We start from the raw sequence: 121,896 nt of genomic DNA, 5'->3' as shown, positions 1-121,896 counted from the left end.
ATATGGAGGAAAGAATTAGTACTTTAGAGGATAGGAATACAGATATACTCCAGATGGAAGAAGAGAGAGAACTAAGACTAAAAAGAAATGAAGAAAGACTCCGAGAAATATCGGACTCTATTAGAAAATGTAACATAAGAATTATAGGTATTCCTGAGGGAGAGGAGAGGGAAAGAGGAACAGAGAGCCTATTCAAGGAAATAATAGCTGAAAATTTCCCAAATCTGGGGAAGGAGCAGGAAATACCAGTAAGCGAAGCCAACAGGACGCCTATATATATTAACAGACAAAGGCCTTCACCACGACACCTAGTGGTAAGGCTAGCCAGGGTCAACGACAAAGAAACAATATTAAGGGCAGCTAGACAAAAACAAAAAATAACGTACAAAGGAACTCCCATCAGGCTCTCAGCGGATTTCTCAACAGAAACTTTTCAGGCTAGAAGAGACTGGAATGATATATTCAAAATACTAAAAGACAAAAACTTTCAGCCAAGAATACTCTATCCAGCAAAAATATCCTTCAAATATGATGGAGAAATAGTAACTCTCCCAGATAAACAAAAGCTAAGGGAGTTCATGGCCACGAGACCGCCACTACAAGAAATACTCAAGAAGGCCCTCAGGCCTGAAAACAAGAAGAGAAAGGGAACACAAAGCTTGGAGTAAGGAGAAAAGTAGGTAGACAAAATCAGAGAAATAGTAGATCTTTACCGGAATAGGTTAGCAACCACTTAAATACTAAACTCAAAGATCAAAGGAAGAAATTCACCAAAAATAAATTTAACCTCATCACTGTAAACACACAGCCACAACACAAGATAGAATAAGGTATAACAAGAGCAACTTAGAAGGGGAAGAGGAAAGTGACTGAATTGACTTAGTATAAGGAAATAGGAGGCTATCAGATAATGGACTATCTCATACAGAAGATTTTTCGCCCAAACCTCAAGGTAACCACTAAACAAATAATCAAATTAAAACCACATATGATAAACAAAGAGAAAACTAGAAGAATCATAAGACAGAACAACCAAACTGAATTGGCAGTCCAAAACAAATGGGACAAGAAACAAAGGAAATGCAAAAGAACCAGAAAATAAGTGACAAAACAGCAACATTCAACCCTCATATTTCCATAATTACCCTAAATGTAAATGGATTGAACTCTCCAATCAAAAGATACAGAGTGGCAGGATGGATTAAAAAGCAAGACCCAACAATATGCTGCCTTCAGGAAACACATCTTAGCACTAAAGACAAGCACAGGCTCAGAGTGAAAGGATGGAAGACAATACTCCAAGCTAATGGCAAACAAAAGAAAGCAGGTGTTGCCATACTCATATCAGACAAAGTAGACTTCAAGATAAAACAGGTTAAGAAAGACAAAGAAGGGAAATATATAATGATAAAAGGGACACTCCATCAAGAAGACATATCACTTATAAATATATATGCACCCAACATAGGAGCACCAATGCACATAAAACAACTATTAACAAACCTAAAAGGAGAAATCAACAACAACACAATAATAGTAGGGGATCTTAACACCCCACTTACAGCAATGGATAGATCATCCAGACAAAAAGTTAATAAAGAAATATTAGACTTAAATGAAAAACTGGACGAGATGGACCTAGTAGACATATACAGAGCACTCCACCCAAAAACAGCTGACTACACATTCTTCTCAAGCGCGCATGGAACATTCTCTAGGATAGACCATATGTTGGGAAACAAAGCAAGCCTCAATAAATTTAAGAAGATTGAAATCATAACAAGCATCTTTTCAGACCATAAGGCTATGAAACTGGAAATGAACCAGGAAAAAAAAACTGGGAAAGTGACAAAAATGTGGAGATTAAACAACATGCTACTGAACAACCAATGGATCATTGATGAAATTAAAGGAGAAATCAAAAACTATCTGGAAACAAACGAAAATGATAACATGCCATATCAAACCATATGGGACGCAGCAAAAGCGGTCCTGAGAGGGAAACTCCTAGCGATACAAGCCCACCTTAACAAACAAGAAAAAGCCCTAATAGGCAACCTTAAATTACACCTAACAGAACTAGAAAAAGAAGAACAAACAAAGCCCAAAGCCAGCAGAAGGAGAGAAATAATAAAAATCAGAGCAGAAATAAATGATATTGAGACCAAAAAAACAGTAGAAAGGATTAATGAAACAAAGAGTTGGTTCTTCGAGAAGATAAACAAAATAGACAAACCCTTAGCCAGGCTAACTAAGAAAAAAAGAGAAAAGGCTCAAGTAAATAAAATTAGAAATGAAAGAGGAGAAATTACAACGGATACCATGGAAATACAGAGGATTATAAGAGAATACTATGAGAAATTATATGCCAACAAATTGGACAATCTAGAAGAAATGGATAAATTCTTAGACTTATACAACCTCCCAAAATTGAACCAAGAAGAAATGGAGAATCTGAATAGACCAATCACAAGTAAAGAGATTGAAATAGTAATCAAAAACCTCCCAAAAAATAAAAGTCCAGGACCAGATGGCTTCTCCAGTGAATTTTACCAAACATTCAAAGAAGATTTAATACCCATCCTCCTCAAACTATTCCAAAAAATAGAGGAAGATGGAACACTTCCTGAATCATTCTATGAGGCCAACATCACCCTGATACCGAAACCAGACAAAGACAATACAAAGAAAGAAAATTACAGGCCAATATCGCTGATGAACATTGATGCAAAAATCCTCAACAAAATATTGGCAAACCGAATACAACAATATATTAAAAAGATCATACACCATGATCAAGTGGGATTTATACCAGAGACGCAGGGATGGTTCAACATCCGCAAATCAATCAACGTGATACATCACATCAACAAAACAAAGAATAAAAACCACATGATCATCTCAATAGACGCAGAGAAGGCATTTGACAAGATACAACATCCATTTATGATAAAAACTCTCAATAAAATGGGAATAGAAGGAAAGTACCTCAACATAATAAAGGCCATATATGACAAACCCACAGCTAACATCATACTCAACGGGGAAAGACTGAAAGCCATTCCTCTGAGAACAGGAACGAGACAGGGCTGCCCACTCTCACCACTCCTGTTCAACATAGTACTGGAGGTTTTGGCCAGAGCAATTAGGCAAGAAAAAGGAATAAAAGGAATCCAAATAGGTAACGAAGAAGTGAAACTCTCACTATTTGCAGATGACATGATTGTATATATAGAAAACCCTAAAGAATCTGTTGGAAAACTGTTAGAAACAATCAACAACTACAGCAAAGTTGCAGGGTACAAAATCAATCTACAAAAATCAGTTGCATTTCTATATGCTAATAATGAACTAACAGAAAGAGAGCTCAAAAAGATAATACCATTTACAATTGCATCAAAAAGAATAAAATACCTAGGAATAAATCTTACCAAGGAGGTGAAGGACCTATACAATGAGAACTACAAGACATTATTGAGGGAAATCTACGATGACATAAAGAAATGGAAAGATATCCCATGCACGTGGATTGGAAGAATAAACATAGTTAAAATGTCTATATTACCTAAAGCAATCTACAGATTCAATGCAATCCCAATCAGAATCCCAATGACATTCTTCACAGAAATAGAAAAAAGAATACTAAAATTTATATGGGGCAACAAAAGACCCCGAATAGCTAAAGAAATCCTAAAGAAAAAGAACAAAGCAGGAGGCATCACAATTCCTGACTTCAAAACATACTACAAAGCAATAGTAATCAAAACAGCATGGTACTGGTACAAAAACAGACACACAGATCAATGGAACAGAATTGAAAGCCCAGAAATAAAACCACACATATACGGACAGCTAATTTTCGACAAAGGTGCTAAGGACATGCAATGGAGAAAGGAAAGTCTCTTCAATAAATGGTGTTGGGAAAACTGGACATCCACATGCAAAAGAATGAAAGTGGACCATGTGCTATCGCCATTCACAAAAATTAACTCAAAATGGATCAAAGACCTGAAGGTGAGACCTGAAACTATAAAACTCATAGAAGAAAATATAGGCAACACACTATTTGACATTGGGTTTAAAGGAATCTTTTCGGATGACATGCCTACCCAGACTAGGGAAACTAAAGAAAAAATAAACAAGTGGGACTTTATCAGACTAAAGAGCTTTTATAAGACAAATGAAATCAGAATCAAGATGAACAAACAACCAACCAGCTGGGAGAGAATATTTGCAAAACATACATCTGACAAGGGGTTGATCTCCATAATATATAAAGAACTCACACAATTGAACAACAAAAAAACAAACAACCCGATCAAAAAATGGGCAGAGGAAATGAACAGACACTTCTCCAAGGAAGATATACAGATGGCCAATAGGCACATGAAAAGATGCTCAACATCACTAATCATCAGGGAAATGCAAATCAAAACAACACTAAGATACCACCTCACGCCCGTTAGAATGGCTATAATCACCAAGACAAAAAACAACAAATGTTGGAGAAGATGTGGAGAAACAGGAACCCTCATACACAGCTGGTGGGAATGCAAATTGGTGCAGCCTCTATGGAAAACGGTATGGAGATTCCTCAAAGAATTAAAAATAGAGATGCCCTATGATCCAGCCATCCCACTACTGGGAATCTATCCAACGCACCTGAAATCAACAATCCAAAGAGGCTTATGCACCCCTATGTTCATTGCAGCATTATTCACCATAGCCAAGAAGTGGAAGCAACCTAAGTGTCCCTCGACTGACGATTGGATTAAGAAAATGTGGTATATATATACAATGGAATACTACTCAGCCATAAAAAAAGACAAAATCGTCCCATTTGCAACAACATGGATGGGCCTGGAGCGTATTATGTTAAGTGAAATAAGCCAGAAAGAGAAAGACAAACACTGTATGATCTCACTCATATGTGGAATATAAACCAACACATGGACAGAGAAAACTGGACTGTGGTTACCCGGGAAGTGGGGGTGGGGGGTGGGCACAAGGGGTGAAGGGAGTCATATATGGGGTGATGGACAAACAAAAATGTACAACCCAAAATTTCACAATGTTAGAAACCATTAAAATATCAATAAAAATCAAAAAAAAAAATCAACTCCAGGTGAATTATAGATATCAATGTGAAAGGTAAAACAATAAAGCTTCAAGATACTATTGGAGAATATCTTCACAATCTTGGGGTAGGAAAAGATTTATCGAACAGGACACAAACCGAAACCATAAAAAGTCAATACATTGGACTAAATTAAAATTAAGATTATCATGTTTTCTTTTCTTGTGAGGAGATCAGCCCTGTGCTAACATCTGTCAATCCTCCTCTTTTTTTGCTGAGGAAGACTGGCCCTGAGCTAACATCCATGCCCATCTTCCTTCACTTTATATGGGATGCCGCCACAGCATGGCTTGCCAAGCAGTGCATCGGTGCGTGCCCGGGATCCGAGCCGGCGAACCCCGGGCTGCCGCAGCAGAGTGCACGCACCTAACCACTTGCGCCACCAGGCCAGCCCCAAAATTAAGAATTTTTGAGCGTCAAAAGATATAACAAGAGAATGAGAAGGCAAGCCATTGAGTAGGAGAGGACATTTGCAATACATATATCCAAAAAGGATACCAGAATGTATATCGAACTCCTGCAAATCACAAACAGGCAGACAATCTGATGGAAAATAGACAGAAGACTTGAAACAGGCACTTCACAAAAGAGAATATTCAAATGGAAATAAGCATATGAAAAAGAGCTCCATCTCATTAGTCTCCAGGGAAATGAAATTAAAATTACCGTGAGATGCCACTATACACCCAAGAGAATGACTAAAACTGAAAAGAATGACAGTGCCAAGCATGAGAGAAGATGCAGAGAAACCGCACCTCTCAGGCATTGCTTGTAGAGTATAAATTAGACAATCACTTGGAAAATCGTTTGGCAGCGTCTGTTAAAGCTGAACACTTCTGTGTGTTCCCTATGACCCAGTAATTCACTCCTAAGCCACAGAATTTCATACATATGTGCAGCAAAAGGCAAGCGCCAGGACATTCACAGAAGCATCATGAGTAATAGCCAAAAGCTAGAAACAACCCAGATGTCCATCAATAGCAGAATGGAGAGATGAATTGTAACAGATTCATAAAATGGAATTTTATATAGCAGTAGAATTAATAAATTACATCTACAAGCAAAAACATGGATGAATTTCACAAATATGACGTTGAGAAGAAGTAAGACACCAGAATCCATACTGTATGACTGATCCCATCGACATAAAAACAAAAACAGGCAAAGCCAGTCCATTTTAGTAGAAGGTAGGATAGTGGTTACTTTTGGGGAAGTTGAGAAAGACAGCGCTCAGGAGGCAGCTTGAGGAGGTTTTGGGGGTGCTGTGATGTTACGTTTCCTGATCCGGGTAGTGATTGGGCGAACATTCGTAAATTGTACACTAATAATTTGTGTACTTTTCTATGTATGTGTATATATATATTCTACTTCAGTAAAAAGTAAAAAAAAAAAGTGAGGGTAAAATTAAAATGTGAGACAAAGAAAGTTAATTATGCACAGACCTTTGTTGGAAGACCTGTTCAGTCACGCCCTTCAGTTATTAGGAACCTGACCCAGGAAGTAGAAGTGGAATGCGGGTCACAGCGCTGAGCTACGAAACTGGCAAACACGTTGATGAATCTATTTGACAAAAAAGTAGGGCTCAGAAAACCCAGTGGAACTAAAATACTATAGAATAATAACATGGAATATAGGAGAGGAGAAATTGGAGAGAAATCATCTAAGTTCCTCATGTTTTTAAGAAGGATAAAGAAAATAATGAGTTTTAAACTTTGTAAAGTCAAGAATTTAATTTCTAAATGAGTAGAAATAGAATGTATAATTTCCAAACCATTAAAGGGGGTGGAGGAGATTAAAGAAATCTTGATTGAGCAATAGAAAACTAAAAAGGATGGGAAAAGAAGCAAGAGTTACTCAAATCATTATGCTGTCCCCCTTAAATTTATACAGTGCTATATGTCAATTATAGCTCAATAAAACTTGAGGAAAAAAGTAAAAGAAAAACACGGCAAATAGAAAATGCAAAATGAAGTGATAGAAATAAGTAAAAAATTCTCAGTAATCCCTATAAATGTGAATAGTTTAAATGTATCTATTAAAAGACAGGGACTTTCAAAGTATGTTACAAAAACAAAATTCAGCTACTTGTGGATACATGTAAAACATGGTGACAGAAAAACGGAAAGTAAAAGCCATGAAAAAATATATATCAGGCAAATACCAACCAAAATAAAGCTGGTGTCTCAATATAATATACTATAAAATAAATTCTAAAGCAAAAAGCAATATTAGGTATAAGGACAATCATTACTATTAACGATAGAAGGAATAATTCACTAGTAAAATATAACAGACATGAATCTAACACTTAACAACATAGCTTCAAAATATATACAGCACAAATGGATGGAATTACAAAGAGAAAGGACACATCCACAGCCACATGGGGAGATCCTAACACCTCTCCCAGAAACTAATAGATCAAGCTTATAAAAACTTATAAGAATACAGGTTTGCAGAACCTTTGGTTGTTTGAAGAACAATTGACAAGCATGCTCTAAGGGGGAGATGCGGAACTCTGCATCTTACAATTAGCGAGATATATTTCTTGTTTTCAAGAACACATTCGACCACATTTGACAAATCTGACCACATACTGAACCACAAAGGAAGAGTCAATAAGCGCCAAAGAAGATATAGCATATAGACCTAGTACAATGAAATATAAAGTCACCATCAAGAAGAGAGTCCCCAAACATAGTTAGGCATAACTAATACAGGACAAACTGACATCAGGGGCTTCCTAAGGTGATGCAATGGGAATGACACAGTCTGTGTAATATTCCTGCTAAAAAAGTTTAACTCAAATCTAATGGTAAGGAAACTACCAGACAAAAGAAACAATGCAACTGTTAGGACATTCAACAAAACAGCTGCCCTGGATTCTTCAAAAATAACAAGGTTACAAATACCTTCCACCCATCCACCCCTCAAAAAACAGGGTATTGCCTTAGATTAAAGAAAGCTAATGAGACAAGACAACCAAATGCAATGCACAACCCTTGATTAGACTCTGCATCCTGGACTCCCTCCCTGAATTTAAAGGAATTATTGGGACAATTTAATATGGACTATATGTGATATAGTATTATTGCACAAATGGTAAGTTTCTTGTGTCTGATAACGTGGCCCCCATTTTTGTTGAGCTGCTAGTGCTTTCTTCTAGGATGGTTCTCAAACTTTTTGGTGTTAGGATCTCTTTGCACTCTTAGAAGTTGTTGAAGACTCCAAAGAGCTTTCATTTGTATGGGTTACATAAAACCATATTTACGGAATTAAAAGTTAAAACAGAAATTAAAAAAAATTTATTCAGGGCTGGCCCCATGGCATAGCAGTTAAGTCCAGCACACTCCACTTTGGTGGCCTGGGTTTGTGCGTTTGGATTCTGGGCACGGACCTATACCACTCGTCAGCCATGCTTGGCAGTGACCCTTATACAAAATAGAGGAAGACTGGCACAGATGTTAGCTCAGAGCTAATCTTCCTCAACAACAACAACAAAAAATATTTATTCATTCATTTAAAAATAACTACGTTTTCCAAAATAAAAAACTTAGTGAGAAGAGTTGCTTTGTTTACATTTTTGCAGATCTCTTCATATCTGACTTAATGGAAGTAGCTGGATTCTCATGCCCACTTCTGCATCCAGTCTGTTGCTGTAGGTTGGTTTGGTTGACGTATATAAAGAAAATCCAGCCTCACACAGGCATGTAATTGGAAACGGAAAAGAAAGGAGTGGGTTTTTTTTTTGTTTTTTTGTTTTTTCTTGTGAGGAGACCAGCCCTGTGCTAACATCTGCCAATCCTCCTCTTTTTCCGCTGAGGAAGATTGGCCCTGGGCTAACAACCGTGCCCATCTTCCTCCACTTTATATGGGACGCCGCCACAGCATGGCTTGCCAAGCAGTGTGTCGGTGCGCGCCCAGGATTGGAACTGGCAAACCCAAGGCCGCCACAGTGGTGCGTGCACTTAACCACTTGCGCCACCAGGCCGGCCCCAAAAGGAACGTTTTAATAGCTTTTTCAGATATTGAGGATATTCTCTTTTTTCACCCATTATCAAAGACCATTTTTCAAGAACAACAATGCCAAAAGCATAACGTGGAGTATAAGAAAATAGGTTTCTATAAGTATGATTCAATTAAAGCTGTTTACAGCTATTCTCTCCCACTGTAGTTAAGCACGAATACAAAAAGAATGAGGTGAGGAAAACAAGCACACGCAGTGGACAGAATCAGAGTCAGCGTGCAAAGTCCGAGGGATCCGAGGTTTCACTGCAGCAGGAGGGGACCAGACACAGGTGGCCTTTTTTTTTTTTTTAATTTAAATTAAGGCAGTTACTTTATTTTGAATAAGAAAGTGGCAAGTGGCATAAGCAACTGAGAGTGCCCCTAATATGAGACCTCTTCCCCCTTACTATTCCTCATGCCGAGGCATAATTTTGGGAGAAAAAAGTGTCCTATATGGTTAGTTATCTATCATTACACCTTTCTAGTTTGTTTTCCTACACCAAGCAATTCTCCAATTCTCAGCAGGAGTGAATGTCCTACAATCTAATTCAATCTACCTGGCATTAGCATCAGATCCTGCAGGTTAAAGTCTCAGTCCCATAAGACTGATGCCAACTGCAAATCCAGGACAATTGTATGTCTGACTGACTGGCTATAAATTGGGGGTTCCTATGACCCCCTCTTCGGGTCCCATAGTTGACTAGAACAGCTCACAAAACTCAGGGAAAGTTTGATTTGCATTTGCCGATTTATTATAAAGGATACAGATGAACAGCCACATGAAGAAGTACATAGAATGAGGTCCAGAAGGGTCCTGAGCACAGGAGCTTCTGTCCCAGGGGAACAGGGATGCTCAACGGGACTGCTTACGAATAACAAAGGACACTCCTACCTCTTGGGAAATTCCAAGGGTTTCAGGAGCTCTGTGCCAGGAATCATGGACAAAGACCTAATATATTTCTTATACCACAACCTTCTTATAAGGCAGGCATGGCATTGACTGACAAACTGGTTTAAAGTCTAAGAATCACGTCCAGATAGAGCATCTAAGCATTATATTTCAGGAGATAAAACTTTCATTTGGGTTAAAGTTGAATGCGTGTCTGAACCACTGATCTTGATTGAGTTACAGAAAATGTGATTTGTCCACAATTCCACAGTTGCTTCTATGTACAAATCAGCTTTATATCTCCTTTCATTAAAAAATATTCTGATCAAATAATCTTGCGAAAGAAAGATAATCTAGCTTCAAGCTACAATATAAAAGCAAAGAGAAAATGATTTATTTTCTGCTCAGTTATCATGTTTAGGATCTTTACAAAGAGAGTGTTAGGTCCCAGGGAGCACCACTATGTTGTCTATGCCAAAAATTTCACATACTGTCCTTGAGTGTAGAAACAGCTGGCCAGCTGTACGCGGTCCACACTGGTTCTCCCACAAACAGTCACGAGGTGTCACGTAGTTCTTTTCATCCAGCGTGAAGCAGTGATAAATTCCTGCAAGAAGAGTTATCACGTCTCCTTTCTCCATGAAAATCCGGATCCACTACTCCTCTTGATTGCTTACATTCAAGTATCCACTACCATCCTAGATGTAGCAAATTTTACATCCAAGCGTAAATGTTCCTCATAAAACCTCTTAATCTTTTATTCATAATTTGGCAGTTTATCTTTGCATATGGTTATTATGTCCATCCAGGAGTAGTTTCTCTTTTCAGATCTGTTCTAATTCCGGATCATTCTCATATTTGTCAGCTTCCAGTAAAGGACTCTGAGCTGGCACAGCTGCTCCAGCCAGACTGGGCAGTGGGGTCTCTGGACCATGGGGCCACCTGGAGTTGTCCTGGGACTCGTTCATGTACCAGGCCTGCACCATGGTCCGGGCCTAGGGGTTTGTATGTGGGCATGGTGGGCACCCTAAGCACCAGGGGTACCTTGACCTGCATGGTCTGAGCTGAGCGGAGGCCTAGGTGGTCTTTATTTTCTGGACGTCCAGGTGCCTCTGACGGGCGCACCACTGGCCAGCCCCGGTTTCCTGGTCACAGGGACTGGGTGAGGCCCCACCCAGGGTATTCTTTTACTATAACAAAATGTACAAGTGATAGTTTCTCAAAGGTTAACTGCAATGTGGAATCTGAAACAACATCAGTGCGTCTTTCCTACTCCGCTACATTCAAATCCTTTCTTGAATAGATCTTTTACCTGTGCACAACTTAACATCACGCATTGGTCATTTGGAAAATATTGGATCACTGAGGCATGCAGATCTTCCAAAAGTCGACACATTTCATTACACAACATGAAAAAAATCACATCTGGTAATACCACTAATCTCATTAGAAACATCTTTAAGAACTGGGAAGCTCTCAAGCTCAGGGTGGTATATACAAGTTTTTGAAAATTTTAGATTTCCCTTGAAAGCTCGAATTTTATCATTGGAAAAAATAATGTCAGTTATTTTCTTGAAGTGACTGGCTCATTTCATTCATTTTTGAGGAAATATCTGCCAAATATTCAAGTCTGAATAACTACGGGTTCTCTACCAGTTGATCTCTCCAGTTACAACGGTGTTCTATGAAAAAAGCGGCTGCTTCAGCTCACAGCCCACATAAGCTGAAGTGCCTTCCGCGGAGACACCGTCTTACTTGTGTCTGCGGCACATGGGCTTTATTCGGACTCCCCATTTTCATTACATAGAATATTAGAAAGATGTATACCCAAGGAGACCTTATTAATAGACTTTTTTTTTTAAAGACGGAGAGTGCATGGTGATGAGCAATAAAATCACTACTGGTCTGGTTTGGTGCCTCCGTCATGACTCACGGTAAGGGGCCTGCTGTTTTCCCCACTGTTGCTTTTGCACCACTTGGGCAAATGTTAACACAGTGAGAAAGGCATTACTAGGCCTTAGTATTATTATGGAAACAGTTTTGACCTCGCAGATACCCCCTCTCCTCCTCCTTCAGGGTCGGCGGACCACATTTGAGAACCACTGCTCTAGGTCTCACGTCTTGTGCTAATCTCCACCAAACTTTACGTTATGTTCTGCTCTTTCGTCCTTCTGCGTCGCCAAGAACAATCCCTCGGCCTTGCCCGAGCACCTGGAGGCGGCAGCCTCCAGCCCGCACTGCAGCCCAGTTTCCCCGCCCCGCGCCCTCCTGCTCCTACCTCACTTCCTCTTCCCCTCCCCCAGCCTCTTTAACCCCTCACTTCCCGCACGACGGAAAGAATGCGAGAGGAGAAGCCTCAATCTGAAGGAAGCCGCCGGGGTGAATTGTGCTGGGACGTGGGACACTCTGTACAGCACAGAAGTTACTGTGACGATTTGCTTTAAAAATTTAAAAAATATATATTTTGATTGTTCTTTTCTGGTTACAAAAGTAATAGATGCTTGTTATATAATATTCAAATACCCCAGAATTCTATAAACTAGAAACTGAGAGTCTGCCATCATCCTACCCCCCATACACTCTTTGGTTTAGATGCCTTCAGTTTTTCATATATATGTGTGTACATTAAGATGGGATATTTCTCTGCAACTTTTTATTTTCACTTATATCACAATACATTTTTCTATATCAGCAAATATAGATCTACCTCATTCTTGATATGAATGACAATGGACATTTAGGTCAGTACTAATTTTTCTCTATCACAATCCATGCTGCAGCGAACACCTTGCACTTACGTCTCTGTTCAATTTGGTGAGTACTTCTATGGTGTCAGTCCTCAAAGTGGAATTGCTGGATGAAAGAATATGTGCATTTTACAAAAGGATGGATGCTACTGTGGGAGATCAAAATTGACCACCCTGAAATGTATCTCTTTACCTTGGTTATTTTCACTGATGGACATTTGACCTCCCCCAAACTGCCTAAAGAATTTAACATAGAAGACTTGTTTCAGGAGGGAGCCACTATCATATGATGGCTGTAATATAATGTAAAATAGATGTTACAATAGGAAAGGCACCAAAAAGCCCATCTTATTAAAAATTCTGTCTCTCCCAGGCCGCATTCTCCAGATGGCCCCGCAAAGAGTTGCCAGACAAACATTTACATTTATAAGGGAAATCTCCATTTGTAAAGGTATCTCCCTCTCTGTATTGGGAAGAGGGGGGGATGGCCTTATCTGTGGAAACTCATCAGTATGGAAGGAGAGGACTTAAATCCACATACCCTTGATTACTGTAATTTCTGTCTCCCTCCCCACCCCCAACATCCTCCTTTGTCTTTAGCTGAAGATGGTATTTAAGATGAGAATTGCTGCTATTGTGTTGAGAAACTCAGTTTCCCTGGTTTCTCCCATGTATACGCGTTATTAAACTTGGTATTATTTTCTCCTGCTAAACTGTCTTTTAATTATTTGGCCAGCCATACGAACCTTAAGGGAAAGGGCAGAGGGGGATTCTCCCTCTTCCCCAACACTACCAAATTGCCTTCCAAAGAGACTGTACTAACCAACCCTTCCTCCAGCCATGTCCACTGTATTCCAAAATGACCTGTTTACACATCCATCTTCCTGACCCCCCCAGTGGACTGAGGTCCTCTCAGGAATGCAATGCACCCTCTTGGCCATCCCTGATCATGCCTGGCATGTCATAGGAGCTCAGTAAACTGATGTGGAGTGGATGTAAATGAATGGATGATATTAACACCACCAGCAGTTTTCTTCTATGGGTGCTAAGCATTTTATCTATGTAAGTTTATTTAATCCTAATAACTACTACAAGTAGGTGTTGTTATTATCCCCATTTGCCGATGAAGAAACTGAGGCTCAGAGAAGTTAAGTGACCTGACCAGGCAATGAGACAGTCATAATAAATGACCTCAGCAAACAGGGAGAAACCTTCATGTGCTGGGAATCTGCTGCCACCCAATAATGTCGCCTCTGGTACTTTTTATTGTCTTTCAATTATTTCCCCTTGCTCCAACTTTGGATCTCTAGTTTTATTAGGAATTTTTAGGGTTGACTTAAGCAACCTGAGAGAAAATTTCATGAAATTAAATAGTATTTTAAAATCTTCCAAATTTGTTTCTGGACCTCACCCATAATTGTCCAGAGATTTATTTTACAAAGTTAAAGTCAGAGCAGGACTCTGTGCTCTTTTATTAGGAGGGGGGATCTGGGATGTTGTTCACCTTGCGTGAGGACTCAGGTGTAAATGAACCGTGTGTCCCCCACCCCCACCCCCAGAGCAGGCTTGAGGAGGTGCGCTGGGACTTGGCCACCAAGGATGAGGGGGTCTGGCCATAGGAGTGGAGAGAGTCCACTTGACAGAAGGAAGGGATGGTGCAAAGGCTCAGAGTCAGGCACTATTCACGGGAATGGCTAAATTAAGGGTTCTTGAGGGGAGGAAATAGTAGAAGAGAAGGGAGGCGAGGAAGGTGAAGGCCATAAATGTTATAAACTAGGAAGATTTTATTGTATGAGGCAGTGGAGAGCAGAGAGCTGAGCTGCGGAGTAATGGCTCAGGGCTGGGCTTCAGGGTGACGCGCTGGAAGCAGTGGGTGGGGCAGGTCGGGAGGAGGAGGGAGCACAGACTGCTGGCAGGGAAATCAGTTTGAGCCGATCACAAATAGCTCTGCTATCAACACCTCTCCCACAACCCTCTCCTCCTCCTATTTTCTAATAATGGCATCACCGTTCTTCCAGCTCCAGGGATGGAAGTCTGAGTCATTCTGACTCCGCCCTCTGCCCCTCGTACAGCCAGCTGCCATTCCTGCTGATTCCACCTCTACACCGTCTCTGGAGTCCTGCCCTTCTTGAGGGTCCTGCCAGGACTCCGTGTCAGGCCTGCCTCTGGTTTGGGGACCCTGGCCTCCCTTCCCCAGGTCTGACCCCTGCTCCCCAACATCCCCTCACCGCCATTGCCACATGTTACTCGCTGCCTACAAACATACCACACTAATGCCCTGGAGTGTCCGCCTGGATGGAGCGCCGGTCCCTTACCTCTCCCAGCCTGCCTGTCCAGCCTCCTCCCAGGTTTTAAGAGCCAGCTTAATGGGTGTTCCTGCCCTAAGCTCACAGGCGCTCCCCCATCAGAGGTGACCTTCTCGTTGCCAGATGCCTCGCATGTCATCTGAACTCCTCTTGGGACAGTTTCCTCTTGTGCCTGGTTTGTGATGATCGCATAGATGTGTGTTTGGCTCCCGGAGTAGAGACTGAGTGATGTGCATTTTTGTGCCTCCCCAGGGAACTTGTATGTGACCTAGACTCAATAACTAATTGGGGTTTGATTAAAAATAGGGAAGGGTGGGAGTTTCCAATTCTGCTGACCCCAAAAGGGAGGATCTAAGCACCTTTTCTTTAAATACCCTCTTTCTCTGCAATGGCTTTTAGGGCCATTAGTTACTACCACCAGGAATTCCAAATAGGTGCAATAAATAGGGGCTCTGGTTTCCCCTTCTTTCTTCTTAAAAGAGCAATGGGCTATGAGCCAGGTATATGAATATGAACTAGAGTTCTGCTACTTTCCAGCTGTGTAACTTTAAGTGAGTGTCCTAACTCTCTGAGCCAATGGAGCTGACATGAACTGCGTCACCAAATGGGCAGTGTACGATGAAGGCAGGCATGCAGCTAAGCCCTGGGAGGTGGGCAGGGAGCGGCAGTTTAATCTGAGGACTTTGCCTCGACTGCCGCGGGCTGCTGCTGTGCTTGCAGAGGACACGTGTGCCCCTGCCTGATCCCTCTGCAGGCAAAGGCCAGACTCTGGAACATCCTGAGGCTGCAAGACTGCCTCTCACGCCCCTGACCCCTGGTCCCCCACATAGAGGAACAGATGAGCCCCCGGCACGGGCAGCAATTTCTCTGTGACCGATTCAGAAGTGGGAGCATGACTAGTTGACATACGTAACTGAATCTGCGTGTTTGGGCCAGAGGGGCCCTCAGGGGGTCTGTTCTCCCAGTGTCAGGTATGGACTGAGGCCCAGGTGCCTGATAATTCCAGAGGCTTCCATGGTCTCTGAGTTTTGAGCAAGAGAATTGGGAACAGAGTGAAAGGCATAATGGGTCAGTCTGGGGCATGCTGGCCCAAGAACAGGCTTTTGACTGAGGTCTCAGACTTTGCCAGGCCCAAAGGTAGCCTCCCCTTGGGCCTGGTCTGCTGGCTCTCGGGACCAAAGCAGTAGCCTGCCCGGCCAGGACAGGGAGAAGGCAGCTTTGAAGCCAGGAATTCTAGGTCGCTCTCCTGGCCCAGCCCCATCTGGTGACGTTGACCGTCAGGCAGTGCAGGGGAGAGCCTGGAGCACAGGGCAGAAAGGGGCTGTTAGTATTTGGAACCAGTTGGTGTGACTAGGAAGGGGGGGGAATGGAGCTAGGGTCAGAGTTTTCTAAATAAAACCCAGCCGCCAGCTGGTGTCTCATTTCAAGAAAATGGGTGAAAAGAGAGAGAGGCTTCGGTTGTTTACAGCAGAACCAACCGGTATTCTTTTGTACGAGAGCCGGCAGGAATGGAACTGTTTGCCTGGGTAGATGCCGCGGTTCAGACCAGACTGCATGGGCACCCGTCTGGAACGTGATAAGCGTTGGTGCAACCACTGCTGAGCACAGGGTGTGCCCCAAGACTTTTACGTACATTATTCACCCAAGTCTCCTGGCAGCCCTCTTATTGTTATCATTCCCATTTCAGACGGCAGAAAACAGACTCCAGTCATACTGAATGACTCCGAGGACTGACCTTCTGGTGGTAAGCAGAGAAGGAGTTTCAACTGGTCAGTGTACACAACCTGCGGAGAGGATAGGAGGATCTGAGAGTGAACTCAAGGAGACACGAGGTGCCCGTGGTCTTAGTTCAAGAACGCGGAACCCGCACTCGGTTAATGCGCCTTGGAGTTGCAGCCCAGCAAACACGAAGGACCCAGGAGTTTGCTCAGATTTGCCTTTTTGGGTTTAAGCTGATGTGTCAGCAACTGATACCCTGGTTCTAATGGGGCTTCCTGGAGAGAGGGGGTTAGCCTTGCTAACGGCTCCCCTCATTCTCCGCCTCTGCCCCCAACTCGCGCGTCCCGGTGGGTTTCACGCCCCTCTTCCCCCGGGCCAGCCGGGCTTTCCGCAGCGCGGGTAGAAGCGCGGGCTGCGCGCTGGGGCGGGGTCCCGGCCGGTGCAGGGCCGGAGGAGGAGTCCGGCCTGGCCGGCCCTGGCCCCGCCCACGCCCCGGCGAGACCCAATCGGGTGGTGGCCCCCGGCCGCCCCGCCCCGGTCCTGCCCGCGCGGCCGGCCCCCGCCGGGTCTCTGCGGCCCGCCGCCAGGCAGCTGGGAGCAGCGCTGGCGGTCGGATCTCGCCTGCGCCTCTTCGTCCGCTCGCGTGCTCGGGATGGCCGGCTACCTGCGGGTCGTCCGCTCGCTCTGCAGAGCCTCCGGCTCCGGGCCAGCCTGGGCGCCGGCAGCCCTGACAGGCCCCAGCTTGCAAGAGCAGCCGCGGCGCCACTGTGAGTGCCACGAGGGGGGTCCAGGCAGGGCGCGCGCCCGGCACCGCGACGTGGCGGCCTCCCGGACGGGCACCAGGGAGCGCGACCTGGGACGCTCGCGGGCGGGGACGGCGGGGTTGGGCACACAAAGAGCCGGGGGACGGGGACTCGCTCCCCTGCCCCAAGCTTCCAGGCCGCGGCAGGCGCAGGGGTGTGAACTTAAAGGATTGTGGCAACTGATGGCCCGGCGACACTGGCCCTGCGGCCCTGCGCTGGCTGGCGGGGGCACCAGGTTTCCCTGCGCCCCCGGATATCGCTGTAGCGGGTGCTGGGGTGTCCCGGGCCCGGAGGGTATCCTGCCCGCCCTGCGCCCTTGGAGGGAGACAAGCAACCGAGTGAGGCGGGAGTACCCGGCCCGCACCCTCCTCGGGAGGGAGAGCCGCGGCACAGTCCCTGCTCAGACAAAGGCGGGGAGGGAGGAGGCATCCACTTCCCCTTCCTTTTCAGCTGGGCGCGCTCTAATCCCTCCTCGCTGTCAGGCCCTCGTCAGCTATTTTTGGAGCCTCTTAACGCGACAGCTGGAGGAGCGTCCTTTTTATTTTCCCTTTTATTTGGACGTCCCGCTTCTCCTTGTCACCGCACTGGAGGCTCCATCCTGGGGCCTCTCCTTGGGTTGACCTGCCATTTCTCGCCGGCCGGCTTCCGCGCTGCTCTTGGCCCTGCTCCGTTCACCCGACTGGGAGACCTGGCAGCCGTGCGCCAAAATGTCACTTTCCGGAATCGTCCACGCAGCTCTGTGGTGCCCTTAGCTCCCTGCTTGGACAGGTCATAATAAGCAGGACTTGGCCTGATCCTCCATTACCAACGCAGGTTGCTCGTCTGGCATTCGGGCACTGGCCTGACCCTGGCTCTCCATCGCCAGCTACAAAGGCAGGGAACAATGTAGGTCCCTTGATCCTGTCTGATGCCTGTTGCCACGGAAACCCCTATCCTGACCTGGCCGGGAGCCCCTTGAGGTCAGCCAGGAGAGTGAGGAAGAGGGGGTGGGGCCCAGGCGGCCTGGCCTCAATAATCTTTAACCGAGTGTGGGAGCAGCTGACTCCCCGGAGCTGGGGAGGGAAGGGGGAGGGGAAGAGCTTGGGTCCCAGCAACCCCCCTCCCCCGCCAAGGAGAAAGGGGCATTTCTGCTTTTGTCCTTTTGAGATTTGTCACTAAGGGGTCAGCCCTGCAACTCCAAGGTTCCAAGTGCCCCCAGGCCCCACACAAAGTTTCCCATATGGCACCACCTTCAGCAGAATATGGTGAAAGTTAGATATGTTCTCCAATTCTCCCCTTTTTTCTGCATTGATGGTAAAAAAAGAAACAAAAAACACACAAACAAGAAAACAAAGCCCTTTTTGGGGGCCTGAATTTTGGTAACACATAAAAAGAGCAATCAGTTGCAGGTCTTTCCAGAAGTACGCAAATGGGCTGGTTATTAATGGGCAGAATGCCTGGTGTTTTAGCTGGACATGAGACTATACAATTGTGACCTCTGCTAGCTTGTTACCTGGCAACACTGCTGGAGACAGCATACTTGGCATTCCCCCTGATGACAAGGAAAGAATATTTTTTGGCTCAAACAGGCTTGTGTTTTTGCTGCAGGGCAATTCCCACACGTATCTCTTTCTAGTTTTGCAACTCATAGGCCTCCGGCGACTGCTGGTGGTAGTTCTGTTAAGTTAGAGTCTGGGGAAGTGAGGGTGGGCTCTGCCCAACCGCTCAATGGGAGAGTTGCTTATCTAGCCTTTCTTTGCTCCGCTCCTAGCCCGGAGCTTAATTTTCTCACCCTGCCCCTTAACTTTTCAGATCTTGGCCTGCACTTGTAGATTCCAGGGCAAATTATTTAATGATTGTTCAAAGTTTTGCAGACCCACCAGTAGAGTTCTTATGTGTTCTTCACTGAGCCTGTATCAACCACATCAGATAAGACCGCCACTGCCCTGCCAGAGCTGTTTTGGTTGGTCATGTTTAGGCCCAGTAGGTTTTGAAGAAGAGCCTCTCTGGATAGCCTGAGGTCTGCTCCAAAATCCTCTATGTGAGGTTGAGGCCTCTTGTGCTGATTCCATTCAGGGTATGAGGTACTGGAAACTGCTCTCTGATTACTGGAAGCCAAGCTCTGTGGCCGGCCCTGGAGTTTACACTTCTGTAAACCCATGTTTGAAATGCCAGCAGATTGCAAATATTAATACACTTTATAATTTTATTTATTTATTTTTTTCCCCCAAAGCCCCAGTAGATAGTTGTATGTCATAGTTGCACATCCTTCTAGTTGCTGTATGTGGGACGCGGCCTCAGCATGGCGGGAGAAGCGGTGCGTCAGTGCACGCCCGGGATCTGAATCCCGGGCCGCCAGCAGCGGAGTGCGGGCACTTAACTGCTAAGCCACGGGGCCGGCCCTATTAATACACTTTAAATTGTGAGCCTCTGCAGGTCTCCAGGGCAGGGAGCCCACTGCCCGGCAGAGATGCCACCGTGTACATTTGTGATAATCTGGTACAGTCTGATGGTGAGAACTCACCGGCCTTCATGTGGCACTGCATCCCAGGAGGGTGGGAGAGGAGGGAGCACATTTTATCCAAACAGGAGGTGAAGGCAGGGCAGCCCTTACCACAGACCAAATTGACTGAATTGACATTTATTCATGCCTTCAACAAATATTGTGCTTTGACTGTGTGTCAGGCACTGTGCAAGGTGCTGGAGATAAAGCTGGGAGCAAGAGGAAAGATTTCCCTTATGGAGCTTAAATTCTAATGTGGGGACAGACAGTAAACAAGGTAGAGGTTGACTAGCGTGATATATGGTAAGAAGAGCTAAAGAGAACAGATGAGCAAGGACTGTGTGCAGGAAAGTGTGGATAGGGCAGCCAGGATAGGGCAGCCTCACTCAGTGAAGCCCTGAGGGAGCGAAGGGAGCAGGCCAGTAGTTATCAGGGGAAGAGGGCACTGCAGGTGCCAAGGCCATGCTGGAGGAGTGCGCCTTTGCCTGTGGGAGAAGCAGAGGAAGGAGTGGGTGAGGCTCGCTTGGAGTGCACAAGAATGAGTGACGGGAGATGAGGGCGGGCAGTGGGGGCCGTGGGGGCTTGCAGACCGTTTTTGAGGACTTTGGCCTTTACTCTGAGTGAAAGGGCAGGCTTTGCAGGGTTTTGAGAGGTGTGTCATGGCCTAATTTACATTTTAACAGGAGTGCTCTGACTCCAGGGACCTGGTAGGAGGCCATAGTAATTATCTGACAAGAGAGGATGGTGGCTTGGACCTGGGTGGTGGCACGGGGGGGTGGGGAGAAGTGGTTGGATTGTGAATGTATTTTGAAGGAAAAGCCAAAAGGATTTTTGGATGGTTTGGATGTGGGTGGGAGAGAAAGGGAGGAGTAAAGGATGACACCAAGGAAAATACTAAAGGCTCTTCTAGAATTGCTGCCCTGCCTTGAGCTCCCAGGAATTGGGGGCTTTTTTTTACTTTCTGCTGGGCCGTGCTGGCCGAGTGGTCTCTGCTGAGTGCAGATGGATAGGAATGTGGTGGAAGCAGTTACTCTTGGGGGCAGCCGTCTTGGGAGGGACCTCTAGCCTTGGGTTTGGACCAGCAAGCAGATCCTGAAACTAGGGACAGGTTTTTTTTTTCTTTGTGAGCAAGATCAGCCCTGAGCTAACATCCATGCCAATCCTCCTCTTTTTGCTGAGGAAGATTGGCCCTGAGCTAACATCCGTGCCCATCTTCCTCCACTTTATGTGGGACACCGCCACAGCATGGCCTGACAAGCGGTGCGTCGGTGTGCGCCTGGGATCCGAACCTGGGCCGCCAGCAGCGGAGCACACGCACTTAACCACCAGCCCCCTAGGACCAGGTTTTGAAATCCTTGGTGTGGGGTGCTAGGAGCCCCAGAACAGGAGAAGAGTCAACCTAATGGGCCTCTTGTGACTGGTGTAATTCCATCCCACACTCTGGCCAAGAGGACAGTGTTTGTGCAACGTGTCATCTGAAGACTTCATGGTGACTGTCCCCTGCAGGCTTTTAGGGAGCCCCAGCCACTGTTCCTTGGATTTCAGGTCACTTGTCACCACTTGTCTCCCAGAGAGGGGCCAATGATGGGGGTGTCTCCACTGTACCGGCTGAACAACAGACAAGGTCTCAAACTCCGATGCCTCGGGGCGCTCTGGGAGGGCACATGGCTGCCTGGAATGAAGGGAGAGGCTGTCCTCAGCCCAGCAGGTGGAAGTAACTCATTCTTCAAGAGAGACTGGATATTTATGTAAAATCTGCTGGGTTTTTTTGACTGGTTTAAATTTTTAAAAAAATTTTAATTTTCATTTCTCATTTTTTATTGTGGTGAAAAACACATAACAAAAATTTCCATCTTAACCATTTTTAAGTGTACAGTTCAGTAGTTTAAGTATATTCACACTGTTGTGCAACCAATCTCCAGAGCTTTTTCATCTTGCAAAACTGAAACTCTATACCCGTTAAACAACTCCACGTTCTCCCCTCCCCCAACCCTTGGCAACCACCATTCTACTTTCTGTTTCTATGATTTTTTTTGTGTGAGGAAGATTGGCCCTGAGCTAATATCCGATGCCAGTCCTCCTGTTTTTGCTGAGGAAGGCTGGCCTTGGGCTAACATCCGTGCCCATCTTCCTCTACTTTATATGGGACGCCGCCACAGCATGGCTTGACAAACGGTGCGTCGGGTCTGCGCCCGGGATCTGAACCTGTGAACCCGAGGCCACCGAAGTGGAGTGCGGGAACTTAACCGCCGCGCCACCGGGCCAGCTGCTGTTTCCATGATTTGACAACTAGGTACCTCATATAAGTGGAATCATACAGTATTTATGACTGTATAAATAAATACAGTGACTGGCTTTTTTCACTTAGCATAATGTCCTCAAGATTCATCCGTGTTATAGCATGTGACAGGATTTCCTTCCTTTTTAAGGCTGAATAATATTCCATTATATGCACAGTCAGCCCTCCATATCTGCAGGTTCTGCATCCATGGAACATGTACACGGAACTGAACATGTACACGGAACTGAACATGTACAGACTTTCTTGACATTATTCCCTAAACAATACAGTATAACAGCTATTTACACAGCATTTACATTGTGTTAGGTATCATAAGTAATCTAGAGATGAGTTGAAGTATACAGGAGGGGCCGGCCCCGTGGATTAGTGGTTGAGTGCGCGCGCTCCGCTGCTGGCGGCCCGGGTTCGGATCCCGGGCGCGCACCGACGCACTGCTTGTCCGGCCATGCTGAGGCCGCGTCCCACATACAGCAACTAGAAGGCTGTGCAACTATGACATACAACTATCTACTGGGGCTTTGGGGGGGGGCAAAATAAAGTATACAGGAGGATGTGTGTAGGTTATAGGCAAATACTATGCCATTTTATGTAAGGGACTTGAGCATCGTGGATTTTGGTATCCATGAGGGGTCCTAGAAGCAATAATACCCTGCAGATAACAGGGATGACTGTATGTACCATGTTTAAAAAAAATATTCAAGTTAAAATTTGACCTTCTGAGTAAGATATAGAAATTGTAAAAAGCTTAGGCAATATAATTATGAAATCCTTACATATTTAGTACGGCTTCTAATTTATTATAAGAGCTACTTCCCAAAAATGTTAATCACAGCTGGATTGAAAGAGTATTTGGGAAATGTCACAGTGTTGTTTATATAAGTCTACCGCATAAGTCTATTGGAGATCCAGAGGGAATTTGCCTTTGTGGAATTTGAAACGAAAGAACAAGCAGCAAAAGCTATAGAGGTAGGTCCAGATCCATCACTAAAACACGGAAGTGCTTCCTTTTTTACTTTCAAAACAAGTACATCCATGTTTAAGTGGTGGGGCGCCCAGTCTTGGAAAAACTTGGAATTATGAGCATCATATAACCTTTTGGAGGAAAGTTTTTCTTAACCTTCCTGGATTAGTTTCCAGAGTCCTATTCTCCTCTTGAGGGTTCATACCACGTTGTGTTTATCGATTCATTCATCGATGGACACTTGGGTTGCTTCTACCTCTTGGCTGTTGTGAATAGTGCTGCTCTGAACATGGGTATACAAGTATCTCTTTGAAACCCTGCTTTTAATTATTTTGGATATATATCCAGAAGGGGAAATGCTGGATCATATGGTAATTCCATTTTTAATTTTTTGAGGAACCATCATAGTGTTTTCCATTATGGCTGCAACATTTTACCTTCTCACCAACAGTGCACAAGGGTTCCAATTTCTCCACATCCTTGTCAGCGCTCATTATTTTCTGTGTTTTTGATAGTAGCCATCCTAATGAGTGTGAGGTGGTATCGTGTGGTTTTGGTTTACATTTCCCTAATGATTAGTGATGTTGAGCATCTTTTCATGTGCTTGTTGGCCATTTATGTATCATTTTTGGAGAAATGTCTATTCAAGTCCTTTGGCCATTTATTAATCGGGTTATTTGGTTTTTCGTTGTTGAACTCTCCTGATTTTTAAACCGTGGTCGCCAATTAACATTAAACAAAAAACAAAAACAAAACCCAAAACAATACCTGGGCCAAACAAAATGCGCCTCTGCTGCTTGGACTCACACAGCCCCTCGGGGAAGTTTGTTTCCTGAGAGGCCTCCGCACCCCTGGCTTTGATAATGGCCTGCCTGCTCTCTCCGTTGCCTGTGGGTTTTCCTTCCCACACTCACTCCTTGAGGGCAGGCACTGTTGTGTTTTAGGTGTCTCAGGAAGAGGTGGTTAGCACCTGGTTGTCCAGTAAATAACTGGGCTCCATGGTCTCTGAGGGTTTGACAGCTGCATGCACAGCAGGGCGGGCTGCCTGCTGTGATCTTGACCGTGAACTCCGCGGAGGCGGTGTGGTGCCTGCAGTCCACAGGCTGCTGTGCTTGAAGCCCAAAACTTGCGTGGAGCCCAGGCTTAGGCAGAAACCTTTAGCACTGGCCCCTAAATGAATCTTTCCTTAGGGATCCTGATTATGGTAGGCTCCATATATTTTTAAAAGTTTGGTTACCTCTCATCAAATTAACTCATAGGAGATGCTCCTAAAAACCAAGCTAGCTCTGCAACAGCCCAGTAGACTTTCTGCAGGTCCTAAAGCCCTTTCCACTCAAGCTTCAGACCAGAAAAGGTGAAAGAATTTTGAGCTTGGGTCCACAGCCCACTGCATCTCGGGAAGGGTGGTAGAGCAGTGCTGGCAGTGTCCACCTTGTTCTCTGGGGAGCGAAATATTTACAGACTGTTTGCTTTCTGCTTCTCCACAGCTGACCCACAAGGGCCCCCAGAGGCTGCACTTGAGCCAGGGATCTGCGTTCTGTCCTTTCTCTGACATAGCCACGCTCCTTGGGTCTCATTTTCCTCCCTGAATGGTCTCTAAGATTCTTTTTAGATTAAAAAAAAAATCTGTTTGCATTTCTTTGGAAAGTGAATTATTTTGCTGCACATAATTCACCTTTTTCTTAGCGGGTCAGAGATGTCGTCATGAGTTGTGGCTGTGGTGTGTGTCGTAGCACGGTGACATATTTGAGGTCTGTTGGCTTTGGTCACTTTTGTTTTATTTATTTTTATTTTTATTTTTTTTAATTTTATTTATTTTATTTTTTCCCCCAAAGCCCCAGTAGATAGTTGTATGTCATAGCTGCACATCCTTCTAGTTGCTGTATGTGGGACGCGGCCTCAGCATGGCTGGAGAAGCAGTGCGTTGGTGCGCGCCCGGGATCTCAACCCGGGCCGCCAGCAGCGGAGCGCGCGCACTTAACCGCTAAGCCACGGGGCCGGCCCCACTTTTGTTTTAAATGTGCCTAAGTGGCCCTGCTTAGCTGCTTTTTTTAGGCCTGCTTTTCATAGGCTTCTGTCCCTTGCTGTCAGCCTAGCCACTGTCACTTCTTGCGACTGTTGGCATTTTCAAGTGAACGTCCTTGTCCCCTCTTCTGGTTTGCTGGGTCTCATCTATGGCAAGGGGGAAGACCATAACTACATCTGTAAGGACTGTGTGTAACCTAAGAGTACATAGGCCCTGAGTGAGGGCCGAGGAGCGCTCCTTTGGGGACAGGGCCCAGCTCTCAGCTGTCCTGTGCCTACCCGGGTTTCAGCAGCCAGTGCGACTTCTGAGAACTGAGGCCCGACTGCAGGTTTTGCACAGATCTTGTTGCCCTGCTCTGCAGTCGCTGCTTCTTCAGAGACTGGGCAGAGGAACATGCTGGCGCTGGGCTGCCCCTGTCTGCTGCAGCTCAGGGTCAACAAGCTTCGTCCCAGGTAGTCTGCACTGCCTTGATTAATTGGATGGGCCATTTTCTTGAGGTTTCTTTGGAATTCACTTCCCAGATGGTTGGTTTTTCTCACGAGTCAGACTTTCCTTGAAGAGCCTCCCCTAGCTCCTCTTTCCTTCTCCGCCATCTCCCTGGACAGAGGTCAAGCCCTTGTCCAGTCCTTGGATGCTTCTCTGGCAGGACTGGCCAACCTGAACCAGCTTGGATCAGGGGTTCTGGGTTCCATTCTCAGGTGCCCTAAGCCTGTCCTTCCCATTGTGCAAAGTGTGAGTCCTCTGTTTTCAAACTATAACCTTGGGCAGGAAACCAGTATGCCCTCCAAGCCTCAGTTTCCCCACATTTAAAGTGGAGATAATGATACTCCCTTCAGGAGTGGTTTTGAGGATTAAATGGAATCATATAAAAGATGAGGTGCACCATCAGGTACATAGGAGGTACTCAGTACAATTTCCTTTCTCATTTCAAGTTAGTCGGGTTCTCAGGTTGTAAGCAACAGACAGAGTTAATGACTTGCTAACTTTGAGAGGAAGTTATTGGAAGGACATGGGGTAGCTCATAGAATTGCAGGGAAAACTAAAGAACCAAGTCTAGGACAAGAGAGGATTCTGGGCTGCCCTTGGGACCTGGGTGGCAGGAGGCTCTGGGCAGCCTCTCCCTGACTTCCTGCTGGACAAGGTACCCCAGCTGGCTCTTGTCCTCTGTGTTGGTCTCCTCTGCCTTCAGATTCCAGGGGAGGGGATCTGACTGGCCAGGCTGGCATCTTTCTGGCTAGTCCTAGCTGGCCATACTCATTGGGGGATCCAGGTCCCCTGAGCAGTCTGGGAGCTGCTCCTGCAGAAGAGGGAGTGAATACTGGGCAGCTGGACCCTGGCTGACTACTGCTCCCTCATTGGTGAAGGATGGGTCTGGCCGGGGAGGAGAGAGGCTCCCCTACCAACCTCCCCAGGAGCGTGATGCGCTGTCTGTACCTGGTTCTAGATGCTGACAAGAGGATCAAGGTGGCAAAGCCGGTGGTGGAGATGGATGGCGATGAGATGACCCGTATTATCTGGCAGTTCATCAAAGAGAAGGTAGTTCCTTCCCGCAGTGGGCGGCTCTCCAGGTGGCTGGCCAGGCACAGTGTTCAGTCTCAGCCTAGGTCTCCTGGGCCCCCTTCAGGTCCCTGGGACTCACTCGTCACCCTGGTGGACAGCAGCAGTTTCCTGTTTCTCTCCTCCGTCCACCCTTCTTTCGTGTCCTGACCACTCATGGTTCTGGTGACACCTGGTAGGCTTGTCCTCAGCAGCCTGTCTCCTGCTGGTACCAAATCCTTCATGCTTTAAGATATGTGTGCAGATCCAAGGCTGACCCTGTGTCAGACCCGTCTTGATCCGCTGCATTCCAGTATGCTTCCTTGAGGGAGGGAATGGAGAACAGGGCTGGTGTGCAGGGCAGCCTCATAGCCCACAGCTGTGCACATGGTTAACCTTTTCCTAGCAGTTCCAGATGTCATTGTGAGTCTGTTGTGAGTCACTGTGATGTCATTGTGAGATGTGGCTGTGGTGTGTGTTGTAGGACGACGATATGTCTGAGCCCCCAGGGCAAATGGTTCCCAGTGTGGCTGCTTGGCTTCTCCAGTCACTGTGGCCTGGGTCCGCCCGGGAGAGCACATTGTCCATGTGGAGACCCCCACATTGTGTGTATGTCACGAGAAGCAGGGCAAGAACCACCACTTCTATTTGGGGAAGAAGAGGGAACCCATTGTGTAGAGAAATCTAGGTGCACTTGGGGTTCAGCCGAGTTGATGGGCCATCATGGGAGCAGGTGGTCCACGCTAGGAGACGAGCCCTGCAAGGGCTACAGCCTGCTCTGCCAACCTCTCTCCAGAACCCCGGCCTCCTGCCAGCTTTGGCCTGGCCCCTCTGAGGATGGCTGACCCTAGCCCTCTGCTCTAGTGCCCCCACCCTCTGCTGGCCTTCCCTGGTTCCTGCCCTGCTGGGGTGTCCCTGCCACGGCCCACAGACTTCTCCTCATGCCCCTGAGTCACAGTCATCTGGGCTGATGCCTTGCCCTGGCTGTCTGTCTCTAGCTCATCCTGCCCCACGTGGATGTCCAGCTCAAGTATTTCGACCTGGGGCTCCCAAACCGCGACCAGACCAACGACCAAGTCACCATCGACTCCGCGCTGGCCACCCAGAAGTATAGTGTGGCTGTCAAGTGTGCTACCATCACTCCTGATGAGGCCCGTGTGGAAGGTGCGAGGGCGTGGAGGTGGGTGGATTGGGGCAGTGGGGCTGTGAGTGACCCCAGTCTCTCTGGGAACGCCTGGTAGACAGGGGAGCCTTAGCAGTCTCTGTAGCGAGGCTGGGCAGAGGCGGTTAAGGGGCTGGCCTCAGGTTCCACAGTTAGGGTGTGGCAGAGCTGAGACCGGAATCCATGTCCCCTGCTCCCAGGCCAGTGGTGTTGCTACTGTGCTGTGTGGCTCTGGCCAGTGAAGGTGTCACGGGTAGCAGCGAGGAGGAGGAGGAGGAAGCTAATGTTGACGCTGCCACAGTGAGGACAGCCTCTTTGGTCAGCTTGCTCCTCTGGTCTCCTGAACTGTTTGCAGGTGGGCTTTCAGAGAGACTCCCGGGCTGCCTCTGTCCAGAGGCTGTGTATCAGACCTGTATCCTCAGAACCCCGGAGGGCTCTGGGGAACATCGCTGGTGTCCTGTCACTGTCTTGGCATTGCAGGTTGGCCCCCTGCCCCTGTGGCCATGGAGGGTCCTCATGGAGGTGCCCCACCAGGCTTGGACTAGCTGCTGGTCCCTGGTTCTGGGGGCCACTCTCGAGGGTTCCATAAAATGGCACCAGTGTGTGGATAAAGGGGCCAGGTTTGGATCATTTAAGAAAGGGTGGTTTAGGAGTTTGCAGAGTTCTCCTCCCTACTTCTTGCAATGAGGGAACCAGAGGAGGCATTCAGGACTCATCCTCTCCAGACCCTCCCAGCCCCCCCGATTTGCAGGTTGTACCGACCTCAGGGTAGAGGAATTGTTTTAGTGTAAGCTCTTTCCGCGGGTTTTCTTTTACTTCTCCTGATCCCTGGCATTTATATATCCCCATTTATGGACGAGGAAGTAGAGGGTCATAGTCTTAATGACGTGGGCTGGACCCCGCGGGTAGTGGCAGGACTGGGGCTAGAACCAGGGCGTCTGGAGTGAGGCAGTGTGCTGCTGACTACGTCCCAGTGTGATGTGGGAATAAGAACAGCTGACAGGGCCCTTACCACGTGCCAGACACTGTTCTAGGTGCTTTACATATGAGCTCATTCAGTCTTCACAGCAACCCAGAAGGCTAGGTATTTTACCAATAATTTCATTTTGTAGCCCACGGTGAGCCACTTGCATAAGGCTCACAGTTAGAGGTGGACCTTGAAGCCAGGAAATCCGATTCCGGAGCCCACACATTCACACCCTAGACTCTACTGCTTCCCCCAGGATGACTTTTTTAGGATCTCCATCTGGCTGCATTCTTGCTTGGGGTTCAAATTCTGGTTGGAAGGTGGGGGCTTCAGTTAGACCACTTCATCTCTGTCCTCATAGAGTTCAAGCTGAAGAAGATGTGGAAGAGTCCCAATGGAACCATCCGGAACATCCTTGGGGGGACTGTCTTCCGGGAGCCCATCATCTGTAAAAACATCCCACGCCTCGTCCCTGGCTGGACCAAGCCCATCACCATTGGAAGGCACGCCCACGGTGACCAGGTTGGCTATGGCAGGAGCTGGGCTCTGCTGGCCTGGGACCCCAATCTGGAGCCCCTGGCCTGAGCCGTCCTCTTGTCTCTGCAGTACAAGGCCACAGACTTTGTTGTTGACCGGGCCGGCACGTTCAAGGTAGTCTTCACCCCGAAGGACGGGAGCAGCGCTAAGGAGTGGGAGGTGTACAACTTCCCTGACGGTGGCGTGGGCATGGGCATGTACAACACTGACAAGGTGAGGCCCCGCACGTGGCTCCTGAGCTCCCTCCTCCCCCACCCTGTCCTTCTTGGGCCACGTCGGGTTGGTGGTTCTGACTGTTGTTCCTGTGTCAGTGGCCTGTGAGCAGAGGCCTGTGAGCAAATGCAGCTTGGATGTGTTCAGGGGGACCCGCAGTGGGCCCCCTGTGGAGTGGGGCTGTCCGACTCCTGCTTAGCCAGATGCTCCTGCTCCCCAAGTTCCGGTGCTCATTCTCAGACGCACCTTTGGGGACATGTTAGTTGTCAGGACTCTTGGCTTAAACAAACTCGGGTTTTTAACACCTCTTTCCCTCCCCATCCCCCATCCCTTGGCTTTCCTTTCCTCTGTGGTTGGCCTCATTCTCAGGCCATGAAGAAGTGGCCATCAGTAGCTCTAGGCACTCTGCCAGCTTGGCTACCCCATCAGAAAAGAGCCTTTTTGCTCCTGGTTGCAGCAAAAGTTCCAGGCCTGGGTCACATGACCATGAGCCAATCATGGAGGCCCAGGAGAGGAAGGGCTCTGATTGGATAAACCAGGATACACTGTCAACTCTAGACGCTGGTGGGTGGGCTGGGGGAATTAGCCCCACCCCAGCCATATGGTGTGAGAATTGGGGAGGGGGAGATAGCTTTCCAAAGCAAGGTTGGGGGGCTGCTTCCTCTCAGAAGTTGGGAGGAGGATACGGGGCTAGAGAAACAACAGATGCTCACCCCAGGGTGGCTGGGTTAACCCAGACTGCCAGAGAGGGTCGTGTGGGAGGAAGGGATGCCATTCCCGGGGCCCGGGCCTTCCCATGGACCATGCCAGGGACCTCTCTCTGTCCCCGCAGTCCATCTCGGGTTTTGCGCACAGCTGCTTCCAGTATGCCATCCAGAAGAAGTGGCCCCTGTACATGAGCACCAAGAACACCATTCTGAAAGCCTATGACGGGCGCTTCAAGGACATCTTCCAGGAGATCTTTGACAAGTAACAGCCTCTCCTTACTGCTTCCCAAGGACTCCACAGCCCTTCTTCCCTGTCCCTCCAGCCCCATCCTGCTGAGGTGGTCACTGTCCCACTGCATTTGGCACAGCTCTGAGGCTCGGGGAGGGATCCCCAACCTGTCAGCCTCCTGCCCTCTCCCCACAATAGACCCTTTTGCTCCCAGGCACTATAAGACTGAGTTCGACAAGAATAAGATCTGGTACGAGCACCGGCTCATTGATGACATGGTGGCTCAGGTCCTCAAGTCTTCAGGTGGCTTTGTGTGGGCCTGCAAGAACTATGACGGGGACGTGCAGTCGGACATCCTGGCCCAGGGTATGCTCGGAGCACCCTGCTCCCGGCGGGGATGGATTGTAGGTCTTGTCTGGCTGGGGGGATTTTCACACCCTTTTGGTAGAAAACTTCTCTAGTGTAGCAGCAGGAGTGGGGCTTGCCTGCTCATTGCAGAGTCCCCTGTGGACAGCAGGGGGCAGGAGCTCCCTGGCATCTCAGTGAGGAAGGCTCACAAAGTAGGTTTGGACTGGTGTATTACTAAGGCTGCCATTACAGAGAAAGGACACAGGAATTCAAGTTCTAAAGGGCTAGGTGTGTCAGCTCTGAGGTTGTTCCTGTCCGTGAAGGGGCCAAGTGACTCTTGGTTCCAGATTTTGACTAGGTTTGGCTCGAGCACAACTGGATGTTCTTTAGATTAAAGAGAATTCAGTTTGCACAGTGAACCTTTTGGATATAGGAGAATATTGGGGAAGATGGCAAACCCCAAGCCCTAGAGTGTCCGGAAGGACAAATTGGATTGTGAGCATGGGTGAGGCTAATAGAGAAGACCCATGAGAAATAGTCCAGTTGTGTTGGGAACAAGAGCAGGAAAGGTGGTGGGAGTAGGCAACATGCAAAGCATTGAGACTGCAAGGGAAACAAGGTTACGTGAGATGGGGTGAGGCGTAGCTCCTGATAAGGAGAAAAGTGAAGCCCACGCCAGGTTGCGATGAAAAGGTGGAGGATCTCGATGCTTTATAAAAACCTTTGGCTTTATTTTGAAAAGTTCAGTGGTGATCCTCTCACCAGAACAATTCCCATCTACGATGGAAGGATGAAAAGCCATAGCAGACAAGAGAAAGGCGTGCAAGTTCGCCTTAAGTATATAAGGAATTGGTGAGTGTGAAGGTCCAGGTCAAAACGGAGAAGGCGTCACCCTTCCCCTGCCCCAACAGCAAAAATTCTTCGACAAATAATTTTCCTTCTTGTTTTGGTGCCATGGAGTGCTTTTGAAGCGCAGGAGACCTTGACAACAGAAAAGGTTGACATCTGGACTTGGAAAAATTTGGAAATAAATCACAAAGCTTTAAAGTAGCCTAAAAGAGCAGCAGATAAAGTGATCGAGGTGAAATAGCTGGCAGCAGGCTTTATCCTTTCTGCTTGAATGAGCCTTTTGGTCACGAGCCAGGCTAGGTGGGCAGAACTCAGTGGGGTCTTGGGCCCTGGGGGCCACAGGCTCTGGGACGCCTGGCCGTGGGGACACAGATGTGTGTTAACAGGCTGATGACAGCCACCTTCGAGTGCCCTCCTGCTCTTGCTGGGCTCTGGAGACCACAACAAAGGTCGACAAGCCCAAAACAGTCCTGTCCTCCCGAGTTATGGTTGGGGGTGGGTGGAGACACAGCTGAGAGGCAGCTACGACAGCAGGAAGGCAGGGGGGCTCAACCCCGGTGGTCTGAGGAGTGGCGCTGGCACTGAGAGGAGGGTCTTCCCACTCTTCAGGCTTCGGCTCCCTTGGCCTAATGACGTCTGTGCTGGTCTGCCCGGATGGGAAGACCATCGAGGCTGAGGCTGCTCACGGGACGGTCACCCGCCACTATCGGGAGCACCAGAAAGTGAGTGTGGGGACCATGGCCGCATGGCCGACTCCCCCAGGGACCCAGAACCCACTGGCCTTGAGGGCTGGGAGGGTGGGCCTGGCCCTATCAGTCCAGGGGTGGGCCGCTGCGTCCAGGTGGCCCCCTTGTTGCCTGGTTCGGCTCTTGATCCCCCTTTGGCCCCGCCCCCCAGGGCCGGCCTACCAGCACCAACCCCATTGCCAGCATCTTTGCCTGGACGCGTGGCCTGGAGCACCGGGGGAAGCTGGACGGGAACCAGGACCTCATCAGGTGAGTGCAGAGGGTGGGGTCTGAGCTGGCCCAGGGCAAGTGCTGGGCCCTGGCTCTGCACAGCTGGGGTCTCACTCTGCCCCATCCGCTGCAGGTTTGCCCAGACCCTGGAGAAGGTGTGCGTCGAGACAGTGGAGAGCGGAGCCATGACCAAGGACCTGGCAGGCTGCATTCATGGCCTCAGCAAGTGTGTGGCCTGGGGTAGAGGGCAGGGCTGGCCTTCCGGGACCTCAGGGCCGGGTGGGAAGAAGCCAGTGGACCCCTCTTAGAGGCCCTCTCCTGAGTCGGCTTAGCCGCCAGGGGCCTGGGGCAGGACAGGTCCACAGTCCTGAGGGGTGGCTTGGGCCAGGCCTCCCCAGACCAGGCCCAGTGAGTTGGTCCTCATGCCTGAGGCTGGCTGCTCAGAGCCTTTCCATCCCCTCCTGCACCCATCTCCCAGCTTCTCCCAGGAGAGCTTGTACCCAGCTGCCTAGTCACCTAGAAAAGAAAACAGACCCTACCAGGTTCCTGCTGAATTTGCTGTGGCCCTTTGGCGGTGGGCTATGGGTAACATTTGACCTATAGCCTGGGTGTGCCCCTCCCCACAGGGCACGAGAGGACTGCCGTTCAGATGCCCAAGCTCGGGCTCTGCCCTGGAAGGGTCTCACGTGCGTGGTGTTCTCTTGGCAGTGTGAAGCTGAACGAACACTTCTTGAACACCTCGGACTTCCTGGACACCATCAAGAGCAACCTGGACAAAGCTCTGAGCCAGCAGTAGCGGGGGCAGGGAGCGCTGCCCGGCAGCTGTGGGGCACGGGTCGCAGCCACGCGGGCTGCGGGCCACGGCTGCCCCCAACACGAGGTGGAGGGTGAGCCTCATGGCCCCTCTCAGGAGGCCTTTCTAGGGGACGTTTTTTATAAGCAAGATGTTTTTAAAAGTACGTATCTGCGTTTTCCCTCACGGTGACGTGAGGCAGGAACAGTGTGTTTTACCTCAGCCAGTCAGTATGTTTGGCATACTGTAATTTATATTGCCCTTGGAACACATGGTGCCATATTTAGCTACTAAAAAGCTCTTCACAAAACTGTCTGCTGTGTTTGTACCTGAGGGGAAGGAGGCAGCTGAAGCCCAGAGGCAGAGGCCTTCAGAGGGCTTGGTGATTCCACCAGGGACAGACTGAGCACCTCAGGGCACAGTAGGTCTCTGTCTTAGGCCTCTATCCAGTCAGGGGGCCACCACGGCAGGGTGGGGGGACCGGGCAGCAGTGGGAGCCTCCTGCATTCTACAGGAGTGGCCTCAGGAACTGCTGGGACTCTTGGGGCACAGGCCTGTGGGTTCTCTGGAATTTCCTAGCATGATCCGGTTCCTATATCCTGTTCTGCATTTTAGGATTGTTATTATTTCCTGATAGATTCTATTTTTATTTATTTTTTTCTTTGTTGGTTTTAACCTCTTTTTAAACATCTCCAGACCTCTTTATTTGCCCTTTTCTCAGTCCTCAAAACAGGTCCCACCCAGTAGCTGCCTCTCAGTTCTCTTCACGGCCACCTGGGGCTGGGGGTTGGGAGTGTCCAGGCCAGTGGGTCCCAGACTTGGGTTCATCTTCACCATTCTTTGGCAAAACTAGAAAAGTAAGGTTATAAAGTTGCTATAAAACTGAATAGGTCCAATCTAAAGGGGGTTATCTTTTATGCAGGGATTGATTATACTGTCATGCACCGCATAACAATGCTTTGGTCAACGACGGACCGCATATACAACAGTGGTCCCATAAGATTAATACCATAGAGCCTAAGATGGGCTGTAGCGCCCACGCACATGGGAGGCCCCCTTCTGTTTGAAAGACCACTCTTCCTCAGTAATTGCACCGAACTCCCGGGGCTGTAGGAAGAAAAGCTGGTGTGCTGGCTCTGCTAGGTCCAGCTCCTGGAGGGGAAGCTCAAGGTTTCTGGGCCCTTCTTGGTCATCAGTAGCAAAGGGCTGGCAGCTCCCCAGAATGCACAGCTTCTGAAGCCGTCTGGCATTGGGAGCTGGCTTCTGTTGTGGTGCCCTGTTGGTGGGTAAGGAGGGGCAGCGGCTTTTCTCTGCCAGTGGTGGGAATTCTGGGGCCTTGCCCCCCCCCGGCCCGCCCCGGGCTTGGAGCAGCTCGCTGTGGGGGCCTGGCCTGCCTGTGGCCATTCCAATGCAAAGGATGGTCTGGGTCCCCTCCAGGTCCCTGCAGACTGATGCCCCACTGTGTGGTGCCGGGAAGCCTTATTGGGAATTTCTTCTGGGGGAGGGGTGACAACCACGTCCCCAAGAACCATGGAAAGAAGCACCTGCAGCACCTCACTAAAGAATATTCATTTATTTATAATTATTGCTAAGTAAACTTCTTTTTTAAACAGGAACATAAAAACACAGTAGGGCTTTGCACAAGTGGAATTTCTAAACAGTTGGTTTGTGTACATGTCAAAATAAGTTAGAATGGAATTCGTCCAGGAGTTTCCAAGTCACCCGAGAGGCCGCACGCCTCTTTTGGAAAGGTTGGGGAGGACTGAGGACAGGAGCCTTGCCAAGAGCACCCCGGCTCAAATCGTGAGTTGTGCTGTTTCCTTCTCTACGTTTTGCCCAGGTGCAAGGCACAGGGCAGGGGGGCGTTCAAGTATGGAACCTTGCAGAGGGCCACGCTGATGGCAGAGCTTGGGGGGAAGGAGAGCCCCAGCCTGGGGGTCACTTCTCCTGTGGGTTGCCAAGACCAAGGCCACTGTGCTGGCAGGGAGGAGGAGGAGGAGGAGGTACAGGGTTCTTTTTGGTACCAGGGGAGAAAGACGTTGTGGGAAGAGGTAGTTTGCAGGGGATGATGCTTCTGCTCAGCAGGAGAAAATGTCTTCTACAGTGACAGGGTCACTGCCACCTGAGGGTCATCATGGCGGGCACCTGGGAGGCCAGAGGGCCTCGGGGTCTGGAGAGCCACCCTTGGGGAGAGGCTCCTGTGACCCCCAGCCCTCTTGTTTGTTGCCTCTCATTTGCTGCTTTGCACGAGCTCTAGCAGAGAAGGAAGAGGCACCTTGTCCTCCCCTCGGACCTGATCACAGCCACCCTGAGGCCTGCTTGGTCCTTCACTAAGGATTCAGCCTTGGGGGTAGCTGCATTTCAAAGTGGTTATTCCCACCCCTGGCTGTTCCCCCCCTGCCTGGTTTCTGGGCTAAAGCTGGTGGCTTCACCTCCTTCTGTGCCTTTGGGGACGGCCCTGCCTGCCCCTCCCCTCTGAGGCCTCAGGAGGCAAGTGGGCAGGGGCTGCCCCAGCGTTCCTGAATGTGCTGTTTCACTGCCCTGGGCCTGTCTGGGGTTCCAGGGACAGGAGCTGGCATGGGGACAGAGGCAATGAGAGCGGGCAAGCGAGGGAGAGAGCTGCTGGCTGTGCAGAATGGAGCAGCCCTGGCCACTGTGGGGGTGATGCAGAGCGAGTCACCAGCCAGAGGAGCCGGGCAGGGGGTGGAGGGCCTGCCCAGCCCTCCTCTCCTGCCTCTCACTCTGGCCTCCTGAGGCTTCCTGCCAGCAGCCGCACCTCCAGGGCCAGAGCAGCAGTCCCCTCCAGCCAAGCCCTGCCTGGCCAGGACGCTCTGGGTTGGGGAGGCACAAAGCACACACAGCACACAAGAAAACTTCTGTTGGAAAAAAAGAAAATGATCTCCATCAGAAACGATAATAGGCGAGACAGAATTGGAAAGAAGAAAAAATAAATTACGTTTGAAATACCCCATTGCTCAAAAAAATTTTTTTCTCTATGGTCTTCATTTTCCTTTTTAAATATGTTGCTCTTCCCGGGAGCCTGCTGACTCTTGGCTGTCCCATCCTCAAAATGGATACTTGTTTTAGGAAAATACTCCACTCCCCTCCCCCCATTCAGGTGGTCCTTGGCTTCCTCTGAGGACAGCCCCCCATGATCCCGTCACTGTGCCCTGCCCCTCACTCAGGGGGGCCCAGTTAGTATGTGCCTGATGCAGGGCACGTCCCAGCTTTGTTCACACTGGGGGATCCTGGTGTGGTAGCCCAGTTGAAGACAGAATGGATGACATTTGTTGAAATCCACTTTAGGGACACCTACTTCCAAACAGGGCTGTAAGATGGGGGCCTTCTGGGGGTTGGCTGGAGAGGGCATTAGCTGGGGGCTGGGCTACACCCCGCTTTCCTAAGGCCAGGACTGAGGCTGCATGCACGCCTGGCTTGAGGAGAGCACGGGAGGCACCAGGAGGTAGAAGGCAGAGGGCCCTGCCTGGCTGTCCGTGACAGGGTGGGGAAAGGGGCTCTAGGGCCTGGGCTTTTCTGAGCCCAGGGGCTGGTGGGGGGTGGGGGGGGCAGTGCTGACTAGCACAGGAGCTCACACATCCCTAGAGGCAGGAGTTGGTCCAGAGGAGGAACAAGGCATGGCTCAGTGATCTCTTCCTCCAGCGTCAGGACCCTGAGGAGCCATCGGGAATGCCCTGCCCACACTAGCTGCCCCAGCTCTGCTGGGCCTGGAGAGACCTGAGAACCTGTGCCCTTGTGACTAGTCCCCAAATGGCCCCCCTCAGCTTTCTCCCACCCTCCCACAGCAGCAGGCAAAGGAGACCCAGACCCGGCCTCCTGTATTATCCTTCCTTCCCTGGAATGCTGGGGCCTGTGCCTGGTTCACAGCTGAGGCCAGTAGTACAGTCTCCATTTGGTCTAAAAGTCCCTAGTGGTGCAAACGACTCGGTGGGAGGGGAGGGCTCAGGACAGTGGGGCAGTAGCTTGTTCTCAGCTGCAGGAGGTGCACCCGCAGCCCATGGGTCTCACCCCCACACCCTAGGCCCTCCTCGCCCCTTCTGGCGGCCCGGCTTGTGCTATAGCACATTGTAGTAGGCCATCTCCTTCATGGCCTGTTCAGTGAGGACGCTGGCCTCGGCACTGCTGTCTACACTGGCGTAGGTGTAGGCATTCTCCTCGAAGTCTTCCATCTCCTGCTGGCCATCAAGCTCAGACGGGTCGGTGCCTGTCAGCTCCATCATGGGGTCTGCAAAAGAAGGGCACAGTTAGGCCTGGATGCTGCCTTGTGGGGAGAGCCAATCACTCCCACACAGGAAGCAGATGACCCTTCTAAAGAAAAGACTTCCCAGGCATTGCTTCCAGAGAATTCTCAGCTGCCTGTCTGCCTTCCTGCTCTGGGAGGTCCCAGGCTCCTGTGGCTTCTCAGACGGGTCACTAGATCTGAATCCTAAAGGTGTGTGTGTGCAGGGTGGGTGCAGGCCCGGCCTTGAACTCTTCTTTGGGTCAAGCCTCTATTGCCCCTCCTAAGACACTAAGTCCCACTTCCGTATTCTCTACAATGTCTCTCACGGGTCCTATGACCAGTAGGCATTTGCCATATGAAAGGCTGCTGCATTACATCCCCTCTCTGCAGCACCACTCATCCAGCACCTACTGCATGCAGGCACTTCACACCCATGGCCTCGGGAGTGCTCGCAGCAACCCCATTTAGGAGATCAAAAGGAAGTTCAGAGAGGTTAATCAGCTTGCCAAAGGGCACCAGCAAGTGCTGTTGTTTTGATCCACTGTGCCACTTTGCCTCAAATGGCTGGAGAGAGCTGGTTCTCTGACCTCCTGCCAGCGTTAGTGCTTTAAACCAGTTCTACCTGGTGGTCTCCCTGGGCCTTGCTTGTCAAGGACAAACACACACCGAGGTTAACAAAGATGCATGAGGCAAAAACTCTAAGAGGCCTCTTGTAATTTTATCAAGTAGAAATCCTATTATAAAGCTCTTAGTGTTAGAACAAAAGCCAGATGCAGAACTCTACGGAGGAGGCCTGGGGCTGCCTTCCTATGACAAGCAGAGGGAGGGAGGCCTGGGTCTGATCTGGGGACCCTGGGAGGCTGGCTGGCAGGGACTGTGGCTGTGCCCTCATGTGCGTTCTGCCCTGTCTACCTAGGAGATGCGATGTGTTTTGGGGAGAAACAAACTCAGCCCAGGGTGTAGCCCTGATAAGTCTAAGGCAGGGTTTTTCAGTTTGGGCACTACTAGCATTTGGGGCCATAATTCTTTGTGCTGAGGGGCACTGTAGGATGTGCATAGTGGGAGGTTCAGCAGCACCCCTGGCCTCTACCAGCTTTAGACATCAGTAGCATCATGCCAGTTGTGACAACCGAAAATGTCTCTAGACTTGGCCAAATGTCCCCAGGAGGCAAACACATCCCCACTTGAGAACCACTGGTCTAAGGGTAATCCCACTCCTTGCCATTGAGTGGTTCTGGAATAGGCATGGGATCCAATTCTAGCCAATGAATCATGAAGAAAGGCCTGCTAGTGAGTTCTTGGAATGCTCTCATTGGTTTCATAGAGCAAAGGGGAATAGGCTGTTACTCTCCCACTGGATATGAACTAGGAAGCACATTGCCCTGAAGGCCACTGGCAGCCATCTTGTGACCATGAGGCAAATCATAGCTAATGCTGTGGAGAGACAGGGGAGCCTCACCCTGATGTCATTGTTAGAGGGGCTGAATCAGCTGACTCTGAAAATGGGCTGGACTTCAAGTCATTTCTTAGTCTATTTCCTTATTGTTTAAGCTAGTCTGACTGTGGTGTCTATTATGTGTGCCCAGAGCATCCGACACACTGGGTCTTCCTCACTTTATAAAACAAGGCTAACTGTCCCAAATTTTATAGACCCTAGGCTGTTTCTTCCTCGAATCCTAGTTCCACACCCTGATATCATACAGCTGATTAGAAACAAGCTAAATAGAGCACTCTGGGAAAATTTCTACCTCTGGATCTCTGTAAACCCCCCTTTGTTTATCTTTATTAACTCTATTGGTCCTGTCCAGTTGATCCCAGGAAATAGTCTGTACCATTTTTTACAAGGACATTGATCTGGCTCCCAAATGACAATCCTGTAGTTTATTAGGTGGTTCCATCTAGAGCGTATGCTCCCTTCCTCCTGCACAAGCGTCAGGCCTGGGCTTCTCAGATCAAGGTTACACGTGAGAGGCAGGCGGACTTGGGTCTGGGCCGTTCCAGTGCCGTTACTGCTTTCCTCTCTGTCATCTGTACAGTCAGGAAGAAGCAGTCCTCTGCACCCTGCTTCCTGGCCTCAGGGAGAAAGAGCCTGCGCCTTAACTGCCCCCTGGGGGCAAGGTGTGCAGGAGCAGCTATTTCCAAAAGGACAGGTTCTGCTCCAGTCCCTCCGGTGGTTAGATACAGCACAGGTCCGCTAGAGCAGTGGCTCTTAAACTCCACTGCACATAGAATGACCTCGAGCGCTTAGAGAGATCCTGCTTCTAGGCCAGGTGCCAGATCGATCACATCTGAATCTCTGGGGTTGAGACTCAGGCATCAGCATTTAAAGTTCCCCAGGTGCTTCCAATGTGCCGCCAAGTTTGAGAACGAGTCCTCTAGAGTCTAGATCAAGGGTCTCAAAGTGAGGTCTCTGACCAGCAGCTTCGGTAGCATCTGGGAACGTGCTGGAAACGCAAATTCTCTGAGCCCACCCCAGACCTACAGAATCCAGCTCTGGGGGGAGGCCCAGCAATTTGTTGTCACAGGCTTCCACATGATTCCGATGCACACTGAGGTTTGCAAACCACCACTCCAGTTCCACGCTTCTCAAACTTCACTGTGCACACAAATCACCTGGGATCTTTCTGAAATGCAAATCCTGATTCGGTAGGTCTGGGACAGGGCTGTGCCTGTGTTTCTAGCAAGAGCCCAAGTGCTGCCAATATTGCTGGTTCTCGTCCCGCATTTTGAGGAGGAAGGGGCTACAGAGAGCATTTACATGCAGCCAACAGGGTTTCATCCTCACCACGAGAATAGAAAACCAAAGACACCTGTTTCTTTCAGAAAACCCAGGTCATTACTGGTCAGCTGCTGCAAAACCAAGTCAGGGTTGTTGCAGCCAGCCCCTAACATCTGATCGACGGGTAGTGAGTAATCTCATAATGGCAAGTGAACTCCTCTGGTTACTGTCGAGGCACATTCCCAGCTAGTTGGTCTTAGAAGGAGCATCAGAGAGTCAAATAGCTCCAGACTGTACAAGGAGCCTTCCTGAAGTGCCATTGGCTCCTCCCTCCTGTAGAATCTCTAAAGCGCCTCCTCCCCACAATAAGGCCAGAGAGACTAAAGTTTTTCCACTACTGATGAGTGTTGAGGGAAGACGCTGTCACTAATGCTTAGGGATATTATAACAGCCCATGAAACATCTACCAACTGTAGAGGTGAGGACCCTCTCTTGAGTACTTGGGTTACATTCTCTTTGGCAGGCACTATGAGGAGTGTGACTGACTGTGTTACACTCTTTGCCTTGGCTGCTGGGAAGCTCAGAGCTTCCCTCTGCATGTCCATTGGACCTCCCATGGTGCACCTGGAATTGTGACCTTACCTGGCTCTCCTTTATCTTTCCAGTTGCCATTTTTCCCTTTTGTTACTTTCTTTCCCATCCATTTATTTATTTATTTATTTTTGTGAGGAAGATCAGCCCTGTGCTAACATCTGCCAATCCTCCTTTTTTTTTTGCTGAGTAAGACTGGCCCTGGGCTAACATCTGTGCCCATCTTCCTCCATTTTATATGGGACGCCGCCACATCATGGCTTGCCAAGCAGTGCGTCGATGCACGCCCGGGATCCGAACTGGAAAACCCCATGTACTTAACCACTTGCACCACCGGGCCGGCCCCCCCATCCATTTATTTTAAATGTCATCTCATAGTAATGAGATAAAGTGTCTGTCACCTCTTGTGTGTTGTGGTCTAGCATGAGTTACCTTACTTCTCTGTCCTTCAGTTTCTGCATCTGTAGAATGGGGATAACAACAGGAACAACCTCTGTGAGGGTCCTGTGAGTTAATAAAGGCCTGGCACACAGTTAGCAGTTAACTGTTTATTATTATTGTTTATGTGAGCCCACTTAAGTCCTTTGAAGAATACACGACTATCCCATCATTATCACTATGATGGTCCTCCAGGGTGCCCCCTCCCCAGACCTGGGCCCACCCCAATGAGGTGTCAGGCCTGGCCAGCCTCCCCAACCCCCTGACTGGACAGGAGGCTCCTGCGTGTGAGATGGTGGTACCGCTCCTGCTCCGTCCACTGCGCATGGCCCACCCACCTTGGCTGTCCAGGCCGATGTCCATGACGCCGTGCTTGACCTTCATGTGCCGGCTCAGGTTGCCCTTGAGGTTAAACTTGCTGGAGCAGTAGGGGCACTTGAAGGGCTTGCTGCCCGCGTGCAGGTGCATGTGGCCCAGCAGGTTGTACATGCGGTTGAAGGACTTCCCGCACACCTGGAACACAGCATCCTCAGCCCATGGGGATCCCGGCCTCCCAACCCCCAGCCCACTCCCTCCTCCACGGCTGGGCTGGAATCCCATTTGTTATGGACAGCACTCGCTTTGTCCTTTCCTGTGTGACCCCAGAGGCCCAAGAGGCAGAACCGAGCCACTCCTCGCTGGTCACTGTTCCTACGGGTCCGCCCCACTCTCTCTGAGCTGGAGTTATCAAAACCCAGGGCTCAGATCTCCGACTGCACTGAGGCCCATGCCTGGGCTCTTTCCCCGTGGCTGCACTGTGACCTTCACCCCCCTCCCAACTCTGAAAAAACACAACTTCAGCAGCTTGTGGGATCTGAACCCCCCCTGCCCACGCCAACCCCCAAAGCCCAGGCAGCTTCACTCAGCCAAGGTCCCTTGCCCGCACTGGCCAGGCCGGCTCTCGTTGGGTCTCAACTGCTGTGGCCATGCTGCCTCCAGGCCACCGTGGGGAAGTCCTGCCTTGGCCCAACGGCCTGGTACCTTGCATTTGAATGGCTTCACAGGCGAGTGGACAATCATGTGAGTCTTGAGGGTCTGCTTCTGCACGAAGGTCTTGAAGCAGATGTGGCACTGGTAGGGCCGGACGCTGGTGTGGATCAGCATGTGCCGCTTCATGTTGGCCTGCAGGGTAAACTCCCGGCCGCACACCTCGCACTTGAACTCCTTCACGCCCTGCGGGGGTGGGGGGGTGCTCAGGGGCATGCAACTGGCACGGCCTCTGGAAGTGTGTGTGTGTGTGTGTGTGTGTGTGGACCACAGCGTCAGAGTGTGTGCGCAGCTTCTGGGAAATAACTTCCTGGGGGGTTCCAAACACGGACCACTTGTTTAAAACCACTGGGAGAATGTTGGGGCAGAGCCACTTACTCCAGGAAGCCTTCCAGTATTAGGCAGAGATTAGCTGGGCCATACTGGTCCTACCCACACACCTGCTGTCTCCTGCTCATCTGAGCAGGTGTCCACGAAGGTCTATACCAAGGCAATTGTGTTCATTCATCCACCGGAGCCCACCCACGTACCCCCAGAGAGAGAGCTTTCCAAGCTTCCCTGGTGACAAGAATCACCTGTAGTTCTTGAACATATAGGTGCTCAGGCTGCTCCCTGGAGATTCCCATTCAGTGGGTGCAGGAGTTTTTAATCTCAGCAGGTCCCCCAGGTGATTCTTATCATTGATGAAGTTTGGGACACTCAGCCCCAAGGAGACAAGGACTCAGGGGACAGCCCTCTGGTTTGGACTGTCAGCATACTTTTCCACGGTCTGGAGGTGACCCCTAGAGCAGGATAAGGTGCTGTGTGCACAGGGGGTCCAATTTATTCTCAGCAGGGGAGAGGTAGGACACAAGTTGAGAGCTGATTCTCTTTGCTGAGTAATTCACTAGAACCCCAGTGGTACAGACACGTCTCTGTGGTCACAGCTGCTGTCCCAACTGCTTGTTTGGTGCAAAGTCTCATGTTATAACTTAATGGTTCCCATGTCAATTTCTTTCAGCAGACAGGCCGGATCACGTGTCTTGTGTAGTCACCGGACACATGGAAGCTGTGCATGACCACCAGGGGGCGCTGCCCTGTGGGAGCTCCCTCTAAGTGGCTGATGTGCACACTGTACAAATTTAGGCTAATGATAGGGATGTTTTCAATTTTATTAGCCTTTGATTTTTGCTTTCAGCTTTTTTTCACAGTTTTACTTATCTTTTAACACTTTGAGGACTTTGTGGGGATTTTTAAGGTCTCTAGTAGAGAAGAAAGATGGCACATAGATAGCACATGTTAATTATCACTTTCCACTCTCACCCCCTGCAAACATTAATAATCAATCATCTGGTTTTACAGCCAGGCCCAGATTCAGCTTCAGAATCCTTCTTAACACTGCACTCTAGGCAGTTACACCAATTGACTGGAGGAACACCTGCAACAAAACCTACAAATCATCTTTGTTCTGGCAGAAAAGGGTCCCAGGGCTGGGGAAGGCCAGATTCCTGGCCTGGCAGACTAGTGCTCCCCACTCACTGCAGTGTCCTCTGGGAGAGGTAAGGACACACGTTTGACCTAGAGCATCTCTAAGGCTGCCATTATGGAGAGAGGAAGCTCTACGCACATTCAGCTTCAAAGCATGAAGTTGGTTGGATTTAGGGTAGAAACCATGCGCAGGCCAAGCCCCAGAGTGGCACTGTGGGACCTGAGAGTGATCAGACAGCGGTGCTCAATTTTCCATCACCACAAACCACTTTGCCTAGTTTAGCCATATTCTAGAACCAACTAGACTTTTCCATGACAAATATTTTTCCTTACATTTATGCCCTTTAAAAATGAAATATATTCAGCTTTTTCCTAAAGGGAAGTCACAGGTTTTGGATCACAAGGAGCAAAAGAAGCCCTCTGGACTTCTGACCATCTTATCCATCTCCCCGTGGCATCCTGGCCATGGTCCTCCATCTATAAAATAGGGAGGGTAGGTGACTTCAGTGATTCTCCAACTGTATTCCTTGGGTCCTGCAAGGGTTCCTTAAACATTTCATCCAAAAAAATTGTTTTAATAAGTAAGGTTTTTACTATTTAAAAAACTAACTTCAATTCTATTTTTTTCTAATACTCATAAAAATAAATATGTAACTATAGAAATAAGAAATGTGCACATGTGTACCACCTATATTACAGCCTCAGTGATCTCATCTGGGACTTCGGGAGGCACTGGATGGAGGCATGGCAGGAGCAGGCAGAGCCTGAGGTGGAACAGTCCCCACGGGCCACGCCGTGCAGGAGGGGGGCCCGCGCAGGCGGCCTTACCTTGTGCGTGAGCGAGTGCTGCTTGAGGTGGTGGATCTGGCTGAACTCCATGCCGCACTCCGTGCACACGAAGGGCCGCACGTTCTGGTGCTTGAGCATGTGGTTCTGCAGCTGGCTGCGGTAGTGGAAGGACTTGTCGCACTGGAGGCACTGGTAGAGGGTGGGGCCCTGGTGGGAGGCCAGGTGGCGCTTGAGCTGGGTCAGGGTGGAGAAGTCCAGGCCACACTCGACACAGACGTGGCAGCGGCCGCTCTCGTGCTTCACTTCGTGGGCCTTGAGCTCGCTGGGGTAGGCAAAGCCACGGCCACAGAAGTGGCAGCTGTACGGCTTGACCTCCGAGTGCAGCAGCATGTGGCGCTTGAGGTGGCTGGTCTGCGTGAAGGCCTTCTGGCACACCTGGCACTTGTGGGGCCGGGTGCCCTGGTGCGTCAGCAGGTGTGTCTGCAGGTGGCTGGGCTGCTTGAAGAGCTTGCTGCAGTGCGGGCACGAGTGCGGCTTGATGCCGTTGTGGCCCAGGATGTGCGTGACCAGGTTGTACTTGGACGTGTAGGACTTCTCGCACATGCGACACTGCCAGCGCTTCTGGCGGTCGCCCGCCTCCACCAGGTAGGAGTCGTCGATCTGCACGTTGATGTCCAGCCGGTCCAGCTGGGCCTTCTTGTGGCGCTCCACTGTCGAGCCTGCCACGTCCGCCTCAAACTCGCTCGCCTCCTGCCACACGAAGCCCTGCTCCGGCTTCACGGGCTCCGGGGCCTCCAGGGTGGGGGCCTCAGGGTCACTCAGGGGGGCCAGGTGGGCCGGCTCGAAGCCGCACTCCGAGGGCAAGGACTCCGGCCCGGGCAGCGCCATGCCGGGCTCAGGGAAGCCGTTCGGGGCCGGGTCGGGGAAGCGGGGGTCGTAGGGGGCCGCGTCCAGCTCTGGCCGGGGGGCCCGGGGCAGGTGCCGCAGCGGCCGGGGCTTGCGGCTGAAGGCGCTGAGGTCAATCATCTTGACAGCGCTGCTCTGCACGAGAGCCTCACAGCCGCCACTGGCCGCTGCGGCAGGGGCCTCCGCAGGACCCGCATCCTTGTCCTCGCCAGGCACAGACACCTCATAGACCTCCTGCTCCTCCGCCTCCTCCACCTTCTCGAACTTGACCTTAGGCACCAGGCGCACGGGTGGCCGCGTCTTCCGCCGGGTGTGCTTCTCGAAGGCCGCCTCCACCTCCAGCACCTCCTCCTCCGCCGGCTCCTCCAGGGCCCGCCCATTGCAGGCCAGCTGGTAGACGTCGGGGCCAGGGGGCCTGGGCTCCCCTGTGGCCACCCCAGCCAGCTCAGGCCCCAGGTCTGGGTAGAAGGCTTCGGCGCTTATGGTGGCTCCAAAGAGCTCATTTTCCGAGACCAGGCCCAGCACGGCAGCCTGAGCCAAGGACAGCACCACCACGGCATCCGTCTGTGTCCCTGAGTCCATAAAGCCCTCCATCCCGCAGCGGCTGGCTAGGAGGGCATCGCTGTGGGGGGAGAAGGGAACGTCAATACTGCTGGCTCAGTGCTGCACAGACAGACAACAGACACACATTCAGCAAGGGCTCGGCTAATGCCGGGTATGTCTGTCCCTGACAGCTTTCTACTCCTGCCTTGGGAACAGGACACGCTAATTATGGGGAGCAGTGACACCCTCTGTGTATCTGACCATCTCCTCCATCTCCCTATGGGATCCTGGGTAAGCCCCGCCCCCTTGCTGGCCTCAGTCTTCCCATCTGTGAAACACGGAGGGTGGATTTCCTCAGTGGTTCTCAAACCGTGTTCCACACATCCTTCAGGATCCGAATCAAAATTCGGATTCAAAATTGCAAAAAATAAAGATTCTTCTATTTTAAAAACCTATCCACTTAAATGTAATATAGACCGCATTCCAACACATTCAGTAGCCCCACTGGCTTTGTTGCCAAGGTAATTAATTTTGCATAGACCTTGAGACTGTACAGTGAGGTGTTAAACAACTGTTACCATTTGTAACGGCTTGGCCATATAAATAAGGTGTTTTTGTTTTTCAAAAAAATATATATTGGGCAAAAACAAGGCAACACAAAAATAAATTAGGTGGTGAGGCTGCTTTCAGACGGCAGTTCCCACCCATAAGCCCTGATGCTAAGTGTCTGTGTCTATCACAACAGGTCACTGTTCTTGATTAGCTAAATGGTATACATTTAAGTATGTAAATGTATACTGATTATAACATAGCTTTTATCTGATTTGTACACTGGAATTCCATGTACGATCTGATTTGAAAGAAGGGCTCCGTGACAGCTAACATGTTTGAGACAACCGTCTGAAATGAATGCTAAAACTGGTTCCCAGGTTCACAGTCACGCTCTCTTGATCTAACAGGTTCTTCTAAAACAGCCAATGTGCCCACCTGTCCAGGTCCAGACTGCAGGCACATTGGCTTCCTGCCTTCCTTGTGCTTACTCGTGCAGCTTAGCTTTGCACACGGGTCCCCCACCCCGAGTGCCCTTTCCCCCACTCCACTGAGCTCCTGGCTCCTCCCACCAGCCTCCTAGGCTTCCCTCAAATTCCACCTGTTCCTGGGGCTCCCCAGGACTATGGTGGCACAGAGAGCAGTGGGCCCCGGATGTGGGAGGGCCTCCTCCCTGGCCTCGGATACTCATCATGATTGTACCCCCGCCCCCGGCTCGGCGCCCGGCATATCGGAGGCTCCATAAGGAAGAGGACAGACATTACTGGGTGGCTCCTGCCTGCTTCGCCCCCTCTCCTCCCAGGAACGGGGTCAGGCGCATGGCCCGACGACGGTGGCCCTTCCTCAGGAAACCGGCGCCTGGCCTGGTGTCTCCCTTCCCCCACGGCCAGTGGAGCTTCCCCTTCCTGAAGCCGGCTAAAAATAAAATACCCTAGACAGGAATTCAGCCTCCTTGAAAAGGACACTCAAGATTAAACTATGAAGCTGAAAGTGGGGCTCTCAGGAAGAGGTCAGATGGAACAAAACCTCTGACACGGGGTTCAGGGTCCATCTGGAACGGGCTAGAGGGGCTAAACCTGATTCAGAGACCATTCCCACCCCCCTGTTGGAAAGAGCACTCAACTGGGAGTCAGGCATCTTGGCCACAAGTCTCAGCCCTGTCATTTACAAGTGACTAAGCAAAGTCACTTCCGTGCCTCAGTTTCCCCATCTAATACATGGGGATGAAAACACCTACCCATGGAAGGGTTGTGAGAGCCCTGAGGTCATAAAGTAGGTGAAGGGGCTTACTTAATACTAAAGCCCTCACCAAATGTAGAGAAGCACTGTTATTAGTTTGCTCAGATCTCTGGAAGAGGCCTTTTCTGATGAAAGCCACAGAGCTGAGATTTCTCCATTCTAGGCCCCAAATTCAGCAAAGGTTTGCATGAATCTGCAGACATCCTCTGGGGACCAAGAACTTATTCGTTCATTTATTTGTGCAACAAGTATCTGCTGACTCCCTGCTATGGGTGAGGCCCTGTGCTCGGAGAGGCAGGGCAGAGGAGGCAGGGTCCCTGCCGCCTGGAGGCCACAGAGGAGACCGCTGTGCCCACCACAGGCACCCCGCGGGGAAGCGTTGCTGCCTCGGGTTGCAGCGGCTTGTCTGACATGGCGCCCAGCAGTACCCAGAGGCAGCCCTCATGTCTGCTGTGCGTTTGAGCAAACGACAAACTCGGCATTTTTTTCTAGACTTCCCCAAAGGCAGGGCCAGCAGAGGGGAGGAACTGACCCTCGACAGCGGAGCCCATGCTGGGGACTTGGCCCTGGATTCTGAGTCCAAACCCAGGCTTTGCCCTTTTCTAGCTCGGGCACATCCCGCCATGTCCTGAGCCTCAGTTTCCTCATCTCTATGAAGGGGGACGCAAGCGGTGCCTGACTCATGTGTCGTGAAGAGATGGGGTCAGGTTGTCAGTATGGATGTCAGTTCCCTTCCTTTCCTTTCCTCCTCAGCCCCAGTACCTGGCACCACGCCTCTCCTCGTAACCTCAAGGGAACGGGAGCAAAGAAACTGTCAACACGGCTCCATCGGCAGAGGAACCAGTGAAAAGTTAGGCAGCACTTGCCAGTGGGAGCCGGCGCCCAGGTCTGGCGTGGTCCTCCACAGGGAGGATCACTGTGTAATTTACCATCCCTGTCAGGAGGGACCTGCTAAGTGTGAAAGGGGCCACTCCTAACAATCACACCAGGACCTCAGGTGCAAGCCAAGCCTTGCACCCGTCAACCACGTGAACCCTCCCCATGGGTACAGGCAGGCGGTTTCGACTTTGGGGCTGAGGATTGGAGAAGGTGTTTCTGTGTCGGGAGCCTCTGCCTGGGTATAAAAGAGGACCTGCCCAGAGTCCTTGCTCTTGAGGGATTCATGCCCAAGTTGGGGGGACACAGAGGTGCCAACAACTAACCACAAACACGGGTAGAAGGGCCAGCTTCCCAATAGTGAGTGCTCAGAAGTCCCAGGTGAGCCATTTAATCCTAACAACAACCTCACTGGGGGTGGAGGTGGTGAGCACCCCATTTCACAGCCCAGGAAACAGGGGTCTAAGGAACATGTCGTGTGCCCTGTCAGTTAGGGGCAGAGCTGGGTCTGCACCTCCATGGGTCTGGCCCCATAGTCCAGCCTCATCTGGCCTCCACCTCTCCAGCTCTGCTCCTCTGGCTCTGCCACCTGGGAGGTCACGTCATGGCTCTGAGCCCGGCCTCCTAGCTCGCAGGTGCTGCCCTGCCCACCTCAGGTTTCGAGGAGCCAGCAGGAAGGTGTAGGCAGGCCCTGGGCAAATAGTGAAGTGAAGCCTCAGGCCTGTTCCTGTCTGGCTGGTCCAGGGGCCCACCCAGACTGGGGACCTGGGACTCCCTGAGGGCAGCCAGAGGCCCCCCTTGGGTCTCTGCGCAGACAGCACTCTTCCTGGAAGTCTTCATCCACCCACCTGCCCGCCTGGACCTCCAGGCCCCTGCTTTCTTTTACGATGGATGGGCACTGAACTGGCCAGAACACAGCGCCCCGTAAGTGCACGTTTAATGGGGCTTACAGGGTGGGCTGGGCCTCTGTGTTGACGCTGCCCTGTTCACTGGGGCAGCGTGGCCAGGCAGGCCGTGTGCGTAGGAGGGGCTCTGTTTGTGGAGACAGAGGCCCAGAGAAAGAACACAGAGGGAATCTAATATACCTGCATTTCGCATGCGTGTTCCGTCTGTCTATCACACAGAAACGAGCAGTGGGAAGCTGGAGGCTCTGCAGCCCGGGAGTCACTGTTCCTCCTCCTGGGCCATCTTTTTTGGTCCCCCGCCCCTCCTCTGGGGCTACAATCCTGCTGTGTTATGCCCTGGCACAGGGCTGCCCAGGGCAGGAGGGGAGCCCGCCAGGTGCGCACCACCTGTGTGCTAGGGTGCCCACCCCCCTCAAGGCCCCTTTTGGTCATCTGCCCCGGGCCCCCTTGAGGCACCTCCCTTCCCAGGGCAAGGCCTCTCCCCCACTACTTGTGCTGTGGGCTCAGAACAAAAGCTCTCCACAAAGTCCAAGAGAAAGGGGAGCTCAGACTGCCAGGGCTCTCCAGGCCTCCGTTCGTGAGATGAGGGGCGTCCACCAGCAGGGATGCAGCCCGGCCTCCCACCAGGCACCTGGTCCCCAGGGTGGAGAGAAAGGAAATGGCAGAGGCAGGGAAACAGAGGAGCTGCCTGATTGTAGTTAAAGACTTGTGCTGCGAGTAGGAGGAAGGGAGTAGGGGGAAGGGAGGCCACAGCAGAGAGAGAGAGAGAGAGAGAGAAAGAGAGAGAGAGAGAGAGAGGGACGGAGGGAGAGGGAGAGAGAGGGAGGGAGAGGGAGGGAGGGAGGCAGAGGGAGAGAGGGAGTAGGAAAATGAAGAGACAGGGAAGGGGGGAGGCAGGAGCACAAGTGAGAGAGAGGGAGGAAGGGAGGGAGAGAGAGAGAGAGAGAGAGAAAGAGGCTGTGGAGGCCAAGAAACAAAAGCAGAGGAGGAGGAGGGGAAGGAGGAGAGTGGAGAGAGGGGAGGGACTGTGCTGTGACACCAGAAGCCCAGGGCTGCCCTATTTCCCAGGGCTCAGCATCAACCCCTCTGTGGCCTGAGGGCCAGGCCAGCCCCAGGGAGGGGCCCAAGTCTCATACTCTGAGGTCCAGCAGGAGGCCTGCCCCACCCAGGCAGGGACCCAGGCCCTCCAGAGACCTCACTGTTACTTCATCTATTGGTCGACTAGGTTCCTCTAAACACTGACACAAGCTTGTCAAATGAATTAATGAGTGACTTGCTGCGGGCAAGTCACCTGACCCCTCAGGGTCTCGGTTTCTTCATCTGTAAAATGGGCACAAGAGGCTTCTTGGACCCTCAAGGGTGGGTTAATCCTTGGCCTACCTGCCTGTCATCCAGGATCCCCTCTCCAAGATGTGACAGCACTTCCTCTCATCCCACACTACTCTAAAAGCCCCTTTTCTCTGACTGAGGCCCCGTTCACACATCCTTGCTCTGAAAGCAGGGGAGGGTCGGGGAGCACAGGGCAGCCAGTGTCCCTGGAACACAGACTGGGGCAAAGCTCTGGTGGAAGGCACTCGAGGCCTGGCCTGGCTTGGGTCTGGCGGGACAGGAGCCATTTTGAAGGGAGAACCAACAGGATTTGGTGGCCACCTGGCTATTCTCTGACTAACTGCCACCACCAGGGACATTTCAAAAGCCAACTGAAGACATAGTATGCTCTGGGCTCCTCCAGCCCAGCTGCGGGATGTCACCACGCACCCCGTGATCGGTTTGCAGTGATGACTATTTCTGAGAGCATGCTCCCCAACATAGACTCCTCAGTGCCCCGGGCTTATGCTGGGACGAAGGTTTGCCCCTTCACACTGGCCTTGAATCCCAGGTGGCTCAGAGGCTGTGGTCTCCAGTCTTACAAGTGTGTGTGTGTGTGTGTGTGTGTGTGTCTGGGCCCTGTGTCCCTGGGAGCCCCAGGCCTCTAGGTCAGGAGATGCCGAGCCTGGAGCAGGGCGCAACACGTAGCTGGGCCCAGGGAGGGGAAAAGGAAGTCCTAAGGATATACACGGCTGTAAAACCCTCATGGGACTTCAACTTGTAGCAAACCCCCTCTTTGTTTCCTCTGTGGCCCTCCTCACAGTAGCCTTAAAGGGAAATCACCGGAAAGGAAGAGGAAGCGAAAGCAAAAGCTGGAGCCTTGTGCAAACCTCAGGGCTCCTTGCCACAGGCTTACTTCTCCCGGCCGGCCCTCGAGGCCTCACTCGACTCAGCAGCGCAAGGCCCTGGGGCAGTCAGCGCTGCGGGCAGGACAGCCAAGGGGCAAGTGAGTGGGTCTCTTCCTTATAGGATTCTCTCTCTGCCTCAGCTTCCCCTTTTCTCTGTGGACAGATTCGCTGAGCCCTGCCTTCAGGAGTCAGAGTGGCTGGGCTACCGACAAAAGGCCACCAACCCACAAACCACACGAGGGCCTGATGCTCACCATGCACAACCACTCTTTTTATAGATAAGGAAACTGAGGCCCAGGGAGGGGAAGGCACTGGTCCAAGGTCACACAGTGAGACGGTGGTGAAGCAAGGACTAGAGTACAGGTCTCTGGCCTAGAAGCCCACACTCAGCCACATGGCCTATAGGGTGAAGTTCCCTTGCCTTAGCTGGCTGCCCAAGGCTGTCCCCAGCCAGGCTCCATTGGACCCTCCATCAAGCCTTCCTGCTCTCTGCACCACACACACAGAGCTGTTTCCTACCTCTGGGCCTTTGCACAGGCTGACTCCTCTGCCAGGACTTGCCCTTCCCCTGCACTGGGTGAACATCCCTGCATCCTTTAGGATTCAGTGCAGGCATTGTCTCCTGGAAACATTCCTCAGCCTCTGGGGCAGGGCAAGGGCCTCTTCCACAGCCTGAGGACATCAGGTTAATTTTCTGTGCAGACTGAGCTAGGCTGTGGTGCCCCATTGCAGAGTCAAACCCTGATCTAGATGTTGCTGTGAGTCATCTCATAGATGTGATCAACATTTACACTCAGTTGACTCTGAGTGAAGCAGATCGCCATCCTTCATGTGGGTAGGTCTCATCCTATCAGTTGAAACCTTAAGAGAAAAACTGAGGTTTCCCAGAGAAGAAAGAATTCCGCCTCGAGACTGCCTCCCAGAAATCCTGCCTAAGTCTCCAGCGTGCCAGCCTGCCCTGCAGATTTCGGACTTGCCAGTACCCACAATCGTGTGAGCCAATTCCCTAAAATAAATCGCTCCCTCTGAATATGTATCTTACTGGTTCTGTTTCTCTGAGAACCCTGAGACAATCACATTGATTCATAATTGTATCTGATTATGGGTCATCTCCCACCAGACGGTCCACTCCAGAGGACAGAGGTCAGGAACTGTAGGGGAACAGAGTGGGGTCCAGCAGGGGAGTGTCCTGAGAGAAAGACATAGGGAAAGGGGAAGAGAAGAAGCCAATGGACCCAGAATGAATGAATGAACGAGACCCAGGGGGAAAGCCTTGCCTGAGAGTTCTACAACAGTTCTACAAAAGTTTCTTTGCCCCGTGGCCCGCCTCACCTCCAGGCTGCACAGAGAAGGGCTTCGCGCTGGCAGAGTCCCCAGGGGCTAGGCCTAGGAGCTCTGAGCTCTTCACATCCGACACCCTCACAGCCAAGACCTTTCTTCCCACAGACCTGTGACAGCAAGGCCTCTTCTGATGGCCCTTCCCCCACTGACCTCCCAGACCTGGGGGCACAGAGACCCATCCTGGGGGCCACACCTCTGCTTTACAAGCTGAGGGCTGAGGTGGGCTTGGCTGCCAGAGAACGGCCACTGTGTGAGGCCTCTCCCTCAGGGAGGTCACAGTGACCCCTAAACCCAAGGAGAGGAGGGACAGTGTTGCCATGGTGACAGGCACCCTCTTGGGCCCACTGTCTACATGTGACCTCTCAAATTCAAACTCTTCCAAGGGCAGAGACCCTGGCTCCACAGGGTCCAAATGGCACCGTTTGATTTGAGTACCAGTGCCCGGGCCTCCCTGGGCCACTTAAACCAGAATCTCTGGGTACAGGGACTAGACATCATGTTCCCCAAAGCTCCCCAGTTGATTCAGATTCTCCAAACTACTTAGTAAGAGCTGATGAGCACTCGCACAGTGACCTGGCCTTGAGGGGGCACTAAGAGTGCCCCCCCAAGCTGTGACAACCCACCCCACGTGGGCTCCTTCCTCCCCCTCCCCTAACTGCCAGCCCAGGGCCACCCAGCGCAGCACCCCCCGACCACAGGCGGTTGGTACAGGAGCTGAGCCCAGACCTAAGGCCTGCTCCTACCTACACCCCACATGGACTCAGGCCAAATAGGCTCCTCTCTTGGAAACGTGGCCAAGCATCAAGCCTCACACCCCCAACCACAGGAGCAGAGGCCCAAGGAACACACAGAGGCATGGCATGAGGCGGAGGAGGGCACAAACTCCAGGGGGCAGAGACCCTGAGGAAGCCGGGCCACCCTCTGAGGAGGATGGAGCGCGCACTCCAGAGAACCATGGCTAGAGAAGGACCGAGGCACCCTCAGGAGGCCTGGGGGGCCCTGGTCCCTGAGGCAGCCAGCCCCTGCTGCCAGCCTGGGAACTCTCGTTGACCCATCTTGTCCTGAGGGAAGTTGGGTGGGTGTCTGATCCTTGCAGAAACGAGCCTGCCTGAACTCATGGGGCGTCTGCTGCGCACATTACTGGGGCAGATGCCAAGCCGCCTGCAGAGCCGAGTACAAAGCAAAGGCAGCTTCCCCCTGACGCAGGGATGGGAGCAATGCGGTGCCTCTGATCCGAAGTCACCAGGTCACCAGAAGCTGTGGGCCCTGGATTCTCCCACTGACGCCTCACACGCCCACTGAGCAGACACATCGGTTTCTTTACCACAAAGGAAGGAAGCTGGGCTCTCCTACAGCAGGACGGCGGCCTCACTGAAGGCCCCTCAACCCGGACGCTTTGGCTGTGTACCCTCAAGGCTGGTCTTAGAATCTTCATCAGCAGGGCTGGAAGGAAATTTGGGGACCCTCCTGTCCAATGCCATCGCTTTAAAGACATGGTAACTGAGGCCACAAGGCTCCCACCCACGAGGGGGACTGACCTGAGAGCTCTTGATTCTCGGTGGGTTTCTGTCCATCCACATCAAACATGGTGGCCACCCCACATGCCCAGGCTCCCCCACCAGGGTGCTGGCCTGCAGCAAGTCCAGACACCTTACCAAGGGCCTATGAGAACTTGCTTGATTGGTCCCTGCTTACATGGCATCTTCACAGTATGCTACTTGTCCCCTTACTCATAACCCTTCACCCACATGGGCTTTTGTCATTTTCTTTAACATATCTTCTTGTATGCACAGCCTTTTCACATGCTGTTCCCCATGCCTGGAATGCTCTTCCTTGTCCCTCATCCTTCAGCTTTCAACTCAGGCATCACTGCCTCTGGAAGCCTTCCTGGACTCCCTTCTCTCCAACCACGCCTGGTCCCTCAAGTTCTAAGCAGTTATAAGTTTAACACTTTTCCTTCTTGGACCTTGTCACATATTTAATGATAGATTTAATTGTATAATTACTTGCTCCATCTCTGGCATCCCAGTTAGGTCACAGACCCTACAAGGCCAGGGCAAAGAAACTGTTGGTGAGCTCACCACTGCATTCCTAGCAGAGTGCACATGGAGAATGAATTGTACCCTTCTGAGAAGACCCGTATTTGAGTGCAAAGAAAAAAAACAGGCCCCTTGCTGAGCCCCAGGTAGAAAGCCTGGACTTCCTGTCTCCAAGCTTCAGCACCAGTGCCTGTTCCCAGGGGAAGGGACGGCAGGCCTCATGTTTCTGGAAGGCTCCATGTCTTTCCTCCAATTCCAGAAGCGAAAAGCACATCTGTACCCCAAACAAGAACACTGTGCTGGACCCAAAGATCAACAGCTTAATGCAACAGAGAAATGGAGAGAACTAGGGCTCACAGGCCACGGGGCAAAGACAAGGGCCCCAAACGAAGGAACACTGGGAGTAGTACGGGGCTGGGCTTTCGCCAGGCCCCTGACGAGCACACAGGGTTTCCAGGTTTCCAGGCAGCCCTCTGGTGTAGGGAGCACCATTTCCATCTTATAGTTGTGGGAAAGTGAGGCTCACAGAGAGGCAATCCCTGGCAGGCGGGATGGAGCAGACCCCAGCCGGGTCAGCCCCGGGGCCCAGGCCCAGCTCTCTCTAACCTGCCAGCTCTGGGCGGGGATGAGCTTTCTGGGTGATGTCTTCTTCCCCTGCTGACCTCAGTTTCCCCACACTGGGAGCCCCTCATGGCTTCCCTTCCTCCTCACGGAGCCTTGTCTCAGGCCCCTCCCACGCTGAGCCCTCTGCTTCTCCATCCCCTCTTCCTCTCCCTCCATTCCTCCCCTCCTTCAGTTTCCGTGGCAACCCCATCCTCTGCTCAGCCGCTCAGTCCTGCATTCTCATCTCTTTCTTTCCTCTTTCATCTCTCCCCTCATTGCAGTGTATAGTCCAGATCCCCCTCTGTCCTTTGCTTCTGGTCTCTCGCTCCTTTTTACTCTCCTTTTATCTCATTCAATGTTCTCTTGTCATCTAAGGGTGACATTTATTTATCTCTTGCTTAAAAAAAAACAAGAAAGAAAAGAAGGAGGGAAAAAGAAACCCCATTTCATCAGTCCCAGCCTTCTTTCTCTCGGGTCATCTCCAAGGGTCAGACTCAGACAAATCCCAGATTGGACTCCCTGCCTGCCACCAAGCAGGCTCTCTATTGACCTCAGCTATGGAAGGGAGGAAGAAAACACACAGGTGGGAGGTGTCTAGGGGATGAGGGCTCACTGCGGGAAGCCACCCTCGGGGGCTCGGCCCTGCTTCCCTGAGGCTGGGCTGGGGGAGACCCCAGAGGCCCCCTGAGGATAGAGCAATGCAGGACCTAGAGGGTGGGCTAAGCCAGGCCCAGAATCCCTCCTGATGCTGCCCCAGCAGGAGTTCACTGCAGCTCAGGGAAAGCCCACCCATACTGCCCCGTGCTCCTCCTCCAGGTCCCACCCTGCCTTGCGTGAATGAGTGAATGAGACACAGGGCCTGGCCCCAGGCCCGGGCACACAGCAGATGCTCAATGTACCCAGTTCCACTCACTGCCAACAGGATGGTGAGATTCAGTCATTCTTGACCGTGATCCTAAATTGCCTCTGAGAAAAGGAAGCGCCTGCTTGTGGGCTCTCCTAACCACATCTGTGTCTCCACAGTTTAAGGCAGAAGTCAGGGTTGTCAGCTCCTTCCAATTTCCTTTTAGCCATCATTTACTGAGTTTATACTATGGACCAGGCACATGATCCAGGCCATCCCAGGGAGACGGGCATTTTAATTTTCATTTTACAGATGAGCAAACTGAGGCTTGGAAAAGCTGTCACCTGTAAGAGGTAAAGGTAGGATCTGAGCGGGTTATAATCATGTTTTTCCTCTTTTACTCCCTTCTTCCTGTGTTCAGGGGAGGGGAGGGTCATCAACCCCGGGCCCTGCTTCCCCAACTCCCACCTTCTACATTTCTGTGTTTACTCTGGAGTGATTGGGAACGACAGGAGAAACAAAGAGATTTACCAGAGAAAATAAAGCAGGATGATTATGGCTGTGGCCCCAGCATCCCCAAGTGACAGAGACAATAGAGGGGACTGGTAGCAAGTCCTCTAGGAAACGAAAGCCACCTGCAGAAGAAAGGGGCCCTGGACCTCCGAGAGCCCCCCAGGCTGTGTGAGCATCTGCTGGAGGTGTGACGCGTTGCTGGGCCAGGGAGGAGGTATTGGTGGCCCCCATGTCCCAGGACCCAAAGGCCCCACTGGAGTAGCTCCCAGCCCCTTCGGGTGCAGCTGGCCAGGTCCGGCCCAGGATGCAGCAAGGCCCGGGTCCAGGCTGCCGAGCCCTCAGAGGTGCCAATGACGTGACAGCTCTGCTTCTCCCCTGAAAGGCTGGCTTAGCACCTCTGGAGCCCCAGGAGCAGGTCCGAGGAGGGCAGGACTGGAGCAGCAGAGAGGGAAGGGGAGGGGAAGGACAGCCCCTGGCTCCGCAGAGGACAGAGGGAGAGGAAGCCAGCTCTCAGCCTGGCGGGCCTGGCCTGCACCGCCTGCTCTGCCACTGACCAGCTGCGTGGCCCTGGGCAAGTTCCTCAGTCCCAGATCCCTCTGGGCCTCGGTTTCCCTGTCTGTAAGATGGGGATAGAGCTATGAAAAGGATCCACCACGTTTTGAGCCCTTCCTTCAGGCCAGGCTTGTACCTGAGGAGATCATGTACATAAAGCAGGTAATCTTGATAACAAAACCCACTTTACAGAGGAAGACACCAAGGCACAAACGAGTCGAGTGACCCTCCCAAGGTCACCGAACACACTGGAGAATGGGTGGAGTTTGGGTTTCGTTCTTGGGTCTAACTTATTATTATTATTTTTTTTGTGAGGAAGACCAGCCCTGAGCTAACATCCACACTAATCCTCCTCTTTTTGCTGAGGAAGACCGGCCCTGAGCTAACATCTACGGCCAATCCTCCTCCTTTTTTTTCCCCCAAAGCCCCAGTAGATAGTTGTATGTCGTAGTTGCACATCCTTCTAGTTGCTGTATGTGGGACGTGGCCTCAGCATGGCCGGAGAAGCGGTGCGTTGGTGCGTGCCAGGATCCGAACCCGGGCCGCCAGCAGCGGAGCGTGTGCACGTAACCGCTAAGCCACGGGGCCGGCCCTTGGGTCTAACTTAAATGCTTGCACTTTGAAGGTAGAGGAGCTAAGGGAAATGGTGCCTGGTGAGGAAGTAGTCACGGGGAGCTGCTGCTGTTATTATTATTCCTCTCATCACCCACCCCGTGGCCAGGCTGGTGCTGGCTGCTGCTGGGGCACAAAGACCCACTCAGGGACCTCACAATTCAGTTAGTGAGACAAGACCAAAGACCATGGAACAGTTGAGCAAAATATCAGAGGAAAGAAGCACTAAATGTGTGGGGTACCACAGAAGGACAAAGGAACTTTGCTTTTTTTTTTTTTTTAAACTTAAGGAGTCAGGAACGTTCTTCCATGTAAACTGGCACTTTGGGAGGCAACAGAGACTCAGAGCATGGGCTGTAGACTCGGCCCCATCCCTTACCCGTTGCTTTATGTAAGCCTCAGTCTCCTCATCTGTGACACGGGATAATGGTGCCCACTTCCCAGAGTTGTTAGAAGGGTTAACCGAGCCCATTAGCCCAGCGAGCATGATCCGTGGTATTCAGTACACAAATGTTGGGCGGAGGGGTTGGGGAGGCCTAGAGATGGGAGAACAGATGCAGCGAGAAAACAGAGCCTGCCCAGGCTGGAGGCACAGGATGGAGAAGGGAAGGTAAAGAGGACAGAAGGGCAGCAGAGCTGGGCAGAGAAGGTGCTTACCCGAGGGAGGAGCACGGGTAAGGAGTGTGGCCTGGGCACTGAGCCCTCGCTGCCTTTCTCACAGCAGCCAGAGTGAGTCATCCCAGGGCCTCCGCCCCAGCAGAGCCCCTGGCAGCGGCTGCCTCCTGAAGCCCATGTAATCAACATTTATTTTGCAGTCACCCACACATCCAACTTCAGTACGGACTTATGCCAGGAGAGGAGTAAAGAATGCCTCTCTCATTCACGTAATGCCTCCAAGTATCTCCTGGGGGGAGGGAGAGCGGGTGAAACATTTAGGCTGAGAGTGTACACACGCAGACATCACACACAGACGGCCGACCACACAGGCCATAATCAGCGGCAAGCAGAAGCGACGTGCAAATCCATGCTTTCCTCAGTCACCTAACAGACGATGCTTTCCTACAGTGAGTTGAGGGGCAGGACCACGAAACAGGGGGAAGCCCGTGTGCATACGCACACTTGAGATCCCCGCAGTCTAGCTGGGGAGGGAAGATGCATGCAGGGAGGGAGGGAGCCCACAATGCAGTTGCGCTATAAGAGGTTCAGGGGAGAGACTGGCAGAGAAGGTAGAAGGAGGAGGCTACAGCCACAGAATGGGGGCATCCTAGCCAGGCGCTGCTGGGTCTTGTGCGTTACCAGGAGCTACTGCAGAGGGGTGAAGGGAGCCTCTGGGCTGCAGGCCAGAGGAGAGGTGGGAGGAGGACTGAAGGGCAGAGACAGGAAAATCCCTGGGGAGGCCTGGCTGGAGTAGGGCCTGGGAAGAGCAGGTCCCCAGAAGAGGGCAGGTCCACAGATGTCAGAGGAGAAAGTGCTCAAGGTGGCCAGTTCAGCCCAGAGCAGGAACTGATTTCCTTTTTGATCTGGATCCTAAAGGATGACACTTAGGGGGCCGGCCTGGTGGCGCAAGCAGTTAAGTGCGCGCTCTGCTACGGTGGCCTGGGGTTCACTGGCCCGGATCCCGCGTATGCACCGATGCACCGCTTGGCAAGCCATGCTGTGGTGGCGTCCCATATAAAGTGGAGGAAGATGGGCACGGATGTTAGCCCAGGGCCAGTCTTCCTCAACAAAAAAAGAGGAGGATTGGCAGATGTTAGCTCAGGGCCCATCTTCCTCACACACACACAAAAAAGGATGACACTTAGGAGCTTTAGAAGACCTCATCTGCAGAGTGGTGAGCTCTGGGCCACATGTCCCCAGGTGCTAAAATTCAAATGCATGTGGTGTTGTGACCCAAGGGCCAAAATGATTTCAGTGAAGGTGACTTATAAAACAAGCAAATGCCGGGCCTTCACTAGGGTTGTTTGCGGTAGAGTCGAGGGTCTCCTCACCACACGCCCTCCTGTGGGGACAGCCTGTGGGGTCTGAGGCCCTCAGGGCAGGCCACAGAGTGCAGGGTGGGGCCCCTTCGCTGAGGGCCGCAAGAGGCACAGGAGTCAGCTTGGCCACTTCCTGTACGGCCTCGGGCAAGCTGCTTCATCTCTCAGAGCCTCAGTTTCCTCAACTGTAAAATGGGATAACAGCTGCCTTTTCCACAGGATGGCAGAGAAGATTAAATAAGATAATTCGAGTGACAGTGCCTGGCCTGGGGGCTGGCATTTGATAAACGGCAATTTCCTGCTTTTACCACTGCAATCTATGTACACACACAATGTGAACCACACAGGGCCCCAACATACTTGGCATATTCTAATTATCACTAAAAACACCTGTAGTAAATCCCACGAAGGAGTGGTAAAGAGCATGACCACTTGGGAAAAGCTGCTGCTCTTTTGAGGGAGAAAAAGTAACTAAGCAGGTGCAAGGAGAGAGACGTTGGAAAGGAACCCAGGCTCAAAGGAAGGTTCTAGCTCAGTTCTCGGCCCACGCAAGAGCCCTTGGGTTGCCTGGGGATGGGTGGTCTGGACCCCAGTGCCAGAGTGGACCCTGGGGAGGTGGGAGGGCCTTTTCCGGTGGCCTGTAAAAGCCCTTGTCACAGATGCCAGGCGTCATTTCTTTTCTGAAATTTCACAACTCATTTAGGCAGCTCAAAAGACCAAATTACAAAATACAAATTTCCTAAACAAATTACAAAACTCAACTATCCTCACCAGAGTGTGGAGTCTTTCTGGGACCCCTGGGTACCTTCTCAGTCTTAACCCTGGGTAAACACAGCCCCAGCAGGTCACAGGGTAAAGGCGAGACTCTGAGAATGAGACTCCCCCCTCCATGCCGGCCCCGATTCCTGGAAACAAAAGTGCCCAGGAAGCTTCTTGGGTGAAAATCACGCACACTCACACGTGCATGAGCCAAGAGGCAAGGACTGGCTGGGCAGTGTCCAGGGCCAGGAGCACTCAGGGCCGAGTCCCGCCTCAGAATGCCCCCAGATCTGGGTGCCACAATGCAGGATGAAACACAAGTTCTTCTGGAACTCAGAAAGACAGCCCGGGCAGGGGAAGGAACATGCCCGCTCACCCGGGCACAGCCCTCTACAGTTTACAAAGCCCTTCCCAGGCACGATGGCATTGGATCCTCCCCGCAGGGTTCTGGACACACATCTGTATAGGCAGCAACTGTGTGGGCAATGCTTTTATTCTCGTTCGACAGACGGCAAAATCCAGATGTTAGCAGACTGGCTGGTGGTCCTAAGAGCTACAGTGCCAGCCTGTGCCAACTCTTAGTGCATTATCTAATTTAATACCGACCATCGTCTGTGTGGTTGGTACTAGTGCCATCACCCTCGTTCTACAGATAAGGAAATCGAGGCACGGAAAGGTTAAGAATGCCTTTATTATCTATTTTTTTGGTGAGGAATATTGGCCCTGAGCTAACATCTGTGCCCATCTTCCTCTATTTTATATGGGACGCCTGCCATAACATGGCTTGATAAGCGGTGTGCAGGTCCGAACCCGAGAACCCTGGCCTGCCGAAGCAGAGCACGTGAACTTAACAACTACGCCACCTGGCTGGCCCTAAGAACCCCTTCAGAGCAGTGCTCCTTATGACTGCTTCCATAGATGAGGGAGGGTAGCATTTAGAAACTTTCATAGCAATTTGACATTGCTATGACATCCAGGCAGAGTTGATAAGTTATCAGTCTGCGAGGATTAGAAATAATAACTAAGAAAAAAGGTTGAGAAGCACTGGTTTGGAGCCCAGACTGGAATCTGAAGGCCTGCATTCAAATCCCAGCTCTGCTACTTCCCAAGGCCGAGACTCTCCTCACTGCTGCGGGGGAGGTACTGCGAGCACCTGCCTTACAGAGTTATATATGCAAAGTGCTAACAGCAGACCTGGCACTCGGCCTGCTTGCTACTATTATTAGCATTTGGTGACTTGCCTGGGGCCACAAAGCGAGTCACTGGAGGAGCCTTGCTCCTCGATGCCAGCTCTGGAAGGAGGGATTGACCACCAGGTCCTCTGTCAACCTGACAACTGGGGCCTAGGAAACATGTCTGCCCCCAAAGCCTGTTCCCAAATGCAGACCCCCGTCCCCTGCCAGGAGCCGAGCTGCCTTCACAGGACGAGGCTCCGCTCTCATCTCCAGGCCAGAGCTGGGTACCTTAATGGGGTGTGAGGAGATGTTCTTGCCCAAACTGGAAAAACCTGATGGGCAGCCAGGTCCGCCCTGGCAGGCTCTCTGGCAGGCTCCGTGTTTGCCAGCAGGTGTCCTGAGAAGCAGGGAGGGTCAGGGAGAGCCGTGGGGGCCTTCCCCGCCCAGCTTCCAGGGTCTAGTCTCGGATCTCGGATCTCCGGGATGTCCGCCCAGGGAGACTCTGCAGGGATGGTGTCTGCTCCCCAGGTACCATATCTGTCCCTTCCCTGAACGTCCCTATAGTCCCCAGATAACCACACTCCCTGCCTTTACCCACAGTCACCTTGTCTCAGTCACCAGACCCAGAGGGAGGACACAGCTTCTTCCCAGCCCTTTGGAACCCCAGGCCCTCCTCCTCTGAAGTGGTGTCATCCAGCAAACTTGCACACAGTAGGTGCTTGACACACGTCTCCCGAATTAACCACCCTTTAGGGTAGTTCAGATCCACCTCCCTGATATTCTTCCTCCACCTGGGCCCCACCTGTCCTGCTGTCTGATTGGTTACCGCCCCTTCCTGCTTGTGCCACCCTTCTTGCTTGGAGCTGACTCATCCCTCCACCTTCCTCCACGGACCCTGCCCCAATTTCCCTTGGGGAGGATATTGCCCCCTTCCCTCGATGCCCCTCCCTGCCTTTGTACGGGCCTTTCCAATTTACACAGCACTTGGCCGTGCTGTACTATATCCATTCCACATCTGCTAAGGACAAACTCAATTCACACTTCAACAAACATTTATGAGGTGTCTCCCATGAGTCTGCTGTGCTGGGTGCGGCAGAGGAAGGAGACACAGAGCTTGCTCTTGGAGGCCTCACAGGCCCAGACCTCCAGGCCTGGCAGCTGGTGCCGGCACACCCCAGCCTGGAGCCCTCACTCCACCTTGCCCTGGCCACTCACACCCGAAGTCTCCTTCCCAGAGATCCCTGTGTTTCCCCAAGTGTCCTGGACCTTCCTGGGGTCCCTGGGCAATTCTGGGCTAGACTGAGGTCCCTATAGTCCTGGGGACCTAGAGCTGCAGACCTGGCCTTTTCTCCTATGCTCTGAGGAGGGGCAAAGGATCTTCCAGACTTGCAGCCTGAGGCCCTCCCTCTGCATGGAAGAAATGGGCCCCCAGATATGCCTCTCTCTCCTCTAGGCCCGCCCCCCATCCCACTTCAGATGACCCCGTTCCACTCACACCCCTTCTCTCTCAGGCCTCAGGCTTGAGGCCTTCACCATGGCCAGGCTGCAGCTCCTGGCAATGCCCAATTTCTCGCCTTCTCTCCACTCCCTGGAGAGGAGGTCAAGTCCTACGTCCTCCACCGCCTCCTTGACCCCTGCTCTCTGTTCCTCCACTGAAGCTAAACTGTCCTCTCAAAGGTCACAGGTGAGCTTTTGCCAAACAGAGGCTTTGGTTCAGGCCTACTCCTGACCTAGCAGCAGCCCTGCTGTCCCCGGTTGGCTCCTACCCCTCACGGCTGCTCTCTCTGCCCACTCCTCTGCCTCTTTCATCCCAGTGGCCCCAGGCTCAGGCCTTGGCCTCTGCTTTCTCATCCCACGGGGGCTCCCTTGGAGAAACACTCTTCCCTTCCCACGGCTTCAACTCTCACCTCCACGCTGATGTCACCAGACCTACCCCTCTACCCCCAGGCCCCCCAACATTTCCTAGATGTCAAACCTTCCATCATTCGCCACCTGTGTAAACTCCAAGGCTTGCTTGCCTCCTTGGAACCACCCAACACTCCCAGCTTCCTCCTTCCTGCTGCTCCAGCCTCCTCCCCAGAACTCCAGGTCCAGCCAGTGTGGGCCGCACCTGCCCCTGCAGCCGGGCACATGCCAGACAACCGCAGTGCTGCATGTGAACTTGGCCTTCTTCCTCACGCTCAGTCCCTGCGCAAGTTCCCACGGCCTCCACTGGGTGCTACCTTGCTGGCAAAGCCAGGCTCCCACAGAGGAGGGAGGTTTGGGGGATCCACCTCTGATCCTCACCGTCACATCGAAGCCCACCCTGGGGCCAGGCAGAAAGGGAGACTGCCCCCAGGGCCATGTCTTAATCCCGCAGGCTGCAGCCCCAGGCCCTTAGCCAAGGGTCCCTGGTGACCGGTTCAGGATTTCCCAGCCAGAACTGCCTGACCTGTGAGGAGCAGCTCCCTCTTGTCTGGAAGTCCCTTTCCAAACACCGTGCTTCCGAAAGCAGGAACCGGCATCCTGCACAGTGACTTTATTTTTAAACATTTAGAGCAATGGAGAAAAATGAAAACATTCACATTCTCCCTTCCTCAAATAAACCGACTTCTCTACTCATCCTGTCCCTTGAAAACAGAAGCACTATTCAAAAAGAAAAAGCGAAGAAATTAAAAAAAAAGAGGCAAAAAGAAAAAAAAGGAACTGAATAGAAGAAGAAAAGAGGAAAAAAGAGAGCAAGAAGAGAGCGATCCCCGAGGGAGGTGGCGGGAGCTCAGAAGGAAAGGCAGAAAAGTGAAGGGAAGGCAGGCAGAGATACAAAGGGGAAGGGAAAGACAGAAGCTTTGAAAGAAAGAATGTTCCAGCGTGAATACGTGCGGGGGAGAAAGGAGCGCTTGAAAAGCAGCAGCCGATGCAGTGACCCCTCATTCACAGAAGGTGCCAATCACAGCGACAATGCAGATCCTTTCTTCTTTTCTCCTTCTCTCCTTTCTGGAGAGAGAGGGAGGGAGAGGCTGAAGTTAATTCCTAAAAGTACAAAAAATAAATTCAGTTCCACTGGGGAAGCATCAAAGAGCTGCTTTAAAGATTTCCCCCAAAACTCAGGACACCAACCAGAGAAGTGCTCCCCCTCTGGGAGCGGGGGCAGGGCAAGGCTGGAGGCCATCAGCTTTATTTCAGGGGTGGCTGCCCCTGCTCTGGCCCTGGCCACCAGGCTGTGGCCTCCTCCATTGGGTCCTGGGTGAGCCAAGATGGAGCGAGGCCTGGTCTCCACTGGCAGCCTGGCCCTCTGGGTTCTCCTGCTCTGGCTGAGAGCTGAGAGCCCAGGTAGCAGGGCAGAAGAGGAGGATCTGAGCGAGGCACGGTTCTGGCGGGAGGCCGACCTGGGCTGTGTCCACTCTGTTCTCCAGCTGCACGGCACACACAGGAGGTACTCGGTACAGGTGGAACGAATGACATTCTGATTCGGCCCTGGGACGGGACGGCCTCTCCAAGGACTGCTCCAAGGAAGCCCGGCTGCCTGCTTGGGCCAGGCCCTCGGTCCAGGTGTGAAAGAGGCTCGGATAGTCCTTTTCACTGGCTGCCAGCTATCGGATGGGTGTCCTTACAAGGGAGGGGCCTCTGTGGATATTGAGGCTTGTTATCACATCCCAGATCAGCACTTCCTTGAGTTAGCCAAGACCCAAAGACTGCAAGACATTCAGGCGCCCCAGAGAACCCCAAGGCCCTCCTTCAGAACGGGCCTGGATTTGGACTGTGTCCTTGCCTCCTCCCTGTGTCAGACGTCAGTCATGACGGGGCATCTACAGGGGCTTGGCCTGGGGCTAGGCCCGGGGCTGGGCAGCGCACAGGATCGTCCCTGCCCGCACACACCCCTCAGCCTACTGACAGCCCTCAGCCTACTGACCGAAGGTCTCCCGAAATGTCCCTCTTGGCCCCCTTCCTTTGTCTTTCTCTTGCTCCTCCTGTCTTTCAATACTCAGCGAGTCATGACAAAACCTGAAATGGGGTCACCTTTATGCAGAGGTTTCTTTTTCCTTCTGATCATCCAAATGCTGGATAATGAGAAATGTCTGGGAACAGAGGCTGAGTGGAGGAAGACTGATTGGTTTATTGATTGATTGACTGAGGGAGCCTCAACCTCACTCATCTATTGAGCAATCAGTCTGTGCCAAGCTCAGTGGCGTGGGCTGGGATTACAAAGCAAGGAGGACCGAGCCCTGAGATGTTTGAGGCCAAGCTAGCGGGGTGTGGGGGGTGGGGTGCATCACAGATCTGGGAGGGAAAAATTGCCTTTGCGAGCTTCATCTGGGAAAGGCTGAGTTGGAACAAGCCACAAAGGGTCTCCAAACCCAACAGGAGAGAAGGGGCACGTGGAAAATGCCAGGGAGCACAGGGTCGGCAATGCCTACCCCCAGTAGCATATGACCACTCTTGCATTTCAATCCAACAAGCATTTATTGAGCACCTATTGTGTGCCAGCCAGCTCCTGTGTATTCCTGGGGAGACAGTGGTGAATAAGACCCAGGCTCGCCTTCAAGAATTCATAGTGTAGGGGGAGCGGCAGGCAAGAAAACAGGCAATTACAATTTAGGGCGCTGCAGGGTGTGTGAGGACAAGAACAGGGGGCTTGGGGGCCCAGAGGAGGGCAGCCTTGGGGAGGTGGAGGATCAGGGAAGCTTTCTCAGAAGAGGCACAATGGAGTTATTTTAATAAATTAAAACAAACTAAATTATCATTTGTTTTGAAAAAGCTTTAAAGAATTTCATTGGCAAGATACCCCAGTGTCTAGGGGAAAAAAATGGAATCCATCAATGAACTAATAGATAAAACATCTGATACATGTTTCCCTTTTTCTTTTCTTTTTTTTTTTTTGGTGAGGAAGATTGGCCCTCAGCTAACATCCGTTGCCAATCTTTCTCTTTTTGCTGAGGAAGATTAGCCCTGAGCTAACATCTGTGCCCATCCTCCTCTGTTTTGTATATGGGACACCACCACAGCATGGCTTGATGAGCGGTGTGTAAGTCTGTGCCCGGGATCCAAACCTGCAAATCCCGGGCCGCCAAAGTGGAGCACGTGAACTTAACCACTATGCCACCGGGCTGGCCCCTGATAGATCTTTTCTTGATCCTTGGTGTATTGGGAAGAATCAGAGATAGACATAGAAAACTAAGCTGGTGGGAACAATAATTAACTCTTTTTAAAGAAGTAATAGCTCAGTGCTAGGCTCAGTGGGGAACATATTTATATTGTGGATTTAACCCCAAATCGTGATAGAACGATACTAGCAGGAAAGGCAAGAACATGGAGGCAACAGATAACATCTAAAATTGGTAAATTGAGAAGTAGTAGGATAAACATATTCGTTCAAAATGTGGAGGTGAATAACAGAAAGGAGGAACTAAAAGAATTGAAAAGGGTTAACCGGTCGGGAGAGCTGGAGTGGGGGAGTGAGGTGGGCGCGGGGCCTGCTGCTTCATCCTTATAAGCCCTTCAGTATTGTTTGACACAAAAAAAGATGCAGATGGATTACTTTGATAAAAAGCAAAATTAAGAGCAAGCAAACAAGCAAAAGAGGCTTGGTAAAGGGGTCACTGTTAAGTCAAGTTGGGATCACTCTGAACTCGTCGGAGTACTCAGCCAAGAAACAGAAAGGGCACCCTGCTTATATGTTTATGAGAATAGAAATTTCTTCAAGAAAGAACAGGATCCAGTGGGCTCCTGCACAAGGGAACACAGTTAGGGGAACAGAATGGAGAGAAAGTACCTTGGGGAAAACCTGCAGAATATTGGCAGGTGGCTTTAACAAGATCCCAAGCACTGGGGCCCTTCCCTGGGAGACCAGGAGATCCAGAGACCAGGCGTGCTGCTGCCCAGTGCTCTCAAGCAGGGGCCCAGACCCGCAGGAATACAGGAGACGTGTTAATGCAGCCAACTTGGGCAAAGGCAGCAGGATCCACGTGCAGGGAGGGTGGTGGTTGGAGCCCACCGGCCTGAGCCCTGCGACCACTCACATGCCCCAGCCGGAGCTTGCACGGCCACCCAGCATCGTGGTCACTGCGTCCACGGTGCCCTCGTGCTCTGGCACTCACACACACTTGCCCATTGTGCCCACCAGCCACTTCTGCTGTATGTTATGATTTTCTCTAGGCCTTTTAAACTTGAAACATATAACAGCAATGCCCTTCTTGTCCAGAGGTCTCTTCTCTGGGAACCTCAAACTCCCCCAAGAATAGAGAACGTGGAGTATCCCAGAAAGTTCAGAAAGCTCAGAAGTAAATCTGATGTGGGTGCCTCCAAGACGGGCCTTTGGTGTCACAGTCACTCTTTCCTCCACAGGACAGAGCCCCTCACTTGCAGCCTTTGGACTCAGTTCTAACAAGCTTGTTTATCTGGTGTCCCAGACTGCAGCAGATGCAAGCTGCACATCAGGAGGAGGAGCAGGGAGATGGAGGGGATGCTGCCGCTGGGGGCTGTGACAGCTGACAGCAATGGCACAGGATGAAAAATTATCAAATGGCAGCCTGGGACCATTCAGAGTGGGGCGAACAATTCCAACACCTCAATACACAGTTCAGTAACTAAACTCGTAACCATGACTCGGGGTCATCAAGACAGGTTAGACCATACTTGAGTATATTCAATAATCTCAGTCTAGCATGCAGAGACGCAAGTGTTGGGTACAGGGCTGAGGTTTGGTGACACCACTTTATAACTTACCCAGTCCTGGGGCAAGCACAGCAAAGGCATCAACTCTGCGCACCTCCCAGATACCACACAGTATGGTGGGTCAGAAGGGCTGGCCTCTGGTCTGCCTAATGCTGTGGACCTGGGCGCAGCCTCAGCCTCTCAGAATCCCATCCACTAAATAAAGAGAATGCCTGCCCAACCGGGCCAGGCTTGCTGTGGATCAGATGGAATAATCTCTATAGTCAGCTGACACATTTTGTAAATATAATGTAATGTTATTAAAGCCACCTCTTTGTCTGGGTGGTTGGACAGGATATTCCATAACTCACACAGGGGTAGGGGACAACTGTACCCTCTGCCTTAGGACTTTTTTAGACACAATGAGCAATTATCAGGTGAGTTTCAAAACTATGCAAACTTAACTCGAGCGCACTCAATCAGACAAAGCCAGAATCCATTCTACAAGACAGCTGGCCTGCCTGGACTCTGCGAAGCCAATGTCACACACACACAAAGCAGGGGGACTGTTCTAGATTAAAAGAACATAAGATTAAAGAAACATAACAACCAAATGCAATGCATGAGTCTTTTTGGAGCAGCAAAAGAGCCTAAAATACACTTTTGGAGGACAATTGGGGAAATTTAAATAGGACTGCACAGTCACATGTCGCTTAATGACGAGGATATGTTCTGAGAAATGCATGGTTAGGCACTTTCGTTGTTGTATGAACATCATGGAGTGTATTTACATAAACCTAGATGGTATAGCCTACTACCAGCTAGGCTCTATGGTACTAATCTTATGGGACCACTGTTGCATATGGGGTCTGTCGTTGACTGAAACTTTGTTGATATTACAGATCTTCCTTGACTTACGATGGGGATACATCCTGATAAACCCATTGTAAGTTGAAAATATTGTTAAGTTGAAAACGCGTTTAATACAGCTAACCCACCAAACATCCTAGCTTAGCCTAACCTACCTTAAACATGCTCAGAACACTTACATTAGCCTACAGATGGGCAAAATCATCTAACACAAAGCCTATTTTATAATAAAGTGTTGACTATCTCATGTAATTCATTGAATACTGTACTGAAAGTGTAAAACAGAATGGCTCTCTGGGTACAGAGTGGTTGTAAGTGTATCGGTTGTTCACCCTTGTGATCACATGGCTGACTGGGATCTGCGGCTCTTGGCCTCGGCCCAGCATCACAAGAGAGGATCGTACCGCTCATCGCTAGCCCAGGAAAGATCAAAATTCAAATTCACAGTAAGGTTTCTACTGAATGCGTATCGCTTTTGCACCATCATAAAGTCAAAAAATCCTCAACTGAACCATCGTAAGTCGGAGACTGTCTGTATTGAAGAACGATAATTTTTTAGGTGTGATGATGGTATCGTAGTTACGCAGGGGAAAGTCCACGCTCCTAAAAGACACCTGCTGAAGTACTTAGCAGTGAAGTGGCGTGCTGTCTGTAACTCACTTTCAAATGAGTCAGCAAAACCATTTGAAAGAGAGCAAGACAAAAACAAATATGGCAAAATTGTAACAACTGGCAAATCTAGATGAAGGCTCTTAGCTCTTTTGTTAGGCTTGACATTTTCAAAATAAAAAGTTATGAGGAAACCAACCATGCAGGGGAGTTGCGACTTGTTCTTTGCATTGGTGGGGCCAATCTTTGGTTTGTTACCCAACCTGCCCAATGCAGAAAGTAGTGTGCTTGTGATGAAGAGATGGGCCATCACAGTGCTTCCCAGACTGCACGGCACACACAGAAAATATATCTGGACCATCCACTGGGGTGCGCAGGCAAGGCTGTCGGGCACCAGCTGCCCAGCCCCGCCCCCTGAGGGGAATCAACACCTGGGCACGGTTAGTGGCTCCAGCACTTAGTTCAGCATGTTGGCAAGAAAGCCAGGCCTGTGGGGTTAAGGGGGTAGACCCTACACCCTCAGACCCTCACATGCTTCTTTGCTTCCTCAGCAAGTCTTCCCCTGGAGGAACACGTCTCTTCTCCCTCAAGCCTGTCTCTTACAGGTCTGGAAACACAGTGTCCAGATTTTTAATATTTTTGCCTGGGCCCATCACCACCTCAGATCTCGCGTTCTTTGAGGGCAGCCCTGCCTCCCTCATCTTTGAGCACAAATCCTGGTGCCCCACATTTGAAGGTCAGAGAAAAGGATCCATATTGTGGGGCTTATGAGTGCTGAAGATGCTCTAACAGTCAGAACAGATGCACCTGTTGGAGATCATTTTGACTGGAACGTTCTAGCTAGGCCTCACCTAGCCAGGTGGTGGCGAAGGCTGGAAACCCCAGGCTCTACTACGCGGTCGTGGTACTCACTGGCGATTAGGCCTCAGTTTCCCCTTCTCAACAATGTCCCTTCCAGCTGACTCTCTACGGGCCCCATCTCTCCTTAGTGCTCCCTTAGTTCATTCGGGCCAGGGGCTCGGAGCTGACTGAGCAAGGTGGCCTTCCCATCAACAGAGAAAAGTCCCAGTGCATTCCTGCCGTGGGCAAGACTTGCAGCTGAGTCCTGCCACCTTCAAGTGCTCACAGGGGATGTCCAGACTTGCGGTGCTGGGGGAGCAGACACAAACACCCAGGCTGCGCCGACTCCCGGAGAGTTTGGTAATTTTTAAAAGCCCCTCCGATGATTCAAATGTACACCAGGGTTGAGGACCATCTCCCAGAGACCAGATCCTCAAAGCCGAGCCAGACTTTTGCCCCAGTCGCACTGTCCCTTCTCCCCAGCCATTCCCGACTTCTACCTTCTACCTGTCCTCTGAGCCATCCCTTCCTTGTAATGTTCCTTCTCCACCTTCCCAAACCTCTTGCATTCTTCCAGGTGCGGCTTAAATGTCTCTTCTGCAATCCCGGGCTGCCTGCCTCTCTTGGAAGGCAAGGCCTTGAAGGCCACACACAGGGTCTGGCTGCCATTCTCAGTCATCGGGAAACTGGAAGAGGGTTTTAGGCAAGGAAGTGTCATGATCCAATGGCTGTTTTGAAAATCCTTCTGTTCACTGTGTGGAGAGGATGAGGGAAGGCTGGGACAGTGTCCCACTGGGCTTATCTATTTAACCCCTTCACACACTCTGCCCCCCAGCTCTAGGCCTGTGTGGGAGCTGTGGAAGTTGCTGTCTTCGGGAACTGTGGCCAGGTCTGTCACCAGGGCTCATGGGGTGTCACAAGGAAGAATGGAGCAGGCTGTCTTTCCACTGTGGCCCGTAGGGCTGACAGCTGAACGTAGGGAGGAGGTGGTGAGTGACGAATGCTAACAGTGAGAATTCATTCCAGGCTCCCAATGGGCAGAGACCATCTGGACAGAGCCAGAGGCCACTGCAGGGACGTCCCTCTGTAGGGGAAGATGCTTGCTTGATCCACTTCAGAGAGAGGCTTCAGAAGCCCAAGGAGCACTCTTGCTCGTGTCATTCAAAGGGACACTAAAATCAAACGGCACCAAATGAATGGATGGGAAATGTGATAGAGCAAACACGGGAAGGGATTTCCCTAGATAGAAGTGATGGAGAGAAGCGGGGAGGGCAGTGAGGATGGAGGGGAAGAAGGAAAGGAGGAGGAGGAGGGGGAGGGAGGGAGGAAGGATCTTGAAGCTTTCTGAGTTTACAAAGAAGGGGGGGAAATGGGGTAGAGAAGAACAGAAAGGAGAAGTGGAAGTGGAAGTCACTCCAGCCCTTGACAAAAGCTGTGGTGGGACAGGTGGGGAGAGCATGTTTGGTACTCACAGCTGGTTTGGATGTCAAGTCCCTCTGCCATCAAAGAGAAGCCCAATTTTGCCATGCTCAGAAGCATCAGAACTTCACCAGGCAGGACCTGCAGACCTCAGGGTACAGTCTCACGGGCCCCAGGCCGAGGAGGGGCCGAGCTTGGCTTCATCATGCTCTGCTGTTCCTGTCTTGAAATTCTTACTAATTTTCAAACAAAGGGCCCTCATTTTCATTTTGCACCAGGCCCCGCAAATTATGTAGCTGGTCCTGGCTGACCTTTGCAGAGGACATTTTGCTAGAAAGGCGGGAGCAGGAAGGCAGTGGGCCGGCTCCGCTGCTGGTCCCTGTTTGCTAACCAAATACGCGTCCCGGTGTTGTTGACTCAGCCCCAGGTATTAGCAAGTACAGGGCTTCCCACCCCAGCTGCAGAGCCGGGCCTGACTCAGATGAAACGTGTGAGGAGCCGTGTGTGTGCTGTGAAGTGTAATCGTTCAAGAAGCTGTGAGGGTCTACCATGCACTAGGCACAAGATGGTCCTGACCCCATCCCCGCGTGCAAGAAGCAAGGGTTGTGCTGAGGCCCGAAAGCCAGCCTGCTAACATCTGCCCGATCCTGGGGGCCGGCCTTCCAGAGGTGGCTGGCGGCTGACGGAGGCATCAGAATGGCAGCTGGGCTCCTCTGTGCAGGGAGGAGATTCCACTGCTGTGGGAGCCAAGGGGGCTGAGGAGGAAGCCTCAGCTCATCACTGGCACCCTGTAGTCAGAGAGCTGAGGTGTTTAGGACCAAGACCATGGCCTCACGTTGCGCACCACCCCCCCCAGCACCATTCATGGGACCACCGTGTGGTCGCCAAGTCTCCAAGTGATGTGGAGAGGGAGATCCAGCCCAACACCATGACAGTGGGCTGCACCAAGCCCAGCCCCTCCCCCACTAGCACTCCTCTTCTCTGTCCGTCCTTTATACAAGGGCCAAGATGCAGGCCAGGGACGCCCAAATCCCAACACTACACCAGCCTCTCCCTTCTGAAGACCAAAGGCAGAGGCCCTCTAGACTCTCCTTCCATCAGGGAAATCTTGGGGTCTGCTGCTCTAGCCGGGGCTCCTTCCTGGGGCCCCTGCCATCAGGCCTCCTTCTCTGATAGGGGCAGAGGATCCCAACACCACCATTTCCAAGGGCTTGCAGATCCGATGATCAAAACCTCTTAGGCCCAACCTGGGGGGTGACTTGGAAGAGGCCTAAGTCCCCACAGGTGCCAGGTGTGCAAAGGAAACACACCTGCAGGCAAAACCCAAGGCAGCTGGAACCGGACCAGAACAAAGCCAGGTTCAGCAGGCCCGTGAGGGTGTCCTGGGCCCCAGGGTAGCAGGAGGGCACGGGGACCTCTTAGAAGGGGCCAGGAGAGCAAGCCTGTGAGGCAGGAGGCCAGGCCTCCCTTGCCTGCAAGGGAGGGCCCTCCAGGAACTGAGTTAATCAGCAGGAAACGGATGGCTGTTTCCTGACAACGCCACCGTCACCACCACCAAGGGCACAGAACACACACACGCACATGCACACACACAGAGGAATTCGGAAACAGGGAGGGCAGCTGGCAACTTCCTGGAGACCCACAATGCAATCCACTCTTTCAAATAATGTAGACAAAACAGCACAAAGAACCCTCCTTTTCCCAAGCAGGTGGCGTGTGGCATTCCCTTGCATGTTATCTAATTTCTATGTCATACGAGAACCCTTCCAGGAGGGACTCTCATTGCCCCCCTTTCTAAACTCTGAGTTATGGAGGAGGAGAGTTAATGGACTAAGGTCACAACTGGTGGTGCCCAAGTTTTCAAAGACCCCGAAGTCCATCTCTCTTTATTTTTTCTTTGAGGAAGAAAAAAAAGGAAGCTTGAGGAAGCTTGAGGAAGATTAGCCTTGAGCTAACATTCATGCCAATCTTCCTCTACTTTGTACGTGGGATGCCTCCGCAGCATGGTTGACGAGTGGAGCAGGTCCGTGCCCAGGATCCGAACCCGCAAACCTAGGCTGGCGAAGAGGAGCGCATGGAAATTTTAACCACTTGGCCACTGGGCTGGCCTCCGAAAGCCATCTCTTAAACCACCTTGCTCCACTCTGGACCAGCAAATCTCTCCCACAGGCTCCATGACCAGGGTTCAAATGGATCCTATGGGACAAGTGGAAGGGCTCAAAATAAAGCGGCCAGCTGGTGTGGCAGCTGACTCCCTTCTGCATGAGCTGCTTGTTGGGATGTAGAGGATGGGAGGCAGAATTCTTCATGTTTCCCCAACTCGTCTCCTACTTTCTACTTCTTCAGCTTATGAGCACACCTCCTATTGCAAACTCTCACCATCTTTAACACACCCAGTGCTTCTGGGGCCAGCCCCGTGGCGTAGCAGTTAAACGCGCGTGCTCTGCCGCTGGCGGCCGGGTTTGGATCCTGGGCGTGCACTGACGCACCGCTTGTCAGGCCATGCTGTGGCGGCGTCCCACATAAAGTGGAGGAAGATGGGCATGGATGTTAGCTCAGGGCCAGTCTTCCTCAGCAAAAAGAGGAGGACCGGCATGGATGTTAGCTCAGGGCTGATCTTCCTCTCACACACACACACAAAAACAAAAGAAAACACAACATACCCAGTGCTTCAAACCCTCTGCAGTGGAGGATCAGTTTTATTTGAATCCCTTGAAGAACTAACACTAACACCAGGGCAGGCAGCTCCTGGTCCCATGAACATGCCCACACTGGTCCACATCCTGTTTAAGATACAGCCGCCATCACCTACTTGGATGTCATCATGGCGACCTCAAACTGTAAAAGTTTCTAAACCTCATTCTCAACTTCTCTTGGCTCGGTAACACTGTGCAGAACAGCACTGGTCCATGGCCCGTCCTTCTGTGTGGCACTGGCCTAAGAACATGTGATAGTGTTTCTAAATTTAAGAATTTTAAATGCAGATGTATATCTTTCCTCTCAGATGAAAAGTCTCCTCATAAGTAAGAGAGCCTCAAATTTGCCCTTTCTTAATATTTCAAACATGCGTTCTTAATTGTCACTTTTTGGGAGTGTTTAATTTTCCACGGTCATCTTGCCTGCCTCTCCTCTCTCTTAAAAACAGAAAATAATACATTTCAGTTTCTTAAGTGTTCTTGGAATTTACATTCAACAACACGTGGCCTGCTGAGCTCCATTGAGCTAAGGTTCGAAGAGAATGTTCCATCAATGAGAAATTCACAAGTGCTCAGTACATGTAGAGTACAAAATTTGCCATCCTTAAACATGTTCCTAACTCCACTGGGTTCCTCTAGATGAAAATGGGCTTTGGTTGATAACAGGCCAAGCATTTGCAGGTTTATCTCAGAGGAAAAAGGCCACTGTAACACTTCAAGAGTGGCCCAAGTTGGCCATAACAAGTCTGGCAGCTTGGAACCACCTGACGGTATTTCAAGATCAGACTCCCGGGTCCTGCCCAGATCCAGCAAATTTGGGGCTGGACAAAGGGAACTGCATTTTAACAGACTCCCCAGCAGAGAATAACAAATGGTGTGGCCACTGAAGATGCCCCTGTTGCATAGGAACCAGGAGTGATGGGGTGTGATCCGTGGCTCAAAAGATTTGGTCTTAGGAAAGTAAAACAAGCCCAAACAAACAAAACCAATCGGGTTTATCCCACTGGGACAAGTGCTGTGTGAAGCCCTGACCCAGAGAGACCAGTGGAGTTAGTCCAGCTTCTTTGTTTGTTGAAGGTGGCCTCACGTTCTCTGCTCTGCTGGGCCTCGCACACAGTACACACTCAATTAATGTTAGCTGCTGTTGTTCATAGACAAGGAAATTACAGCCGGGAAGGCTTGTGATTTGCTGAAAGTCAGGTTCTTCACAAAACTAAGACTTACCCTGGAACCCTCTATGCCTCAGTTTCCTCATTTATAAAATGGAGATAATAGTTGCAAATTCTTATGGTTGTTGTGACAATTAAATGAGGGAATGGTTTTGTAAATGCATCTAGCCTGGCCTCTAGTAAGCACTCAATAAATAATAGCTGTTCATACAATCATTATCATCAATTTTGAAAGTTTGAGAATGACATAAAATCTGTTTCCATATGAGCTGGAGTTTGTTTATTCCACACGGTTCTTATTAGCACTAACTGTACCAGTGATGCTGAATGGCCAGAACGGCCCCTACACCTTGGTGGGACCTTTCTGGTTGGACCAGGAGAACTTCCCACCCTGCAAATACCCCACCCCACGACACACACCTGGCCTGCACTTGCTCTTGGGAGACCAGCTGGTGGAAGCTCTCTGCAAACACGTTCCTGGGCCAAATCCCTCTGAGAGGTTTCCCAGAGGGCAGTCGTCCAGCATATTTAATAAGTTCATAATATGTCAGGCCTGGGGCTCGGCATTGGAAAATGAAAGAACAGCAATAAACAGCAGAGCCCTTCCTCACCATGAGCTTACACACTGTAAAGTGGGTATAAATAGCTTTTTTTGATTAAAAATTTCTATTATAAAATTAATAAACCCCCCTTTGCAAAGAGTTTGAAAAAGATGAAAGAGAAAAATAATACTCCTCATCCTAATCCCACCACTTCTTGTGCATTTGTTCTTGGTCCTCTTCAAGCATGTGGTTTTCACATGGTTTTGATCACAGCGTGTACAATCTGGTATCCTGCTTATTTTCTCTTACCTGGACAACACAAGCAATTTTCCATGCTGCATGTTCATGATCAATAATCCACAGAATATTCATAAACACAGAACATTCACACGAGTGCACAGATCACCATTTGCCTGCTCATTCTCGCACTGAAGGACAGTCAGATTGCTTCCAATTTGTCCACACTGCCCACGAAATGCCTTCATGCACTCATGCAGAGAGAAGATAAAGGGAAGAGGCAAATGTTGTATAATTCAATGGTGTCAGATGGGCCTGGGTTGAATAATGCCACTGTGTGAACTTGGGCAAGTTACTTAACCTCTTTGAACTTCAATTTCCTGAAAAATGGGCATAATGCCTCCTTCACACAGTTATGGAGAGGATTAAACAGCAGACCATCAGTAAAACACCCAGCACAGGGCCTGATACTCAATAAATGTGTGCTTTCTTTTCTCTTACATATCAGAAGGTCGTGCCTGTGACCCCTGAACGCCTTCTCAAGGACTAGGGCGACGTGCAGACACCCTTGGAGCACAGTGCAGCAGCTTCCTCAAATCCCCCCAGAGACTGCTCAATTCTGGGAGATTTGGGACTCGCAAGCTGAAGGATTCAGGGGAAAAGTGATATGTGTTCTGCCACTTACTTAAAAATGGCTCAGGAAAAAAATATATACATGTACAGATGAAGCAAATATGGTCAATGTTAGCATTTGTTATATCCAGTCATGGGTGTATGAGTGTTTACTGGACTATTCTTTCAACTTTTCTATCTATTTGAAAATTTTCACCATAAAACCCTGAAAAAAAACTCTTGCTAATTTAAAAGGTAAAAAACGGTATCATACTCTAAAACTTGCACTGTACTCATTTATTTGTTCGACAAATATTAATTCAATACAGTCTCCGTCATGCAGTGAATCGACCTGGGCCCTGACCTCGTGGAGCTCATCACCTGGCATTTCTCTGGGTTGGGTATTTATTTGCTAATTATACAGTGTTCACTTTGTCTTCAAGTTTAAATCTTGATTTTTAAAACTCATATGTATAGGATCTTGGTAGAATTAAAATGTTAACCCTTTAAGTGTCTTCTGATAAGATCTTTTCTGTTCTCCCAGGCTCTCAATTGTTTTGTGGACTTTACATAGCAGTTACAATTTTTAAAATGTAGTCAAATCTGTTGAATTTTTTGATGACTTTTTTTATTTCTAAACTTTGGCAATCAACCTCTAGCCCAAGATTTGGTATAAATTGTGTATACTGTTATGTTTACTCCTTCTTTATAACATATTTCTGTTTCCGTATTATCATGTCGAATAGAGGTTTAAAGGCAGCGTTAAATAGTGATGGTGACGGGATGTGATTTTGTTACTGGTTTCAACAAGAATGCCTCTGGTGTTTCACAGTTAACTATAACGTTGGCTATTGGTTTGAAATAGATATTCTTAATCATGCTAAGAATGCACCCTTCTATTCCTTTTTTGGTGTATTGATTAGGTAGAAATGGTTATTCACTTTTAGTCAATTTTCCTCCTGCATATATTGGAATCAATCCAGTTTTCCTTCTTTAACCCATTAACATGACGTAGTTACTACATTAAGCTTTCCTGATATTGACAATTCTCCTCTCCCTGCCTCACTGGGTTACGGTGGATGACTTGTTTAACATATTATTGAATTCTATTTCCGACATAGCATTTTCATTCTTTAATATGGTCTCTTTGCCATATTTAATATCAGGCTTATTTTGTTTTGTAGAATGGAGAGCTCTCCATCTTTTGCTAAACCATGGAACAGCTTAATGTTATCAGTATTATCAAATTTGAAATAATTACCTAGCAAAAACACTTGGGACCAGTGTCTTCTTTGGGTAGAGGGGGCAGTGCTTTGATAATGATCACAAATTTTTTCTCAATTGGCAACACAGACATTTTCAGAAAAGAATTCATTTGAGATTTTCAAATTTGAGCCTATTGCGCATACATTTTTATTTTTAAAAATCTATCTATTGCAATGTTCCCTTTTCTCATTCCTATTTTTTTTTTCTTTTCTCTCTTTTATTTCTCAATAGATTTGCCAGAGGTTAGTCTACTTTATTGTTTGTTTAAAAACAGGAATCAGCTCTTGGATATATTTGCTAATTTCACTGTGTTTCTGTTTTCTAATTCATTTATTTCTGCTTTTATCTTTACTATTTTTTTCTTCCTGTTTTCCTCAGGGGCTGTTTTTTATTCTTCTTTTTTCTAAGATCTCAGGCTGAATGCTTGGTTTATTCTCTTTTTTTCTCTCTCTTTTTAATAATAAAAGCATTTAGGGCTATGAGAATAGCACCAGCTGTCTCCCACAGGTTTGGTTATGTGGCATTCTGGTTTTCAATGCTTTCTAAATATTTGTCACTATATTCTTTATTTCTTCCTTGACCCAAAAGCAATTTAGGAGAGTGTTTTAAATTTTTTCAAGTGGTTGGGTTTTAGTTTTAGTCTGTTTAAATTTACAATATTTTGGCTGGGTTTACTGCACGGTGATCAAAGGACTCCCCAACGGCACAGTTTCTATCTGGGTAGAATGTGAGTTCTTACAAGCTGGGTACTGGCGGCTACAGAAATGTTTGCAAAGCATATGCTCACTCACAAAGCTCAAGTGTTTTCAAAAAATTTTTGCTTGCCATAATTTTTGTGGTGTCAAATGAAAAAGAAAAAGGATATAAAGTTCAATGTGCTTGTAACCATGTTTAAAATACAGTATATTTACATATATGCATTGAAAAGGACAGTAAGGAAATATATAAAGGTACTAGATAGTGTTGGGAATTTCTAATTGGTGAGATTATGGGCAATTTTTACTTTCTTTACACTTTGCTGTATTTTCAAACTTTCTATGTAAGATTTACTACTTTAATAATAATATTTCTTTAAATGTTTATTTGCCTAAGGTTTGGTAATAGGAATGATCTGCTCTGAGCTTTGTCTTTGCAAAGCTCTCCCTGGCCAGAGAGTTAAGAAATCACCAGGAAGAACTTGAGAAATAACAAGATTTGGACCCAAAACAATGTTGACCCCTGAAGATGGTGGCCCTGTGAGGCACCCAGTCACACTGGCTCTGGAGGAAAAGGAAATTCATTGCCAGGGGGGTACCCAGGAGAACCACCATTGTCCCTCCATGCTCCTCACTCTCAAATAAGCATCACCCCAAAACTGTGATGGCAGAGTTTTCCCTCAAAGGGAAAAAACAGTGAGATCCAACTACTACAATTGACCATGAGAGCTTTTATTTTCCTTTCTTCCTCAACATGATTTCTGAGGCCCACTCAAAAACCTGCATTTTCAACCCAAAGTAAACTGCCAGAGCCCACCTGAATTCAGAGGAACTCTGGCCCTTTGAAATGGAAAGGTGGCTCATGTTCACCTCGGATGCTCCACCAGCTCCTGCTGCTCACCCCAGTACCAGCAGCTCTGGAGAGAGGGCGGCCATATTTCCACAAAGCTGCCTGGTCAGTGCGTGTGACCGAAACTCCAGAGAGATTTAGCTGCTTGCTCCATGTTCGCTCACCCTGAGAAGAAAGCAGGGATGGAAGCTAAGGGAGAGGCAGCAGGAATGAGAAAGGATGAGAGAGAGAGAGAAGAGGTGTGTGTGACAGGAAGTGTTAAGGGTAGGGGAGAGGTGGGTCCTGGGAGACCTCTGTAACCTTCTGCATTAGAAGACAGTGGCAGAGAGGAGGGAAAGAAGTGTGCCCAGGAGGAAGGGGCATAGGTGGGCCTTCAGATGTCTCAGCTGGCTTCCAATGAGCCCTGCCCAGCTTGGTGGAGAGTCTGGGGCCACCTGAGTCAGAGGGGGGAAGAACACTCTCAGAAAGTCAGGGAAGAGAATATGGACCGAGGTGCACTTTCCCACAGGGAATGAATTACAATGGCCATGCAAAGATGGCAAGGGCCAAAGGGAAGTGCAGTGATGGGCAAAGAGATGCTAGCGTGTGCCCAGCTCCCCAGTGGAGCGTCTGGTCTCTTGGGAATGCTCACTGCCTGGGTCTAGCTTAGGTAAGGGGTGTGGAAGACAGTGTCATGATGCCACCAGGGAAAACAGCCACAGACATCTTTTCTCTATAAACCTTGTCCCTTCCCCCTCTCCCCCCCTTGCCTGTGGCTTCCTATGTCCAGGCAGAGCTCTGCCCACCACCCTGGGTGTTTTCTCAGCAGTGACCTTCAAGTATGCCTATGTTTAAACCTGATGCCACTTACAGGCACCTACTTCCTGCCCGACGCTCCACACAGCATCTACACAGTGGGTTGAACCACCCAAATCAGAACACAGCCAAGGGCTTGCAGCCACTACCTTTGGAAGAATGCTCCCCAGGGAAGGGGTGCTTCCAGTGTGTCAGCCAGCAGAAGAAATTCCTGAGGGAGAATAGGAGTGGGCAAGCATTTTAGCTTTAACTTTTATCAAGAAGTCAACAGGCTCTCCTGTGGCCCATCTGACCCACCTCTGCATCTCCTGTTTTACTTTTCTGATGTGTCCCAGGAGTTGGGTGGCAGAGTGGTTCAACAGATGGAGTGTGAACTACGGACTCAGGCACACCTGGGTTCAAATCCCACTACCATCTCTTGTAGGTGCAAGGCCTTAGGAAAGTGGCCAACTTCATGAACCTCAGTTTCCCTGACTCTAAAATGGGTCAGGAATGTGGTTTCTTCCGGAGTCACTGAATTAAAAGTGCCTAGCCCGGAGTAGGCACTCAGCAAACGTTGGTTCTCCTTCTCCTTCCCTGGCTGGGACTGGGGGGAACCCAGCCTGAAGATGTCATGCACTTGTGCAACATTTCAGCAGACCTTCCTACATTCTCAAATCAATTCAGTGACTATAAATATGTATTAAGAACAAACCCTGGTGGAAAATTTTGACTCGGGGTTATTTCTTGGTGAGTTTTAAGAAACACAATCAAGCACAGAAAACATGTTTTTGTAAATTATCTGTAAACAGCTGGTGCAAAGCGGAAATTTTAGGTGAAATGAGAAGGAATACAAGCAAAAGTACTATACTTATTCCTCCAAGAGGTTTCTCAACTCTCAGATCAACATTTCCAAGGGGATTTCCCCACATGGATTTAACAACACCACAAGCCCCAAGTCCCCTGGTTTATGCCAGATTCATCTTTGCCCAGAACCAACTGGTGGCTCCCCCAGGCCTCTGGATGAAGTCCAAGCCTTTGAACACATTTTCAGATCGGCCCCTACCTAAACCTCCAGCTCCATCTTCTACCATCCCACCCACATACCCTCCCTCCCATCCACACCAAACCACCACTGACTCTTCAAATGCGCCTGTTCTTTCTGCCCTTGCACGTCCTGGTCCCTGACGGAATGTCCCTGCTCCCCCGTCTGAGACTCAGGTAAACACCACCTCCACCAGGAGGTCTCCCCTTCACACCTCCCTACCCTCATATGTTCCCAGAGCTAACTTCCTGTGCTCTTGTTGACAGATCCGATATCCCTTCTAGCTGAGGGCTCGCTGGGGACAGAGACCATGCTGTTCTCCTTTATGTTACAGAGTTTAGCACATGGTAGGTGCTTGGTAAAATGTTTGCTGATTGAATGAAGGAATAAAGAGATGACCAAGAGAAATTTGTAAGAGAAAAGAGGCTTCAGGACAGCGCAGGGCTCTCCCCTGACTTCACAGCCCTACAGTCCACAGGCAATAACGATAACCATGTATTACACAGCACAGAGCACAGCTATGAAGGGCAGGCTCATGAACCCATTTCACAGCCACGAAACCAAGGCTGTGGATCACTGGGGCCAGGAGATGGCAAGCCAAGCTGAAAAGCCACGGCTCCTCTGATCCTGAGGCTTGCAGTAAGGTCCTCCCCTTGCCTCTGAGCCCACTTCAGTGGGGAGCGATCTTTTAGATCCACTCCTGCCTGTGGGGAAAAGAGCAGCTCCGTGTTTCTGTGTCTGATGCCCTTTCCCTCCTACAGAGCTCCCCAAGGACCAGAAGGTGCCAGGTCAGAAGCCGGAGCACACACAAGAGCAAACATTCAACTCCGGCTCAGGCCACCCAGAGCCAAGACCCTCACCCTTGGACCCAACAGTGCCCACACTGCTAAGGGCGGGATGCCACACCTTCTCTCACAGGACACTAAGTTGCCCACTCCTTGTGCCTTTGGTGGGTCCAACACCATTAAAAGTGGACTCCCGTTTTCCCCAAATCTTAATTGGCTAAGAAGCAAAGTGACAAGTTTCACTGGAATCTAAGGTCGCAGAATGGGATCTGAACATTGTGTCACAAATGGGGGTGTGTGTAGAGAGCGTGGGATGGGGATGGGCCGCTCAGGGAAGAGAGGCAGGACTGGGCAGATAAGAGATCTCATTCACCAGACAGATAACGGGCTAAAATGACAAAGGAGCTAGAAGCCGTGGCTGGCGCATTGAGAGAAAGGAAGAACATATTAAATTTTAAACAAAGCCCACCCCAGGGGAAACCTCCAGCCTCCCTCTCCCAACCCGCGCCTGTCGTCTCAGCACATGAGTTGTCAGGTTCATAGAAACGGAATCGTCCTTCATCTCAAGGGGCTGTGGTTTGTGTTTTTGTTTTCTGTAACCCAACGGGCAGCAGCTGGCATGCTGTGTTCCTCTTGGGGGGAAGCAGCTCGGGCCTCCCTGAGCCTCTGTGGCCTTCCCACCACGCCTGAGAAAGCAGGGCAGGCTGGCACTGGGCCTCAGCTAGGAGAGCACCGCCTGGACAGGAGGGTGACGAAGGGCTGGGCTCCAGAGCAGAGTGGGTGCAGGGAAAGCACGGTGATGTGCTCGGACGTGCCAGGTCCAGAAGGTGGGCACCAGCCCAGGTGTCACCAGGAGCAAAGAGGCAAGAAAGAAGCTAAGAAGCAGGAAAGGTCCTCAGAGTCCTCAGCAATTACCGCAGAGAATGCACTGGTATGGTAGAGGAAGAGAGCAGAAAAGGAGGAAGAGCGAGCGAGCAGCTGGAACAGGAAGACCCAGTGTAGCCTAAGCAAATGTCACTTCCTCAGTAATTCCATCAAACCTGCCTCCTGCCCCTCAAGGGGATGACTGAGGAGTCGGGCTGCCAGGGCTGCAGGTCTGCGCAGAGGCCCTCCCCTGGGCAGGACCCGTGGGGCAGGGTCTGAGGCCTGCACAGGAAATCCTCCATCTCCCCCACCCCTACAAACACCACCCCAGCTGGTCCAAGGAGGACCAGCCCTGGTGTGCAGAGTTGGGGCAGGATGTTTGCTTTTTGAGCATCCTCTTGGAAGAAAGACCTAAGTTCCCTGAGAGACTCTGGAATCCTCAAAGCCAGCTCTGGCCCAGGCACCCTAAGGATGGGCACCTCACGGTCTCCCTGGGGAGCCATAGGCCTGCCCAACCTCCTGGTCAGAGACAAGAAAGGCCTCTGGCCTCAGCCCTCATGTCCCACTGCAAACAAAGGGGCAAGAATGAGAGGTTCTCTTTCACAGGTCAGCTGTACCCTGGGTATCTCAGGCCTTTCCCAGGCCAGTCACTCTTAAGAACCAACATGTGTGACACAGTTGGAAAGTGGTGTCTTAAAAACACACAACCAGGTTTTAAAAGAATAAGACTTAGAAAATAACAAACGGAGAGGTTGTGGAGAAAACGGAACCCTCATATACTACTGGTGGGAATGCAAACTGGTGAAGCCTCTATGGAAAACAGTATTCTTCAAAAAATTAAAAATAGAAATACCATATGACCCAGCTATCCCACTACTGGGTATTTACCTAAAGAACTTGAAATCAACAATCCAAAGAGGCTTATGCACCCCTATGTTCATTGCAGCATTATTCACTATAGCCAAGAAGTGGAAGCAACCCAAGTGTCCATCGACTGATGACTGGATAAAGAAGATGTTGTATAGCTATATCTACAACGGAATACTACCCAGCCATACAAAAAGAAAAAATCGGCCCATTCGCAACAACATGAATGGACCTTGAGGGTATTAAGTTAAGCGAAATCAGCCAGACAGAGAAAGACAAACACTGTATGATTTCACTCATATGTGGAAGATAAACTAACACATGGGCAGAGAGAACAGTTTGGTGGTTACCAGGGGGAAGGGCTTGCCGGCTGAGCACAAGAGGTGAAGGGACGCATTTATTTGGTGACTGACAAATAATAATGTACAACTGAAATTTCACAATGCTATAAACTATTATGACCTCAATAAAAAAAAAAGTTCAAGGGCACTTTTAGAGCATGAAACTACCCTGTACAATACTATAGTCATAGACACATGTCATTACACGTTTGTCCAAACCCACAGAACGTACAACACCAAGAGTGAACCTGAATGTAAACTATGGACATCAGGTGATAATGATGTATCAATACAGATTCATCAGTTCTAACAAATGTACCACTCTAGCGGGAGATATTGACAGCAGAGGAGACTATACACGTGTAGAAGCAGGGGGTACGTGGGAAATCTGGGTACCTCCCCCTCAGTTTTGCTGTGAACCTAAAACTGCTCTAAAAAATAAAGTCTTTTTTTTTAAAAAAAGAACAAGACTTAGTATTCACCTAAAGGAATCAAAAGTACTGTACAATGTTTCTGGAGCTCAATTTGAGCATCTAAATCCAGAGTCTTTAAAATGTGCCCTTGGCCCAGTGATTCCCTTCTAGAAATGTATCCAAAGAAAAGAATCAAGGCTGTGGGCAAAAATACCCAATGATATTCACCACAGCATTCTTTGCAAGAGAGAAAAAGAGGCAACAACCTCAACGTAGGAGACTGCTTAAATATATCATGGTCCACCTGTTCAAAAGAATACTATGCAACCCTTTAAAGAAATTGGAGGAGAATGTTTAACACAATGGAAATTTTAATAACACATTGTTAAGTAAAAGCAAAAAAAAGAGAAAAAACTAACATGATGGTACATACAGTATGATCTCATTGTTTTTTTGTGTGTGTGTGAGGAGATCAGCCCTGTGCTAACATCTGCCAATCCTCCTCTTTTTGCTGAGGAAGGCTGGCCCTGAGCTAACATTCGTGCCCATCTCCCTCCACTTTATATGGGAGGCTGCCACAGCATGGCTTGCCAAGCGGTGTGTCGGTGCACGCCTGGGATCCAAACCGGCGAACCCCAGGTGGCCACAGCCAAGCGCGCGCACTTAACCGCTTGTGCCATGGGCTGGCCCCTCATTTCTTTTTTTTTTTGTGAGGAAGATCAGCCCTGAGCTAACATCCATGCCAATCCTCCTCTTTTTGCTGAGGAAGACCGGCTCTGAGCTAACATCTATTGCCAATCCTCCTCCTTTTTTTCCCCCCAAAGCCCCAGTAGGTAGTTGTATGTCATAGTTGCACATCCTTCTAGTTGCTGTACGTGGGACGCGGCCTCAGCATGGCCTGAGAACTGGTGCGTCGGTGCGCGCCCGGGATCCGAACCCGGGCCGCCAGTAGTGGAGTGCGTGCACTTAACCGCTAAGCCACGGGGCTGGTCCTGGCCCCTCATTTTTTTTAATTAAAAAATATATGCTGGAAGGGTATATAATATACTCAAATATTAATAATTATAGGTGGTTTTTATTTTCTTCTTTTTGCTTGTTTATATTTCCTAAATTTTCTATGATAATCATAAATCTCTTTGTAACAAGAAAAAAAATCAATAAAAGCTATTTTCTGAAAAACAAAAGGAAGATATCCAAGAGACTGTTCATTCTTTGGACATTCAAATCTGAACTGATCTGAAATAAAACAAAACTAGACAAAGACATCTTAAAACCACCTAAGGATATTTTCAAGGACTAAGAGGTGGTTTCCAGTGAAGAGGAATTAAAATCCTCCGGAAGGCCCGAGTGAGTGCAGGAGGGTGAGAGCCACGGAGCCCGATCCCCCAGGACACCCCGGACCCAACTCATCAGCCCAGGCCCTAGTCTAGGCCCTTTGAGGAACTGCCGCCTGGGGAGGGGGATGAGAGCAAGCAGAGGGGCAAAGGCGCGAAAGGCAAAACAAATGTTCCTTTTCCCCTCGATCAAGGAAACTCAAGGAAACGACAACAGGGGCCGGCCTGGTGGCGCAAGTGGTTAAGTGTGCGTGTTCTGCTGCGGTGGCCCGAGGTTCGCCAGTTCGGATCCCAAGCGCACACCGACGCACGACTTGGCAAGCCATGCTGTGGCGGCCTCCCATATAAAGTGGAGGAAGATGGACACAGATGTTAGCCCAGGGCCAGTCTTCCTCAGCAGAAAAAGAGGAGGATTGGCAGCTGTTAGCACAGGGCTGATCTCACAAAAAAAAAAAAAAAAGGAAACGACAACGCCATCTCTTTAGACAGTGAATTCACAGGGGAAAAATAAAAGGCCAGCTCCTGAGCTGAGATTTGTTAATCTACCCAGCGACAGGGAATGAATTTTTACAACCAAGTTATAAAAGCTCCCAAACAGGGGTCTGGAAGAGAAATTCTGACACGCTCTGTAACCGAAGCAAGAGAACTTAGCTGATGTTACACAGAAGTTTTCCCAGATAATGAGCAAGAACACAAGAAGATAATGGAGTGGAAGGCTCCGGAGGACGTTAAGAGTACTTAGAGTGCACCACTTACGGAAGTTGGCCTCTGCGTGAGAGAGATGACCAAGAGCCCAGGGAGGAAAAATTCCACAGGGCATGGACTCAATTATTCAAGCGTCAGGAAAACCTGAAGAGCAATGGGAGATGTCTACATTTCTCCAGTCCTCTTTACAATCAAAGGCTTTAAAGTCTATCTCAAATATCAAAATGCATCCCTCGGGAAAGGTTTATTGGGTGCCTCCTACCCATTCGTGCATTCAGCAAATAGCTGAGTGCAAACTTGATATGGGCACAGCTCTGTGATGTTCAAGGCACTTCCACTTCCGCTGGCCAAACAAACAAAAATGGACAGGGTGGGTCATTAGGAGGCATCCTTCATAAAGATGTCAACTAGCACAGTGACAGGGTGTTGGACACGCCAGCTCAGGCCCACGCATCCTGAAGACTTCCTACCCCCATGAGCATTCCTCAGCCCCAAAGGACCCTGCCTCTTTCTTAAGAAATGACTCCAACTTAGAAAATAAATATGACACTGCACACGAGGACAGGTGGTGCTGGATGATTTTGTATCTCTTAAAGACATCAAATTCTCTCCCTGGGTGAAGCTGTATCCTACAAATTACAGCCTCATATTATATATGGCCAACACCTTTAGCTTTGTGCTCCATACAGCATTGCTCTTCAGCAAAGAGGAAGCAGACAATACCGTGCTTTGAAAACAGCACAAGTGTTTCTGTGAGACAAAAAACTACTCTCCTTCCCTTTAATTAAAGAGATGCCATCCAATTGCACCTCTCAATAGAAAGATAGAAACAAAAAGCTATTCTTCCAGATTCTTCCAAGTACCAAGTGCCTTTAGCCCTGAAAACTTCCCTGCCATTAAACAAAGTGAAGGCCCCAGAAAGAGCTCCCTTGGCACCTGGCAGTGGCTGGTATCTACCTGAGGCCAGCTCACAGACAGTAATAAAAGCTCCCTTGAAATAATGTTAAGGTTCAGACAATCTGATAAAAGCTGGGAATTTCAAAGGGGGGACTGCAAAGTGCATCCCTAATCCTCCTCACTGTGTCTGATGTGCCTGGCTGGGTTCTGGGCTGGCTCCGATACCTACTGCCTGAGTTTTGCCCCGTGGGCACTTGTGAGCCAGCAAGACAGCTGGAGGAGGCAGGATGGAACCTTACACTCACCCCCCCGGGGGGGGGTGAGCCTAGGCCATGGTGTACAGCCATTAGTCCCTGACCAACGAGATGTCAGTTAAAACTAAAGGAAGGATGGGGCTGGCCCAGTGGCACAGCAGTTAAGTTCACACATTCCGCTTCAGTGGCCCGGGGTTCGCCGGTTCGGATCCTGGGCGTGGACTTATTCGCTGCTCATCGAGCTACTCTGAGGCGGCAACCCACATAGAAGAACTAGAAGGACCTACAACTAGGATATACAATGATGTACTGGGGCTTTGGGGAAAAAAAAGAAAAAGAGGAAGATTGGCAACAGATGTTAGCTCATGGACAATCTTCCTCAAAAAATAAATAAATAAAACAAAGGAAGGAAACCGGCTGGCCCAATGGCGTAGCAGTTAAGTTCAGGTGCTTGGCTTCGGCGGCCCAGGGTTGACAGTTTGGATCCCGGGCGTGGACTTTTGGGATCCCAGGCGTGGATCTATGCACCGCTCATCAAGCAATGCTATGGTGGCGTCCCATATACAAAATAGGGGAGGATGGGGACAGATGTCAGCTCAGGGCTAATCCTCCTCAGCAAAAAGAGGAATATTGGCAACAGGTGTTGACTCAGGGGCCACTCTTCCTCATACACACACAAAATAAATAAATAAATAAAGGAATGAAACAAGAAAATACAAACCTACAGAAATGAGCCCAACGGTTCTGGAGTGAGAACTGGATTCAACACCAGCTTCCAAGGCTCTCTCCATGAACTTAGGGCAAGTCATTTCAGACTTCTGAGCTTCAGTTTCTTGGTCTATAAAAATGGTACCCTCGCTTGGATTGCTGAGGAGAGTAACTAAAATAGCCCATGTAAAAACGCACAGCAAAGGTGAGAGCCTTCTTCCCTCCCTCCCTCCCTCCCTTCCACCCTAACCTCCTTCTTTAAAAATACTTTTTTAAATTAGGTAGTATATGCACAAGTATATACAAAATTCAAAATGTAGAAAAAGGTACACAATGAAAAGTGAGCCCTTGCTGTAGTAAACCCTAGGTATCCTTGCAGAACTACTGCATAGCGAGGCATGCTGTCCCTTACCTTGTCATTTAAGAAAATATCTCGGCAACCACATCCATACATAGGGAGCTTTCACATTCTCTTCTACAGCTTCACAGAATTGCACTGTGTGGTTGTAGGGTAATTTATTTACCACTTCTCTACTGATGGACATTAAAGTTGTTTCCTTTTTTTTTTTTTTGCTTTTACGAGCAATGATGTGATGAACTATCTTGAAAAATGCATCATTTCACATGTATGCTCATATCTGTGAGAGGAATTCCCAGAAGTGGAGTGACTTGTGCACTTTTAATTTTAATAAGTACCATCAAAATCCTCTCTATATAGGTTGTATCGGTTTACACTTTATCAACAATTACGAGAGTATCTGTTCCCACTGTCACTTCTCCATGGTAGAGCTGACTTGCATTTCTCTTATTACTAGGGGGCTGACCATGTTCTTATGTGGTTAAGAACCAGTTATATTTCCTTTTCTGTGAACCATCCACATTCTTAGCCCATTTTAAAAATTGGGTCGATGGTCTTTTTCTTATTGATTTGTAGGGGCTTTTTAGATATTAAGAAAATAAGCTCTACCTCTGATATATGTTGCAAAAATGTTTTCCCAGTTTTGATAAGTAAGACACTTGTTTGACTTTGTTTACGTTGATTTTGCCACAGAGAAATTTTCTACTTGTGTAGGGTCAAATATATTAATCTTTTCTTCTATGGCTTCTGAGTTTTAAGTAAATTTTAGGAAGTATTTTTCCTGAGTTCACTTTTTCTATTTACCATCTTTAACCCATCTGAAATTTATTTTGTTATAATGTGTTTATTTTTTAGACAGCCATCAAGTTGTCTCAAGTCACAAATTTTAAAATGCCATCTTTATTTCATATTAATTTACCTTTGAGTCCTGTCTTTCTTTTCTTCCAGCTCATGCCATTACCTCAGAATCATGCTCTTTCCATGGCCCTCCTGTCCCTTCATTCTATTTGTGAGACAAGAGTTGGTCCACATTATCCTGACTGACAGTTATGTTGAATCTCAGTATCTTAGGGAAAGTAGAGATCTCAGAAGCATCCCTTCATTTTACAACCAAGGACACCGAGATCCAAAGAGGTGAACTAGACTTGTCCAAGATGATGGGCCAGGTTAGGGCTTGTGATTTTTTTTTTATTACTACTCAAGAAGAGAAGTACTGATTTTGTCATAAATTCTGTCCAATCAATAGTATCTATTAAGCAACTACTCTGCCCAACAGTGAGCCAGGCACTGGGGCTCCAGAAATAAATGACACAGCTCTGAGCTTTCAAGAAGCTCAGAGTCCAGTGTGGGGTCTGAACACACACACTGACAGACTAAGAGGTTAGGTGAGAGTGGCCAATGAATGTGGAAGAATCCATTAATTCTGCAAGGGATGGCATGGGGAAGGGTCAGAAGATGCATAGTTTTTAATTGGACCTGATATGGACTAGGACTTTGTCCAAATATGGAGAGAAGGCATTTGGCAATAAGAGAACAATGGGACAAAGTGTGGTGTCTAGTGGTATAGAGTCAGGAAGGAAGTAATATGGCTTAGTGTTAGCTGTGGGTGGAGTTTTAAAAAAACAGCTCCTCTGAGAATCTGTGGTCGTTGGCCCTCATGGGTTTGGGCTCTGGTCCTCAAAACTGCAAGCTAAGAATTATAAATAAATGGACCCATCTGTAGGGCCTTAAAGTGTCTGGCAGAAGGCAACACATATCCTCTCTGGAAGAATATACTCTCATCCCATACCTCAAAGAATTCTCACAGATAGAATTCTAATGAAAATAAGCTCACAATCAAAAATCATGAAACACATAAAGAAATAAGCCCTCATGAGTGGAAGTCAGCAGAAGCATTAAATAACAGAACTACACCTGCAAATACTTCAGATACTGGAATTACTGGATACAAAATACAAAATAAGTATGTTTAATATGATTAAGAAAATAAAATGGGGATTTAAAAACACAAGTAAGGAGTAAGAGATTATTAAAAGATAAGATCATGCATATCTGAAAAAGGATAAAATAGAAACACAGGAATAAAAAATATAATAATCCAGATTAAAAACTTAAAAGATAAGAACCAAAGAGAATAACTGCAATGGATTAAAACACATCAAATATACTAAAATCTGTGAGTTAATATTGATATTAAAAATACCTCAGTGGAAGGGCTAAATAGAAAACTAGAAATAAACGAAGAGAAAATTAATGAGCTGGAAGACAAATAAGAAATTACCCAGAAAATGCTAAAAAAAAAACCAAAAGATTGAAAATAAAAAAGAAGTTAAGAGATGTAAAGGATAGAATAAGAGCTAACATACATCTAATTGGAGTTCCCAAGGAAAGTCTAGAAAAAGATAATGATAGAGAGACAATATTCAAAGAGATAAAGGCTGAAGATTTTCTAGAACTGATAAAAGTCACCAATCTTTGGTTTCAGTAAGCCCAATGAATCCTTAGCCAAATAAAATAAAATCCACTCCTAAATATATTATGGTGAACTGCAAAACACACACACACACACACACACACACTATAGTGAACTGCAAAACACACACACACACGTGCGTGCACATACCACCACCACCATCACCACCACCACTGACAACAAAACAAAAACCAGAGAGAAGAAATTACCCAAAAAGAACAATAATTGGCTACCAACTTCTCAACATCAACAACGAAAGCCAGAAGACAGTGGAATACCACCTTTAAATACTAAGAAAAAATAACTATCAAACTAATGTTTTATACCCAGCAAAACAATCTTTTAACAATAAGGATGAAATAAAATTTCAGCCAAACAGGAACTGAAAGTTTCTGATTAAAAGACCTTCACCATATGATGTTCTGATCCCGGAAAGAAGGCCTGAGATTCAAGGAGAAATATGAGTCAACAAAATGGTAAATAGGTGGAAAATCAAAGCAAAGGTTAACGAAGCATATAGAACATTAAAAATAATGCCCAATTTGTGGTATTAAAGAGTGAAACAAGATGGAGCTAACCCACTGTACGACAACTGAATGTGAGCAGGGACAACAGTGACTTTACCTAAAGCATCTCAAGGTCCTTGCATTGTTTGGAAAAAGATATAGACATCAACTAACTTTAAATCTTATGCAGTCCGCATGCATTAAAAGAATAGAAATAGACTGTATAAGTTCCAAGGCAGTAAAGAGAAAAAGCAAAGGAAAGGAAAGGAAAAAAAAAAACCTTTCAATTAATTTAAAAGAGAGAATGAACAGAGAAGAATCAGAAAAAGAAACAGAAAGCCCAAAATAAGATGGTAGAAAGAAATCCATATATATCCCAAACCATAACTCATGTACCCCCACTCTAGGCTGTTTACAGAAGACAGGAGGACAGGCACATAGCCAAGAGTCCTCGCCATGCCTAGACACGGAAGGGAAGCAAGCAGCAGAGAACCGTGGCTGAGGGACCAAAGCATACCAGAAAATGGGGAGTGGCAGAAAAAGCAGGATCAGAGAGGGAGGAGGGAGACCCAGAACCCACTGGGGGCAAGACTCTCCATGACAGTACCTGCTACGGAGAAGGCAGGTAAATAGAGGTGCCACAAAACATGCCACCAGGTGTGATTAGGAGGTGGCCAGGGACTTCTGGGAGGGCAGGTTGGAGTAGGTGGTGAAATACTCTGCTGTTTTGGAGCTGGAGAGGAGCGGGGAGAGAGGAAGTAGGGACAGAGAAAGTGGACTCTTCTTTGTGGACTCTTCACCCTAGGGTGAAGAGAGGTACTGCAGGATGGGGGTTGGGGAGAGGTGGGGCCCAAGGAGAGGGTGACAGGTGTGTCTGGAGCTGCAGTGGGGAACTGGGGCAGAGGAGGAGGCCCAGTCCACAGTCCTAGGGAGGCAGCCAGGGCAGGGCGTGGGAACGAGGGGAGGGGCTGAAGGTGGGCACGTGGCCTAGGTGGGTAGGCATAGGGCAGGGGTGGGCAGGGCTACTTCAAGGAGGGCTGTGCAGTGGGGGGACAGGAAGAGCTCAGAATTTCAGAGGTGTTCTGGTTCCGGGTAATGGCAAGTCCACAGGGGTCTGTAGCTACTGGATGGATGGGAGGTGAGGCTGTGGGCCTGAGGGGCCCAGGATTGGACATCATGGGGTGGGGCTAACCAACCAGCTCCGCCAGCCTCCAAAGGGTACCTGATGCTTACTGAGAGGCCAGCTTGGACGTGGTCCTTACGAGGACATTCTGATGTGGTGCATAAACAACTACTCATGTTTGGCTATTGTTTTTTACCAACCACATGCAGGACAGCCTTGCCCGTCCGGAAGCCCATTCCACCGCTGCCCCACTGGGAATGGGATGGGGTCAGGGATGGCATTCAGGCACCACCCAGAAGACAAACCACACATAACCAAGAGTCATCACAGAAGTTATAGTTTCCCATGGAAATGTGGAGGGTGGACATTCCTGCATTCCCTATAGTGACCGTTCTTACCTGATTTTGATTCCCTGTTTATTACACACTGGGGGAAGGGAAAGAAGAAAGGGAAGCCAGTTGGGCCACAATGTGATCCCTTATTCTCAGCTTCTGGCTGCACTGAAAATCCTCCTGTTTCCAACAGTTCTCTCAGTATGCCCGAAATATGCACACAATAGAGCATATTTACTTAATATCAGAAACTCCTTTATGATGATGGTTGTAGAAGAGAGAATCAAAACTCTCCTACAGGTCAACTCACTTCTAATAGTCTTTTTACTCCATTTATAAATACATAGATTATAAAGATAATACATACTGATAAAAATTCAAATAGCACAGAAATGAATAAAAGAGAAGACAAAAGGCCTCTGTACTTGGGGTGAGGCACTAGGGTTGGGGGAAGGGTCAGGTCTGCGAGCTACACACATTAATTAGTAGGTAATAAAAACCAGTCATTTTACCTTTTGAAGCTGCTGACTCCACATACATTTGGCCCTGCACTGGCCTCTAACATCCTTTAATCCCTCCTTTCAGAATCTACCCCAATTTCCTGCTACCACCTCACCCCCCTTATTTGACAGTGCAATTCTTCAAGCACCTTCTATCTGATTCTAGAATTTTTAATTTAGCTTGCAGTACTGCAGTGGGCTTATTTTGTAATTCTTTTCTCTGCAAACAAGCATGAGTTGGGCCCAATAGTGATACAGGCTCTCATGGGCTAGCCAGGCAACCTGATGCTATTCGTAACATGTTTCCTTGGGAAAATCCTTTCTGTTTTCTGCCTGAACAATTGGGAGATGCTTACTTGTAAAGTGGGGGCGTTGGTAATCTCAGTTTCTGTTCTACCAAAAAAAGCCCCCCGCAGTTCCATCTGCCCTGTTACTAGGGTAGGCTTTGTGAGCAGGGACTCTGGGGCCTGACTGCCTGGGTGCCAATCCTTGTTCTGAAACTTACTAGGTGTGTGACTTCTGAAAAATTATTCAACCTAAACAAGCTAATAAATGGAAAGTGCTGAGAATAGTGCCTGGCGCAGAGTAAGTGCTATATAATAAAAGAGCCGGGTGAGACTAGTCAAGAAAGGCATTTGCGAGCTAGCCCTGATGGCCTAGTGGTTAAAGTTCACCATGCTCCCCTTTGGCGGCCCAGGTTTGGTTCCCGGGCATGGAACCACACCACTCGTCTGTCAGTAGCCATGCTGTGGCAGCAGCTCACATACAAGAACCAGAATTCACAACTATACACAACTATGTACTGGGGCTTTGGCGGGGGGGGGGGGGGGGGGAGAAAAAAGGAGGAAGACTAGCAACAGATGTTAGCTTAGGGCAAATCTTCCCCGGCAAAAAAAAAAAAGAAAGGCATTTGCCCCTAGTTCTGGGAGGACGCAGACCCTGGTGAGGCTGGTGAAAGCTATGGGTCCTCTTCCCAGAAAAGTGCACAGACACGTAACCCTCTACACAGGTGCAGGTGCAACTACAGCCCACCCACAGACTGCAGGGGTCAGGGACCCCTGGTTTCAGCCCTGTGGTCCTCCCTACAGCGATGTGAGGATCTGGGGGATGAAATGCTGTGGCAGTTCTTCAAGTATTATGTTCACATGCACAGAACTGTCGCTCAGGTTCCTCCTTTCCTCGTTCTAGGTTCCGCTTTTTGGCAGAAATGTTACACCTTTCTTCCTGAAAGCCCTTTTGATTCTTGCCAGTTTTTCTCACACTTCACATCAAATCTTGTGCAACAAAACTCCACATGCTTTTTTTGAACTATTCTGATCCCTCCCCAAAGCTCTGGCGGTCTGGCCCCTCTTCGCCGTTTACTGAAGTCAGACCAGAGCATGGACTAGTGTCTGCTGGCCCCACCAAAGACATCGCAGAGGACAATGCTGTGTCCTCACCCTCGATACGCTTGAAGACAGCACAAACCAACAGAAGCCGAAGCTCAGAGAAGCCAGAGGAACTTGTGAGACGATCTAATGCCCTCGTTACCCAGAGAGGTGACTTGCCCGAGTCACCCAACACATTCACAGCAAAGCCAAGAAACTCCCAGTTCAGCACTTGGATTCCATCAGCATTTCTCAGACCTTACCCTGCATGGGAATCTTGTTAAAATGCAGATTCAGCAGGTCTGGAATGGGCCCGAGTTTCTGCATTTCTGACTAGCTCCCAGGTGATGCTGCTGCTCGTGCACAAACCACATACAGAGTAGCAGGGGTTGACATCAAGGTGAATGGACTGTCCCACCCTGGTTAAAGCTTCTTCACTCACCCTTCACATGGCTGTTTAAATGCCCTTTCTTCAGGAAAGCCTCCCTTCCCCTGTCCTCTCTGATTATCAGCTCCCATGGCCTCTGTACTTCTTCCTTTGAAGCATTCATAACAACTGTAATTAAAGAGTATTTGTGTAATTATTAATTTAATGTCTGTCTCCCAGGGAGACTGGATGCTCCACCAGGATGGGACCAGCACACTGTCAATAAAAGGGTAGTTGTTGTGGTCTGGAATAGCCTGGACCAGCATCCTGGAGTAGGAAGGTGAGGTTTACATTTGTGGAAAACAGCTTCTGGAGGCCTCCAAGGCCAACAGTGACATTTCTGGCTTTAAAATTCCTACCAGTTTCAAATATGTGCCAACTAAAACTTAAGTTGAAAAGCAATCTCAAAAAAAAAATCTCCTAAATCTTTATCAAGTGCAGAATAATCCTGATCTGGTACTAGCCACTCTGCTTGGGGAATAGTTAGGTCCCCCAAATCAGCATTCCCTTACAGTCTTCAGGCACTGTGAGGCCCTGGCAAAGGAAGCAGAGGGCACGCTCCCTGACCCGCCTCACTCTGCTGCAGACCAACAATTTCTTCTCCAGGTTTTCTGCTGCCATCCTTTTGAGGAACTCCAAAGCTCTGAATGCGCAGCTCCTTGGTGTGGGCAGAGACGTCTGACCTCATCGTCATTCTAGGGAGGCAAAGTTTGAAGTCAGTTTGCCTGGGTTCAGATACCAGCTCTGTGCCCTTGGATGAGTTCCTCAACTCCTCCGTGCTCCAGTTTCCCAATCTGCCACATGGGAATAAGTGCAGTAGCTAGCACCTGCGAGGAGGAAGGGAGATGATAGACACAAAGCACTTACCCTAGCCTGGCCCAAGATATAGGATTATTATTCTTCTCCCCATATCCAGTCCAATTCAAGACCTTTCTATTGTTTTGCACACAAGTCTCCACCCAGAGCTCCACCCCATTCGGATTTTCTCTTCTCAGCCCCTCCTGCCTTACCTGTCTGGCACTTGTCTGAAGCAATGACTCACTGCAAAACTCTGCAGCTCCCATCAATCACCTCCCTGTCCTGCCTCTGTGTATCACTCATGGGTTCCTTCTAGGAGGGAAATCTTTTTCCTAATGTCCAGTACATTTTTTCAACAAGTATTTATCCAGGGCCCACTATGTGCCAGGCCCTGTTCTAGGCCCAGAGGCTTAGCAATGAACCAAGAAGGACATCCACCCTCAGGACTTAACGTTCTAGTGGGAGATCTGATCTACGAAGAGAGATCAGTTCAGGTCTCCGGCCCTTCCTTACATCCCCACCCCCCTCCCTGGACCAATCCTAAATAAATCACAAACAAGTACAAAGCATGAAGAAAGTACTCCAGATCAAAAAACGCTGTGTGACTTGGGAACACCCCGATCACTAAACGGCTGCCCTGCTGAACTGGTGGACTATGAAGAAGTATGTGTTAAAACAGCCAGAAGCACCTGGTTCCCCCAGGAGTCATGCCGGCCCACCAAGTCCTCCAGAACAGTATGTGTAACACACCTGGAAAACAAGGCACTCAATTTACCTGTCTCATGCAAGTAGCATAAGCCCATGGTTTCATGTTCTCATAGCCATGTTCTCTGGATGGAGCCTGATTCGGATTCCCCAGCAGGAAGGGAGGAAGCAGTGGCCTTGTTAAGAGCACTGAGAATGGACTCTGAAAGCTCACATTGGAGTGCTGGCTCTGCTACTTGCTGTGGGATCTCAGGCATGGAGCTTCTCTCATGCCTCAGTTTCTTTTAGATAACCTCTAAGGTCCTCTTCCAGCTTTGAAGTCTGAGGACTGGGATCAACCACCATTAACATGAGACTCAGCTGATTCACAGATTCCTTAACTCAACAACATGAACCCCTGCCCTGGGATATGAGGGTGAGCAAATCAGATGAGGAGCATCCTCTGAGATGCACCCAACTCCTCCTTTATATATTTACTACCTTCTAACTTCACATTTGAGCTTTCCAAGCACAACTCTGATAGAAATATCTCTGGGCCACAAGGCAAACCTAAAATAGAAGGCATGCAAAATCTCTGGTGGTCCCATTAGCCTCCCTTCCTCCAACTTGAAAACCATTCCAGACCTTGTCTGTCTTCTCGTCTCCAGCCAGCGAGCCTAAAATAAGTCCCCCCCTGTAGAAATGCCTGTTTGGAATGGAAGTGACCCAAGTACAGAACAAATGGTCTGCTGGCCACACACCACAGGACAGGAACTCACCCAGGAATCTGCTCTGAGAAGAGGGAGCCTCTGCCCCCACTTTAACTCACTGCATCTCCCTCCATGGGCACGCAGGCAACCAGGCAAGCCTGGAGGAAAGAAAATGTGACCCAAATGTCCAACTCCCCCTACCCAAGAGAAAGCAGCTCTCCCCACACTGCCCTCATGCAGGAAAGCCGAGTCCTGCAGGTTATTGGAGCGCTAATGCCGTTGGAACTATAGGTGATCAATCAGAGGTCCTGTTCCAAGACCCGCAGGTGCTGGGCAAAGGGTGACACGTGGCCCAAAGGCCAGCTGACAAAACCACCAGCAAAGCTCTAGAAAATAACATTTGCTTTAAAACAAACAAGAAAGGGACAGCCATACTAAGTCTCAAAAATGAAAACCAGACAGACCCATGGCTTTGATCACAAACACTTAAGAACACATTTTCTAATGTCTAATGACAATTAGGGGTGGCTTTCTTCCCCTCCTCCACCCTGCTCAGCAGGTCCTTTGAAAGCCCATAGCGAGGGCGCCACAGGGATGCAGGCCCCAGGCCCTCTCCTTGGCAGAAATGAACTTTGTTTTTACTTACATGTGTACAAAGGCAGGACTGAAAGAGCAGCTTCAAAGTTGGCTGGGTGACCCCCAAGGGTGCAAAGTCCCTCTCCACACACCTGTGGGGGAATTTTGTGAATTTCCCAGGCGCCCACGGGAACTGGTTATGTCCCCTCTAGGTCTACGCCGCCTGGGAGTTTCCATTTTGCACAGAAATAAAGGCGCTCCGGGGCCCTTAGCAGTTCGGGCAGCTCACGGGTGGGCCACAAGGACGGGCCCTCACTGGACCGCTCAGACCGAGAAGGATGAGCACCTCGCAGTGCCCCTGTGAAAACGCGCCTAGGCTACAGTTGTGCCTGGTTCGAACCATCGCAGAGCTTAGAAATACATTAATGACCGTTTCAGGTTAGTTAAAACCCACGCAAGCACCTCCCTGGCCTCTTAAATCTTTCCAAACTACAGCTCAGACTGGAAGGAAGCAGCAGTTGCAGCGACCATAAAAGTCATCTTAAAAGGCAAGTTGGAAAAAAAGCCGATACGCACTAGTTGGCAAGTCCGCGGTTAGGGGGGGCGGTGGCACAAGGGCCGGATCTGTGGGATCTGCGCGCCCGCAGGGGCTGCCCCGTCGGTCCCCGGGTTCCCGCGCCCACCTGGCAGCCTCAGGGCCCCTAATCTGCCGCCGACGATCACACCCCACAGCTCTGTCCAATTAGGAAAATGATCGCGAGGAGATGGAGAGAGTGGGCGACAAGGAAGGGGAACTGAGACCAGGGAGACTAAAGACAGGCCGTGGGGACCCCGCCAGGCGGCGAGCGCCTTCAACAGGTCCCTGGCCCGTGGCGCCCCGACGCCAGGCAGGCGGGGGCCTCGCGACGCCCTGCGCGTGGCAGCCGGCTGCCCTCGAGGGCGCCCCGACAGCCCTCCGGCCGGCGGGGACGCGCCGCAGCCCCACCCGCCCGGAGAATAAAGTTTGTGGGCAGCGGCAGGGGCGGGGCGGCGCGGCGCGGGGGTGAAACTTTTGAGTCCCGGGCCGGCGCGGGGGGGAGCGCGCCGGGCCCCGGGACACCCACGTGCGGGCCCGCGAGACGCCGCCGCCTCCCGGGCCTCCGCTCCGCCGCCGCCACCGCCGCCGCCGCGCTTTCCTTTCATTTTTGCTTCTCTCGCTCTCTCTCTCCCTCTCTTCCTCCCTCTCTCCCTCTCCCTCTCATTCGCGCGCTCTCCTCGCTCTCGCCCTCTTTCGCTCGCTCCCTCCCTCCCTTCCCCCTCTCTTCCTCCCCTTCCCCGACCCCCCCCCCCCCAGACGCCATCTCTCCCTCTTTCCCCGGCTTTCCCTCTCTCCCTCCAGCTCTCCGGCATGAGGGAATGTGGAAGTGAAAGGGAAAGACGACATGTTTGCAGCGCGGCGCGGGCCTGCGTGCCGCCGTCCCCAGGGAGAGGCGGGGGGCGGGTCGGCCGCCGCCGCAGCGACCCACCCCCGCGCCCCCCGCGCCCCCGCCGGCGCGCCGCCCGGGGCTGCGGGGCCGGGGGCCGCGGGCCGGCGGGACACTCACCCTGCGTCCGGGCGCGGCTCCTGCGCTGGGGCCCTCGGCGGGCCGGGCCGGGCCGGGGGCTCCTGGCTGCCCACCGCCCGGGCTGCTGCTGCGCGCCTGCCGCCCGCCCGCCCGCCTCCACGCGCGCCCGCCGCCTGCTCCTGCCGCCCTCCCTCCGGCTCCTCTCTTTCTCTCTCTCTCTCTTCCCCTCTCTCTCCCTCCCTCTCTCTCTCTCTCTTGCTCGCTCGCTCGCTCTCTCTCCCTCCCTGGAAGAAGGGAATGAGGCAGGGCTGACGTGAAGGGATGCAAAACAGCTCCTCCTAACCCAGCTCGCAGAGGAAGAGAGAGACAGAAAAGCAGCCCTTTTATCTCTCTTTTGTTTTCTCACTTCCTTCCACCCCCCCAACACCCCCTCCTGTCAGCCCAAGTTTTCTTTTCTCTTTCTACCGCAGAGAGGATTTTTCTTCCTTTCTTTCTCTTTCTTTCGGTTCAACTCTCCCACTCAAATTGAAAGCCTGCAGGATTTTCTCTCTCTCTTTTTTTTTCTTCCTCCTTCCTCCTTTTTTATTTCTCTAAAAGGGTTTTGTTTGCTGTGGGAGTTTCGTTTGAAAATCAAGTCACGCCTTTTTTCCTCCTTTTCTTTCTTTCTCTTTTTTTTTTTCTCCTCTCAGCAGAAAAGGGGAACAAAGATTAACTGAAGCGAGGGGAAGGGGGAGCGTCAGAAGCTCGCATGGAAATGGGGGGCCCGGCACAAAGGGGACCCGGGAACTTGGCCCCCCCCCGTGGGAAGCCTGGGGCGTCCTCCCGAAAGGAGTGTCAGCGAGGTGGGGGCCGCGGCTGGCTGCGGGTTCCTTCCGAAGTGCGGGCGGGGGCCGCGGCGGGCGCCCCTCCCCAGCCAGAGGTGGAGGCTGGGTGTGTTCCTCACTTGTGTATTTTTCAAGTAGGCAGATGGGCTTGGAGCAAACATCCCCGCAGAGCACTGAACTGTAAAAGAGCCTTTAACCAGCTGTTTGCAGAGCCCTGGACGGCAGACTCGAGGGAGCGGCGCGGGCTCTGAGCGCCAGGGCCCGGCTGGGGAAGGGGCTCGGCGGAGCCTTTGGGATCGGGCCTCGGGGGCGCTCCAGTCCCGGGGCCTGGGCCTCGGCCCCAGGCTCACTGCTGGGGGGCGCCGAGGCGTGGCCGCTCTCCGCGCGGGGGTCAGGCCCCTGGCGCCTCCCTGCAGGGTCGCGGGGCTGGGCACAGCCTTGCCTCCCTCCAGCTCCCGGGCAGGCGGGACCCTTGGCCTCCATCCTCCAGAACGCCCGCCACTCCGAGCCGCTTCTCGACTCCGACGCTGGGCCGGTCCGGAGTCCTCGGACAGAACCGGGCAGAGCCGGGCAGAGCCGCCACGAAGGGTCAATTATTCATGTGGCGCCCGGGCGTGCTCCCAAGACCTGCTCTGCCCTTAGCTTCTCCGCAGAAGTGGGGAGAAGACAGGGGACAAGTTCCCAGAGCAAAGTTGGCCCCATTTCTCTTTTTCTCAAGTGAGTATTGAGCACCTGCTGGATGCCTGGCCCTTGGGCTGTGGCTGCTGCCAGGGGGTGGGGAGAAACGTGGGGCCTTTGTGGGCCCCGAGAGTTTCCGCAGGAAACAATGGCAGAGGAGGCTACAGCTCAGGACCAGGTCATCGAGAGGAAGGAAGGCCTGGATCCTCTCCCCTCCCTCCTCTCTTCCTTCCCCTTCTCCTCCTTCCTCCCGGCTGCATCTCCTTGGCTCCACCCCTTCTCCTCATCAATTCCTCCCACACTTCCCTGCTCTCCCCGGCTTTTCACTGGAGGGTCCCTTCTCCCAGCGAGGAGCAGATGCTGCGCCCCATTGTCTCTCCCCCTGTGACTGCAGCCTCCCGGGGACAGGACCTGCCACTCTTCACCCCTCCCCCCAGCCAGGCGGCCTGGGCCTTTGGAGACTGGAGCCCCAAGGCCACTGCCCCTCACCCCCCCCCCCCCCCAAACCAGCTCCTAGTGTTGTGAGCAATGACTCCAGTCACTCAGAACATGATTTGTTTCTGACTGGGAGTGAGAAAACCGTAGCCTGGGACTTTGCTTTAGCAAGGAAGACACCATGGTTTTAGCATCCGCGCACTGAGCCCCAGATGACCTGCCCGCTGCCTCCTCTTAAGGATATACAGGAAGCCACATTTTTGTCATTTTATATCCTCCCACTTAGTGCACCTAAGCTGTATCCTCCAAAGAAAAACAAGGCTCTGATAGTCAAGCATTCACTTAACAAATGCTTACTGAGTACCTGCTCTGTGCCAGCTACCGTGCTGAGGGCTAAGGATGCAACCATCAGCATACATGGTCCTCGCTGAGGCTTTGCAGACTGGCAGACAGGTGGCCACGATGCCATGTGATACATGCAAGGATGAACCAAGGAAGCACCTAAGAGGGTACTTGGATTAGGGTAGTCAGGGATGGCTTCCTGGAGAAGGTTACATCTAGATGAGTAGGTCCATGCCAGGCAAATGCCTGGGAAGGTACAGCCTGTCCAAAGGCCCCAGGGCAAGAGAGCACATTCTTACAGATTCTTGGAACTACCACAAGTATTTGCTGTAGTGTGGAGTACAAGTAGGGGAGTGGGGAGTGAGGACAGTCTCAGGGCACAAGTGGGGGAGGGGAGGGTGGGGAGTAGGTCAGGGCATGAGTCGGGGAGGGGGTGGGTATCAGGGAGATGTTCAAATGGTAGCCTCTCCTGCTTGCAAACCCCATGAACTTGAGTGAATGAGACCCTCAGTGAATAACTTAGACTCAGTTTCCTCACTTATAAACAGAGTGAGAAGACCTGTGGACTGCAGAGACAGGGCCCAGTCTTTCTTGCTGCATATCCTTGGGCAAGTTGACCTAGATTTTCTCATCTGTAACATGGCGATGAAAACACCAGAGTCACAGGGTTGTTGAGGCTTAAGCGAGACCATGCCCAGCACAGTGTCTGGTGCATAAGTGCCAATACATAGTAGCTTTGCTTTGTTATTATTATAAATCAGGGAGTAACAGGGAGGTGCCCTTACTACCTGGAAATAAGATTATGTTCTGGGTTGAAACCAGAATGACTCACCATGCCAGAAACGCAATGAGCTAGCTGTGGAAGAAGCGTTCTGTCTAAGATGCCCTGTGTCCCAACCGGTGGCTGGGCTTGGGGTTCACCTACGCCTGATCAAGATGGCCAGGGTGTCTCAGGAGCGTGACTGGAATATGAAGACTGTGGTTACGAAGGCCTGGCCTGATCAGCAGAGTTGTAGTCTGCCTGAAGAACAAATAGGAATCAGAAGAGAGTGGGCCTCATACAATCCAGGAGGGCCCCTAGGAAGAAGCACCTGGCTATGTTGCTTGGTGGAGAGAAGTAGACAGAAGTTCACACTGTGGAGGAGAGAGAGGGAGAAAGGTATTAACTGACTCCTCCAGAGCCAGAATTAAATCTTTCAAAACCTCTTAGTCCTTTGCTTGGGTTCCTCATTCTCTAAGCAACCTGCAGATGAACTTGGCACCAGTAAAAAAAGCCCCCTGGATCCAGACAGACACCAGCGTTCCAGTTCGTGCATTGTAAACATTTCGCATTTCTATTATTTCTTTATGACACAAGTTCATTGTGGAAGAATTTGAAAATGAGCTAAGGAAAACTGAAAAAGAACCCCCCGTGGAGACATTATATTTTGGTGTATATCCTTGGACATTTTATAGCTACATATCTACATGTAAATGCACATAATAATAAAACTATATAAATACTGTTAAACAAATGAATGACTTTACATGTAAATATGTTATTTTGACAAAGTTAACAAAATGGCATAACACTATACTTACTGAATTGCAACCACTTTTGCCCATAGTATGTCACAAATATCTTTCCCTGTCTATAAACATTCACATTATCATTCTTAACAAATGATATTATTCCATGGTATGTGTGTATCTTAATTTGTTTAAACAAATTGTTGACCCTGGGGGATGTTTCCAGTTTTTCACTTTTATGGACCTGCTGTGATAAGCATACTTGTTCAGTTACCTTAGTGCCAGGTAGATGTCATATTCTGACCATTTTACATATGAGGAGACTGAGTCACAGAAAAGTTTAAAAACTTCCCAAGGTCACAGCTATGGAGTGACTGAGCCAGAATTTGCAGCTCGAGTTTCCAGGTGGGAGTTCCTTTCAGCATCTCTGTTTTCTTCTTTTCTTTAGAGCGACTGTCCCCTGCACCCACCTCTCCGTTATCTCTTTCTCTAACAAATTGCCTCCTTGTGAGAGCCTGTCGGGGCAGGTGACCCACTTGCTTCTCTGACACCATTTTACCTTCGGTAATGTCCACCTCCTGGGGTTGTTGGAAGGAATGAAAGCAGGTAATATATGGCATGTAATGCATGATACTGTATGTCATAAATTGCGAAGCCTGTGTGAATGTTAGGAGGTACCAGCAAGGGCCTAAACTCATGGTCAGACACCACTGTTTAGCCTGACCTGCCCAAACCCAGGAAGGAAGGAAGTTTCTAGATTCACTAGAGAGAAAGAAACCAGTTGTTCTGATGCAGAAGCAGGAGATGGAGGTCTCCTCTGGGCATTTTGGAAGCCCTGCTGTTTTCTCCTAGAGCTGAAATGGGAAGGGAGGTCTGTTATTATAAGGTTTATTAATCCTCATGATTTCCCTAAAGGAGGATGCATTCATGCCACAGACCTTCCAGAATGTTCATTTCCATTTCTGGAAATCTTGTAAACTCAGAAAAGGGATGAAACACAGCTCTTCAGTGTTTCAGTTGACATATTCATCAGAGTAACTGGAAATTAGCAGGTGATTATTAAAATCTTTTTCTTTCATTGGCAGAACCAAACAAACATTTTGAAAAATATCAGTGGCTTGGCAATATCGAATATTCAATTTGTAGTATTAAACCTCCCACCTGGAATCCAGCCAGTGGAAGGTGTAGGACCTCAGGGTTGAACTAAAAGGGGCTGCAGAAAGCAGAGGTGGACCTAGAGCTCCTGAAAGGATGGGCTCGGAGATGGCAGGGGGACCCAGAACTGGCAGAGAGTCGCTGAGAACTAAGTTAATGAGTCTCACAGAAGATGTGTTGGGTAGCAACTCAAAATCCTTAGAAGTATGGTAACAATTTAGGAATACTCAGAGTTTGTGGGGAAAACCGAAAGAAAGCAAAATCTGCGTGGATCGATGGGGTGAACATCTGACATTTGCGAATTATTTTTCCAGGAGTAATGAATGACAGGGTGCATCAAATAACCCACCTCTTCTGACCCGCCTTGTGACCAAGGGTGCATATTTACATGGCTTTATTCCCATCACGGCTTGGACCAATAAGTTAACTGGCCTTATTTGCATAAATAGAAGAATAAACCAAAAGAAAAATGAGCCATCAACCATAAACAGGAGATTGCCAGCTTCACCAAACAGTTACAAACAAATAAATGCATAAAAGCCACAATGATGACACATATTGCTATGGGACTGCTAATTGATACTAAACCTGGAAGGTAATTTGACGTTTGTCAAGAGAAGTTTAAAGGTTTATACCCTTCGATTCAGTAACTTTAGTTCTAGAAATCTGAGAGAGAATCAGCGGTGTGGACAAAGATATGTGTTAAGGATGTTTATCAAAGTATCATTTATGTTGGCAAAAATTACAAACAAAAAAAAGGGAGCGGAAGGAAGGAAGGAAATAACCCAAGTATTCAACAATGAGGAAATGTTTAAAGAAGTTACGGCATGCACGTTTGATGTAATACTATATGACTATTAAAAACCACATTTTTGAAGAATATTTAATGACCTGGAAATTGTTTGTAATATACTGAGTGAGATACAAAACTGCATATGCATCAGAAATATATTTTTGTATAATTTTGTACATACGTATATATTTATCCCAAAAATACGTATAAAATACTTGGAAAGAAATACAAACAAGTTAAAGAGTTATTGCTGTTTGTTGGAATTACAGGTGATTTTTATTTTTTTCTGTGTCTCTTAGTATATTCACCAAATTTCTGTAATGATTATATTATTTTTAGACAATAACATATATTTAGAGATCAAGACCTAGGCTTCTCATTCACTCCACAGTCAGTGGTGCAAAGACCCAGGCCAGGCCTTCAGGGAGCTCCCAGTCCAGGACGAACAGCCAGGCAAACAGGAAGTTAAGCTCCAGAGTGCGGTTATTTCTCCTCCCCTGGAAGTGTTCAGAGACCTAGAAGGAAAGAGGAACCTAGCATTTGGTTGCTGATGGTTTGGGCTCTGGGCTGAATAGACTATCTGTTGTGAAAGTGTATTGTGCAAAAAAGAGAATGGGGCTTTTTGTGAAGGGAGATAAGGAGGGTGTGGGGTGGGAACCAGGAGGATGGGGGAGGAGGAGGCCGGCCTGGAAGCGGTGGGTGGACTGCGGGCAGGACTGCTCTGAAGGTCCCCTCCACCTTGTCCTCCCCTGGGTCACAGTGTCCAGGGCCAGCCAGTACCTGGTGCTGCATTTGTAACGGGGGCTCGATAAACGTCTGTTGTCCATAAGCATAGATGAATGAATGAGTGTGTAACATCAGGGATCACTCTCATGAATTTCCTTTAAGGCATTAATTATACATGTCTGAAAAAGAAAGACTCCATTGAGAAGCCATGATGATGAGCAAGACAGGAGGGGAATTTATAGTCCTCTCCACCAAGGCAGCAAGGTGTGTGTGTGTCTGTCTGCTTTAGTGTCAGGAAGGACCTGGGGTTGAGTTTGAATGTGGTACTAACTGGAGTCTGAGGAACTCTTGGCTGTGGCGACTTGCCAGCTGTTTGACCTTGGCCAGACTCAGTCTCTGAATGCTATGCTGCCCAGAGAATGGGCTTAGGGCCACCTGTGTTTGCCAAGGAGATTAAATGAGATAATGCATGTAGGATAATGTGTAGATAGGAAAGCACTCTGCACATGGAACAAGCTATCGATATTAGTATTATTACTTGTAAACTCCCAGGCCTCACCTGCTGGACAGGGGCAGGGACAGGGTGCCAGAGGGTGAGGACTTTGCTGTGTTGAATCTTCAGACGAGAATTCTTGTTTTGATCCCCCTCTTTGCCTTTATTCTTCACTTCATCAACAAACATTTATTGAGAACCCACAATGTGCTGGCCACCCTCAAGGGTCTCCCAGGCAACCAAGGGTGACAGATGTCAGACCAGCAATGACTTATACAGGAACAGAAGAGGGGTACCCAGGTCTTCCCTTTGGGAAGCTTTCTTAGAAAAGGGGATGTTTAAACTGAGTCTTGAAAGAAAAGTGGGAACGTGCTCAGCAGAGCAAGGAGAACAGAGCGCTGAGCAGGGGAACAGACTGGAGGAAGTTACTTAAGCTCTCTGAGCCTCAGCCTCCTGCGCTGGAGACTCCTGCGTCACTGCTGAGTGAGACAGTGCACACAAAGTGCCTGCCACAGTGCCTGGCCCTCAGCTGGTGCTGAAAAAAGCCAGTTCTTTGTCCCCTCTGTATCAAAATCACTTCCTCTTTAAAGCCTACTTCCCGTTCGCATTTTGCTCTTTTCTCCAGTTCCTGGAGACATGTTAACTGTTGGCTTGGGCCGTGAGTTACTCAGCCTATTTTCCAGGATCTGCAAAATAATTTTAAAAATGGATCATATTTTCCACCATAAAGAAAATCCCAATAAATTTGAAATACAGATATCATATGGACCACATTCTTTGTTCACAATAAGCTGAAACTAGAAATTAATGTTAGAAATCGGCTATTTAAAATTCTCCAAAATATCTTTTGGAGGATAAAGGAGGAAATCAAGAATAAAGTGTTAATTTAGAAAATAACACAGAGAAGAACTGCGCCTATGAAAACCAACAGCAAACATGCAAACCTTTACTCAAAAATTTATTTAGCTTTTAAAATGATTTTAGGGCCGGCCCCGTGGCTTAGTGGTTAAGTGCGCGCAATCCGATGCTGGCGGCCCGGGGTTTGGATCCCGGGCGCGCACCGACGCACCGCTTCTCCGGCCATGCTGAGGCCGCGTCCCATGTACAGCAACTAGAAGGATGTGCAACTATGACAGACAACTATCTACTGGGGCTTTGGGGGAAAAAATAAATAAATAAATAAAATTATAAAATGATTTTATTATTAAACCCAGAAAAACTTAAACAAAATATTCATTAAATAATTTAGAAATATTAAAAAAACACAAAACCCTAATAAAGATGAGGAAGGAAGGAATCAAGAAAAAAGTAGAGAAGAATAAATTAGAAAATAGAAGAACAGTCGAATTAATACATGTGTCCTTGAGCTGGTTCTTTTTGTAAAAACAAAGTCTAAATAATACAACAGACAAACGTAATGAAGGGGAAAAAACCCCAGAAACAAACACAACCTAAGTTGAAATGGTGGAAATGACAAGAGAAATAGACTTTAAAAATATAAAAGGATATTACGTGCAATTCAAAAACTTCAATGAAATAGATAATTTCCTGGAAAAAAAAAATAGAGAAGTTTCTCTGTTAGAATCAGAAGTAGAAAATCTAAACTACCTCCTTCAGTTTCTGCTCGGACACACCGTGGACAGAGCCTGCCCTGCCCAGCTCTCTGCAGTGCCCTTTGACCCCACTCTCTTTCTTTCTCTGCAACAGCATACAGTACCATCTGATGCGACATATGCCTCATTGCTTACTTGTTTCCCTTCTTCTCTCCCCACTAGAGCATGACCTTCCTCAGAAGAGACAACTTTGTTTTATTTTTTAATTAAACTTTTTATTTTGAGATAATTGTTTTTTTTTAATTAAACGTTTTGAGATAATTGTCAGAAAACTGTTTTGCTCTCTGCTGTATCCCTGCTGCACAGAACTGGGCCTGGCGCATAGCAGGCACTTGAAATAAATATGCGTTTACTGAAGAAATGAGTTGAAGAAGAATTTAAGAAAGATATCAAGCATACCATCCTCAAACGTTCCAAGTCCAGATGGTTTTACTGGGGAGGAGGCGGGTGTCTTCTAAAGTTTTGAGGCATGGGTAACCCCATGTTATATAAATTAATCCAGAATATAGCCTTTTCTGTACTGAAGAAAACTACAATTTTTTTCCTAAGGCATATAAAAGAAGACTTGACTACGGAGAGACATACCCTATGCCTGATGCAAAGGGTGGATGATGTGAAGATGGAAAAGTCAAAGTAATTTATAGGCTTGATGCAAATCCACATGTGATTTTTTTCAAACTTTTACAAAAAATTATAAAATTCAGTTAGCAGAATAAACAGAATTTCAAAGAAACTTTTGTAAAAGAAGACTAAGGATGGAGGGAATAGACCTTCTGGACATAAAGCACATTGGAAAATTATAATATATAAAATTGTGAGGTAAATGTACAGTTGTTTTAATAGATTAAAATAGGTAGCTCAAAATGAGACAATGATACACATACTAATTTAACATATAATAAAGTACCATTATTGGTAAATGAGTTAATTTAAAAATTATTTTGGGCTAACTGGCTGGCAATTTAGGAAAAAAAATTTGTACCCTCACCTCACATATTACAACAAATAAATTCTATCTGGACTAAATAATAATAATAAAAAAGGTCAACCCACAGAAAAGTTGTTAGGAAAAGAAAATAGACACTTTCAAACACCTGGAGAAGAAATGGCTTTCTAAGCTTAGATCCAGTGGAAGAAATCAAGGGAAGAGAATATTTTTGGTTATGTAAATAAGTCAAACTTTATTATGGTAAGAAAACAAAAATTATCTCCAAGATATATGGTTAACTGAAGGAAGGAAGTTGCAGTTAATATAATGTTCACATAAAGAAGAAAAATGTACACAAAACAAAACTGGATTTTTTGTGTGAATATATTTATATGTAAATGCCTAGAAAGTGGTCAGGAGCGATATATACAAACTGATAGCATTTGGAGTGGGCAAAGGGGACATTTGCTTTATTTGAAGTGCATGAATTTTAATTTCTTACAACAAAAATATACTCATGTAATACTTGTGTAATTTTAAAAGAAAAAGTGACGACAAAAACAAAAACACTGACTGTGTTAAATGTTTTCAAAGCCATTTTTAAAAATTATATAAAGAGCTCGCATAAATGATTTTTTAAACTGTAAAATCCTAATAGATAAATGGTCAAAAGATATCACGTGTCAGGTCACTGGAGAGAAAATACCAAAAAATGAAACTACAAGAAAATGTCCACACTCATGGTCATTTAAATAAATCCACAGTGAAAGCTGCACAGAGGATTAGCATTCTGCCCTCCCCTCCGGGCTTCCGGACCAGCTCAAGCTTGGGAAATTGACAACTTGGGGGAACCCACAGCAGAGGGGAGGAAAGTGGGATGGTGGCAGAAGGGGGCCCCTGCCCGAATCCTCCTAAATGGAGATTTTGTAGGCGTCGGTTGCCCATCCTGTCCTGTGGGGGCTGTGGTCCTGTCCTGCCCCTATGTTGTCTCCCTGCCCTTTCTGCAACAGGGCGCAGGGTGGGGAGAAAGAGTTTGCAGAGAGCTGGTGGGATGTCCCCTCCTGCAGACAAAATGGCAGGTGTTTTGTCTAGTGCCCCACACAGATGTCCTTTCCTGGGGACTGAGCATCAGAGCCTGGGAAAAGTTGGCTTTAGGGCTTCCTTGAGGTGGACAGGGCTGATGAGGACAAGGGGATTTGGAGTAGGGTGGAAGCCCTTGGGGATAGGGACCTTCTCTTTTGCTGCCTGGAGCCCCAGTGTTTGTTCACACCTGAGCCCACATGGGTTTACACAGTGGGGGCCCGCACAGCGGAGCAGCCTTGTGACTGCAGAGGGCTCTGCTTTCTTTTTCTGCATCTGGACAGCCTGGGTTGAAAGCCCAGCTTCACCCACTACCTGCTGGACACTGGGAAAGTAGTGGAACCTCTCTGAACTCAGTTTTCACTTTTCTAAATTGAGGACCAGAACAGAACTCCCCTCCAAGGGCTGTGGGGAGGGTCCAGTGAGAGAGTTAAGCCCTCGGCATGGGGTCAGGCTTGCAAGCAAGTGGTAGCTGGTGTATCATTCTCCAAAAGCCCGACCTTTCACCAGCGGGAACCGGTTCATGGACTTGAACTTGTGCGTCTCGCGGCTGCTGGCCATCTCCACTGGCATGTTCTCCTTACTTGTCACTTGTCCAAAACAGAGCTCCTCATCCCCTTCCGGTCTCCATGCCAAGCCTGTCCCCGCCCTGGGCTCCTGTCAGTGGCATCACTGTCCATCCAGGGCCGACCAGAAACCTGGCGCTCCCTCTCTCTCTCCCGACGCCCGTTCCTGCCCTAGGCTCCTTGGTTCCAAAAGGACAGACCTCTCGGGTCCTCATCACTCTCTCCGCTCCCGCGGGCCTGGTCCGGCTGCCAAGATCTCCCTCCCTGTAACAGCCTTTTAACTACTCTCTGCATCCACTCTGGACCCCTCAGACCCGTTCTTTTAAAAATATCCTCTTAATACCTTAAAACCTTTTCATGGCTTCCCATTGCCCTCAGCATAAATCAAAATAAAGAGCGAGAGTTGCTGAGCCCCGCCTGGGTGCCTCACGCCGAGTCAAGGCGTCACATGCTTTATTTCCTTCAACTCGCACAGCCCTAGTAATGCCGTCATTTCCAGCCGGCTGCGTCACCTTCAGCAAGGTCATTTAGTGACTCAGTTTCATCACCTGCTAAGTGGGAGAATACCTTATCTCAGGGTTATTGTGGGAATTAAATTAGTTATGTCATGTAAAGTGCTCAGAAAAATGCCTGGCATGTAGGCAGTGCTTATTAAATTTGGCTATGCTTTGAAGAAGACGCCCCATTTTGCAGATCGGAAAATGAAAACGTTGAGGTTGAGAAACCAGCCCGAGGCCCAGAAGCAGGTAACTGGCCCAGTCAGGATTCACACTCAAGCCTGTTGACTTGGCACTGAGCTGAGTCTTCAAGGAGACCCCTGGGGCCCGGCTCGTTACTCACCAGCTGCTTCCAAAGCCTCCTTGCCTGTGGCACTCGCTGCAGCCCCTGAATGCACCTCAGTCCTCCCCACCTCTGCCCTTCACGAGGCTCTCCCATCGTCTCCTGTGGGGCTTTGTCTCCTCCAGGAAGCCCTCCCTGGACCCCCAGACCAGCTAAGTCCCTGGTAAGTCTCTCCCACAGGCCCCTTTCCCTCACTTCTCGGCAGTTTTGTGCATTAGCAATTACTGAGTTGTTCCTAACACTGTGTTTCCTGCCTGCCTTCCCCGGCCTGTGGCTCCATGAGGATGGGGACCACATCTACCTTAAAACCTGTGAGTCTCGGTGCTCAACCGATATTTATAGAATGAACTGATGAATCAACCTGGGGGTTTCAACTGTTCTTGTCAACTAGATGCTGCAAAGTTCTTTTCCAAGGGGGAGGGAGGTGGTGAGGGGGAATTTGTTTGGAGACCTGAGCCAGGGAGAGGAGGTCTAGGATAAGCATGAGGGGAGAGGGGGCTCACTGGGAGAGGGGCTGTGGGGGCCAGGTGGGAGGGGCATCAAAGTGTAGAAGGCGATGGATTCATTGTAGGCATCTTGCTAAAGCTCCTGGGCTTGGGGGCCCCAGTGGAGAAAGCTGAATGGGGAGGGCTGGCACATAGGAAGGGCTCAATAAATGTTGGTCATTCGTATTAATAAAATAATAATCTGAATGGAGCTCCTGGGAAAGGCTATTTTACTTGGAAAAAGGAAAAGGGAAGGAAGGAGGAATAATAGGAAGAAAAATACAGAGACGTAAAAGTGCGAAGCGTTTGTTTGTGGTCAGTACTGTGGGACCAGGGTGCATCTGTGGAAGAACTTTGGGGAGTGAGACTGGAAAGGGGGGGATTTGGCCAGAATGGAAGGTATTGGATGCCGTGTTAAGGTATCTGGGCTTTATCTTGTAGGCCAGTGATTCCCAAAGTGTGCTTGTTAAATGACAATGCATAAGAAGGGTTTCCATGTCAAATAAAGTTAAGAATTAATGAAGTAAAAAAGTGAAACAGGTCCTTTACTGAAAGACTGCTTCAAGCCCTGAATTTGTCATTTTGTGTTGGGATTCTCTAAGAATGGGTATGCTATAGAGGATTTCTGGTCTCTCATTTTTTTTGTTGTTGTTGAGGAAGATTGTCCCTGAGTTAATATCTGTGCCAGTCTTCCTCTATTTTGTATTAGGGACACTGCCACAGCATGGCTTAATGAGCAGTGTGTCGGTCTACGCCCAGGATCCGAACCTGCGAACTTTGGACCACCGAAGCGGAGCATGTGAACTTATATGCCACTTATATGCCAGAGGATTTCTTAAACTTTTTTGACCAAAGAATAAGGGTTCTAAGGAATATACTTGGAGAAATGCTGCTGTCAGCACTGGGCAACCCTGACAGATTTTGAGGGGGTGCAAAGTGATAGAGTCAGATTTGTGTTTTAGGCAAAGGAGAGGGAGGCATGTCTGCAGTTGGCTTGCTTCAGGGAAACAGAAGCAGCACATGTGCATGTCAGAGAATCGCCTTTACGAGCCAACAGTGGGTAGAGGGGTAGTTGGCCTAGGCTTAGCTTGGTTGCTGTCCGCATACTTCTGGGTAGTCTGAGAAGGGAAAGGCTGAGTGCTGGAGAAACATAGATTTGGATGCATCTCATGGCTGTAATAAATGAGGGGAGCCTTGCAGCTCTCTCACCTGCTCCCTCCAGCAGGTAATTCCTCTGCGGGTCAGGCCTCCCACGTACGCTTCAGGCAGGTTTTCTCCATCCCAGCGCCTTTCCTGCCCCTCCCATTGCCACCTCTTGCCCAGGTGCTGTGGGACCTTCTGCCCTCCTCTCCATCCCTTGGATTCCATTTGTGGGCCCAAAATGACCTGAAACCTGGTGGAGTTGCAGAGACTCACGTCCTCCTTGTACACCTGTAAAAAGAGGTTGTAAGAGGAGTGTTCTCCTTGATACACCTACAGCAAGAAAAAGGAAAATCATAACATGTGAAGGGAAATTCAGCACAGTAGAGAGCCCTGCCGTCAACCTACTGAGCCCTTGGAAATGCTCAGAAGCCCCCCTCAGATCTCCACTGGAGTCTCCATCTGTTAGCTCCTTCTCATTAATTAAACTTGCTTTTTCTCAAGCATCAGCACTCATAACAAATACAGACAAGGTTTCAGATCCAAAATCTTTTTTATTTATCATCCATGATTGTAAGTTTTGCTTTCTATTTTTCATTGCAAATATCCATGCATTTCCACTATATTATTGATTAAATAAAATTTTTTTAGGCTGGCTTGGGAACTTTACAATGAAAAATTCTTCCTCCTCTCTCCCTACATGGGTAAAAATGTGCTGAATTCGAAACTGATTTACAAATGAATGTTTGGAGCGTAACCTGTCTGGAAGCTATTGGACATTTATATAACCACAAAATTGTGTATCTGTTTGTGAATTTGTTCACCTCGAATGGACTTTTGCCTTCCCTCCCTCCCTCCCTCGCTCCCTCCCTCCTTCCCTCCCTCCCTCCCTTCCTTCCTTCCCTCCTTCCTTCCTCTCTCTCTGTCTCTCTTTTGTCTGTATTTATTATGAGTCTCTCTTCCTCTCTGTCTCTTTCTTCTGACATCCAACGCCCACTGATCCTGCTTCTTACAATGCATCCTAATATTGCTTTGAGGGCACTACCCCTCTGTCACTCTAAGTTCATGCAGTTGGGTGGACGTTGACCCCACTCCCAATGGTGGCATGTGCCCAGGCCCAGCCAATCATCACATCACATTTCCCTGTGTCAGTGTTGAGCCACATCAGGCCAGCTAGAGCCAGTGAAACTCAATTAGTTAACTTACTGGATTACCTTTTTCCTTTTCCTGAGAGGGTGTAAGGTTTAGAGCTATGGCCGCTGTCTTGAGATGACAGGAAAGTGAAGCCAACTTGGAGGATAGCAGAGCTGAGAAGTTTTAGCTCTATGAGTCAATAAATCCACTTTGCATAAACCAGTTTGGATTGGGTTTTCTGTCACTTGGTAAAACCAAGAGCACTCACTGGTTCCCTCTTTCTCTCTAACATCCATCTATTTCTGCATTAGTGAGCCCCATGGCAGACTCACAGATCCCCTACCATTGATCTAAATACTCTGCTCTTTTCCCTCCCTTTGGAGGATGAGCACTGCACACACGTCTTGCTGAAGTAAAAGGAACTGTTTCTAAACAGTCTGAGCTTCAGTCTCCTCTGTAGCCCCAAATAGGCAAGTCACATATGTTCCCAGGGCGCCAGCAGACACTCGAGCTGTCATCTGGCATCCGTCTTGAAACCCAGAGCGGTTCTCCTGCAGGGGGAGGCAGCCAGCCTCAGGCAGAACCAAGGGGACAGGGAACTCAGGGTGTTCTGAGTCTTCTGATGGCCAAGCTAACCAGATTTGCCTCTCCTGGCCCATCTCTGGCAGCAGAGAGAACTTGTGCCATGTTTGGAAGAACAGTAAACCTGGCAGTAAGGTGGGGAGAAAGGTGGTTGAAGGCAAGGGCTCAGGCATCAGCCAGATCTGGGTCCAATTCTCATCTCACTACTCACAAGCTTTGGCCCCCTGAGGCTCAGTTATCTCATCTGTAAGATGGGGATGGCAGTACCCACCTCACAAAGCCTTTGTGGGGACTGAAGTAAGTACCCAATTTATGGGGGAGAAATAGTAATTCTTATCATTAGATGTCTCCAAGCCTGGCCTAACCTATAAGCATGCTAACGCATCTTGTTAACTGGAAGGGTTCTAAAGATAGAGAAAGCAAAAGCTGGCTATGGTTTGGCTGCTCCTCAATAGGAACCACGGGGTGAAGAACGTGGACTTCAGCTTCAGGTAGACTTAGGTTCAAGTCTGGCTCTGTCACTTATGAGTTGGGTGACCTTGAAAAATCACAAGTGACCTCTCTGAGCCTCCATTGCCCCATCTGTAAAATGGGCAAATGGAAACCTATCTCAGTGACTCGTGGTGAGGAGGCAATGAGCTAATGCATGCACCTGCTTGGTGCATTGTTCAAAGCTTAATATGGGGTGGGTGCACCTTGGATGTGCCCGTGGGCTGGCTATGCAAGTGATGGTCCGTAATTATGTGTGCACAGGAATGAGGCTGCTACTATCGTTATTTATGCAGAATTAATTATTCCTTAGACAAGGGATGTAATTTATGGTGAGAGAAGAGGAAGAGAAGAAAAAAGAGGAAGAATAATGAGAAAACAGCATGTGCTACGGAGGAAGAGCTGTGTGGAGTGACACTGTCTGGAGATCTTTATGCAGGCTGCTGCTCTCTGCGAGCCGATGGCAGGGACACTGGCCTAGGTGTCAGAAGAGCTGGGATCTAGCCAGCGCCTCTTCATCCGGAAACTCATGTCCCTTTAGTTCTGGCTGAGATGCTTTCCCTAACTGTATGACCTTGGATGGGTCACAGCTTCTCTGAGCCTCGTGTTGTGTCTGAAAAATGGGGCTATTAAGACTTGTCTCTTTCACAGGATGGATGTGGGGATTAAATGAAATGTGGAATGTGGAAACACTTAAAACTCTCTAGAATCCTCTTTGGCCCCAGATGGCCTAAATTTTCAATGGTATGGGTCCTGCCATTTTCCAATGCACATTAAATATTTTTAACACACTTTTTCTATGTTTGTTTATAACATGGAGGTTGGATGTGGGGTACAGGATGGGGAGGGCAGCAACAGAGAATTTGGCCGGGGGTGGGCTGCCTGATGGAGGAGGTGGTTGGGGTGGGGCTGTTAGATGGGGCAGGGGGTGAGGTGGTGGAAAGGAAGCAGACTAGCCAACCTAGGTGTCAGACAGACCTGAACCTGAACCCTGGCCTCCAGCTGGGAGACTTTGGGCTGATCACTTATGAACTTCCCACTCTCCCTTTATTCATGGGGGTGGGAGTATTATTGTAAGGATTAAAAGAGAGACATGTTTAAAGTGCTTAGCATGGTCCCTGGCACATTTTCAGTCTCCATCAGTTTTATTTTATTACCAAAAGAGGAGAAACAAATCAGAAACTCAGGACCTCCTGAGTCTAGCCTGAGTTAATTCAGAAATGAACACTTGACCCTCCAAGGGTGAGTCTGTTCTTCAAAAAGGAAAACTTGTCTTCCTTCATTTAATACTATTTGATTGCCTTAGAATGGCAGAGTGTGGACTCTTACAGTTTGAAGGGACATTAGCCAGGGCCTGTAGCTGTAGCCCAGGAATCCTGGGCTCTGCAGAGCTGTGTCAGTGTCAGGAAGGCCCGGTAGGCAGGGTTCCAGGGGTTTGCTGCTTAAAGAAGTTTGAGAACCCCACAGCTCAATACATGAATCCATTAGGTGTTCCTGGTGTGAGGCTGAGGCCCTTCTTGAAAGAATCTGGAACATGCGGCCGGCCCCGTGGCTTAGCGGTTAAGTGCGCGTGCTCCGCTGCTGGCGGCCCCGGGTTCGGATCCCGGGCACGCACTGACACACCAATTCTCCGGCTGTGCTGAGGCCGCGTCCCACATACAGCATCTAGAAGAATGTGCAGCTGCGACATACAACTATCTACTCGGGTTTTGGGGGGAAAAAATAAATAAAATCTTTAAAAAAAAAAGAATCTGGAATAGTAGACGTCACTATCTTTCTTTATTCGAGTAGGAACCTGCTGTCTCATCATGGTCATCTGTGTCCAGCTTTTAGATCAGATTCCTGGAATTCTCCATTATTAAGAGCAGCTTCCAGCATAACCCACTAGGAGTTCCAGGGTTCTGCCTGATTGGCCCTCCTGAGAATGGGTTTGGGGGCTGAAGTCTCATTCTGAGCAGCAGAACGGGGAGGGAGTCCAGAATCCTTGAGAAGTCAATCATTTTGGGGGGTTTCTGGGAGCCAGAGGCCTCTGGGACAGAGATCTCTGTCCTCTTTGAAACTTCAGATTGTTATAGCAGGCTGTAATTAATATCACCCAGGCGCAGAAAGACATCCCATCATTCTCACAAAAAATGAAAGCCAACCGCGCCCAGCGCCCAGAGCCTGCAGACACTTGCCATGCCACGAGCCTCCAGCAGAGGGCGTTCACAGGGACCCGAGGTGCCTCCATGCCAACCAATGCCCACAGTGCCAGGCACCAAACTGCAGGAGAAGGCAGCCCTGCCCCATCTGGCTCTGTTCAGCCAGAGCAAGGCAGATACCAAGAGATCTGCTGCCCCAGAGGACATGAGTCATTCAGAGGAGAAGCCTGGGAGTGTTGGGGGCAGGGGGAGATGGGGAACGAGCACCTGCTTCGAGGGTTGGTTTTCTTTGATCTCCTACTTGCACATCTATTTGTCACCCATTTTGCACTGATTCAGCTTCCACTCTGGTGCAGAGCACAGAGGCTCAGCCAGGACTTTCCCGCACGCTGCTTCCAGATTCACCTGCTGAAAACACCACTGGAATCCTACCATGCATCTGCTCAAGAACCTGTAATGACTCCCCATTGCATGGCATCATGTGGATGTCTCTACCTGTCATCAAGGCCTTTGACTATCTGCCTCCTCCCTCCCCATCTGCATCATCTCTACATGCACTGTTTGCCGCAGGCAGGCTGGTCACCTCACTGGCTCCCCCAAACTGCCATCCACTTTCTCTTCTATAAAATGGCACTAGTATGCCTACCTCATAGAGTAGCTGTTGTGAGGATTAAATGAGAGAACACACATGAACCACACATGCCTGGCACATGATAGGAACTTATAATAAGTGTTGGTGATGCTGCTGCTTCTGCTGAACTAATTCCTTTCTTTGTGACTTCTCCTTCTCTTCACCCATGCAAAACGTTTCTGCCCTTCACAGCCCACCTCAAAGCTACTCTTCCTCCCAGAAGCCATCCAGGATCACTTTGGGCCAATGGTTTACGTTTCAGAATCATCTGAGAAGATTTTTGGTTTCTCTCCTTTTTTTCCCATTTTTTTTGCATGGTTCAAAAATTTCTTTTTGGTGGTAAAAAACACATAACATAACATTTACTATCTTAACCATTTTTAAGCGTACAGTTCAGTAGTGTTAAGTATATTCGCATTGATGTGGAACAGATCTCCAGAACCTTTTCATCTTGCAAAACTGAAACTGTACACGTTAAACAAAAACTCCCATTCCCCTCTTGCCTCGGCCCCTGGGAACCACCATTCTACTTTCTGTCTCTATGAATTTGACTACTTCAGCTACTTCATATAAGTGGAATCATACATTATTTGTCTTTTTGTGACTGGCTTATTTCCCTTAGCATAATGTCCTCAAGGTTCATCCATGTTGTAGCATGTGACAGGATTTCCTTCGTTTTTAAGGCTGAATAATATTCCATTGTATGTAGACACCACATTTTGCTTATCCATTCATCCATTGATGGACATTTGGGTTGCTTCCATCTCTTGGCTATTGGGAATAATGCTGCTATAAACATGAGTGTGCAAATATCTGTTCAAGTCCTTGCTTTCAATTCTTTTGAGTATTTACCCAGAAGAGGGATTGCTGGATCATACGATATTTTTATGTAAGTTTTTGAGGAACTGCCATAATGTTTTCCATAGTAGTTTCACCATTTTACAATCCCACCAGCAGTGCACAAGGGATCTAATTTTCCCCCATCCTTCTCAATACTTGTTATTTTCTGTTTTTTTGATTCTCTATTTTTAATGGGTGATTTTCTGTTTTTCCATGAGTGTGAGGTGATATCTCATTTGTCTGTTTTTGCTTTTGCTACCTGTGCTTTTGGTGTCATATCCAAGAAATCATTGCAAAATCCAATGTCATGAAGCTTTTCCCTTATGTTTTCTTTAAGGAGTTTTATAGTTTTGGGTCTTATGTTTAGGTTTTAATCCATTTGGAATTAATTTTTGTATATGATGTAAAGTAAGGGTCCAACTTTATTCTTTTGCATGTGGATATCTAGTTTTCCCAGCACCATTTGTTGAAGAGATTGTCCTTTCTCCATTGAGTGATCTTGGCTCCCTTGTTGAAAATCACTTGATCATGTACGTGTGGGTTTATTTCTGGGCTCTCTATTCTGTTCCATTGGTCTATGTCTATAGTACCACACTATTTTGATTATGGTATCTTTATAATGTATTTTGAAATCAGGAAGTGTGAGTCTTCCAAATTTGTTCTTTTTCAAGATTGTTTTGGCTATTTGGGGTCCTTTGAAAATCCATGTGAATTTTAGGATGGACCTTTTTTTTATTTATGTAAAAAAAGTCATTGAGCTTTTGATGGGGATTGTTGAAGTCGTAGGTCACTTTGGGTAGTAATGACATTTTTACAATATTAAGTCTTCCAATCTGCGAACATGGGATGTCTTTCCATTTATTTGTGTCTTCTTTAATTTCTTTCTGCAGTGTTTTATACTTTTCGTTGTATGAGTCTTTCATCTCCTTGGTTAGGTTTATTCCTAAGTATTTTTATTGTTTTTGATGCTATTGTAAACGGAATCATTTTCTTAATTTCCTTTTTGGATTGTTCTTTGTTAGTGTATAGGAATACAACTGATTTTCATGTGTTGATT

At 49.3% G+C, this 121,896-nt stretch overlaps 2 protein-coding genes, 1 long non-coding RNA gene and 1 pseudogene across 11 annotated transcripts; 2 read left to right on the top strand and 2 right to left on the bottom strand.

Annotated features, from left to right (window-relative positions):
- Nucleotides 1–10,417: 10,417 nt before the first annotated feature.
- Nucleotides 10,418–11,510, bottom strand: LOC131405446 (acireductone dioxygenase-like; annotated as a pseudogene).
- A 5,897-nt stretch (nt 11,511–17,407) lies between these two features.
- IDH2 (isocitrate dehydrogenase (NADP(+)) 2) lies at nt 17,408–33,987 on the top strand. Its single transcript, XM_058542463.1, has 11 exons — nt 17,408–17,573; nt 26,825–26,916; nt 27,915–28,080; nt 29,407–29,567; nt 29,652–29,795; nt 30,628–30,764; nt 30,946–31,097; nt 32,538–32,650; nt 32,826–32,923; nt 33,018–33,110; nt 33,593–33,987. Exons 1-11 carry the CDS (start codon nt 17,459–17,461, stop codon nt 33,678–33,680), a joined length of 1,359 nt encoding a protein of 452 aa, XP_058398446.1. The 5' UTR covers nt 17,408–17,458; the 3' UTR covers nt 33,681–33,987.
- A 1,647-nt stretch (nt 33,988–35,634) lies between these two features.
- ZNF710 (zinc finger protein 710) lies at nt 35,635–101,560 on the bottom strand. 9 transcript variants are annotated; one of them, XM_058542455.1, is made up of 7 exons: nt 99,942–100,697; nt 99,365–99,453; nt 97,616–97,930; nt 44,987–46,475; nt 42,686–42,877; nt 42,004–42,178; nt 35,635–37,920 (listed from the first exon to the last, which is right to left on the bottom strand). In XM_058542455.1, exons 4-7 carry the CDS (start codon nt 46,445–46,447, stop codon nt 37,751–37,753), a joined length of 1,998 nt encoding a protein of 665 aa, XP_058398438.1. In that variant the 5' UTR covers nt 46,448–46,475; nt 97,616–97,930; nt 99,365–99,453; nt 99,942–100,697; the 3' UTR covers nt 35,635–37,750. The 9 variants fall into 9 exon arrangements, with proteins under 9 accessions (XP_058398438.1, XP_058398440.1, XP_058398441.1 ...); XM_058542457.1 differs by having other exon boundaries at nt 97,616–97,798; XM_058542458.1 differs by lacking the exon at nt 97,616–97,930.
- A 1,058-nt stretch (nt 101,561–102,618) lies between these two features.
- LOC131406457 (uncharacterized) lies at nt 102,619–107,285 on the top strand. The gene is made up of 3 exons (XR_009220145.1): nt 102,619–102,956; nt 104,517–105,809; nt 106,673–107,285. It is a non-coding gene; the product is annotated as an uncharacterized LOC131406457 (long non-coding RNA).
- The last annotated feature ends 14,611 nt before the right edge of the window (nt 107,286–121,896 follow it).

This window comes from Diceros bicornis, chromosome 5 (genome assembly GCF_020826845.1).
Source record: "Diceros bicornis minor isolate mBicDic1 chromosome 5, mDicBic1.mat.cur, whole genome shotgun sequence".
In the NCBI taxonomy this organism is placed as follows: Eukaryota; Metazoa; Chordata; class Mammalia; order Perissodactyla; family Rhinocerotidae; genus Diceros; species Diceros bicornis.
Note: the sequence above shows the minus strand (reverse complement) of the source record. Positions and strands in the feature narration are given on the sequence as shown.

What these genes read in the sequence shown, in the direction of transcription:
- IDH2 (XM_058542463.1), top strand. Translation starts at nt 17,459, where the DNA reads ATGGCCGGCTACCTGCGGGTCGTCCGCTCGCTCTGCAGAGCCTCCGGC. An exon ending in GGCAGTTCATCAAAGAGAAG is followed by an intron (nt 26,917 to 27,914) that starts GTAGTTCCTTCC and finishes GTCTGTCTCTAG; the next exon opens with CTCATCCTGCCCCACGTGGA. An exon ending in TGCATTCATGGCCTCAGCAA is followed by an intron (nt 33,111 to 33,592) that starts GTGTGTGGCCTG and finishes TTCTCTTGGCAG; the next exon opens with TGTGAAGCTGAACGAACACT.
- ZNF710 (XM_058542454.1), bottom strand. Translation starts at nt 46,447, where the DNA reads ATGGAGGGCTTTATGGACTCAGGGACACAGACGGATGCCGTGGTGGTG. An exon ending in AGCACTCGCTCACGCACAAG is followed by an intron (nt 42,878 to 44,986) that starts GTAAGGCCGCCT and finishes CCACCCCCGCAG; the next exon opens with GGCGTGAAGGAGTTCAAGTG. An exon ending in TGAAGCCATTCAAATGCAAG is followed by an intron (nt 42,179 to 42,685) that starts GTACCAGGCCGT and finishes GCTGTGTTCCAG; the next exon opens with GTGTGCGGGAAGTCCTTCAA.